The sequence below is a fragment of the Gigantopelta aegis genome, chromosome 10 (assembly GCF_016097555.1).
Source record: "Gigantopelta aegis isolate Gae_Host chromosome 10, Gae_host_genome, whole genome shotgun sequence".
In the NCBI taxonomy this organism is placed as follows: Eukaryota; Metazoa; Mollusca; class Gastropoda; order Neomphalida; family Peltospiridae; genus Gigantopelta; species Gigantopelta aegis.
The window spans coordinates 59118793-59252666 of record NC_054708.1 but is presented as its reverse complement, the minus strand read 5'-3'; the positions used below and the strand labels follow the sequence as shown (position 1 = coordinate 59252666).

The 133874-nt window shown below is 37.5% G+C and overlaps 2 protein-coding genes across 28 annotated transcripts in view; both read right to left on the bottom strand.

Moving 5' to 3' along the window:
• Positions 1 to 18401: 18401 nt before the first annotated feature.
• LOC121383300 (zinc finger protein MSN4-like) lies at positions 18402 to 111050 on the bottom strand. 19 transcript variants are annotated; one of them, XM_041513232.1, is made up of 6 exons: positions 110960 to 111050; positions 107326 to 108036; positions 104586 to 105004; positions 102325 to 102377; positions 30764 to 31043; positions 29806 to 30236 (listed from the first exon to the last, which is right to left on the bottom strand). In XM_041513232.1, the coding sequence occupies exons 2-6, from the start codon at positions 108005 to 108007 to the stop codon at positions 30198 to 30200; spliced, it is 1473 nt and encodes a 490-aa protein (XP_041369166.1). In that variant the 5' UTR covers positions 108008 to 108036; positions 110960 to 111050; the 3' UTR covers positions 29806 to 30197. The 19 variants fall into 19 exon arrangements, 17 of the variants coding, with proteins under 17 accessions (XP_041369177.1, XP_041369166.1, XP_041369165.1 ...); XM_041513242.1 differs by lacking the exons at positions 29806 to 30236; positions 30764 to 31043 and adding exons at positions 58471 to 58603; positions 61016 to 61282; XM_041513236.1 differs by lacking the exons at positions 29806 to 30236; positions 30764 to 31043 and adding exons at positions 65065 to 65189; positions 67177 to 67450.
• An 18043-nt stretch (positions 111051 to 129093) lies between these two features.
• Positions 129094 to 133874, bottom strand: part of LOC121382580 — a 23760-nt gene continuing 18979 nt past the window's right edge. For all 9 annotated transcript variants that reach the window (XM_041512069.1, XM_041512067.1, XM_041512063.1 and 6 more), the window contains 3 exons: positions 132535 to 132591; positions 129689 to 129751; positions 129094 to 129286 (listed from right to left, as the gene is read on the bottom strand). In XM_041512069.1, coding sequence (XP_041368003.1) covers positions 129233 to 129286; positions 129689 to 129751; positions 132535 to 132591 — 174 coding nt within the window. In that variant the 3' untranslated portion in view covers positions 129094 to 129232. The remainder of the gene's footprint in view (positions 129287 to 129688; positions 129752 to 132534; positions 132592 to 133874) is intronic.

The window sequence follows — 133874 nt, the reverse complement described above, 5'->3', positions numbered from 1 at the left end:
TCCTCTCTCTTCTCTTTATAATATCCCAGATTAAACCAATTACATGTATGTATATTTACTACTCTTGTACCCACTTACATTGATGCCTTTTTGCATATATGTATGTGTATGTATGTGTGAATCTATGTATGTACATATGTGTATGTATCGGAGGACATCCGGGTACGTGTGTACGTATTTGTTTGTGTATGGATATATGTGTTGTATATTTATTATATGTACAACAGTGATTTGGAGGTCCCATCCCTGACACTGTTATGTTTGTGATCTGGGACAATAAAAAAAAGAAAAAGTAAAAAAAGAAAAGAAAGCCATATAACCGTAAATAAAATGTGTTGAGTGCGTCGTTAAATAAAACATTTCCTTCTTTCATCAAGAAGCACAGGTACGCGTTCAACAAAATTGCCTACTTGCCACAGTCCACAATTAATTACGCTATATTTTCTATATAGCGGTAGTGGCTATAATATTTGTTTTAATATCAGCAGGCCCATGGAGTTTTGTATGTACCTTTGCCTGCCTGGATGAAACATACCCTAAAAAGGACAACCCCTGTTGTCCAGCTCTGTCTCCAGGGATATTGGTTTAAACAAACACACCCACTAAACCTGGCAGGAGTACACCCATTTTACCCAAAAGCACTACTTTTGCATGGGCCGGAATTACCACACACATAAGTCTTTCAAAAAGCAGATTTAATTGAAAAAATTCACCTTGAGTTTTGTAAAAATGTTCTAAAAGTTAAAGGATGTACAACCAATATTATGATTTATTTTGAATTAGGTAGGCATCCATTGGTACATGAACGTACCTATCGTATGATCAAATATTGGTTCCAACTGATCAAAACAGATACTTGTATATACAATGTATAGTGAGATGAAATCTAGGTGCGTCTATAAAAATAACTGGGTATTTTTCATTAAGAAAACATTTCAAGAGTTGGGGCTTGGTTATATTTGGGACAATCAGGATCATCTGGTAGAAAGTACGATGTATTATTTATCACTAATTAAGCAAAGGATATTTGACCAAGCATTGCAGAATCTTTACCATCAGCTAAATACATCTGTGATATGCGGCATATTGTATAGATACTTGGTCGAAGACTTACATATTCAACAATACTTGGGCAAATCTATACCTGATATTTATAAAGCATGTATTACGAAATTAAGGCCGTCTTCACATATTTTGGCAATAGAGACTGGTAGATATAAGAAGATAAGTCGTTCCAACAGAGTATGTATTCATTGTAATAGCAGAGATGTCGAAGGTGAGTATAATTTTGTATTAATCTGTATATTGTACAGAGATTTAAGAGAAAATTATATAAAGAAATACTACTGAAATAGGCCGTCTATGCTAAAATGTATACAGTTGCTCACCAGTAAAAACAAAAACATATTGTGTAACTTGGGAAAATATCTAAAGCATTTACAATTCGAACTTCCTTAATCTAAAAATACTGTAATTATCAAGATATATAATATGTTGCATTTAAATGTTTACAAACTACATGCTCTCCCCTGTCAATTTCAGTCAAATAGTTGCCACTTCATAGCTATCTGCCATGAAATAATCACAGTCAAACAGCTAACTAATTGCGCGGACAAATTTCCGGACCTTAAACAGCATTTTAAAAGGCTACTCCAAAATTAATGATCGAAGAGTTTATCGGACTTATATTACTTTGGGATTACATTGAAAATTTAAAGTCGTAAGTGACACGCCACTTCTTTCCCTTCCCTCCTTTTTCCTGTCTTGTCACGCCAGAACTTGCGTCCACGACAGGCGTGCGCTACAACAACTTTCTCTGAACGTGCATGTGGAATTATTTCCTTGTCCTTGTGCTTGTTAAAGCAATATTCCTGTCGTTTCCCTGTTTTTGTTTTAAATGTCGGTTAATCTCACTATGCTGATTTACACCTGCTGATACAGCACTTTATGACGTGTCGCAAACAGAAGACAAATCCGATAGAAACGCTACCGGCTAGCGATATCCGCGACAGCTGCGTGACGTAATTAACTTCATACTTTGTGTTAAACCCGTTGTAATAAACCATTACCACGGAAACGAAGTCAAGGGCTCAAGAGTTGGTTAATGCCATTGCTCGTTATACCTGTTGATTGAACAAGTCACGTTTTTCCTTTTCTTTTTTCTTTCTTTCCTTTTCTTTTCGGTTTTTTTTTTTTTTTTTTTTTTTTTTTTCTAACCAAAGAACGTGAGTTAACTCTATGGTAGAGCGCTCGACTGAAGTACAATGTTGGGTCATCGATCATTCCGATCGCTCGACTGAAGTACAATGTTGGGTCATCGATCATTCCGAGAACTTTTTTTTAGCCCATCCTAACCAATGAGCCACGACGGCATTGTATGTGCTGTCCTGCTTAAGGACACTTGCTTATAATACATCCAGGGGTCGAAATTAGCTTAATTTTGTGCCGAATATTCGGTCCGGTTCGAACCAAAGATAAAGTTAAAGTTTGTTTCGTTTGACGACACCACTGGACGGGTGGGGGGGGGGGGGGGGGTGTCAATAATTTCAGTTTGGCTTACGTAAAAGGAAAAGGAAATGTTTTTTGAAAATAGCATAAATAGTCTCCGTGGAGTTTTAAATCATTTTCTCGATTTCTCTCTCTCTCTCTCTCTCTCTCTCTCTCTCTCTCTCTCTCTCTCTCTCTCTCTCTCTCTCTCTATCGATTTCAGTGTCTGACGAACACACCTTGTGAACAAACACTTCGTGTCTTGAATCATCTTGTTTTGAATTATGCTGTTACAGTGTTAAGCTTTCAATAACTGTATTGAAGATATATACACTGTTTTATATACACTGTTATCTCGCGGAGATGGATTCTTTGTAGTCTTAAAATATCCTTCAATCTAAAATTGAAGGGTTTGGGATGCGATAATTAACTTCTACATTTTTAAAATCAAATATGAAGCGCATTTACAACAAAGCTCTTGACATAGATTTAGAAGTGTAGTACACAATGAACTAGTGGAACCATTAGTGATTTTCTTCACATGTAAGTTAAACATGTTGCTTGTCCTCTACTTAAAAGACACACGCAGAACATAAATCGATCGACTGAACGATTTGTAACTCATGCGATATCGTGCTCTGTTTCAACAAGGACCTTGGATCCTGTATTTGAAGTGTCAGTTTTCTTAAGAATTGAACGTTATATTTTTGACGTTCATGCGATGATAAACACCAAAACTGTTTTACACACTATCATTGGCGTAGCGCGTTAGCGCGAAGCCGTTCATACATAAGTCGAAAATATAACGTTCAATTCTTATAATTCCAAATGCATTAATATTGCCATTATACAAAACTATATTTAAAAACCCAATCGAACTCTATTCCACAATGATTTACAACTGTATCAATACACAAATAAGGGAATTCCCTTAGAAAGTTACAGTCGTTTTTTTTCCATCATATCTCCGATTCATTATAATGATTTACATAAGGTTTTGTAAATTTTAATTTCCTGAATCAAATGTGGATAAAAAATTATAAAATTTAAAATAACTGAACACCAACTGATTCTTTTTCAAAAATATCAAACGATAATTAATTAAGAATTGAAAAATCTATATATACTTAAACAGGGTTGAAAATTAACATGAAAACCATGGTCGACAGCAGGGCCAGTTGAAGAAAAATCTTACTGGCCCTTCTCAAATTCAACTAGCCCTCCAGTTATCACATTGAAATTTAACTGCGCAGCCAAAATTAAAACTTGTATGCAGTTTGACTTGCGTTGTCTCTGAAGTAAAAAAATAATAATAATGCAGTACAAAGTTACTAAAGGTAGAACTATGTGTACTTTAGTATACAAATAGTCCAGGTGCAGTCCTCTTTCTGGCGATGCCAGAGGGATGAAATAAACTGACGATGCAAGAAATTTTCTCGAGAGTGGCTGTCCTATATTGCTTCAATTTGGATATTGTAAATGCTACAATAGTAGGCTACTAATAAAATAAATATTGAAAGAAAAATCAATCAATTTTCTTTTCTACCAAAATATATTATGTACATAATTATCATATTACAAAGCATAAACACCGTAGCCTACTTATTGTGTATTACTGTAATATTTGGAGGCTTAAGTCATCATGTAAGTCTTGGTGTCAATTTAGGTCTGATCTGTTCTTATTTCATGCAAATCAAGTAGTCCAATAATTTGAATGAATGTGGAAATTAGCAAACAAAAACCCACCCCAAAACATGGATACTTTACTAATGTTCATGTTCCATTTTTTCAGGGATATGTACTCAATATTTCAAAATATACAATGTATATGCATATGTCAACCCATTCACTAGTATAATTAAAGTAGCAGAAAAGCGACGAAAGCGGAAATAAAAAGTATTGAATTTTGAGCCTTTTTCGATGAATTTCTTATTGCTGAAGGAAGGAAATGTTTTAGTTAACGACGCACTCAGCACATTTTATTTACGGTTATATTTTGGATTAGCTGCAAGGGATCTTTTATATGCACCATCCCACAGACAGGACAGGACAGTACATACCACGGCCTTTGTTACATCAGAATATGCCATGCATTTACATTTATATTTTTCCAATTTAAAGAGATTTAAAAATCCCCAGAAGTTTGTTTTGTTTAACGACATCACTAGAGCACATTGATTTATTAATCATCGGCTATTGGATGTCAAACATTTGGTAATTTTGACATAATGGAAACCTGCTACATGTTTCCAATAGTAGCAAGGGATCTTTATAAAAGTTTATATGCACCATCCCACAAACCGGATAGCCATTGTAAAACATTTTTTTTCACATAATTGAAAACGGTTCAGCCAACTTTAATTATACTATTTTAGGCCTTCCAAACACGTTTACTTTTAGTCTAAACATATTTTATTTACCATAAAATACAAGATAAGCGATTTGGGGATTGTTCCAAACACAAAGGCCAGTAATTAATAAGGCATCTCGCTGCAGCTTACCAATACAAATATGTTCAATGCCAAATACCAATTCTATAGCATCATTCCACTTAAATATAGATCTGCATTTCCTTAATAATTACTGTCCATTGCATGGACTGTATTTGTAAGTACATGTATATTGATTTTATGCAGATAGCATCTAGATATTGTTAGAGAAGACTGATATAGGATTTGTGGACTGTGATGGACACAAATTGGCAATTTGAGAGCAGTACCGCGGCTAATTCCGGCATGTTCTCATCAGTAACCTGCCATCATTAAAACAATGTCGATCTACACAGCTTACGACGACAGGAGATTGGCGTTTGTCTTAGCATTTCAGTGTCGTTCACTTCTTTTGTCTATAGCAGTAACACCACGTGAATTTCCGTTGATATTAATACGTCATTTGCGAGTGATCATCATTGGCACTACCGTCCCCTATGAGTTAAATTAGTCACGGCCCTGATGTCCACTAATACGCGTCTCGTTATCGGACTGCTAAGATGCAAATTGTCAGGCGCGATGCATTGTAACAGTTTTTCAAGATCTACTCTTGAACAGCGATATTTTCGAAATCGCGACTTAAGCCGTCACTTATCGTCTGTTGATAAAGAGGATTCCAATTTGCTAAGAAGCCGAACTGGTGCCTCATTATCGGGTTAAAGCTTTATAAATACAGGAACATTTGGGTGTTACAAGAGTCATTGACCCGTTACCTCGCCAACAGCCACGGTAAGATGGCCTTCGGGATCAAGGAAGTGACGCAGCGAAACACGTAGTACTAATTCTGCTTCAAGATCCAGACGATACCACACGGAACACACTGAATTAGGTGGCATTACTTTATAAAAAATATCCAATAGACAGACAGATAGGCAGACAGACAGAGATTGGTTTGTTATAAAAAAAAACGTCAGTAGGAACTCCGCTGTAATCGCAGACCTGCTGATACATAAATTTAAATGGACTAGATATGGAACTTGGAGTGAGAGAGAATGCTCCAAATTCTATAAATATTCGGCCTAGCAGTCAGTTCTTTTTATTTTTGACTTGTAACTTTTTATTATTATTTTTTTTTTTTAAATTCTATTAACTTTTTTTACTAATTGCTATTTTCAAAATTCTGCCCATTTTTAACTCTACCCCCCCCCCCCCCCCCCACCCCCCACCCCTTCTGTCCCGGACCCAGTCACTGGCGAAGTCATATATTGTGCCCGGGAGAGACGTGCTTGAACCTTAATTGGATATAGCCACGTTAATATGTTATCCAATCCAGTCTAATAACAACAACTTTATTCACATAAAGACCACCAACGGTGGTACATGTGTGACAGTGAATGTTGACGAGCAGTATACATAAGCTTACATCCATACAAACAGATTACTGTTGGTCTCTATATTTTGTTATTATAATACTTACAAATTTGCTAAGATTCCTCAGTTTTGACAGCTGTTTCTGTTTAAATAACAAAGTAAACTTATAAAAATTTGGTCTCGGAAAAAATAATTTTTAAAGATATAATTATCTTTCTTTCAAAAATGCAGGGCATTCAAACAGGACATAGTATTCATCTCCTACACACTGATACTGGCGTAGTGTACAGTATCTCTCATGGTAAGGGATGTTACTCCATCGTCCTCGTTCTACTGGTAATGAATGATTAGCAGTATGAAATTTAAGTAATGGAAGTGACAAATTGTTTGGCAAATATATATAAGTTTCTCGACTAAATTCTAGTTTAATACAGTCATACATTTTACCATTTGAAGTATTTGACTTATTACTATTCCATTGCTGCCGAAACTGACCCTTAAGTCTTGTTTCTATTGTGGATAGCAACCATCCTTTACTTGAAAAAACACTTTTGTTGCCATACAAAACGTAACCCACAATTATCTAAAATACTCTTAACATTATCTAACCATAAAGATTTCTATGTGCCATTATAATATTTATACATCAAATTATTATATAATATAGATATTAATTTATTGTCCTTGTCCAAAATAATTTTAAACCAATATGATATTATCTTTTTGTTAATTTGTAAACGTATGGGCATTTTACCAGTTTCTCCACAGAGCATATAATTAGGAGTACTTTTCTTTAAGTGTAAACAAATTTTAATGAAATTACTTTGCAGACGCTCCAATATATCAATATTACTGTATCCCCAAATTTCAGAACCATATGTTATTATTGGTATAATCTTATGATCATATGCCTTAAAAAGACAGTCTAGTGGTAACTTATAGGGACATTCCTGAGTTTGCTCCATTGTAAGATGTTTCCGACTAATGTCCGATGGCTTAACCACGACACCACCGAGGCCGGTCGGCGAGAAAGGACAATGTGCTAGCTTATGTATGGTTTGTTTTATTTTACGACACCACTAGAGCACATTGATGTATTAATCATCGACTATAGGATGTCAAACATTTGGTCATTTTGATACAGTGATAGAGCGGAAACCCGCTACATCTTTTCCATCAGTAGCAAGGGGTCTTTTATATGCACCATCCCACACACAGAATTGCACATACCACGGTCTTTGATATACCAGCCGTGGTGCACTGGCTGGAACGAGAAATAGCCCAATGGGCCCACCGACGGGGATCGATCCCAAACCGACCGCGCATCAAGCTTATGTATGGATTTATTTCTACTATGTTTGTTTCTTTAAGAAGCTCGTGACAGTCTCATCGTGCTTCGATACATCCAGGGGATTTATCTGAATCTACTCAATGAATCTCCTTGACCATGAATTAACGTGGTGTTGTGTTACATAGCGATGCTATTTTCTCTCAATAAAACTGACGGTTGATCGACAGCTATCGATCTGACGGATGTGGAAAATAGAGTGAAAACCGTTCCTGATATTAACACTCTCTCTAGGGTGTGGTGTGCTGTCTTACTGGTTGAATAGACAAGTTGACGTTACCACACTGGTCCTGTCCAATTCTATTAGTTGGCGGATGCGAATTGACCGGTAAACCATACGAGTATGAAGCATTCACTACAGCCTACTATTTCTCGCTCCAGCCAGTGCACCACGACTAGTACATCAAAGGCCGTGGTATGTGCTATCCTGTCTATGGGATGGTGCATATACAAGATCCCTTGCTACTAATCGAAAAAGAGTAGCGCATGAAGTGGCAACAGCGGGTTTCCTCCTTCAATATCTGTGTGTCCTTAATAATATAACCGTAAATAAAATGTATTGCGTGCGTCGTTAAATAAACCATTTGGAGGTGGAGGTCTTGTTTGGGGGGTGGGGGTTTTTCGGGGTGGGGGGGGGGTGTTGGTTTGGTGTTGTTTTTTTCGTTTGTTTGTTTGTTATGGGGTTGGGTTGGGGTTTTGGGGGTTTTGTTTTTAATACTTAAGTAACACAATCGTAATTAAAGGGGTGTGTGTGTCAATTTTTAAGTAACACAATCATAATTTAAGGGGGTGTCAATTTTTAAGTAACAATCGTAATTTAAGTGGTGTCAATTTTTAAGTAAGACAATCATAATTTAAGTGGGGGTGGGGGTAAACTTTTAATTGACATAATAATTTAAGAGGGAGTAAATTTTTAAGTAACACAATCATAATTTAAGGGGATGAAGATTTTAAAGTAACACAATCATAGTTTAAGGGGTGTCAATTTTTAAGTAACACAATCATAATTTAAGGGGTGTCAGTTTTTAAGTAACACAATCATAATTTAAGAGGGTGTCAGTTTTTTGGTAACACAATCGTAATTTAAGGGGGTGTAAATTTTTAAGTAACACAATCATAATTTAAGGGGGTGTCAATCTTTAAGTAACACAATCATAATTTAAGGGGTGTAAATTTTTAAGTAACACAATCGTAATTTAAAGGGGTGTAATTTTTAAGTAACACAATCATAATTTAAGGGGTGTAATTTTTAAGTAACACAATCATAATTTAAGGGGTGTCAGTTTTTTAGTAACACAATCGTAATTTAAGGGGGTGTAAATTTTAAAGTAACACAATCATAATTTAAGGGGTGTGTCAATTTTTAAGTGACACAATCATAATTTAAGGGGGAGTAAATGTTTAAGTAAAACAGTCATAATTTAAGGGGGAGTAAATTTTTAAGGAACACAATCATAATTTAAGGGATGTAAAGTTTAAAGTAACACAATCATAATTTAAAGGGGGAGGGTAAATTGTAAAGTGACACAGTCATAATCTAAGGGGTGTCAGTTTTTAATTAACACAAACATAATTTAAGGGGGTGTCAATTTTTAAGTAACATAATCGTAATTTAAGGGTGTGTAAATTTTAAAGTAACATAATCATAATTTAAGGGGGTGTAAATTTTCAAGTGACACAATCATAATTTAAGGGGGTGTAAATTTTAAAGTAACATAATCATAATTTAAGGGGTATACATTTTTGAAGTAACACAATCATAAGACTATATGACATTTTACATCAGTTCTTCAAAAACCACTTCTGAATCCGACGATACGTGTAATGTTTTTAAGTAGAACAAACAGTACAAAAAAGAAGCAAGCCTTGATTTAAACACATCTCTATTTTGGAATATGTTTTCCGCAAGACACAAGGTGATATTAAAGTGAACTTTGGGTTCTCTGGCGACTCTTTATCGATTTTATATTTGTGAGACGTATCCACCGGGCGAAAATAAGCATATGAAAAGAGTACATGATTATTTGGAGCAATGTTTTCGGTGTTTTACGAAAATTAGCCCTCCAGTGAAAACCACAGAGCATCTCGAGTCGTGAATAATATCTCGGCCGAGTGGAATGAGTATTAATACAGTGCACCACACACCACTGCCACTTCCTGCGGCTAAATTAGCTCTTGAGCAACTTGTTTTGGTTTTGTTTTCTGCTTTCGTTTTCTTTTTACGAAGAGAAATGTATCTCGAAGTAGAAAAATCCGCTTGAGATCCTCGTCAACAGACGCACTTTAACACCCCACCCCAATCCCTCCAACCCATCTATCCAATAAATATTCAGTGATTGATCAATGTCCGTGGTATATACTATTCCGGTTTGCGAAAGAATTTATTTCGACATTCTCAGCTGGAATTATAGCATGTCTCTATTCATAAATAGTGGCCATTTAGAACATGAAGATGGCTGCCCTCCAACACACTTGGAACTCTTCCTTCACGATTTTTGTTGTTCTTTATGCTTTGTAGAAGGTAGGTGGGAGTTATAATCGTTCAGCATTTCACTAGTTCTCAAACGGACGATACTAATATCTGACTACTAACTGTCACGACGGAGTTTGCCAACTTGCCGAACTCTCGACTTCTGCGACTGTCCAGTTACTAGTCTTTCATTCATTTCAACTTATTTTCGTGCTTATATCCAATTAAGGTTCAAGCACGCTGTCCTGGGCACACACCTCAGCTATCTGGGCTGTCTGTCCAGGACAGTGGGTTAGTTGTTAGTTGGTTAGTGAGAGAGAAGAGGGTGTAGTGGCCTTATACCTACCCATTGAGCCCTTAAGAACTCGCTCTGGGTTGGAGCCGGTACCGGGCTGCGAACCCTGTACCTACCAGCCTGTAGTCCGATGGCTTAACCACTGCGCCACCGAGGCCGGTGTTACTAGTCTTAGCGCTCTTACAACTCGATTCTTGTTATATATATACTACTCAAAAGAATTTAAGGGTCAAAAATTTATAACCAAATAAGTTTCAGAGTGTATTAGATTGATGATGTAAACTACACCAATTTTTTTATTTATTGTTCCATATTTACAAAAAAACACAAATAAACGTCACTATATACAAGAAAGTCACATGACATGCTGTCAAAGTTGAAGGTTGTCAAACATGGATTTTACACATTAGAACATTCGTTTAATAGTGTGTGAATCCACCCCTGGCGCGAATACACTCGACACATTGTTGCCTCATGCTGTTGATCAGACGTCTGAAGAACTCTTGGGGAATGGCCTGCCACTCTGCCATAAGAAGTTGACCCAGATCATGAAGGTTGGCCGGAGGGGCATGGTTATCCCGAACTCTCCTGCCTAATTCGTCCCAGGCTAACTCTATTGGGGCCAAGTCAGGCGAATATGCTGGCCAATCCATCCTGGCGATACCTTGTTGTCTGAGAAAGTCCGTTACCACCCTGGCGCGGTGGGGTCTGGCATTGTCATCCTGCAGAACTGCCCCGCCTGAAGGCCTGGGAGAACCAACGGCCGGATAATCTCATTCAGATAGCGGATTCCATTCAGATTGCCATCCACCACATAGAGGGGGGTCCTGTGGTGGATAGAGATGCCGCCCCACACCATGACGCTGCCACCACCGAACCGGTGACGTTGTCTAACGTTAACGTCAGCGAAGCGCTCCTCAGGACGTCTGTAGACACGAACCCGACCGTCGTTGAACTGGAGACTAAACCTGGACTCATCAGTGAACATCACTCGACCCCACTGAACACGTTGCCACCACAGATGAAGCGTGCACCAGTGACGTCTGGCCGTTCTGTGACGTGGTAGGAGTGGTGGTCGAACAGCCTGGCGACAGCAGCGTAGATTATTGGCTCTCAGACGATTGCGTATGGTTTGATCAGACACTCGAGTTCCAGTCGCAGTCCGCAGATTGTCACGTAATCGGCGTGCAGTGGTTGTGCGTTGACGTAGAGCCATATTGGTGATGTAGCGGTCCTCTCTATTTGTAGTGCTTCGGGGTCTTGCCGAACGTGGACGATTTCGAACAGAATTCGTTGCTTGGTACCGTTGCCACAGTCGGCCAACGACACTCTGACTGACACCAAGTCTCAGAGCAACATTTCTTTGCGTATTGCCATCCTGAAGCCAAGCAATAGCCCTTCCTCGATCTTCGATAGTCAGTTGACGTCGTACCATTGTCGAATTTGGAGTGTGCACCGTACACGAACGCAAGCTCCAATTATACGGAAATTCAGCATTGGGAACATGGAATACACGTGCAAAGCGTGCAAATGAAGCGCTTTGTGAAAAAGCAAGTTATGGGCACTTAGCAGACCTTTCGCTTTCGCCCTAATTTACGTGCAAATGTAAGCATGTTTTCGCCATTAGAACTAGTCGACAGTGTCAATGACAGTGGATTTTAATTCATTTATGGGTTGCTTAGACCCACTTTCGTCAAAATGGAACAATACCATGCGTGACATTATGGTCTAGCTAATATAATTGACATTCAGAAAATAATGTCGAAAATATCGTCTGACCCTTAAATTCTTTTGAGTAGTATATATACAATTTCTACGACCGTTTAGTGGTTAATCTGAGTGCACCCGGGAATTGCGGAAATTACAACGCAACCATCGAGTTGGTCAATCTCGTCGTGACAGTTGATAGTCTGAGCCTGGCATTATGTTACACAGACATAGGTGAAATATTATATTCATAAAGTGTAATCTTTATTTGATGTTTATAAATTACAACAAGTCAAACCGCCGCAGACTGGACGTTTTCGAGTAGACAATTATTACTGCCCGCGTTTGGATGAATACCATAAAACAGACATTCAAAAGCAAACTAGAAAGTATTTTAAAACCCCCATAAAACACACAAATAATAAAAAATAAAGATATAGAAAATGCAATGTTGACGACAAATTTGTATAAAATTATCTCGTACGGAAACTCGAAAGGAAACCAGAAATAAAGTTTGAGAACCAAAGTTGTGTAGGTTGAGTTAATTTTATCTAAAGCATTTTCGTTTTTAAGAAAAAACAACAACAAAAAAAAAACAACAACAACAACAAAACAAACCCAACAACCCCTACCCCCCAAAAAAAAAAAGAAGAAAGAAAAGAAAGACAAAAAAAACCCTCCCCAAAAAACCCCCCAAAAAACCAAAAAACAACAACAACAACAACAAAAAACAACAACAGATATTTTATTAAAATCTCACTCACAATATTACATAAATACATAAACATTCTTAGTAAAATAATAAAAAGACCACTCCTTATGGAGTTACGAGAGATTTAAACGGAAAAACTATTAAATTAAATACATATTATAATAAAATACACAGTAGACATAAAAGTGTTGAAATATATACATATATATGACATAAATTAACCATATAAAAAACAATTATGTCTTTTTAAAATATAATAATAGGTTTTGGCGCCTAAAACAGACATACGTGAATCGCTAAAAGACAAATTAAATTTGTCTTCTTCCGACATTTAATAAAAATTGTTAATTAAGAAACTAGCTTCTAAAAACAGCGGATATTTAAGATCATCGTAAAGAGGACACTTCATTAAAACATGAAATTCATCTTCAATTAAAAGGCTTTTACACATTCGTTCCTCTAATGGTAGACGTTCATATCTATCAGTTTCGACATTTTTCTACATTTATATTCATTTTATTATCAAGGTCCTTCTCATTTTCAGCTAACAATATCATCTGCATATAGCAGCACATTGACCCTTTCTCCATCAGTATTAACACCTAATCCAAGATTTTCGAGGGATATAGATAAGTCATTACTAAACAAGTTAAAAAGCAAAGGTGATAAAAGGCAACCTTGTTGTACACCACAGTTAACTTGAAACCAATCAGATGTAAGACAATTTACTCTAACATAGCTGTTTACGTTATGATAAATAGCCAGAAAAGCATTAAACATGTTTCCATGGATGCCCAAATCCTGAAGTTTGCACCAAAGTAGTGATTGTCAATATGGTCAAACGCTTTATTGAAATCAACGAAAGCCGTGAAAGTAGGAAGCTTCTTCTTTTTCCTTGTTTCGACGATGTTAGTTAGAGTTTACTTTACGAGGTCCATTTGGTTTCTCTACAATAAGTCCCGATTCATCTGCCCACTTCGTTAACCTTTCATTAAATATACTGCGATATAGTTTGTATACACTTAAAGCTATGGTAATGCCTCTATAGGAAAGGAGGTCCCTACGGTCATCTGTGTAGGACTTTGGTATTGGCTGTATTATGCCTTTCTTCCACGAATCAGGAACCAAAACATACATTTTAAGAAATAGGAAGAACTCATATGTAATATCATTACGCAAAACTTGACCAGGCAATTCGTCTACACCCACTGCCTTGTTAGATTTTGACTCAACTCACTGTAAGAAATCTCGTGATTAAAAGGCGGTTTACCGCGCGTTGTGTTCGCGTTATGTGTATAGTTAGAATCGACGGCCTCATTGTTGTTTAGAGAAGATTTTCGAATTCTTTTGTCCATTTGCCAAGTATTATTGACGTATCACTTGAGATGGTACGATCCTCCAGCACAACTTCCATAGGTATATTTGAATTGCGCTCACCACCAATTCCCGTTTTTCATTTTAGTTTCCAGAAAAAATTTAGTAATAGACTGTTCAGCTTCTGAAATTTTGATTTGTGATTTTTGTTTATATTGCCTTTTCGTTCTCTGTACTGCACGATCAAAACTTTTTTTTAACCGTACAAAATTATCTCGAAGTTCTCTCTTTTGTAGATGAACAGCTTTGATCCAATTTGATTCCGTTGATTCACACAGTTCATTCCACATTAGACTAAGATTTTCGTCCCACCACGGTTTTCGCACTCGTCTCCGTTTGTTACAATTACTATATTATAATAGTCATTATAACAACTATTAACATTTTGTTCTGTTATCACATTTGACTCCAACTCACCGATAAGCGAGGATAAAGAAAGATGTATATTATCATCTGTCATGAAACTATCTGGAATTTCATGTACAAAAACGTTTTGAAAATCCGAACTGAAATTGGTTTCATGAGATACGGTAGTTTGTATATCGTGGTTCATATTCACAGTCCATGTTAAAAGGGAATGATCCGGTGCAGACCTCGGATCGACACCGTCCACTGAGCAAACACTTGAAACCACACTGCTGGCCCGCTCCACGCGAAAACTATTTAAGTTTTCATATGCAACAAAACAGTCATCTACAACAGCATTCTCAGTTCGCAAGCGATGAAGCTAGACGTGTGTGCCTGCTCTCATTGCTAGCTACGGAGTGCTAATGGAATACCGCGTCACGTACACCGGGCCACGGGCAACCGTGACCTTGGTGTACGGTGACCCGGTAAGGGAGCCAACCAGGAAGAGAAGAAGGAGGAAGACGGACGCGCCAGGGGCGGACCGGGGGAGGACAAAACCGGCAGCTCAACTGCCGGCGGCGACCTCTCCCGTTGTGCACCCCCAGCACCGATCAACACCAGTGAGACCTGCGGATCCAGCCCAGCCGGACCCAGCCGTTGACTCGCCAGGGACGGAACTTAACCAAGCGGTGATGGAATTGCCCCCATCAACTCCAGAGACTTCAGCTCCCGGGACTCCTGCGATGCCACCTCCGCCTCGGAAGAGTGCCGCAGTCGAGTCCCAGGCCCGACCTGTGGTCATTGCCAAGCGTAAGGCAATCGCGTCACCAGGCGACCAACCAGCCAAGCCAGGCCCGCCGACACAACCGCCGAATCCTGCTACGGACACTGAGGAGCAGTGGTCACTCAAGGCCGGCAAACTGTCAACGCGCTACTCCCAGTTAATCAAGACCAACATTGAGGACGTCAGGCAGCTCTTCACGCAACCTAAGCACGCGGCTTTTAGACCGTTACCAGCAAGCCCGACAGAGGGAGACTTCTGCGTCCACAGCGTCACAATGCGGGATGGTCGTGGACTCTGTTTCACCGTTCGCCGGAAAGGGATATACAACCAAGGACTGCGACTCCCAGAAATGGATAACCCGACCCTCCATCGAGTCATCAAGATCATAGCCGGGGAAGAGTATCGCTCACTAGCCAAGGCAATAGCAGCATCCACATACCGGCCAGCCATCCCGCATTTCGACGCGTCGAACTTCATCGGCTCTCCATGACGTCCTCCCCTTTGCCAACCTCCTTTGCCTCCGTGGGTATGGACTTTACTGACTTTAACTTTTTAGGCCGTCATTTCAAAAACTTTGTTTATTTTTTTGTAAACAGTCGGTAACCTTTTATTTTCGGCAGTCCGTCTAAATTGCACAAATCACCTTCAAACCATTTCGATCGAGCAGTCAAAACTACGTTTCGATTTAACTGTTTAGTCCAGACAGGTTTGGACGCAGTTACTCTATGTAGACTCAAGTACTTGTCAGGTTTTACCGAGGAATCGAAACTTAGCCAATCAGAGCACGGCTCCCACTCGGTGTTACTTGAAGTCTGCTAAGTGTCTGCTAGTCGGTCCGCGCTCGCGTTTGACCTTACTAAATGGCTTTTTCCAAATTCCGCCCACCTCAAACTCACACCCCCCCCCCCCCCCCCCCCGCTCCGGAGTTGGTCACTGGCGAAGTCAGAGGCTAAATCGAAGTGGGCGTGCCTGAACCTCTGTGGATAGGGGCACGTAAAAAAAGTTTCCTTCCTTCCTTCTACAACAGCACATTCCCGAGAAGATACCGAAGTATAATCATTCACAATACTATTTCTACCATTCAGAATACAAAACGTTACTGGAAATAAGGAAATCGCATAAAATAGAACCATATCTGTTTTTTTGGTAAATTGTTAAGTCTCTGGGAGATAAAGTGTCCACCCCTGCAATAAAATCTCCCTCATCTCCACACCTCCTATTAAAGTCCCCACACACAAACAATAGGCCCTGCCCCTGAAAAGTATATATATATTAACAAGTAACATATTGACAAATTCAGTTGCCTCGCACGTGCGAGAAGAGTTTTGCGGTGGTAAATAACAAACACATCCAAGAAAAGCTTCCAACCTGGTTTTATGTTCGAGAGAAATCCACAGTATCCCCTCATAAGAACTTTCGAATACCGTTATGTCATACGTAGAATATAAAGTAGATTTAACCCAAAAAAACCCACCCCAAAACAACCGAACTCCGCCGGAGCCTTTCCTTGCATTGCGGTGAATTTTCCTGTTTTGGCCTAGCCACGAGTTACCAGACACACATAAAGTATTACCTTCTTTTAAATGGATTTCTGCTACACCTAGGTTACTGTTAATATTGCATGAAGTGCGGACTCTGTTGTTACAACATGAAGTATCTGTGCTCCAGCCATTAACGTTCCAAAACCCGCAAGTCAGCTAATCACGATTCACACGCCTTACATTATGACGATTATTCGAACCATACGAGTATTCCCTGGAAGACCCGCGATTGCCACCGCGACGGCCACCCTCTGAATTTCTGCCATTTTGTTGTGCATTACTCGATTGAAGTTGATCGTTGCTTCGTTCATGAGATGTATCTGCAGCTGACCCATGATCACGTGATCTAGGAATTACGTGATTACCGTTCATCATGAGCTTGTCCCTACCTAAAGCATTCACAGTTGTACGAAAATTTGCATCTTGTTGACGCTGTTGAAAAGAAATATCAGATGAAATAAACACATCTTTAAACACTCTGGACTCTTTCAACATCTTTTTGGCAGACATTATATGCTCCTTGTCTGCGCGTGTTTTACATGTAGCAATAATCATGCCTGACTGGTAATGCTTACGAGCAGGTTTAAGAATCACGTTCAACACAGTTATTTCCCTTATCTTTAAGCCATCGTTTAACAAGCTTTTGTATTTACATTTTCATTTTGGCTCTTTGGGAGGTTTCTAATTACGATAACTCGCGATTCTTACGTTACTCTCGTCGGACTTTACCATATCACTAAATTGCCGTTTTAGTGTCTTTATCTCATCTTTCACATTAACTAACCCACTGTTGAGATCTTTACTCGAGTCTTTCTTAACTTCGTTCAAACTGGCTTCCACTTTATGGGCAATGGCTTTATTCAAGTATTTTAAAATGTTTTGTTCAACGCTTTGTTCCAGGTTTTTCTATGCGTAATGCCAACTTACTGAAAAGCTCATGTAAATCGCTAGACAACTTTGTAATGGCGTTCATCTCGATGTTGGCATTGACACCATCGGATGAGTTAGAAACACGTTTACCTCCCCCGTGGCTATTTTCACAGGAACACGAACACGAACACGAACAACGTTTCACCTTTTAAAACTGCTCGCTAAAATCGATTTCAGTAACTTCATCAGTCTTTTCCTATTATCTCGATTTGGGCAATGCTCGATAGCAGCAACCACCTCGCTTCGAGTTGGCACCATTACACTGTCAACATAACCTTGCGAGGATTGAATGTCGATGACTGAATCTAACACATCCATCATAAACTCACCAATACTGTCCCAGAATTAGCACAAAAGAACCCAAAGAAACTTACAAACTGCCTTTGAAACCCAAATATACATAAAATATAAAACAAATACTGCTAAATTATTAAAAATCAAAGTAGCAGAAAACAGCACGTCTTTCTCATCCGACGCATACGAACAAAAAAAAACCCAAAAAAAACCCCCAATCAAACACCCCCCCCCACCCCCCCCACCCCCCAACAAAACAATAATAAAAATTGAGACAATGTTGTCTTCTGGAGCCGTGATTCTCTGGACAATCTGCTAATTTAGCCATTAAATTTCTTAGTTCAGTCATTGTTTTTACTAACGTCATCGACGGCATGACGTCGGAGATGCTGGTACAAGTTGTCTTTGCGACTGAAGCGCTTCTTGCACACGTAACACATGAAGTCGCGCGTCTTCTCGTGCACAGTCATCTGATGACGCTGTAGATGATGCAGCTTGCCGAATTGACGTCCACACGTCTTGCACCAAAAATGGGTGTAACCCCTCTGATAAGTCGACGCGGCACTCCCAAACGCCGGACTTTTCGTTCTGAAAAGAAACGTATATATTACAGGAAAGGACGCTTGGTAGAGATTTAAAGTCGTAGATCCTAGCTTCAACCCATGAACATGGACTCTAATTTTGGTTAATCTACAAACCTGTAAGATATTTGGTTAAAGTTACAACAGACTGAAACAAGAGTCCGTGATGTTGGAACGGGGAACTAACCTTTAAAATTTACTAGAGGTCGTCACCGTCACCATAGCAGTCACTTCTCAGAAGTACTTTGCGTTTTCAAAAATATGAAAACAGCATTTTGTGGTATTAGAAACACCGGGGTGACCAGAAGCATTTTGGGTGTACGGAAATCGATAATCTAAACAATAAAAGTAATTTCAACTGTCAAAAAACCCAAAACAAAACAGGAGAGAGAGAGAGAGAGAGAGAGAGAGAGAGAGAGAGAGAGAGAGAGAGAGAGAGAGAGAGAGAGAGAGAGAGAGAGAGAGAGAGAGAGAGAGAGAGACCAACAAAACACCCACGCATCTAATAGTTAAAAATAGACTTAAGGGTTAAAATATATGGTCTGTCGCTTATAGCATTCATCTTGAGACAAAAAAATCAATGTGCTCTAGCGGCGTCGTTATATAAAACAAACTTTACTTTACTTTCATCTTGAGACAAGGATGTGGTTACGAATCAATGTCATATTATGTATGTTATGGTCTCACGTCAGGCATTTATTACACAGAATTTACTCTTTCAGTTCATGAATGCAATGATTGTAACGTCACAATCCTTTGTTTCATTATAATAAAAAAAATTATAAAAGGAAAAAAGGAAAGAAAGAAAGAAAAAAAAATAATAACAATAAAAAATAAAAACAAAAGGATTCGTTTTAGATTTTAATGGAAGAAAGAAGGCGACAGAGCAGTAGTTTTTATTTTCGATTCTGTTGAATAATAATGACTCACAGCTGATATAGAGTAAATAAAATAAAATAATGTACGACAGTTTGTTTTGTTTAACGACACCACTAGAGGACATTCATTAATTAGTCATCGGCTATTGGATGTCAAACATTTGGTAATTTTGACATATAGTCTTAGAGAGGAAACCCGCTACATTTTTTTTCTAGTAGTAGCAAGGGATTTTTTATATGCACCATCCCACAGACAGGATAGCACATACCATCAGCTGTGATATACCACTCGTGGTGCACTGGCTGGAACGAGAAATAACCCAATGGGCCCACTGACGAGGATCGATCCTAGACCGACCTCGCATCAAGAGAGCGCTTTACCACTGGGCTACGTCCCGCCCCCAAGGTACGACAGAGACAAGACGAAGTAGTATCAAACATATGACAAGGGCTGCACCTACTCCAGAAACTGAGAGAAAACAATTCTGCTGCTGGGTAATTCTTCCAACAGGCAGAAAGGAATCTTTTAATATGTTGGGTGTTTTACGAGTACGACCTCTAGTGTAACACTGACGATCAACTATCATATACATCGTAACCGTTAGTGCACACAACCGATTTTGATCTTGATAAACATTAGATAGTGGATCATCATACTATCAAGTAGGTCAGTGACTGGATTACAATGGGTCCCAGTCCCAATCGATGGATAACATTAGATAGTGGATCATCATACTATCAAGTAGGTCAGTGACTGGATTACAATGGGTCCCAGTCCCAATCGATGGATAACATTAGATAGTGGATCATCATACTATCAAGTAGGTCAGTGACTGGATTACAATGGGTCCCAGTCCCAATCGATGGATAACATTAGATAGTGGATCATCATACTATCAAGTAGGTCAGTGACTGGATTACAATGAGTCCCAGTCCTAATCGATGGATAACATTAGATTTACCCGTTCCAGCCATAACAAGTAGACATATACATCAAATGTCGTGCTATACTTTTGAAGGAAAGAGCCTGTAAGTGTGATCCATTCATACTCTTTGGTAGGAGTAAGGAAGGAAGGCACTCAACACATTTTAATTGCAGTTATTTGGGGTCGGACTCACGGTTAAATGGACATTCCTGAGTTTGCTGCATTGTAAAATGTTTCCGACTAATAAAATATTTCTACGATTAAACTTACATATTAAATATATTTTCTTGTTTAGAATATCAGTGTCTGTATATTCAATGTATTCATCCCACAGACAGGATAACACATACCACGGCCTTTGATATACCAGTCGTGGTGCACTGGCTGGAGCGAGAAATAGCCCAATGGCCCCACTGACGGGAATCGATCCCAAACCGACCGCGCATCAAGCGAACGCTTTACCACTGGACTACGTCCCGCCTCAAATGGCAGAATGAATGCAGAACTATAATCTGACGCAACTTAATTATACAGTAATGATACCATATGGATTTTGAATTGAGCAACAGTTCTGTTGTTCATATTACTGACAAAAAGTCAAAACATATTATCTTTAATGCCAATTCTAATAATTCTTTCCGTTATTTCAGGATCTGTGTTCACCCTGGAACGTTTTCGGTTACAATTTCACTAATGTTTGATTATCTTTATTCCACCAAGTGGTTTTGTTATGTTTGTTTAATCAGTAACTGTGATAGGGAAATGTATTTGCATACTAAGTTCACGACGGTCAAACAGATATTAGATGGCCAAGCAGATATTAGTTCCTGGAGGAAAGAGTGATATCAGAAGTTTACGATGATCACGAACATGTCCGTTTCTACGAGAAGTCAATAAATGTTTTTTGTTTTTTTGTCCCCACCAGAATCGACTCAAATAATTTGTCAACATTGTGTTATTGATTCAAGCAAACAACATGTGATACATATTACACTTTGTGTTTGCTATGGAAACTGAAGGTTATTTGCATTTGTTGAATATTTCCCTTGTGTATTTTGTTTGTTGTTTTGTCTTATTTCGTTTAATTTTTCTATAAACGACAAATGGTTTTTGTTATGGTACTTGATGTTGAACAAAATACATAACATCCATGAGCTACATGTGTGTGCGTGCGTGCGTGCGTGCGTGTGTGTGAATTTGGTCATGCTCATATATCACGAAGTTTTTGGGCACGTCTGTCCCGGGTTCCGTATCTGGATAGCCAGGAACCTAACCCGGGACAGAATTAATATAGAACTAGTAATGGAATAGCGTTTGCGTTATTACCGACTCCTTACACTGTGGTTTTACATAATTATATAAATAATATTTACATATATTTACCGATTTACCTAATAGCCGATATGTATTTTTGTGCTGGGGTGTCGTAGTCGTTAAACATTCATTCATTCATTCGTTATTACTGACTGTATTGTCACAGATCAACGGTGCTGAAATTAATAGGTTTGTCCTCGACCGTAACGCATTTCATCTGTGACTTTCTGGACCAAACACGTTCCATTCGATTCCCACATCATGTAAACTATATGCTGTACTGTATTATTACAATATGATTATGACGCTAAACTTCACATTAGAGATTTCATAGACGATAATAAACGAGTTACCATTTATTATCAAATTTATGTCCCGAGTGAAATAAAGCTAAAGCTCGTGACAAGTAAACATTATTTCACGAGGGACATAAAGTTGATAATAACTGGTATCGAGTTTGTTATTCTATTTATTACCCCAACTATTTGGGATTTTTTTGAAAGTCTTTATTTTCGATACAGCCTACAACGGCTACACGTTCATGTAGGCCTATATAGAAAAATTAACGACGTAAACTACTTTACTGTTCTAGGTATTGCTTTAACTTTGTATTTTATTCACGGTTCACAGATAATTTTTAAAACCCAAAGTTGTATATATTCTGTAAAAAAAAATCTATAATGAATTCCATTAAACTACCATTTTATTACAAGTTTAACACTGAAACCAGAAAGACGTAAACGCAAACGCTTTAAACTACGTGACGCCATTGTGTGCGCTTTGCCAAATCGTGATGACGTCATATTTAGTACCGACAAGGTGATTGGTTTGTTGGTATCAAATCGTCCAATAGTAGTGTACGTTAAACCAATGCATGATAATTTCTCAGTGAGAAATTATTATTTTTATTTCCCCCGTTTGAGTACCTGCTGGGGTAATAAACAAAGATATTGATTGAATTTGTTTCTGTACGTCAAGCACTTTCCATTTCAAGACTCGATGGTTACCTACCTCAAGTCCTGAGACAGAACACGATGTCAGTCCAGCGCTAAACTTGTTTCGCAAAGGTTGTACCACTCAAATAAAAGTCAAGGGGCTAGGAAAGATCGAAAACTTGTCTCAACAAATATCTACACAGTCTATTTCACGGTTTAATTAGTCATTATACGCAGACATTTTGTCTCTTTTTCGCGAAAACAACCACTTTTACAACAAAAGGCTGTGCTGGTGTGTTTTGAGTTTTGTTTTGTTTACAAAGCACTACCACTAGAGCGCATATATTAATTAATCATCGGCTATTGGATGTCAAACATTTGGTAAGTCTGACACGTAGTCATCAGAGGAAATTAGCTACATTTTCCTAATGCAGCAATGGATCTTTTATATGCACCTTCCCACAGACAGGAAAGCACATACCACGGCCTTTGATCAGTTGTGCACTGGTTGGAACGAGAAAAACAATCAGCTGAATGGATATGCTAGTGTGTAAAAGGAATCTCAGCTTTAGTGTCACAATATGAACACGAGTAGTCGCTGGTGTTCGCAAAATAGACGCGACGGTTACGAGTACGACCTCTAGTGTAACACTGACGATCAACTATCATATACATCGTAACCGTTAGTGCACACAACCGATTTTGATCTTGATAAACATTAGATAGTGGGTCATCACACTGTCAACTAGTTCAGTGACTCAAGTACAATGGGTCCTAATCCCATTCGATGTATACCATTAGATTTACCCGTTCCAACCATAACAAGTAGACATGTACATCAAATGTGGTGCTATACGCGGTTATATTTGAAGGAAAGAACTTGTAAGTGTGATCCATTCATACTCTTTGGTAGGAGTAAGGAAGGAAAGAAAGAAAGAAAGAAAGAAAGAAAGAAAGAAAGAAAGAAAGTAAGAAAGAAATGTTTTATTTAACGACGCACTCAACACATTTTATTTACGGTTATATGGCGTCAGACATATGGTTAAGGACCACACAGATTTTGAGAGGAAACGCGCTGTCGTCACTTCATGGGCTACTCTTTCCGATTAGCAGCAAGGGATCTTTTATTTGCGCTTCCCACATGCAGGATAGCACAAACCATGGCCTTTGTTGAACCAGTTATGGATCACTGGTCGGTGCAAGTGGTTTACACCTACCCATTGAGCCTTGCGGAGCACTCACTCAGGGTTTGGAGTATCTGGATTAAAAAATCCCATGCCTCGACTGGGATCCGAACCCAGTACCTACCAGCCTGTAAACCGATGGCCTAACGACGACACCACCGAGGCCGGCAAAGAGAGTAAGGAAGGAAGGCACTCAACACATTTTAATTGCAGTTATATGGGGTCGGACACACGGTTAAATGGACATTCCTGAGTTTGCTGCATTGTAAAATGTTTCCGACTAATATGTAGAGCAGGCGCTTCCGCGAACACCATAAAACAAAGGATGGCAGCCAATATTATTAAGCTCCAGAATGAGTTCCATTATATATATATATATATATATATATATATACACATACACACATACATACATAGATACATACATACATACATACATACACATAATATACTCAGCGTCACTATGGAAGGGTCACTCATATTGTTAGTACTACACGTTAACGATGCCCGTCCAACACACTAATTATGAAAGAAGTAATGCGGATTATGCCCAGAGTGAGGTTTCCGAAGTAGCACTTGGATTTCAATATGAGTAATGGTACTTCGGGTTATAGGCCACAACAAAATGGTAAAAGTTATGCAAACACATGTACATACTATCACCCCAACAAATGGGTTGTCTGAACGCACCCATGTCTGAAATTCTGTATGTTGTGCCCGTGCAATGCGTTTTCACCATGGGTATAAAAGTGTGCATGATTGCCATCCACATATTCACGCACACTTCAGTTGAAAATGCGTTGTGTTTTGACTAATGTTGATAAGGGCAATGGAGTAGGTCGGATACAAGTAGAACACAGTCGACGAGAAGTCGCGAGGAACTTTAATGTCAGTGAGAAGGTGATTGGGTGGATGAGGCAACGACTTCAGATGACTGGATCCGTTTCCTATGCACAAAGACCAGGGCCAACATTAAGCAAAGCAAAAACACGACGCGTTTTCAACTGAAGTGTGCGTGAATATGTGGATTGCAATCATACACACACTTTTATATCCATCGTGAGACTAACAAACATACTTTTTCAGACAGACAGACAATTTTAAAAGTTGTGGATGGCCATTAAAAAAATCCCCGTATACACCGCTACCTAGGTTAATACGCAGACTGGTGTGACTGTAGAAGGAAAAAGAAAAAGAAAGAAATGTTTTATTTAACAACGCACTCAACACATTGTATTTACGGTTATATGACGTCAAACATATGGTTAAGAACCACACATATATTGAGAGAGGAAACCCGCTATCGCCACTTCATGGGCTACTCGTCGATTAGCAGCAAGGGATCTTTTATAAGCGCCATTTAACAGACAGGGTAGTACATACCACGGCCTTTGATATACCAGTCGTTATACACTGGGGATCGATCCCACACCTTACCACTGGGCTACGTCCCGCCTCGACTGTAGAAGAAGCCGTAAAATAATACAAAATCAATATGTGTTAAAACTCTTTTATTGTCACATATAACGAGTTCGTGTATCTCAGCTAAAACAACATTAGTGAAATCAGTCTATAAAGACAGGGGCGGAGCAGTGTGAAAAACATTTTCACAGATATAACAAATATGAACAAAAAAGTGGTACGGTCATGCGCCGCCCTAGGTAAAAATAATACTTCAAGTACTTTACTGATGTGTACAGATAATGTATATATATATATATATATATTATATGACAACACATCACATAGTTCCACGTTACTCACATAGCGCCAGCTATCAACGCTGACCCGTAACTACTTTTGAATTTCATTTCAACTTATTTTCGTTCTTATATCCAAATAGAGTTCAAGCACGCTGTCCTGGGTACACACCTCGGCTATTTGGCGTGTATGTCCAAGACAGTGTATTAGTTGTTAGTGATTAGTGAGGAACAAGAGGGTGTAGTGGTCTTACACCTACCCACGTTAAAACTCGCTCAGGGTGGGAGTCGGTACCGGGCTGCGAACCCAGTACCTACCAGTCTTATGTCCGACGACTTAACCACGACACCAGCTGCTGACAGTGGAAAAGAAGTAGCTGCAGTTGGAGTGGCTAGAAAATGCGTCTTCCCCCTCCCCCGCGTTGGATGAATGAATGTTTAAAGCACGAAACATACATCGGCTGTTTGGTGTCAAACTATGGTAAATGCATGAATAAAGTGATGTTCAAAATGAATATAACAATTCAAGCGTTAAATTAAAACAGAGTGAAGATGAATTTATAACAGTCTCGTCCTCTAGTTACTGGCATCTTCCGATACCTGCGGTCGGTCTAGGATCAATCCCCGTCGGTGCACCCATTGGGCTATTTCTCGTTCCAGCCAGTGCTCCACAACTGGTATATCAAAGGCCGTGGTATGTGTTATCCTGTCTGTGGGATGGTGCATATAAAAGATCCCTTGCTGCTAATCGAAAAGAGTAGCCCATGAAGTGGCGACAGCGGGTTTCCTCTCTCAATATTTGTGTGGTCCTTAACCATATGTCCTACGCCATACAACCGTAAATAAAATGTGTTGAGTGCATCGTTAAATAAAACATTTCCTTTCTTTCTTTCTTTCTTCCGAAACCTATACGATTCAATGAAGATAACGTTCCCCTTTAGGTTACACACCATTATTAATTACTCCATGAAGTTCAATACAATTTTTATGTCAGAATATATTCTGTGAAAAATACACTGTTGAGAGGGTCATGTGACTACTAATTTTAGGGAGTGCTCTCAGCTAACAAGTACAGTGTAAAAAAAATCAACATAGGTCGACCACGAAAGTTTTCAGTTAATGGCCCCTATGCCCGACCACCGCCTCGTGTTGCTGTTATACAAATGGCACTATACCACTTGCACAGTTGTTTTGTCAGTACTACATATAACAAGTTACTTCAAACCAGTGGGTTATTTAAATACTACAGAGGTCAACCTAGGTGTACTCATCAAAGAAAGATTTCAAAACACATATCAGAATTTTTTAGTATTTTGTGACCTAAACCGGACTATATTAATCTGTTACAGCAAGTAACGACACGACAAATGTTGGTGTGTTGCCTTTATCTTTCTTAACACCACATCCCATTCAACATTTGTGGACGGTCTGTCATATCACGTGTTTTTAACATGTCACGTGCTTTTGTATGAAAAAAAAAGAAAGAATAAAAGAAATGTTTTATTTAACGACGCACTCAACACATTTTATTTTCGGTTATATGGCGTCAGACATATTGTTATGGACCACACAGATACTGAGAGAGGAAACCCGCTGTCGACACTTCATGGGCTACTCTTTTCGATTAGCAGCAAGGAATCTTTTATATGCACCATCCCACAGACAGGATAGCTCATACCACGGCCTTTGTTGTGGTGCACTGGATGTAGCGAGAAATAGCCCTATGGGCCCACTGACGGGGATCGATCCCAGACCGACCAGGCATCAAGCGACCGCTTTCCCACTGGGCTACGTCCCGCCCCTTTGTATGACATGCAAACCAAAAACAAAACGAAAACAAACTAAAACAAAAAGTTTGATTTATTAATCAGCAGCCACTGGGTGTCAAGCATTTGTTAATTCTGATACAGTCTTAAAGGAAATATTTTACATTTTCCCATAAGCAGCAAGACATATTTTATATGCACTTTCCCCAGAGACAAAACAACACATACCACGTCATTTAATACACTAGACGTGAGGCACTGGTTGGAACGAGAAAAACCAAATGAAAGAATAAGGTCCACTGAGGGGATTCGATCTTACGACCAACACATCCCACGCGAGCGCTCTGCCCGCTAAACTGGATCCCGCCCCAACGCAAATCAAAAGTCCATACTAACGCACGGTATAAAACTCGTTACAGAAATCATGTCCACATAAAGTTCGTATACTATTCATACAATATATTAAATACAATAAGTATGGCAATAATTCTATTCAATAAACATAAAAGAAATATTTATCAAGTATATATATATATATATATATATAAAAATGATATTCGTACAAAACGTGTTTACGTTAAGGTCATGTACAAGTTTCGTAAAACTATAATTTTGTAATCCACGGTCTGTAAATATATATGTATAATTAGCCCTTCTAGATGGCAAATTAAACTTGGTTGTCATATGACCTAACCGAATCAATAAAAAACACTATCACGTCATAATATATAATTAGAAGCGAAGAAATGACACCACGTACTCCGAGTCCAACACAGAAGTAACCAGACTTCTAAAACAATGATGGTATATTTAAATTTAAAATAAAACTCAACCATACTAAAATGCAATGCGTGTAGCGCACACCTACAAAGGTAATGTCTGTTGAAGCGCTGTCCGAGTTCAACCAAATAGAAGAAAAAACAAACAAAAACAAACAAAACAACAACAAAACAAACAAAAATATTTTAAAAAAACTAAAACAACTGGCTAGACTGGCTTTTGCAGTTTACGGTATATTAAAACAAATTGATCACATCAGTATCCACGGAAATCGTTCGCGAACGTTTGCGTCGTTCGCTGACCCTGAACGGAGTTATATTGTCGTCTTAGTCTTACTACTGAGCTATCTGAAGACTCGGTGCCCATCGCATTACCGAATCGGTACCTCGTATATTGGTGTATCACTATCAATACATCACATATTGCTGGGTCATATCTGTCTGTCTGTGTCTGTCTCTGTCTCTGTCTCTGTCTCTGTCTCTGTCTCTCTCTCTCTCTCTCTCTCTCTCTCTCTCTCTCTCCCCCCTCTCCCTCCCCCCTCTCCCTCACACACACACACACACACACACACACACACACACACACACACGACACATCTGAGTCACAGCATCACACATTTAATTTCTAGGGCCAGTTGTTCAAACGTGTGTTGGCTTAACCAGCGGTTAACAAAGTGAATCAAGAAAGAAAGAAATGTTTTATTTAACGACGCACTCAACACATTTTATTTACGGTTATATGGCGTCAGACATATGGTTAAGGACCACACAGATTTTGAGAGGAAACCCGCTGTCACCACTACATGGGCTACTCTTCCGATTAGCAGCAAGGGATCTTTTATTTGCGCTTCCCACAGGCAGGGTAGCACAAACCATGGCCTTTGTTGAACCAGTTATGGATCACTGGTCGGTGCAAATGGTTTACACCTACCCATTGAGCCTTGCGGAGCACTCACTCAGGGTTTGGAGTCGGTATCTGGATTAAAATTCCCATGCCTCGACTGGGATCCAAACCCAGTACCTACCAGCCTGTAGACTAATGGCCTACCACGACGCCACCGAGGCCGGTAAAAAGTGAATCAATACAAATAATAACTGAAAACCATGTTGAAACGTTATTCAGAACAACCAAAGGTATCCATACATGATCAAATTTAAAGTTTATTTTGTATTTGTGCAAAACTAATTAACAGGAAGATATTAGACTAAGCCAGGGTTAATTTAACTATGCTTTGAACAACAGGGCCCAGCTAAAGTCATTATTTCGCACATTTCGTGGTAACAGCCCCTACACTGCTGTCATATATCAAGATCTATGGCCAGGTCACTAGGTCGCATAATTTCTGGTTACGGCTAAAGTCATCTAGCTCGTATAATGACAGAGTCAAACGTCACACATTGATGTCGTATGTCAGTACTAATGACCGAATCACGAAGTCACAAAATATCTCGTTAAGGCTATTACCATTTAGCTGTATTAATGGCCGAACCAAACGTCACACAGTGCTATTGTATTACCAGACTAACAACCGAGTCGCTACAGTAACAACTAAAACACCACCTTATGCATTGCTGAGACACTTCGTTGACAAAAATAGGCCAGTCCTACCTATATTACCATATATATCTAGTGTACAAATGATAAAACTACATTTCCATTTAAAAATGATTTTTTAATGAAGGAAACCATAAAGAGTCCCTATCTTAAATCATTACCACGGAATGGCCCCCATTCAAAGCGTTGGTAAATTGGAAGAAATAACTTCCACTAGATTGTTAGTTCATCACATAACATTATTTATTACACAATTAGACATTGGGCCTAATTCTCTACTTTCGCAACTTTGCGATCTCGCAGTGCAATGCTAAAAGACTTGCAAAGAAGATGCTAAGAGAGCTTTGTGAATTAGGCCCCTTATCTATTACAAATGATGGGAATGTGTTGGCTCGGTGTATCCTTAAATCCGTGAAGCATGTTAGGGTAACTGTGCGATCTCGTGACGCCCATAATGGAGCATACGAATGGCGAAAGCAGGTTCCACGTTTAACCATCCATCTGTTGTACGTCCTTTACTGGTACATTCTAAATAAAGGGGAAAGAAAAGAAAACATTACTAGAGATGCAAATCACAAACCGTGAAAGAAATGAAATTAATCTCCAGTACCACGAAATAATAATCAGATACTGAAGGGAAGCAGTTCATGTGGTATCTATGAGAGAATAATGACTCCCCTCCCCCCAAAAAGAAAAGAAAAGAAAACAAAACCAAGAAAAAAGAAGGAAAAGAAAACCTTTCCCTAAAACTCCCCACAAAAAAAATCAAACGCAAAAATCCAAATAAACAAACAATGCCCCTTCCTCCCATTTAATAATAATTCTAACAAAGACACACACAACCAAACAAACATATTAAGCTGGATCTTTGATGAATGAAAAATTAACACCAAGCTCAAAACCAAGCAAAGTATTTTGTCATCAGCATTGATCAAAAGTAAGTAAAAGAAATCCCTTCAAATAAATGAACACACACAAACACACGCGCGCACACACACACACACACACACACACACGAACAACCCATCTCTTGTACAACTGCCAGATATACTTGCATCTTTGTCGATTTGATCCGCAACGGATTCACTCGATGGATCGGCTTTGTGCTCTTGCCACATGCTGCCAGCCTGCCACCGGTAGTGTGACTTTAAATGTTTATTCAGAACGTCTTTTCGACAGAACATTTTGCCACACACTGGGCATGCGTGACTCAGCGAGCGCTCGTGCACGCTTCTCTCGTGCCTGACGAGATGGTGACGCGAGGAGAAGGACTTGTTACAGATCGTGCAGATGTGCTGACCCCGTGCGGAACTCCACGATCTCAGCATGAGCAATCTGAAACGAAGGAAAACACGTCAGTATTTAACGGCCGTACAGCTCGCCTATTTTAGTGCAAGAAAGCGGTTTCAAGTAATTCTAAACCGTACGTGTTTAATTTGCGATTTGAATCCCTCTCGTAACAGGTTTTTTTTATACCCACACGCAAAATCAAGGTTCAGGAATGCCCACGAACGGGCCGCTCCCCTTTACGGACCTGTCTCCGGCATCATGGCCAGTGGCTTGGTCCAGGGTAGATAAATCAGTTTAAATTAGATTAATATTTATGTTCTAATCCTAACCTCCGTAAGATCAGAGTTTTTAAAATGTAAGTATAATCCAAACCAAAACGTTTTTCATACCCACACGCTAAATCAAGGTTCAGAAATGTCGCCCGCCCTCCACCCGCGGTTCCTGTCTCCGGCATGGCCAGTGACGTGGTCCAGGACGGATACATCAGTTTAGTTTAAAATTGCATTTATGTTCTAATCTGAAAACAATGTGTTTAACAGCACCACGGCATATTCATCAGGGTGTTCATTTTATTTTTCAAAGTGAGAGGCCGATTATTATTTATTTTTTTTAAAGACAAAAAAAGACAGGTATATTAAGCACCTTCTTAAGCAAATAAATTAATTTGTAAAGTAATCCATAAAATTTAGCCAGTGGAGATAAAACAGCCGATACCATTTGTCAGTTGTCAGCCTGTGCCCATTGCACGTGCTTTCGCGTGCTCGACTTGGTCTTTCATTTTGTTGATTTTGTCATCAAAATGGAGTTTTCTCCAAAGATGTATCGGCCATTGGGACTGACTGAAGTGAACGCTAAGACGCTTCTTGTTTCAATAGCCTGCACCACCAGGGTGGATTCTTTTTTCAGCCAGATTCCGTGCATCCACGTCATTATTTCGGCTGAGTTTAGTTTACGCGATTAGATGAGATTTCTACCAGTCCCAGCAGCACTGGAACATTGACTCTAACAAGAACTTTGAAGTGAGGATAGGCCCCTTCTACAATTTTCTAGACTTTACTTTCTTTTACATTGGCATGCTCCGGAGCTGGGCCCGTCTTGTTCACACGGATCCAGCTTCTCGGGATATCTATATTTCCGCACAGCCCAATTACGGACTCAACAGTTGTGCACATTAACGAGGCCACACACGTGGACACACGTGGACACACACACACACACACACACACACACGTGCACACACACATATGCCTCACGCGAGGTCAATATCATAGAGCGAAGTCACATCTTTCTCACACTTTTGAGAGGGCGAAGTTTTTAACGGAAGGGAGACTTGAATTTTTAATCTGTAAAAATAAATACGCAAAAAGAAGTTATATTAAGCCAATATAAGCAAACCTGTCTTAAGCGGCCACACGAATGAGTAGTCAAAAGGCTGCTTAAGACAAGTGACCGCTAAATACAGGTGCAAGTTTTAGTGTGTAATTTTTAAAAACGTTTTAATCGTCTGTACTGCTAATTGATGGACGTGTGCTCTAGAATTTTCTCAAAATCTCCTTACCACATGTCGCCGTCTTCAAAAATAATGAAATGCCACTGAAAAACACTAATTTAACTGCTTGGAATTCATTCTCTCACAAGTTGGTCTTCTCTTTTCAGTTGATTACAACACCATGCAGCATATTGTCCTAGTAGATTAACCTACCAATGTCAAGCTTAGATTAGCCAGAGGTAATTAAATGCATCCCACAGTCTCAATTTCTTAATTGATACAGATGTCAGACTGAATGGGAACTAATAACCGTGAGTGTGAAGATCGGTTATTTGCTGTATTTTGTTTATTACAAATAATATTTAAAAAAAAAAGAATTTACAGTGGCGCTTCACGCAAGCATTTTAGCAACATGGGAGTTCATTTACATTAAAAATATTTTAGTAGAGAAAAAGTGGCCGCTTACAGCAGAGAGACTGCTGATTACTGGAGTCCGCTAGGACGGGTTTTCCTGTATTATTTAATAATTTCGACATCTTTCTTTGAATTTATTCGTTATGAGAAAGTCTGCGTGAAACTAATTAATCGCTTCCCGCATATTTTTTTCACGTCGAAGTCTGCTGCTCCAAACGAATGGACCATGACCCATCCTCCCAAAAACATTTCGCTCGGCAGAGTTTAGATCCCATTCGTTGTACCATATCCAGCACATGCGCCTCGTAACAGAATTAAAGTTATACGCTTCAACAGTCAGTAGCACATGTAGGCCTACTTTTAATTCCAGATACTGGTGTTGTCTGTTAGCCTGTCGCATGATTTTGTGGCGCCGGAGTGAATGAACTCATGAACCACTGTTAAAATAGTCATGATGGCTGAGACATGTATTAAAGGGACATACCCTAGTTTCAACCCGTGAAAATTAACACTACGTTTAGTTAATCTACAAACCTGTAAAACATTTGGAGAAAGTTACAACTGAGTGAAACATGAGTTCTTTGACTTTGAAACGGTGAAATACACTCTAAAAATATATTAAAACTTTACTCCTTAACTGTTACTTCTCAGACGCAAATGCATTTTGTTATATTAAAACCACAAGGATGACCAAAAACGCTTCGAATGTACGGAAATTGATAATTTAAACCATAAAATCTAAGTAAAGTATGATTTCAGTTATCAAAAACGGCTATAATAGTCAAAAATATGTCTCAGTGTTTAAAAACTAGGGTATGTCCCTCTAAATCGAGAGTAAACCAAGACATGTTTTCTTTAATTCCAAATATTTAATTTCATCACCTCTGAAATTTATATTTTTTGTACAGCTCTTTACACTGTTTTAATGTAACTTTTTATGTTGATGTTAATCATCATCATATTTACGCATTTACCTTAGTGTGACACTCGGAAGCCGATATAGTTTTCGTGCTGGGTTGTCGTTAAACATTCATTCAATCATTTATTCTTTTCTTTCACTTGGCCTTTGTTTTCCAATTTCATTTTCAGTGTCTAGGAGAGTAATTATGAACGTATCCACGTCACGCCAGTTTGTTTTGTAGAGGTGATGACATTCAGAGGATTACGAACCCTTCCAACGACAGTGAAATGGTAGACAGAAACCATTTCCTGTTATGATCCACTTAAAATATATCACACTTGGTCAACTCGTGAAGTAGACTTCAAAAATAGTTATTCAACGAGACACTGGTCTCCAAACTAAGCTATATGACAAAAGGGATTACTTAAATTTTCCAATAGTCAATTTTCCCTTCATGTCGAGCAATATACCTTCTGCTCCAATTTTTGGCGTCTACATATCGCAACTTCTAAGATACCTTAGGCTAAGGGCGTGCTCATTGTATGCATATTTCAAATAACGTCATATCATTCTGGTACAGAAGTTGTTCCATCAAGGTTATGATGTCCAGGGACTCATGAGGGCATTCAACAAATATTATGGTAGACATTTGTAGGCTATATCTACTAAATACGATGCATTACTGACCAATATGATTGCTGATGCTATTCCATATTTTCAACCTTTTCACTGCACATTTTTTCCCGTCCTTTTAGACAGCTGTGGTGGCAGTACTCAAGACGAGTGCCACCAGTAGGCGGTATATGATCGCTGATTATATTCCATATTTTCAACTTGTGCATACTTGTTCATTGCACATTTATTTTATTTTTCATCGTATCACTGTTATGTCAGTGTTCATGAGTGTATGACATCACAGCTATACTTATTCTAATGAGCTCGGTCCGACGCTAGTTTTGATTTAGTAAACTAGTCTGGGAGCGGCAGTCCTCTTTGCATTCAAGCTGTACTTGGTCTTGTACAACTAAGCATGAGAGAAGTGTTATTTGCAACTAGATTAATTGTTAATGAAGGATTATTGTTATTATTTTTATTTATTTTTTATTTTATTATTATTATTATTATTATTATTATTATTATTTATTTATTTTATTTTTTAGGTGGAGGGGGGGGGGGGGGGGGGTATCAGTTTTAGCTGATTTCTGGGTTACGAAAGTAAATTTGACTGTTCTCTGTTAGGAGGTAATGTAGTACATTCAGTATGCCTGTTCTAACATGTAAGTAATACACAGTACACACAAGTAAACTGAGATGAGTCTGATGAGTTGTACTCTTTACACACAAAATAATAGACAAGATGTGTTTTATATCACATTTTAAATGTTTTATTTACAAATATTGTCAAATATACATTTCAAACTCTCACACTGCAAATAAAACAAGTCTGATAAACTATTTGTTTCTATATTTTAGGACATGTAAGGCTGTCCTTCTCAAAGCCAGACCACTGGACACTTTTTGCAACTGTGTGGTAGGCATATAGGTAGTAGTCTACCAAATAGCATCTCGTCCAGGTTAAAGTTCGAGATGTACTTTTGATACAACACTTCATAGTTCCTCGAATGCCATTGGTGACATATGTAACAGGACTTGTTGTAATAGTGTTGTTTTATCTCACCAAATAATTCCTTGTGATTTTGATTTGAACCAGTGCCAGTGTATCAGGTACTGTGATGCATGAAATATAGGTGGGGTGTATATATACTGAACAAAACAAGAAACTTCCGATTTGTACATATAGTATTTGTTGTGTTAAAGAATTCATTGTGTAATGAAATTATATAGGTAGTATTAGCCTTGAGCTGTATTATCAGGATTCATGAATTTTATCTATTATGTTTGCACTGTTAATCGTCGACAACGTGAAATTCTATTTGCACGTGCATGCATGGTTCGACATGTCCCGTGTAGTATTCGGTCAATTTGTTTTACTTGTCTTACTGACATTGTTGTCAAGTGAACGAAAACGCTTCAAAATTTGTAAAAAAACCCAACGTTTTTTACATTGTAGCATTTTTAGTATGCTAAGAATACCCAATAATTTACGCGAACGGGCGATTGGCATGCTTGATGCTGGCATGTCGACAGAAGACGTTGCAAGGCATGTTGGGAGTTCTAGTCGAGCGATACGAAATCTTCGCGTAAGATTTCGAACGACAGGAAGCACCAACGACTTGCCACGTCGTGGACGTCCGCGTGTTACAACGCGTGGTCAAGACCGCTATATCATGAACACGCATTTGCGCAATCGATTCTAAACTGCCACTGTTACTGCTGCTAACACACCAGGGCTTCACAATAACCGAATCAGTCGGCAAACTGTTCGTAATCGTCTGCGGGAGAACGGTTTACATGCACGACGTCCTTACGTCGGATGCGTTTTAACGCAACGTCATCGTCTAAATCGTCTTAATTGGGCACGTGTACACACTCATTGGATACGGCGACGCTGGAATACCGTTCTTTTTTCGGATGAATCCAGCTGTTCTTTACAACGTAGTGATGGCAGGGTGCGCGTCTTCCGTAGGAAAAATGAACGCTATGCTGACTGTTGTGTTCTTGAACGAGATCGTTTCGGGGGTGGGCGTTCTGTCATGGTCTCGGCAGCCATTGCCCATGGTTATCGTTCACCTCTAGTCGTCATTGATGGCAATTTAAATGCTCAACGTTACCGCGATGACATTCTCGCTTATCACGTCATTCCTCTGTTCCATAACAACGCCAACATCTCGATTTTTCAGCATGATAATGCCACCTCTCATACAGCTAGAGACACTGTAAATTTTCTTAGGACAAATAACATTGATTTCATTGATGACTGGCCCGCTAAAAGTCAACCCCATCGAGCATGTCTGGGATAGTCTGGACAGACGATTGAGGCGTTGTCCCAAACCACCCGCTAACGTCAACGAACTTCGTCAAGCGCTCATTCAGGAATGGAACAATATTCCACAGGCAGAAATCAACACTTTAGTCAATTCTATGCGACTGTGATGCACTGCAGTGGTCAATTCACGAGGTGGTCATACCCGTTATTAAGTGGGTGTTTTTATTTTTAACCCCTACCACACTTGGTCAAAATTTCTCCCAGTTTCTATTAACCTATGGCCATGATTTTTGCACCAAACGATGCATCATGGAACACTCTTTAAACGCATATATAACAATTATTCCCCCGGTTTGTTTTCATCAAGTTATGTTCAAGCAAAGTTAGCGGAAGTTTCTTATTTTGTTCAGTATATATATATAAGAAAAACATCTTGCCATTATATTGTGCTGGACCGCGGGTATGAAGGATGCGTCCTGTTATCTCTGAAACAAGTAGCTTGACCTATCAATTTCTGTTCTAGCATTTAAATGTGTGGTTTGTATGTTGATTGAAACATTGCATGTAGCAGTTATAGCCAAATATGCTACAATGGTCGTCTATGGGATTTTATTTGGTGTACAGTTGGTGGCCATAACTAATCTAAGGTCTCACTACACAGATGCCATCTGTTATTGAAACCCGTGTTAAATTGTCCAGCTTCAAATGAAGGTTGCCAATAGAACGGGTTCTCGTTGGCACTAACAACATACACCATTGCGAACATACATTAAATTATAAACTTTTTTTTTCACGCCAAAATTGAGAACATTTCCGTCTCAGTTTGTTTTGCGATATGATTGCATCTGGTTGTAGTACCGGTCCGAACAGGTGGTTCATTCACCGATTCACTCCGGCTGTCTCTTGCGCTATACATCCAATTCTCAAAAGGTCAATGCACAATATTACAAAATAACATGGGCAAAATACAGCCAGAAGGCTTACCATTAAACATATATGTTGTTTTAATTCTTCACCATTTCCCAGAAGTGAATATGTGAACCATAATATGTGTTACAATTAGGAACTATAGTGAACCGTGATGAATGAACTCTCACCCGGAAGTGAATTGTGAAGTGAGACCTAAGTCAAGGACGAGTCACGACATGTGAATCTGATGGTTGAACAGACATTTCTTGTAGTATTTATACCTCGTGGTTGGTGTTTTTTTTACGAGATTTTTCTTTATCCCTTTGGCCGTTTTCTTTTCAATGAGCCCATCCTTCTCCTTATAGATGAAAGAACCTACACATTCTTGGATGTGTTTCATCTTTCATATTCGCCAGAACTTTGTTTGTGGTGCTGTAGAGTGGTTGACTGGGGTAGTCTTCCCAGTGTCAAAGAGGTGATAAACATCTAACATGTTTGGTTAACGTAACACAGGAGTCTCTGTCTGTGAAGAAAAGTCGAGCGTTAGATGCATATTTTTCTTTGATGTAATTGTAAATCATAGATCAAAACCATGATCGGAAGTCTAACAAAATGAGACATCGTGATTATTGTTTCTGCTACCTGTCACACAGAATATGTCACTAAATATGCTCAATATGTTAATGAACTGGACTTTACAGAGAGATCACTTTCTCTGTTAAAATGGTGGGCATTCTTAAATTCGAGACACAGAACAATATATCTATTAACGTGTTTGGCTACGAAAAAAGGCGACATCCACCCGTTTTACGTTTTGAAAGGCATCTGAACCTCCTGATGATTGCCGATGCAGGGAAGTCACTATTGTTGGAATGAGGACTTGAACCGGCTACTAAACTTTGATCAGCCTTACCAGTTGTCTCTCCTGTCTTCCGAATCATTTTGATCTTCATGGCCAAAACCCCCTTGATCTCGCCCCTGTCTTGTGTGGCTTTATTGAATATTGCCGTAACTTCTTCGTATCGACTCTTCAGAGACTCTCTGGGTCATATTTTTGTACGCCTTCTCCAGGGATGGTTTGAACTTGCACTGTCTCTCCTATGGCTTAGTTGGCATCTCCTTGCTGTGCGTGTTTCTTTTGATGACGCTCGAGATTATCTTGTCTCGAGAACGTTGTTCCACATTCTTTACATTCGAGCTTATTATTTTGGTGGACCGTCTTCTTGTGACGATATAACCCCTGTCTGTGAGCGAAGGTTTGACCACAGTAGTCACACCTTCGTTCCTTTTGCTTCCTTTTGGCGGGTGTTCCATGGTCCATACTTCTTTTGGCTTCCATACTGTAAGAAAATAATTCTCAAGTGTCAGTGACCAAATCTTTGGTTTAACTGCCAAATTCTCCATTAATAATTCACAGTTTTGACATCTTATATATACCCCTGTTTTGGAATAGATCATAAAAAGGGTAGAAACCAGTCATGAGTATTCCGCTGTACATCATATACACCAAAAGTAGTATCTGAATCCCCTTATTTTGTTCAAATATAAACTCGCCCATTTAGATTATCACTGTACAAAATGCATGCATCATGCGACCGCCGAAGGGTGTGGACGTGTCCTCAGTTTTCTCTCGATCAACGTGCTACTTAAGAGTACCTATACGGCCCTACTACGTAATTCATCTGCTGCAAAACATCTCGTCGGTGACTTTTTGTACCATGTTAGATGTTCTGGTCCGCATATCGCAGTTTTGTAATCTAGTTGGCAATATACGTTCGTTGTTTACTTCCTCGTTTAGTTCTTTAGGTTAAATATGATGGAATCCATCATGAACTGCTGTTGAACATTTATTTTTTAATCGAAAACTTTATACACTTATAGATACATACATTTACCATATATAATAAAACAAATATACACGTATAGGGTGTATACTACCAAATCAAATCCCATAGACGACACTAGTAACATATGTGGCTAAAACTCCTACCTGCAACGTATCAACCGACATAAACGCCACGGATATAAATACTACCACCCCTTACACTTAAAGTGAATCAGAAAAAAATGGGGGTCAAGCTGCTCGTTTCTGAGATAACGGGTAGCGTCTATGACTACCCTAGTTTCGCACAAAATTCGAGTACTTTTTTTTACAGGTACCCCATACATGTTTCAAGCACAAGGCTACTTGACACATTGGTACTAGATGAAATAAAATTGCAATTTTTTTTTACCCAGATGAAATTATTATTTTTTACAACCAACACACTCACATTTATAACCAATCACAGGACTTGTGGTGTTCACTTCTCTATCAAAAGTTGGGTGCACCTCGAACTTTGACCCAGCCGGAAGTTATTTGGTTTAGTACTACCTTTACGTGTGTGTGTGTGTGTGCGTGCGCGCGTGCATGTTAAAATGCAGAAATCTACGGCGATCTGCATTATCACCATCTTCTCAAACAAAGGTACCACACCGTACAGTATACTACAATTTGTACCTGGACTTGCGAAGATGTGTTGTCACATGATGTGTATTTACATTGCACAGTAGTTGCTACTTATAGATGGATTTCTCGGCGTGTTTAACCCGGTGCTACAAAATTGCTTAAACTGAAATGCTCAAAAAACAGAGAAGATTTGTAAGGGCCACAGTAAACATCGGTCCTCATAAAAAAAAGTTTGTCTCTTGGGTTGGAATTACCTTATCTATAACTCACAACGGTGATATATTCTATTAGGATGTCATTATTGGAAGACTTAAATCAGGATAATACATGCCCATGATCCCAGTCGCACACAGGCGCGCACGAGCATAATCGCATCACGTCTTCTACATAATGAACAGGCTACAGGTTACAAATAATACAAAATTATTACAAAGGATAGTCATCATATATTTCTGAGGTATCAAAATATTTGGAATGAATGGATTAATGTTTAACGACACCCCGGTGTAACAGCCCAAAATATACCCCCGCCAAACTATACCCCCGCCAAACTATACCCCCGCCAAAATATACCCCCGCCAAACTATACCCGGGGTTAAAGTGGGCTACCCTGTTTTATACCCCTAACCCTAACCATCATTTTTATTACTAACCTGTATACAAAATAAATAAATAAATAAATAATAATAAACACTTTAAAAGAAAAGCAACAATTGCTTTCATAAAAGAGAGGTATATTCTGGGCTAGTCTAGTTTATACCCCGGGTATAGTTTGGCGCGGTGTATATTTTGGGCTATTACACCGGCACAAAAATACACATTGGCTATTTGATGAAATATTATTTAAACTAAGAATAGAATTTATATTAAATATCTGGAATGCTTGTGGACTTTACAAGCATATTTACATGATTGTTGAACCACAAAATCAATAATATAGATCTGAGAGGAATTGTTTTCTTCGAACTCCAGTTTCATCCAGTATAATTAGCCTCACATTTTAGAAACATTACATTAATGACATATAATTCGCTTTAAACAACTGCGTAAAACTAGTGCGTAATATGGTTCATCTCGCGGAAAAACACTGCACTGGTTACACCGGAAGGAAAACTCTTTAAAGACGAAACACGATCTAGTCGACTGAGACCAGTATTTTGTGAACTATTATGGAACAATTGGACACGGTGTTTAGAGTTTCTAGTTATAGAGCAATGCGCTGAATGTGAATGTCGGTGAACAAAACAGCACGGTGGGGATGCAAAATGACGAGAGGGTTGTCTCAGATTAAAAACCAAATGTTACAGAAATCTTTGCCGTTATCACCGTTCAAAAAACAACCAAATAACAACAACCTTCACGCCAAAAACAACAACAACAACCCCCCCCCCCCCCAAGAAAAAGAAGGAAAAGAAAAAAGAAAACAACCCAACCTCAACAACATACAAAAAACAAAACAAAAAACAATAACGAAACAAAACAAAACAAAACAAAAACAAAACAAAAAGTCCAAAACAAATAAGAATAATAGTAACAATAAATAATAATACATTTATATAAAATAATTGAATAAAAGAAGAAGAAACATTGTTTTGTTGTTTCTGTAGTATAGTATACTTACGGAAAAAAGTTCCTGTGCATCATTAAAATTTCAGTAGGACTTATATTTTTAAAATTTAAAAATATTGTGATTTACATAGATGTACTATTTATCTGTTAAAAGTACGGTGATCCTCTCCTGCCTTCTGAATCTGAAGTACTGTCTACACAATGCTTGGTGCGCCGTCGGTGATGATGTAACAGAACAACGTACGGTCATAGTCGTACTTTGTTATCACCTAATCGGTTGTGTTCAGTTCTTCCACTGATTGGCCTTAACTTAGAGATGCGTTAGGATGTTAAACGTATCATTTCCAAATGATTCCATATGCGCACCCGATTAATACTGACGATTTGCTGACGTGACGTCACGTGTCGACTCCCTAAACATGGAAGATCCCAAGTACCCCTAAACTGTCGAGAACATCTCCGCAGATATTGCATGTGTTCTGATGAACACCAATGAATACCAAAATTACTAGCAACACCGTTTGTGCCGTTCCAACCTCAATCATACACATCGTTCGAAGGAGTCCATTTTCTGGGAGGCGTGGCAACACTGACGACGATCAGATACCAACAAAAATATTTTTCTGTGTGATGAGAATCCATACAAACGTCCAATGATAAGAAAAATGACGTCAAACAGGAGCACGTGACCAAGAATGCTAATAATGCAACATGTGATCACAAAGTATGAATAGTTCGTGCAATTGACAGGACACCGCTGGAATATCGACGGGAGTGATTACACGTTCAGTTACTGAAATTTTTATAACCAGATTTCAAGTAAATTATATTCTATATGCAATCATTTGGTGCACAGGAAATTGTTTTCCGCGAGTATATATATTTTTTCTCGTCAACAATGACTTTATACTAAACCAACTACAAGTATTAAGTAGCACACATCACAATTTAGTTCAATCTCATTCCACTGTTTACAAGATGTCATTTAACACGATTTCCAAGATGGCCGCAAAGTTAGCTGTTTTAAGTGAATTTCACGACATGCATCATCACAGATTAATAAACGAGTTGGGTTCCAGAACAGATGAATGAGCCATCGTGTTTGAGGTAAAATCCCCATAAAAGACCCCTTACCCTAATTAAGGAGCTAAGTTGATATCATTTCGCCTGAACCAATGCACGCATACAAACGTTGCAATAAAGACTGTATTGTATTGTATTGGAAGGCTGCACGAAGCAGCTTCAGCCAACAGTTATTGTAATCTTTGAGATTTGATTTGGTGGTACACTCCTTATAGTATATACGTGAACCAAAGTAAACACTTCGCATGTGAATAATTAGGTGTATATTGTTTAACTATAAAACAGATGAAATTACTATCACGCCTGTGACTCGAAGAGGACTCGACCAAATTACCAAAATACGCTATAATTATTACCAAGAACTGTACACTTAATGTAGGCCCTTAAGATATATGACCGTGTGTGTGTGTGTCTGTGTGTATGAGTAGAGAGGCACACTCTCTAATGGGTGGGGGGGGGGGGGGGGGTGCACTTAAGCCAGATGTTTCTCCCTTATTTATATAGAGTAGGACCCTAAAAAAACAACAACAAACAAAACGAAAAAGAAAAACCCACCCTAAAACAAACAAACACAAACCGTGCATTTTCGTCATCAAACGCCCGCCCAATGTTTTGAGTTTTGTTTCGTTTGCTGTTTGTATTAGGACCAAGAAAGATGTTGCTTGTCCTGTGATATCAGCTGAATCCGTCACCAAAATACTTCAACCAGAAAATACAGAAACACCTAATTCTGACTAGACACTAACATGTTCATGTAGAACTGACAGATCGGTCAAGTGTTTTTAGCCAAAGTATGCATAAAATGTATCTTCTGATCTCCGTGTCCGTTTTAAATGTAAAACAAATGTATGTGGTTGATAACATTATATAAACCATTAATCAACCTATGCTTAGGTAGTCAAGAAGCAATGCAGTCTTTACATTTATATGGAGAATAATGCAAGTCGTTTTTCATATCACACCGAATATCAACCTTCGACCAATATGGGGCATGCCTTGTTCTATGTATTACATATATAGTAATAAAATACAAAGGTTATATACGTTTCATGAATGTTGGCTACAGCTCAGATAACATAACATGTTAGAAAATTGTATAGTCAACTACATCTTGACCACAAAATTGTCCATTTTGATTGTTTAATTTTTAATTCTTCAATAAAAAGAAACTGAACAACAAACAAGCATTTAACTTAAATAATCACATACCCAATTAAAGACCGTGTTATTTGAAGAAATAAAAGAAGATTCTTTGCATCACAACATACACTGAATGACAACAATTATATCATAAATGCACAGTTCTAATAATTTAAAACACAGTTTTAGGCTTCAATTAGAGATCATGCCAGTTGCAAATGCATGACAAATTACTGAAATTATTAAGTATTGGCTAGCCTTCGATTAGAAATCACATCAACTGTTAAACACATGTCATTTTACTAAGTATTGATTAATCCTGGTTTCAGTGATTCTTCTTCATGTGTCTCTTCAGAAAGGGGCGGAACGCCTACTTTTTGTTCCAGCCAGTGCACCACGACTGGTATATCAAAGGCCATGGTATGTGCTATCCTATATGTGGGATGGTGCATATAAAAGATCCCTTGCTACTAATGGAAACAAATGTAGCAGGTTTCCTCTCTATGACTGTGCCAAACTGACCATATGTTTGACATCCAATAGCCGATGATTAATAAATCAATGTGGTGTCGTTACACAAAACAAACTACTTCTTCTTCTTCTTCTTCTCAGGGACAGCTGGTGATGGTATTCGTTTCCGCAAATAGTACACAGTTTAATAGTGTCCCCCGGCGTACCGTGTTTCAGTTGCTGGTGACGCGTAAGGCTGCGTTTGAGAGTGCAAGACGCAACGCATTTGTCGTATTTAAAAGTTAACTGTATCTGATTTCCCACAAACAGGGAGGTGCTCCTCCAGGTTCCTTTTCCATATGAATGTTTTCACATGCGCCACACTTGAGGCGCTGACCATGCTGTTTTCTGACGTGGGCATTGATGGAAAACCTCGTCTAGAAGAGCTCCTCGCATGGTGTTATTGGGGAAGTTTCTAATGGCCAAGTGCTGTGTCTCTTCGGGGTAATTTTTCCTAGTTGAAGTTCCCGCCAATCAGGTAGATGACGTAAGCTAATTTGACGGTCACATGCGGTCTACATGGCCAAGGATGATTGGGTGTTACACTGGTCAGTTGTCGGCACATGTGTCCTAAGGTCGTAAATTGTACGTCGACAGCATCCCATTACCCGTGCAACAACCATACTTATAACATGCTTACAACGAACATTAAAAGGTCATGGCATTGTTACTGTATGTTTAAAATTATCTTTTCGTGTGTATGTGTGTGTGTGTGTGTGTGTGGGGGGGGGGGGTACTGTGTTGTTAGAATACCCTCTGCATTGTATGCCAATGGTTTTGTCCAAAACATTGTAGTTACATTACCCATGCTACGTCCACTTTTGACTAAAGCGCCACACACTGGTACATTCTGATTTGTAAGAGGTATACCGTAAGCTTTTACTTTAGACATTTGTCATTGCAATATTCAAAAATACAGACGACTTTACATCACATATAATGTATATTTTAACAATGTAAAGTTTCTATTTTGGTTCAGGTAGATAACATATTGTAGTACATCCTATATTAAAGTACATGCACATGTGCTATGCTGTGTATAAGTAACAGATATACAAACAGATAAGCGAACCTAAAATTAAAGGACGCCAAAACGACCTTGTCCCCTTTCCCTATCGGATCCACGCTTACAGGTTTGGGTGGGTTTTTTGCCGGGTCAATAACTTCAAGTTGATACTACACACGCATCCTAAAAAAACAAAAAAAAACCAACAACACAACAACAAAAGCACCAAAAACCAAATCAAAACAACAAAACAAAACAAACAAATTAAACAACAAAACAGAAACCAAGCGAACGGGGAAAAACAACAATAACAAAAACCCCACCCCACCCAACCTGGACGTATCTCAGTGGTAAAGCGCTCTCCTGATGCGCTGTCGGTCTGCGATCAATCCCCGTCGTTGGGCCCACTGGACTATGTTTTGTTCCTGCTAGTGCACCACGACTGATATATCAAAAGATGCGGTATGTGCTATCCTGTCTCCTACTAATGAAAAAATGTAGCGGGTTTTCTCTCTAAGACCCCTGCGCGTGCTGTAACCTCACCGTGGTGCAGGGGTGTAACATTCTCTTTGAGAATGGCCAATACAGCACAAATTGAAGTTTAGAGTAAAATTCGGTGTCCGTAAAATTCTATGATATTTGTATTTGTATTTTTTGGCACAGTTCTTTACACTGTTCTTGTTTAAACCTTGAATTTTTGTATTGATGTTGATCATCACTTTATTTATGTGCATTACCATAGTTTGACTCCCAATAGCCGATGTATTTTTCGTGCTGGGGTGTCGTTAAACATTCATTCATTCATTCATTCATTCTCTCTAAGACTATATGTAAAAATTACAAATGTTAGATATCCAACAGCCGATGACTAATACATCAATGTGCTTTAGTGGTGTCGTTGAACAAAACAAACTTTAATTTATTTTCGTAACCATAATCGTGATATTGGAAAACAGTTTTGGTCTCGACAACCATCAGTTTCAATTGTCAGTAGATAGCAGTAATCGTATTCATCAGGTTGCAAAAGGCCTCCATTACTGGACACTTAGTAAAATTACAAAATAAACATCTCTTCACAGGAGTGGATCCAGCAAAAGATTGGGGGGGGGGGGGGGGGGGGTTACTCATGGAAAACTGACCAATTCGTGAAACAATGAATTTAAAAACAACAATAAAAAACAACAACCCCAAAACAACCCCCCAAAACCTCCCAAAAATAACAACACAAACAATAGGCAATTGAATACTAGTACATTTATGGGGACAGGTCCACTGGTCCTCCCAAAAACCTTTGGATCCACCTCTGCATCAAATTCTTTAAACACGTACCAATTTATTGAATTTAAAAGTCACTGACCCTAAATCTCCGAGATTCGTACCATTTTGGACAAAATGGACAATTTACGGAAGAACTTGGAAATAATATATAACTTTACGGTTAAAAAAAAAATAGCCGAATCTATTTTGACACTACCTAATAACTGGGTTCGTAAGAATAAATGTTTATGCGTGCAAAAGGGGCTGCAATTTTCTACCACAATTTATCATTCGAACACCCATCTGACATAGAAAATGTTTGTCCACATGAAACCCGGATGAATGATACATGAAGGTTAATGGACCGCAGACACTTACGTTTCGTGTAGTGGACTTAAAACCGTGCTTATTGGTGTAACTATTTCCAGCAATCTCGGCTTTAATTGTACGCAAACAAAGTACTTTATCACGACGTACTGCCAGGGGTGATTTATTTGTATGTCGTGGTTCGAGTGAAAGTACAGAGGTAATATATAATTAAAGTCAGTAGCGAGAGGGCCTTTAAGCGTCTTTTTCTTCTTTATATTTTTTTTTTTTTTTTTTACCCTGTCAGCGTATGACGCTTCACTGGTTTATGTGAGTTTAAACAAGCATTCTGATAGTACTGCTAATTTACTAAAGCAATACATATATTCTACTCAGGTCAAACAAAGTTTCATGGGAACCTAATATATGAATATAACATTCCATAGAGGGTGATGGTACAGTTGCACTATTACCCTTTCAAAAATGTTATATCTATAACATCATAATGCACAACCAGTCGTGTTGTTAAAACTAGACTAAACCCCATTAAAAACAAACTTGATCTGTAGTTCTATGTTATAAAGCTGTACTCAACATGTCAGGTCACTACCCTGAAACATTGAACATAAGTCCTGAACACTGTGACGTTGTGACGGTTGTAATATCTCCTACGTTCAAGGCTCTGTCAAGAATGGTTAAAACACCATGGAAGTCAAATTTGATCTGTAACTGTACATGATAAAGGTATATATTATGCACAATTTTAGTTCAATATCTTGACGCAATGCAGTCCAAAAAAACTGTGATGGTTATAATATATTCTACGTTATAGGACCACAACATTGGGGATATCACCATGAAACTCAATCTTGACCCCTAACTCTACATTATAAAGGTATATGCAAATGTTCCACTGAGTATGTTGACGCGTTGCGTTCTAGAAAACTGTGATGGTTGTAATATATTCTACGTTATAGGACCACAACATTGGGGATATCACCATGAAACTCAATCTTGACCTCTAACTCTACATTTATAAAGGTATATGCAAATGTTCCACTGAGTATGTTGACGCGTTGCGTTCTAGAAAACTGTGATGGTTGTAGTATAGCCTACGACCAAGAACCATAACATGTCAAAAATGGGGAAATCAACATAAAAATGAAACTTGACCTGTAACTCAATATAAAGAAAAATTTCAGATCACTATCTTGACGCACTTCATCCAAAACGTCTGCAAACTTGTGTTTGTTGTAATATCAGCGGCCATAAATATAAAAAATCGGGGGGGGGGGGGGGGGGGGGGGGGGGGGGGGGGGGGGGGGGGGGGGGGGGGGGGGCGATGATAAAGCTATATGCAAACGTTCAGCTCAATAGCTTGACGCATTGCAAAGACACATCGGGGTTCTACTACATAATGGGATGACTTGTTATTTTTTGACGTGCTAACTAGGATAGCCTGAAACAAATAGTTTAACCCCCCTTTTTTTGTGATTTACGTGTGAAGGATGGTAGTATTTTATATTCATGGTGTATACGCTGATTGAAACGCTGCGCCTAGCCGTTTTAGCCGCATATGTTATTATTTCGCCAGTATAATTTAATTTTATGGTACTACAACCTTTAAGAAAAGAAAGAAAGAAGAGAAACAAAGTTGCAAACGATAAGACATAGCCCGCAAACCCAGTAATCACATCACTATAATATAATTACAACTGAAAGACATTAACAAAAGTGAAAATTTCAATCAGGATTTACCAATATTCTTGCTAGAATGTTTTAAATCTCTCACGTTAATGCATAGAATAATTATGACAAAAACGGTTTCAATGCATTGGTTTTACTCTCAAGATCCATCTAGAATAAAAACATTTTTCTAATGACGTCACTGACAAAGGAGTAGTGCAGTCTACTTGTAAATACATGGCCATAAATATTTTAATGGTTAAAACAAATGTAGGGAAAGAAGAAGAAAAACAAGATTTATAAAAAGAAAAAAAAAGTTGAAAAAAAAGAAAAAAGAAGCTAAATAGAATTTTAAAAAACAAAAAAAAAAACTACAAAATAATAATAACAATAAACGAAATAAGAACCACCCGCTGATATCTAAATATAATTTTATTTTATGTTTTATGTTATGTTGATAGTTGAAAGAATCCATTATGTAACACAAAGATCTAAGTATGTAATTTAGATTCCCTATTATTAGTATTTTGCTGTATTCTCTTGCGTACGTTTATTTGTAGAGATAGACTGGTTGGTTGTGGTTCCCCATGGAGTGTAATAAATCCTAATAATAATGTATTATGTAAGTAGGTTAACAGGTGATGATTCGTTTCCCCAACCTGTATTATTTTAGACTACTGATAGTGCTTAGAAATCATGGCTCCATTAAGTCTGCATCTAAAGAGTGTTTTGTTTAACGACACCACTAGAGGAAACTGATTTATTAATCATCGGCTATTGGATGACAAACATTTGGTAATTTTGACATATAGTGTTAGAGAGGGGAAAAGTGTGTTTTGTTTTGTTTAACGACACTACTAGAGCACATTGATTTATTAATCATCGGCTATTGGATGTCAAACATATGGTCATTGTGACACAGTCATTGAGAAGAAACCCACTAGTTTTCCCATTAGTAGCAAGGGATCTTTTATATGCATTATCACACAGACAGGATAGCACATACCACAGTCTTTTATATACCAGTCGTAGGGCACTGGCTGGATTTTAGAGAGGAAACCAGCTACAGTTTTTCATTAGACTCATACCGTTATTCTAAAATCTTAATGTCTTAGCGATTGCTTTAGGTGCAACTGGCTTTTGATGGACGGGGTTTTCTAGTCCCAACCAGTGACCCAGCGACTTGGACATCAAATACAGTGGAATGTACGGTCTTGTCTGAAGCAAAATACATATAAAAAGTCATTTGCTGCTTTTTTGCAGTAGGAGTAGCCTGTCTGGCAACAACAGTTCTCACTTTTGCCCCCGATGTGTTAAAATACCCAAATGTCTGACCTCAAATAGCCGTAATTTAAATGTGCTGGGGTGTTGTTAAATAAACAACCGATGTTTAAATGTAAAGGGGTGTCGTTAAATAAACAGCCGTAATTTAAAATATGTTGGGTAATCGTTACATAACCGTAGTTTAAAAAAAGTACCGAGGTGTTATTAAACAAACACCCCCCCCCCCCCCCCCCCCCCCGATATTACTAATTATTTTCCGTATTATTATTTATTATTTTCCTTACTTTATCAATGGTAAAAAAAAACCCCTGCAGGTACAGTAACTGATTTGTCATTCTCGAGTTATTAAAGAGTAGTGATTTTCGCACAGGATTTATAATCGATTCCAAGCCAGAAGCTCCCGTTGACAGACACGCGACCACTTGTGTAATGGGATCAGATGGCTGGTTTAGAGGTGGCATCAACTGGGAAGAATTCAGTAACTGGGACAGACTCTTCAGGTGACTTAAGTCTAAAGCATGGACAAAACTAGGTTAGTCTACTGAGATATCACAAACTTGATAGTTATGTGGACTGTGTGTGACTGTTTGTGTGTGTGTGTGTGTATGTATGTATGTATGTATGTATGTATGTATGTATGTATGTATGTGTGTATGTGTGTGTGTGTGTACGTGTGTACGTGTGTATGTGTGTGTACGTGTATGTGTGTGTATGTGTGTGTGTGTGTGTATGTGTGTGACTGTTTGTGTGTGTGTGACTGTTTGTGTGTGTGTGTGTGTGTGTGTGTGTGTGTGTGTGTGTGTGTGTGTGTGTGTGTGTGTGTGTGTGTGTGTGTGTGTGACTGTTTGTGTGTATGTGTGTGTCTGTATGTGTGTGTGTTTGTGTGTATGTGTGTGTGTATGTGTGTTTGTGTGTTTGTGTATGTGTGTGTGTCTGTGTCTGTGTGTGTTTGTGTATGTGTGTGTGTGTCTGTGTGTGTGTGACTGTGTGTGCGTATGTGTGTGTGAATGTGTGTATGTATGTATGTGTGTCTGTGTGTATGTGTATGTGACTGTTTGTGTGTATGTGTGTATGTACGTGTGTGTGTGTGTGTGACTGTTTGTATGTATGTGCGGGTGTGTGTGTGAATGTGTGTGTATGTATGTGTGTGTGACTGTGTGTGTATGTATGTGACTGTTTGTGTGTATGTGCGACTGTTTGTATGTATGTGCGTGTGTGTGTGTGTGTGTGTGTGTGTTTGTGTGTGTGTTTGCGCGCGTGTATTCGTATATAAGGCCACTTTTATATCTCACCATTATTGTTTTTACATAGTCGAGCGTCATTACATTAGTCCATAAAGTAATTAAATCGGAACTTTATTTTTAGCTTTCGACCATAGATGAGGATTCAGTGCCTTGAATCAATGCCTTACAATGGTAATACATATCGCATGGACGTGTCACGATTAAAGATCATACAAAATGTATTTTTATGTAAAAAGAAAGAAAGAAACAAACAACCCCCACACACACACATTTCTAGTGTTCAGATATAAAGAAAGTGAGGGGCATGACATATTACTTTGAAAGCTTTAATTAATATATTATTGTGGTATTCAGTTTTAGATGCAGGAATCAATCCTGTTGTAGTTGTTTACGCCAGATTTGTGAGAGTCCCCCCATCCCCCCTTTCCACATTACATAACCTAACAGTCAAATCTGTTTTAATTTCAACAAAATCAAATAAAGTATTCCCAACAAATGTTAAAGTGATTGGCTAAACACCAAAGTATAATGACAATACTAAAAATCCATAAAAGCATACAATTTTATTTACATATAAAACATTTATCTATGCCTAACAAAAGGTAATATTTCTGTACATAGAGCTTGACAAATGTTAATGAAGGGGACCAAACAAGAAAATTAAAAAAGATAAAAGATAAAAAAGAAGAAAAACTTTACAATGTGTGCGATTAAGACTTCATTTAGATATCACAGTAAACTAATGCTGGGAATCGGTTGGTATTTCATCATCGATCATCAGATATAATCGGTTGGCATCAACCGATCAACTATCGATTACACAATCGATTAGAATTATATGAACATAAGACAAATTTAAATTGTAAGCACCGTGCACCTATTGCCATGTTCACCGGGATCTAGACCCTACACATGGCCAGTTTAAAATTTGTTTTGTTTAACAATACCACTAGAGCACATTGATTAATTAATCATCGGCTACTGGATGTCAAACATTTGGCAATTCTGAAGCAAAATACATATAAAAGGTCATTTGGCAATTCTGACACGTAGTCATCAGAGAAACCCCCTACAATTTTTCTAACGCAACAAGAGATCTTTTATATGCACTTTCCCCACATAGAGGAAAGCTCATACCACGACCTTTGACCAGTTGTGGTCCACTGGCTGAAACGAAAGAAAAACAAACCCCTAACATTTACATTAATTTTATTATCTAAATTGGAGGAATAATTACAGTTAACATTTTCCCACACAATCGATTATGGATTTCTACAATCGATCATCACATCGTACGAGCCAAACCGATCAACTTTCGATTATAATCATTCACGACAGTACACACAATGGGCCGACTGTATACAGCCTGTTTTGCTTAACCGCAGGTGTTTAAGCATTGTAAATACATGCAGTTACACGTGTGTAAGTCATACACAGGCTTTGTAAATTCATTTCATTTCAACTTATTTTTGTGCTTATATCCAATTAAAGTTCAAGCACGCTGTCCTGGGCACATACCTCAGCTATCTGAGCTGTCTGTCCAGGACAGTGGGTTAGTTATTAGTGGGTTAGTTGTTAGCTGGTTAGTGGTTTTGAGCGAGAATAGAGTGTAATGGCCTTACACCTATCCATCGAGCCCTTAAGAACTCGCTCTGGATTGAAACCGGTACCGGGTTGCGAACCCTGTACCTACCAGCCTGTAGTCCGATGGCTTAACCACTGTGCCACCGAGGCCGGTTTGTAAATTCAGCCCATTGTAATTATGAAATAAAAACATCCGAGTTGTATTATCGCGATAAACACCATAAAAGAAATGACAACCACAGGTTTGTGGTATCGCAATAAACATTAATGTGTTGTATTATCGCGATAAACACCATAAAAGAAATGACAACCACAGGTTTGTGGTATCGCAATAAACATTAATGTGTTGTATAACAAAACAACCAAACACTGGCACGTATCAAAACATGGGATTCGGTCTATTAACGTAATTGTCTGTTCCATACGTATGCTCATGGTCTGCCATACTATGTGTTCTGCAGGTGTTTGTATTCGATTAGTATTTGCTATAAATGTAGTCAAATCTTTTGTATCATATTATATTTTTTATAGGTGTTTTTCTGTTGTAGCATGCAAGTGGATTCGTATTGTATCATGATATCATTCATAGATGTTTACGTGTTGCATTATGTTATATTTATTTTTATAGGCGTTTCCTGTTGTATCATGCAATATGATCTACAATTGTATTTGTGTTCACTGTTGTGTACATGTTATCTGTTTATAGGTGTTTTCCTCCCGAGCATGTGAAATATGTTCTATGTGTTCGTGTTATACCATGTTATCTTTTCTAATAGTGTTTTTGTTGTTTAATGCCATATGTTCTACATGTGTGTTCGTGTTGTATCTTGGTACATATACATTCTATTCTATAGGCGTGTTTGTGTAGACTCGTTGGAATGTAAGTCCCCTTTCATTGAACGCATTTTTTGCTGACGGGCGCATGCAAGTTCATGTTACGAAATATCTTCTCGTTTAACTGTACAATACGATTTAGCGGGGTTTTTTCAGTTTTTTTTTCATTCTGCAATTAGAAAGAAAAGAAAGAAATGTTTTATTTAATGACGCACTCAACACATTTTATTTACGGTTATATGGCGTCAGACATATGGTTATGGACCACACAGATTTTGAGAGGAAACCCGCTGTCGCCACTTCATGGGCTACTCTTTCCGATTAGCAGCAAGGGATCTTTTATTTGCGCTTTCCACAGACAGGGTAGCACAAACCATGGCCTTTGTTGAACCAGCTATGAATCACTGGTCGGTGCACGTGGTTTACACCTACCCACTGAGCCTTGCGGAGCACTCACTCAGGGTTTGGAGTCGGTATCTGGATTAAAAATCCCATGCCTCGACTGGGATCCGAACCCAGTACCTACCAGCCTGTTGACCGATGGCCTAACCACGACGCCGGTTTCTGCAATTAATTACAAGAACTGTCCTGCATATTCTGCCATTGTATGTTTTCGTCTTTTTGATGACTAAACTTACATTAAAATATGATGTTCTTGTTGAGATTATCACTGTCTGTATAAACACTATTTTTATTGTCGTCCTAATGTTTGCAGTAACTCAAACCTGATTTAACCTTTCAATAATTTCGTACGTACGAAAAAAAACCAACAAAAAAAACCCACCCGCACATTACGAAATAAAATGAACAATGACTGCTATTAACAGCAGCACGCGATCATAAACAAATTGGATATACAGACACTGGTATTCTGAACAAGACAATGTATTTAATAAATGAATGTAACTTTAGTCGCCAAAATCGGAAATATTTTACAATGGCTGCAAACTCAGGATAGTTCCTTAAAATCTGTAGTTGTGTTTGTAATTGCGTTTGCTGTCATTGTTCATTTTATTTTAAAGTTAACCCCCATATATTCTAACAATCAATCATTGTTAGAATATATGGGGGTTAACTTTAAATTCGTAGTTCAAGGGGGTAAATTAAGCCATATAAAATAGTTTCTACTTGGGAGGGGAGATACTGGTCCGCTGTGTGTAATTAACAAACCTAAGTGTCTGTCTCAGTGCTGAGATAAGAGAGTGTTTATGTTTAATTGTTGGCACCAGAGAGGAAAGGCTGACCTGGTCAGAACACCTTAATTTGCATACTGTTTTGTTTGCTTCTTTTATATATTGCTGTAGTTAGAAATAAAATCAGTTTTCACTTGGTCCCTTTGGTTGTCTTGTGGTGTCAGACGGGTAGTTATCTTAGAACTTAACAACTGGGAGCTCGTGCGAGGATTGTATAGTGAAACCTCACCCGTTAAATTCTACGAACTACGCTGTGCAAGATGTCAGATGTTGGTGCTGAAGAAATGCATTCGGATCAAGAATTAGTTGAACTTTTGGAAAGAAACAATTACAGAAAGTACATGACAAAGAAGTAGAAATGGCTCGAATGAAATTTCAACTGGAAATGGAGAAGTTAAGAATGGGAAGAGAAAGAGAGAAGGAAGAAATTTTTGGATAATTGAACTTGAATTAGACAATGCTAAGCAAATTAAAACTGTGGAACTGGAATTACAGAAATCAAAAGATACACATGAGTTAAAATTTTCGAGTTTGTCCATGAAAGTGAAAACGCAACCGTTTGATGTGGAAAAGGAACATATTTTAACGTATAAATCTGAGTTTGAGGCTGTGGCCCAACAGGCCGGGTGGGATGATAAGGTTAAAGTACTGCAGCTAAAAACCTTATTACCCGGTGTTGCACGAGAAGTAGCACGCGAATCAGGTCTGGACTTTAAGGGTCAGAAAAGGGTGTTGATTACTAGGTTTCGACGGCGACCGGTGGACTACTTTGGTTTGCTTGATCAGATCAAGCGGAAGGGGAAATAGACATACAGGGGATTGAACTCTCGTATACGGATGTATGTGGCGAGGTTTCTCGACAATAACGATCCAACTGACCAGCTGTGTGAAGCTTTCTTTTTAAAAGCTTTACCTCCAGCATAAGTACAGTAGATTGTTAGAATGTTTTAGGCAGTGTAGTGGAACCGGCGGAAGATTATGTAGAATCAGACACTACAATCAGAGAAAACAGAGATCAGCATGATGGAAGGAATCATTCAAGACAGATAAAACCAGATATCGAGTGTTTTATATGTCACAAACAGGGTCATCTGGCACGCCACTGTAGAAAACGACATGGTGACAGTTATCCATGGGTGAGTGATGACTGGGATGTTCTGTTGCGTACAGAGAGGTACCACATGAGGAGACAGGGTTTACACCATTTGAGCTTTTATATGGATGCCCTGTTCGTGGACCTCTGGATCTTGAATATGAAGCCATGACGGGACAGTCTGAAAATGGTCAGACATTGTTGGATTACATTACTAAAGTTAGACAATGCCTGGCACTAGTTACCAGTGTGGTTGAGAAAAATACTGACAAGACGACATGAGTAAACCAAGACATGGTATGACAGGAAAAGACAGGTCAAGGAACGGCTGTTTTGGCCTGGTGACCAGGTGCTGGTTTTGTTGCCGTCCAGTTCAAAGAAGATGCTCGCACAATGGCAGGGCCCATTCAGAAGCAAGTGTTTGATGTCAACTATTCAGTTCAAATTGGCGGTCGTCGAATGTGTTGTATATCACATCAATTGGTTGAGAAAATATCATCCCAGAACTATCATGTATGTTGGTGCACATAATGATACTGATGAAGAGGAATCGAGTGGATTTATCTTTCCTGATGACACTGAGTCTTACTGAGATGTCAGAATCAATCCGGTGCTGTCACAAGAACAAAATGAACAACTGCGAGCAATCTGTGAAGAATTCTCAGATGTATTGACATCAAAGCCAGGCTGTGCAGACTAGATAGAACATGATATCAAGTTGACATCTGATACCACTATCTGTCAAGCGCCTCACAGAATTCCCCATTCTAAGTTGGGTGAAGTCAAGAATGCCATTGACGATCTACTAAAGCAAGGGCTGATCAAAGTATCAAGAAGTCCATATTCTTTTCCAGTCGTTCTCGTGCGAAAGCCTGACACTAAGAATTTGTATAAATTACAAGAAGTTAAATAACATTACAGTATTTGACAGCTACCCCATACCAAGGATTGATAAAACAATCGAGGCTGTGGGAAATTCAAATTCATCAGCTGACTTGATTTGACTAAGGGTTACTATCAAATTCCTCTCTCCAAATCAGCACCGGACAAGAGTGCATTTACTACACCATTTGGGCTCTACGAGTTTACTGTTATGCCTTTTGGAATGAAAACAGCACCAGCATGTTTTGCTTGATTGATGAAATTGGCATTGGGATGGGTGAGAGATGTCGAAACGTATTTCGACGATGTCATAACCCACAGTATGGAGTGGAATGATCATCTGGAAAGCCTTCGGAAGGTTTTCCATAACCTTCGGAAAGCTAAGCTAACAGTTAAGACCATCAAAATGTGAGCTGGGAGCATCCCAAACTAAGGTACTTGGACATATTGTTGGACAAGGCCAGGTAAAGACAAATCCTGACAAGCTCAGTGTCATGAAAGAATATCCATTGCCCGTCACAAAGAAGGATATCGGGTTTTGGGGAATGACATCCTACTACTGGAAATTCATCAAAAACTTCGCCGAAATATCAGCTAGTTTGACTGATTTGTTGAGAAAGAATTGCCCAAACAAAGTTCATTGGACTGACAAAATGTAGAAGATTTCAGAGCAATGAAAGACGTGTTGACCAACGCACTTTTGTTGATCAATCCAGACTTCAGCAAGAAATTTGTATTGCAGACTGATGCAAGTGACCATGCTCTTGGAGTTGTATTGTGTGTCCAGGAAGTTGTTGACACGAGAGCGAAATCACGTCACAGTTGAGAAGGAGTGTTTGGCAATTGTATGGGGAGTAGAAACCCTATCATACTACTTGGCGGGAACACCATTTACCATGCAAACTGACCACAATCCTCTTGTGTGGTTAAACAACTTGAAGGTGAAGAATTAGCAATTGTTAAGATGGTCACTGATCCTGCAAGCATACGAGTTTATCATAGAATACAAGAAAGGAACTGACAATGGAAATGCAGACAGTCTGTCAAGAATATACTAGATGTAAAACGTTTTGACTATCCAGCAAGTGAAAAGTGTTGACTATCCAGAATGTGAAATGTTTGACAGTCTAGCCTATTAAAAGTGTTGACTATCCAGCATGTGGAATGTTTGACAGTCTAGCATGTGAAAGGAAAATAATGAACAGTGATAACACAATATTTTCAATTGGATATGTATTAGACAATGGATAAGTAAGTGTAATTCTATAAAATAAGTATAGGGCGAGTACCAATTTACTTAAAAATAAATCATTGTTAGAATATATGGGTATTAACTTTAAATTCACAGTTCAAGTTCAACGGGGTAAATTAAGCCATATACAATAGTATCTACTTGGGAGGGGAGATACTGGTCCGGCTGTGTGTAATTAACAAACCTAAGTGTCTGTCTCAGTGCTGATTTAAGAGAGTGTTTATGTTTAATTGTTGGCACCAGAGAGGAAAGGCTGACCTGGTCAGAACACCTTAATATGCATACTGTTTTCTTTGCTTCTTTTATATATTGCTGTAGTCAGAAATAAAATCAGTTTTCACTTGGTCTCTTTGGTTGTCTTGTGGTGTCAGATGGGTAGTAATCTTAGAACTTAACAGAGGCGACATTTCGGCTTTAACACATTTCCTACAGTTGAGTTCATGCTGCAGCATGTTATCCTTCCTGCTGTACATCCGGCCACAGTGGTGGCAGGAGTAGCGCTGCTCCCTCTGATGGATACTCCTGACATGACGCCGCATGGTTCCTGAGTGGGTAAACTCCTTATTACAAGTCGGGCAGTAATGCAGTCTCCGTGGTTTGCTAATACTCGCTGGGTAGCTCGGAGAGTATGCCCTGAAAAACAATGGTCTACACTGTAAGGTCAGTAGGGCCAACGCGTGCATCAATGTTACTAATTTAAAAAAAGGATATATTGTCGAGATTCGGGATCCACTGTCAAAAGCTCTTGTAAATAATATATAAAAATATATAATACGTACAAAAGCCAAAAAAGGTTGCACTTCCAAGCATTATTAGTGACTTGTCTTCAATATTATTGGATATTGTGGCCTGCCATTTTTTGCATACCTTCAGTGGATTCGAATCTATCATATTACCCTGTTTACCTTTATATTTGACAGTCCAAGGTTCATACACAATTAGGAAAGCAAAAGTCGAGCACCGTTTAAGAACTTTTCTGTTTAAAATTAGTTTTCAGGTGGGGTTTTTTACATTCACTGTGTTCAATTGGTAACACTTGGTGTCATATATTTTCGCCAGTATTTATCCGACAATTTTTCATAATTGGGATAAAATGATGCTGAAACCGGTTAAAACTGTTAATACCTACGTGACAACTTTTGAAATTACGTGAAAGTAAACTTGAGAAAAGTAAATCAGCGTAAATATGCAATTAAAGCACTTTTCAAAATGATTTTCGCAATTTCAAGCACTAAACATGCGTGTAATAAATTCAAGAGCTTTCCGTTATGTCCACTCAAATTCAAGCACTTTTCAAATCTGTATGAACGTGTACTACAGTAGTCTGTGGCGTCCGTTCATGACAATTTGGGACATCCACAAAAAATTAATGTCCAATTAATGTTATTTTAAGTCATCAGTACTGTCAAAGGCACGATTCCAAGACAATGTAATTCTTAGTTCTCCGCAATTAACGAACTGGAACTTATTTTAGGTTTTCGCAGTTAAGAGACGCGCATCGTACGTCTACGTCTTCTGATTGTAACCTCTCAGTAGATTGTAGAACAGTAAATGTTTACAAGAAATAAAGACTTAAAACATAAAACTTTTAGAAGTGGACGCGAAGTCCCAATGAGTTTTATCCAATACGTGTAATTCCCATTTATGATTAAATGGATCAAGTCCACACAACAAGTATCAAGACGACTGGTTGTTTAGTACAGGACATTTACGACCATATTGATTGATTTAAACATTTAAAATAGTTGTAAAAGACTCGAGAGAAAAGTAATATGCGGTAGACTCGACAGAGATTGGTCCCTTGAACAGGGTCTCCGGCACAGTATATGTTTATGTCATCGATGTACAAATAACTCTCATTAAACCCATGGAACATGTGATATCACTGTGATACCGAGGAACACTATTCACACAGATGCGGCAACTGTTGCCAGTATGAATCGCAGGACGTAGGATGGAATTACGCTACAAACAGAACTTCTAATACATGATTAACGCCAAGTATTGTCTTTCATGCAGTGGTTTGTTTGTTTGTTTTATATAAGGTCATTAAAAAAAAACCCCAACAAACTTCTAACTGATAGCCATTATGTCACACGACTACAATATAACAGCGTGTTAAATTTTCTTTTTGGGACCATTTTATTAATATGTCCATGCAACAGACATATATAAGAAAGAAAAAGAATGGAACAGTCAAACATTCGGGAACCCCCCCCCCCCCCCCTACACAAAATATAACACCACTCCTCCAAAAATGACACACACACACACACACACACACGCGCGCGCGCAGATATATATATATATACAACCGGGGAAAAGCCTACAATAAAACCCCAACAACAACAAAAAACAAATTCATCCCAAAATCAAAACAAAAATACCTGATGTTTCTAACAAAGAATTACATTTGACACATTACTGAATATGTTATGAGGTGTTCACAATCAGTTATTAGACATATATATATTCAAATATAGACAGCAGTGAGGCATAAGGCAATATATATTTCATAAAGTTGCGAAGTACAAATTCAGTGTTCAGTTTCACATCGGGGAAATAAATCACACGCCATTAGACAGAGACAGAGAGACAGAGAGACAGACAGAGAGAGACAGACAGACAGACAGACAGACAGCGAGAGACATGTTATAAATGCACCGCAGGGTGATGAAAAACCCAGTAAACTCGCATGGAAGTTGTAAGATATTTAGCAGGTGGGCAACCGAACACGTTGATTTTATTTTGGAGAAATATATATATATATATATATATATATATATATATATATATATATATATATATATATATATTTATAACGAACTAGTTCCATTAAACACGCATTTTAAAACAGGTAACAAGCATCAAATAGAAAGAAACTTTATTCAGGTGTATTTGATATATGACCTTTATATACGCTCGTATTTTAAAAACAACAAAAACAAAAGGGGGCCAGAAAAGTAATAGGAACAAAGACTGTCTTATTAGATGGCTCGTGAACGTGATTTTCAAAGCCCCGACATCATGTCTGTGAATACACACCCGGGAGATCACTGATTGGCCTCAAACACTCCGTGGATCTTCGTTTTCAGGTGAGCGATAAGGTGCCCTTTTTGCAGAAACCTCTGTCCACAGAGGGCGCAGCTGTACTTCCGGCGCTGCTCGTGCACAAAGCGACAGTGTCTACTGAGATTCGCGCGGTCGTTATATCCCTTATTGCACAACTGACAGACATAGACTTGCCCCGGTCTTCCAGAACTGGCACTTCTGCCTGCTTGTTTTGTTAATGATCGAGAGTGGATTGCACGTCTGAAAGAGAAATCAATGAGCAATCGTCAGTCAAGAGCATTAGGCCGACCTCCTGTTATTTCTTTCGTACTTCAAAAATGTTAGTTCGAGATGTTTGAAACAAGGAGGCTTGGGTAGATTGGGCTAAAACTAAACGTACTAAAGGTCTCAAATGCGACTTAGTGTCCATAGAGTCACACACACGCGCAGGCGTGCGCACGCACGCACGCACGCACGCACACACACACACACACACACACACAAAACACAGTAAAAGTCCTCTCCCCTTTAATCATTAATCATCATATACAGCCATGCTTTAAACAAAATTAAAATCAATATTTATTTTTTTATTATCATTATATGGTGTCACATTTATGAGCAGGTGTCTTCAGTTAACTGCTTTAACTGGGTGAAATTTGAATTTATTAATTTATGGAATCCGCATGAATAAAGAACTATACAATTAGTTTTAAGGTTCAAAATAGCCGTGACATTAAATTAGGATCAGATTCGTAAGCCTGGAAAGTTTTCAGTCGAATGTCTTAATTTCCGAACACTAATACCGAGTATGAAAGCCATTCCTTAATCAAACGAAAGTTAACAGCAATTAAAGAGATTTTTAAAAATGATAATAAATACAACAAATAAAACCCTGCAAATTCATCATAAACAATATCCAGCATGTAGCAGAATGATGTCTGAAGGCACAGGGAGCCAAAAAAGTGATATAAACTATAAGCAAACACTGATGCGGCCAGTGTCAATTTGCATGACGACCGGATATCACAGAACTCTTATTCGCAACTTTGAAATGTTCATATAGGAGCTGTCTGGGTTTAAATGTATCTGGTCATCATGCATGTGGGTCCAGATGACCAGACAGAAAACGCACGATAGCCAAAAACACCGCCACTTGTTCAAATGTCTGAACTAATGATACACGACTTATGATGCAAATTAAATTTAAAACGATTAAATTACCTTATATTTTCGGAATTATTAATTGAAATAAATAAATAAATAAATATATAAATAAATAAATAAATAAAACAATGAAGTTATTCCTTGTCGACACTGGACCGGGCGGTTGTATTCCAGTAAGTCATATATATTAGTACACAATTCTTTCTTGTAAATTAGTACGAAACAGCAAATGTTTATTATCACGACACGATTACTGGCCATCATCTTAAAGGGACATTCCTGAGTTTTGCTGCATTGTAAGATGTTTCCGACTGATAAAATATTTCTACGATTAAACTTACATGTTAAATATATTTTCTTGTTTAGAATATCAGTGTCTGTATATTCAATGTGTTTCAGGTCGTCTTAATATTTGTAAGAAGCCCAAACTGGATTTCGTCTTCAAATAATTTCGTACGTACGAAAAAATATATTTTAGGAAATAAAACGAAATTTAACCCAGTACAAATATTAGAACGATCAGAAACATGTTTAATATACAGCCACTAATATTTTATGCAGGAAAATATATTTGATATTTAATTACAATCGTTAAAAAGTCTCTGTTAGTCAATAACATCTCAAACATTGCAGCAAACTCAGGAATGTCCCTTTAATGACGATTAATTTGTGAAAGCCACCCAGCAGACTTTGACGAATTGTGATTCGACTGCATGGTGTGTGCAGGATCACTGGGAACTAGCAATCAAACAAGCGAATAATTCTATCTACTGATCCCCATTCCAGAGATTTCATGCCGCATCAAAATCGTTTACACCACATTCAGATGATGAGTACTGTTAAAGGACTTATCCTAAGTGTGCAGCCGTACTGTTAAAGGACTTATCCTAAGTGTGCAGCCACTGTAAGCTGTTTCCGACTAACAGTTTAAAGTTTGTTTTCTTTAACAACAAGACTAGAGCACATTGATTTATTAATCATCGGCTATTGGAAGGAAGGAAATGTTTTATTTAACGACGCACTCAACACATTTTATTTACGGTTATATGGGATCGGACATATGGTTAAGGACCGCACAGATACTGAGGAAGGAAACCCGCTGTCGCCACTTCATGGGCTACTCTTTTCGATTAGCAGCAAGGGATCTTTTATATGCACCATTCCATAGACAGGATAGCACATACTACGGCCTTTAATAATACCAGTCGTGGTGCAATGGCCGGAGCGAGAAACAGTCGGCTATTGGATGTCAAACATTTGGTAATTGTGACATTATTATATAGTCTTAGAGAGAAAACCCGCTATATTTTTCGTATCGTATAGGTATCGGAAGAAAGAAATGTTTTATTTAACGATGCACTCAACACATTTTATTTACGGTTGTATGGCGTCGGACATATGGTTAAGGACCACACAGATATTGACAGAGGAAACCCGCTGTCGCCACTTCATGGGCTACTCTTTTCGATTAGTAGCAAGTAATCTTTTATATGCACCATACCAGACAAGATAGCACATACCACGGCCTTTAATATACCAGTCGTGATGCACTGGCTAGAACGAGAAATAGCCCAATGGGCCCACCAACGGGGATCGATCCTAAACCGATCGTACATCAAGCGAGCGCTTTACTACTGGGCTACGTCCCTCCCTTTTTATTAACAGGCGCGCGCGCGCGCGCGTGTGTTATTAAAATAACATATTAAATAATGTTTCTTCTTTTAAAAGACCATTTTCTGCATATCCATGTCTGTATCAGTCATTGTTAATTTGTTTGTTTGTTTTTTGGAGTTTTTTCGTAAGTACGATCAAAAAATGATCTTCAAGTCGTAAACATTTTACAATGACAGCAAATTCAGGACAGCTAGTCCCTGTAACACTACCATAGGTTCGTAATGATACATTATGTACAATGATGCGGTCTAGTTGTTTGTGTGGTGATGACATTTTTAAAGGGGTGCTAATATTATCTGTATTATTAGGCATGTCCATCGTGTTTAAAGCACTTCGTAGAATCGTAAATGACATATCTAATAGTGATGACAACACTTTACTCAGTGGTAATAATAACATGTAGATTGATATCATCTTCCAGAGTGAAAACATGATCCAAATAGAAAACAACACCATAGAGATTGTAACTTTTAAAAGTGGTCATAAGACTGTAACATTACAATACGTTTTAGACTGGTGATATCATAGGTAGTGGTATCAAGTAATATGTGAACAACAGTCTGACTCAGGGCTTTAGATCGCAGCAAAGATGAAGCGATGACTGGTCTGCTCAATATAAGCAAGCCCAAATCAAGTAGAATTATGCTAACTCCAAAACATTTCATATTGAAACCAATGGAATGTTAAGCTGTAATTTAATCAAAGTAACTTGAAATGCATTTCTGAATATGTACAACTGTATACCTTCCAGTATTAACATTACACCACTAAAAAGACCTCGGTATGCTCAAAATGTCCGTTGTACCGACTGTAAAGACTATACCCTTCACCACCATCGTAACCACCTTCTAATGTCAAACACCAGTCACTTGAAATGGTCAAAGGCGTCTTGTTAGTTGTTAGTGTAATCAAAGTATTTTATATGAACTACATTAATCAATTAACAGATTGCGATTTGAAAGATGTCGAGTGTGAAATCAGTCAACCAAACGACCTCACACACATACAATCCGGTCTAACATGCCGAGAGCTCTTGCAAGTTGTTTTAGAGTTTTATAGTGAATGTTTGATTTGGGTCCTCACTGAACGACCAACAGGTTGCTGTTGATGTATCTTAGAGTTTGTATGTTGCAGTAGGCCGTCCTTGCGGTTAAACACTCGGCCACACATAGGACACGGAAACTTCTCCCTCTGTTCGTGAATACTTTTCATATGTCTCTTGAAGTTACTCCTGTCGTTAAAGGTCTTATTGCAGAGGTCGCACCTGAACTGACGTCGTGAGGCAGCGTCTACGGCCAGGTCCCCTGACCAGCCCACGTCAGTCATCCTGCAAGCAGAACAAAGCAATTATGGAGACGTGTCGCTTGCTTTGTCGCAGACAGACTGTACAGGTATGCAACATAACAACACGCTTGCCATTATCGTACAGATAAATAAAACCGATTCGCCCGCTGATACCATTGATGGCACAGGTAGCAATGCTAACAAATATTGTTGACGCTATTGGCAATAACGTAACGACTTGCTTGCTGATGCCACTGATGGTAAAGGTAACAATGCTAACAACAAATATTTTGATAGTAACGTAAAGACTTGCTTTTTGATGCTATTGATGATACAGTTAACGTAACAAATATCTTATTGGTGTTATTGATAGTAACGTAAAGACTTGCTTGTTGGTACTATTGGTGATACAGTTAACATAACAAATTTCTTATTGGTGTTATTGATAGTAACGTAAAGACTTTCTTGTTGGTGCTGTTGGTGATACAGTTAACATAACAAAGTTCTTATTGGTGTTATTGATAGTAACGTAAAGACTTTCTTGTTGGTGCTGTTGGTGATGCAGTTAACATAACAAATATCTTATTGGTGCTATTGATAGTAACGTAAAGAATTGCTTGTTGATGCTATTGATGATACAGTCAACATAAATCTATTATTGGTTCTATTGATAGTAACGTAAAGACTTGCTTGTTGATAATATTGATGATACAGTTAACATAACAAATATCTTATTGGTGCTATTGATAGCAACGTAATGACTTTCTTGTTGATGCTATTGATGGTACTGTTAGTAATAAGGATTCGCTTGGTATCATTGATGGTACAAATAATGCTATTGACAACGCTTAGGTAACATAATGATTCGCCTTTTGGTGCTTTTGATTGTACGATAAGTAGCATAACGATTCACTTGGTGGCGTTATTGATGGTACAGATAACACGACCCGCTTGTTGTTATTAATAGTGAAAGTAGATAACATAACGATTCGCCTATCGATGCTATTGGTCGTGCAGGTAAGTAACAACGATTCGCGTGTTGATGCTATTGGTCGTGCAGGTAAGGTATTGATGATACAGTCAACATAAATCTATTATTGGTGCTATTGATAGTAACGTAGCGATTCGCTTGTTGATATTATTGACAGTACAGTTGATCCTATTTTACAGGGGTCAAGCGTGCAGCTACTAATTACATACAGTACTCCTATTCACAAAATGGATATGGCGCTTTCAGTAAAAACATGGCTGTGAAAAGTATGACATACTGTGTGCCTTGCGACGCCCTACCTCCTTTCAGTACAAAGGAAAATTTCAAATCTGTTTCAAATAATTTCCACAGTTATCATATAAACGGCCCACTAGCAGCTACGTCCATCCACTCTTCAACATACATATATCAATTCAAACACCCGTATTAGAGGTGTGTTCAGAACGTTTGCGTGGATAAAGGTACATTTAAGATGGTTTAGTACGCGCTGGAGCTCAGGCTCTTCAAGACACCAAGAAGCATGATATTCATCAGTTAAATAACAATATCATTGGTTTTGAAGGAAATATTCCCAAAACATACAAGAGTTAAAATTAGGGAGTAGGAAGATGGACTCTGACCTATATATTAATTCATTTCTACTTCACCTCCCCCAGCAACAGACCCGAGGCTTTTTTTCTTTTTTAAGGTTTGCATGTAAACTAAACATATTTTAAAAATACCTCTCCATATCATTCTTATTACCATTGACTGTGTTGACTTGAGATATCAGAAATACGATTTTATTTCACCCCACTTGAAGCCAAATACATGCAAGTTGACATTTACCGAAGTAGACAATAGTATATAATATAATACTAAATCTGAGTAACTGTACCCAATGTCAAACGAACATATACCCCCACCCCTCCCCCCAAAAAAAGAAAGAAAAAAAGAATAGAGATAGAAGGCATGATAAGTTCCGATTATTTATTAAAATATGTATATAAACGTATACAATTTATGTACTGTGCCTATCGAAGGGCGATATTGGTAGTACCAAAATATTATCTTTCTGTTCAGTGCTTGAAAATTGTTTTTCACTGATCCCGTCTGATATACGGTGGATATTTGATCTGAGGTGTTGAAAAAGAATGTCCTTTCGGTTGAACACTCGTCCACATAGGTCACAGGGATATTTTTGCTTTTCGTGAATACTTCTCTGGTGTCTCCTGAAGTTTCTTGGATCAGTGAATGTCTTATGGCAGATGCCGCACACAGATAGCGGCTTGTATGGACGTGCAGTCTGCGGTACTAAACCCACCTGTAGCGACCTGCAAGCAGAACAAGTCCATTATGGAGTCTGGATTGGCAAATATGCTTTGCTCTTTGTCTTACCGATTGGCAGTGACAGTTCACATTTAGTCATTTAATAAATTATCTCAATCATGACCAATTGGAGGTTAGCCCATTTTGTCCGTAATTTCTTTTTAAAACTTTTTAAGCTACCTCTATTCTCATAATATTTCAAATCATTTAACTCAACTTAAGGCTCAGTTTTGCTTTTTCAGTTTTGTGAAACTTTTAGAGTCGATTTTCCGTGCATGGTTCAAACTATGCAGGTTTAAAACCTTGATATACTACTATTTAAAGTTGGTTGAAAAGCATGCAACGAACCATCTTAATAAAGTCAACTCATGGTTCAGTTTATCTTTCACATCTTTAAGGTTTTAAAGCGAGTTTCTTATTCACGTTTTAAACTAAGCGGGTTTGAAAGCTTGATTTACGAATATTTTAAACTTAATTGAAAACAAGGTTATCAACCTGTTGCCCTTAGTCGGTTGAGTGCTCGCTTGTGGTGCTTGCATCACAGGATCGAACCACCTCAGTGGATCCGTTCAACTGATAGTTTTTTTTCTCTCATTCCAACCAGTGCACCACAACTGATCAAAGGCCGTGGTATGTGCTTTTCTCTATGTGGAAAAGTGCATATAAAAGATCCCTTGCTGCTTTAAGAAAATGTAGCGGGTTTCCTCTATTGAATTAGCAAGTGTTTGACATCCAATAGCCGATGATTAATATATCAATGTGTTCTAGTGTAAAACAAAAGTTTGGCCCGATTTAGGTGGAGAGGAAAGCTAGTACATGATTCGATCATGAAACCCAATTTGAACAGACTCACAAATGACCGGTGAACTGTAGACTAGAAAAGGTCTTTCAAAGTAGCATTATACTTGGGGATGGAAGGAGCTAAAATGAGCATGCAATATTCATGGCAAACTTGGGCAGGCAAAGATGATTCCTGTATACCCGAAAACAACATTTTGGGTCCCAGTATCCGTTTATTTCTTTAAAGGAAACCTCTTGTAGTAGCAAGTACGTGCATGCGTATGTCCGTGAATGTGTGCGTGTGTGTATGTGTATGTGTATGTGTATGTGAAAACAACTACCAAACATGAATATGAGACAATTTATTTTATTTACTATAATAAAGATGTACATGGGTAAAATATACGGTAAACACAAAGCAACTGGTATAAAATGGCAGCTGATAATGTGTATACATGCAGAAGTAAACTGCTGCGTGAAATAATATAGAATGTTACGTACCGATTTAAATACTAAAGACGTTTAACATATGTTAATTAAAATGTGAACAGATAAATAACACATGTACATGTACAATAAATAATGTACAATGTACATACACTGGACATCAGTGATATTCATTTTAACGTAAGTGTCGTTTTGTTTTCCCAACCATAAAAATGTGAGATTTTTTGTTTGTTTGTTTAAAGCTGCAAACATGATTCGTTACACCGTGTAAAATTGCAACACCAGATCTCCTTTCACTTAAACTGTATCAATGCATATACTCATAGCAAAACATAGTGGCGAAGCAAGAAGTTAAAAACAAATTCACACAGTAGGAAAGATGTATAGTTCCGGGAAGTGGAAGTCCTCTTTTAGAAAAAACAATTGACGGTAATCCTTTTGACTGCCTTGTGCAGAGATACGATTTTGAATTTGGTAGCTCTTTTGCTTTTGTGAAGGGAACCATAAACGTGGAGTTCATTGCATAAAATAATGATAATAATAATAATAATAATAAAACAAATCGACAAACCCAACTTGTTCTAGTACCCATTGGTTAGACATCCACAACGCCATTAAGATCCGATCACCTCGTTTATATTCGTTTGCCTACAGTTTACACCACTTGCTACTTGTAGTATCTGAACCATACTTTTGGTAAAACAGTATTAATGGTATAGGCCTACCTCATCTCTTTGTTATTTTGGCAAGAAAATGAAATATTTACTTAATGACATATGGTCCCGTACTTATAAAATTCCAAAGTCTACATTCTGATATCTAGTGACGTCACACGTATACAATTTATATGGTATTATCATATTACATTATTAGACTCTATTAGAGTCCTGGGTCTAGACTAAAATTTGTAATAGCACGGGGCCTGGACACACATTCAATTACGACGACCATTTGGTATCTTAAATAACGTTATTTCATCACTTCGTCTAGATAGTGAGAGGAAACCTGCTGTCGTCACATAGGCTCTATCTACCAAAGAGCAGCAAGGGTTACTTCATACAGTATATTTCCTCATAGACAGGGTAGCTCATACGCTATACAACTGAAGGAATACCGGTTGGAATCGGGGGGTGGGAGAGAGAGAGATAGATAGACAAATAGTTGATATATCCATTTCTGTACAACTGGTTCGGCTGGATAGACCAAAGTAATGAGAACAAATATAGCAAATAAGTTTTACATGTAGCAGTGATTCTAAGCCCATGTTATATTGTAGGTTCGACGAAAGATTCTTTATAGTATTCGTCCAAATGTGTTCCTTGGACTCTTGTCTTTTATATGTATATTCACGACTTCAAACCAAAAAGCAACTAGGTTAAGGTGTCGTATTTGGCAAAAAATATTGAGAGAGGAAACCCGCTGTCGCCACTTCATGGGCTACTCTTTTCGATCAGCAGCAAGGGATCTTTTATATGCACCATCCCATAGACAGGATAGCACATACCACGGCCTTTGATATACCAGTCGTGGTGCACAGGCTGAAGCGAGAATAGCGCAATGGGCCCACTGACGGGGATCGATCCCAAAATGACCGCGCATCAGGCGAGCATTATATCACTGGGCTACGCCTCGCCCCCCTATACATGATAAAGCTATACACAAAATATCAGCTCAATATCTTGAAGTATTGCGAGAGCCCAGGGGCATAGGCTGGGGGGGGGGGGGGGGGGGGGGGGGGGGGGGGGGGGGGGGGGGGGTCGGACGAACAGACAGACAAAATGTCGGAGATGAAACCTGAAGTCGCCTCCGGTTGGACCAGTAGGGGACTAATAACACAAAAGACAATGTAATTAATCACGTCCATTCATAAGGTACAATGATTAGTCTTGGGAAACGTGTACTGTGACAATCACAAGTACATAATGTGTCAAAACAGGTTGTTTCGAAATACACATCGTTAGCATACACAAACATAACTATAATATATACAAATCCAAAATGGCCACACGTTTAATAATATAAATCTTGGTATATGCACAATTCACCCATTGATGCATGCAAGCGAATGTCACGAAAAAGCAGCAACATAATAAATATATACAGTAACGACCACTTAAATTGCAGTGATAAGGATTAAAGGTTATCTTCCATATACTGACAAGTGAGTTGGTAGATAGAAACTAAATGTCTTTAGTAGATGTACACATTGTAAGAAATATTCCATTCTAACAATCAAAGAAATAATAAAACAGTTGATCCCAGCAAAAGTATGATCTGACTGAATATTCCTTTATAACAAACACCGTTATAACGAGTGTACAAGTACATGTATATATATATATAAAAAAAAGTAATCATAAAAATGAAGAAAATAAACAAAATGAAGTTCGACAGTAGCTTTCACCCGTTATTTTGCTACTGTCATTGGTTTCTTCGTATTCAATTGCTGGCATCGTATACTCCATAAAACGTTTGGTTTCCCCGTACTTAAACGTGATTTTCAACACACAAACAATGCCCGTTTTGTTATGTTGATATGAACACCTCTTAACACATGATTCACTAGGTTTGCTTTAACTCCAATGGTGGAATGTTCATGGCAATCTCAAACAGCAGCTTCACACAGTAGAAGGTAATAACGGAATTTTGTTACTGCGACGAGACGCGCAACTTCAGTTTCAACGAACTACTACAGATGCTTTCTAAAGTGCGCTGTAAGGTTATCCTTTCTGTTGTACTGTGCACCACAAACTGTGCAAATGAAGGTGAAGGCCTTTTGGTGAACAGTACGTTTGTGTCTACCTAGCACGTAGGCATCAAAGAACTTTTTGTTACACTGATCACAGATATGTTCGTGCCGTCCTTCCGAGTGCTGTCCTTTCCTATGTGGCCTGCTTGAAAAGGTACCTCTGAAATGGAGAAACGAGTCTGTTAATTCACCATCACCACCAGCTGTCGAAGGAAGGTCCAAGATAAACTAATGTACACATTACTGTACAAAGGAGCACATCCAAAAATTACCACCTAAAGACAAAATGACCTAATCTAATACTTCAATGTTAGAATCTCCATTTGCTTGCCAAGATATTCGCACTCATCCCTTCTAGAACAACATCTGAAGTCAAACTCCCCAAACACCAAGTCGATTTCATATATTTTGATAGAAGAGGATCATACTTTTTAGCCTTTTGTGTATAGCATTAGTAGCATCCTTTTTAAGGACAGATGATTATGTCCTAAACATGAGATTAATAGATTTGCTTTCTCCATTCATCTATTTTGAATCCTACCCGTCTATCCTATACCCCACTGTAGTAGAGTACCATATCGCTGCTGTAGCTTTAGCTTCAACAGACGCTTTCTTCTTTTGGTTAGATCATACAGGTGTTCGTACAGCAGAATACACCGAACAAACTATAGAATATGGTTCTTAAAGAATAAGGTGGTATTCATGCGACTTCTTTGAATATTCTTAAGATACAAGAGACGTCTGTATATTAGTTCTGATTTCACGCTACTTTTTGCAATTACATGTCAGCAACTAATTTTGATGTCAAGAATACAGCATTGCACCCACTTTAAATGATACATCTTGTTTTAGTAAGTCTTTGGTAAACGAGGAACTCGTGAAAAGAGTCAAGACAATAAGCCATATTTTTCTGACTACATGTATGTTAAATGGACAAACAATGCCATATTTTTCTGACTATGTTAACTAGATACACATTGATAGTAGTGATGGTCTGATAATTTTCAAATGCATGTCAGAGTCCCCTATTGTTAATCACAGCATTGGGTCTATAGATCGTGAAGCCGAAAGACTCTTAAGCCCAAACAGATCTCCGTGTCTTTTCATATGAGCAGTCAGATTGTCTTTCCTGTTGTACTGCTTCCCACACACCGTACAGCCAAACGTGAACACTTTCTGATGGACACTTTTTCGATGTCTAGAAAGCACACTAGAATCGAAGAATTGCTTGTTGCATAGTTCACAGATGTGGGCATGTTTGTTTCCATCACTGTGTTTGCCTTTGTCACGCGAGCCTGCCCACGCCAGTCTGAAACACAGAAATGAGTCTGTTAGTTTGCTACTGTCGTCCAACAGGCTTTATTACGACTTATAAACAACACACTTGCATCTACCGTCCAGCACCTATTCCATACCGATTACACACAAATGAACGAAAGCCACTTTCTATATGGTTCACCGAGGAGCATCTACTGCAAAAGGAGATTACAGTACTGTCATTAGTGGCGACATACGTACACGCAAAGGGAGCGATGACAACAAACCGGTCAAATACTTCCAGTTTAGGAAAATAGAAACATCGAGTTCAGCATACACGTCACCTGAATGCCAATTACCGAGTACTCCAAACACTAAAACTAGAGACTGATATCAAGATGCTTTAACCCCACACCAACCCTTTCAAGTATAAAATTATAATATGGACAATATGACTTATAAAACAATAACTTGTTTTAAATACAACAAACTGAACACTTTAGCAAAATAGTAACTCAAAATAATTAAGTGCCACTGCCATAATTAATAGCTATATATACGTTCCATATGCCTATGCCTATGACAAAAAAATCAATGTTGATAAATAAAAGCCCAGAAGATATTTATTACATCTTTGTAAGCAGCCGAAACAAAATAGCACAGCTATTATATTCAATTTCTGTTGTTTTCTTTTTTCATATGAAAGGGCATAATGGGTAGTAAAAAAAAAAGCATTCACAAGAGTAACCTATACACTAGGAATTTGTGGGTTTTGGAAAACCATTGCATAAACGGACAACTTATTTTTGGGCAGTGTAGCATGGAACAACTGGGTCAAAGTGAGGCAACAGCTGTATGTAATCAGATCAGAAACAATATCCGATTCGAAATGTGTAACAACACTTACCCCCCTCCTCCCCTGTAACTCATAACTGCATCTTGACACAATAGCAAGATCGTGAGTGGCACCCTGCTATGAATATGGCAGCACTATTAGCACACACATTCAATACGAGCAGTGTTTACACGCTAGAAACTCACACCTCTCACACTGGTGATTCCATTTACAAATCAAGTGTCGACTGCCATTAGTTATGTCCATGAACGAATTCTAATAATGACATCAGCGATGCCTTCATTTGCGTCAAGAGACTGGGTTACGGCGTCAAAGATTGCCACTAAACCGTGCTTTCCACTGTTTACGTGCAATAGTTAGCTGTCATTTTGTTTATGTTGCATATCATCATTTTTTTTTTTTCATTGGCTCATAGAAAACGTGTACATTTAAATCGTGTCTGCACGACTGCAATCGTCTTCACAAAAATAATAACCCCAGTAGCGTTATGTGATAAGAAACAGTGAGTACCTTTTTTGAACCCAACATAGTTGAAAGTCGGATTACAGCTGACTGGTGACATTTTGTCTAAAGTGAATCAGTAGTATTTTGTCAGTACGGGTACCAGTTGTTCATTCTTCTATTAATACGAAACAATTATAAATAAGACAATATGAAGTGATTCTCAGTGAGATAATGTTCCACAATTATTGCATTACCGTTCTCCTCAAGTATAACAGACCAACTGCTGCTGGTTGATATCCAATAAAAACATTTTGTTGATAAAAAGGCGGTGTAAATTTGACGTACAATCGTTCGGCATAACATATTTTTCTTTCGAGCAATAATTTGAGTACATGATTCACTACTCATAAGGGGTGTACAAAGATGAAATGAAATACCTTCAATTCGTTACATTCTCAGGAGCCTGATCTTTTAATTAATTATTTATTATTATTATTATTATTATTATTTTTTTTTTGTGATGAAATAAATTTAAAATTTCGTGGAAGTTGTTTGTATTTATATGTATACCCACCCCACCACCATACCACTAATAAAAAAATAATTTAAAAAACCCCACTGTGGTCGTCATTCGATATGAACAGCAACGAATTACAACATTCTGGGGTTTTTTAAATCCAAGGGCATTCGTTATATTTCTAATATATACTAAATAAAAAAATTAAAGCACGGCTGTTCAGTTACATAATAAATACTGTTAATAATAATCATTGGATGAATTATTATAAAATTATTCAAGCCAGATATTTCACAAGCTCAAAAGATGTCTGTATAGCTTTAGAGGTGGAAGCTTAAGTTCGGGCCATAAAGGCATTTAAAATTGTATCTCCTGCACATGTTTATATAAAACATAGATGCATTAATAATGGTACACACCTTCACTTCGTATGACATTAAACCAAGTTAAAATACAATGCATAAATTACTTTAAAAATCAAGACATTGTACTTAATCACAATACCACTAGGTATTGTCACTAATTGCACAGCGTGTACCGCGCATTCTAAAAGTAAATAACAGGTACAAATCAAAGATGTGGGTACCACACCCCTCAAATTTCCAAGTGCTTAAAAAAAAATCATTTCTTTTAGAATTGAAAATAATGAATATTATTTCTTTTCAGTATGCGAGATTGGCATTTCTGTGAAAGACTGGAGAAATGCAAGACTGGAAGGTGTATGTACCTGTTATCGTATTTTAGCATACAGTTAGTACACCCCTTTTTAACGTTGTTAAATTTACCTATAAATATATTTTAAACACTCCCCCCCCCGCCCCCGTTTTATTTAATGACGCACTCAACACATTTTATTTACGGTGATATGGTGTCAGACATATGGTTAAGGACCACACAGATATATAGAGGAAACCCGGTGTCGTCACTTCATGGGCTACTCTTTTCGATTAGCAGCAAGGGATCTTTTATATACAGCATCCCACATACAGGATAGTACATACCACGGCCGTTGATATACCAGTCGTGGTGCACTGGCTGGAACGAGAAATAGCCCAATGGGGCCACAGACAGGGATTGATCCGAAACGGACTGTGCATCAAGCGAGCACTTTACCACTGAGTCTGGGTTACATCCCACCCCAACCTTCAGGAACGCTTAGACATGCTATGTCCCATAGACAACAAGTTAGAACTTGTCAATGCACATTTGTGTCAAGAGTTTGTTTCAGTAAAAAGAAAACACAATTAACTCAATAAAGGATCATGCTGTGGAAAATTTTAATCCTCCACAAATTTCACAAAAGAAAGAAGCAAAACGGCCATCAAACTTGTTTAGTTCACATACTGGAAAACTACACCATTTCGAATATACACAGGAATGAACATACTGCACTGATAAATATATTCAGTCAAAGCTGAATACAAAACCACCATTTAAATAAATATATAAAGGAGAGATATTCAAATAATTTGATTAAACAATGTTTATTGTAAAATTATTTATTCATTTTACAATTACAGTAAAAGCAAAATGCATTCATGTAAAATAATACACATAAATTGATAACAAATATCGTACTTTTACTGGCGAAATAGTATTAGAAAGGCAAAAAGACTTGTACATCGGTTACCAATTCACGAGTGGCAAAGGCAGCTTCGTGTAATTTCAAACCTGGATATTAAGGAATGATTAAATATTGTTTAACGTATATTAAACGTTTTTTTTACTGACAACAGTAATCCACTCAGTAATTAATTACAAATCCATATCTGCAACTGAACTTGTATCTGTTTTAAAATAACTGTTAGAAGCACGCATCATTGGAGCAATGTACGTATGCCAGCCATTGATGCTTGACATCTTGATTTTATTGTTTTGATTGCACTTTAAAAAGATTACCAAAAGCATATTGTTTTCAATATTTTATTTGTGCATTTCATGATCTTTGTTTGCATAATGAAACAGACGTCTTCAATCAAAGAAAAACTGGCACCACCAGTAGCGATGTTGACAAGTTTCATAGACACTTCTGTCATTAATTTCAAGAAGATACATGTACGTGTTTTTTCAAATGTGCTGTTAAACTGTCTTTCCTGTTATACTCTTTACCACAGATGGTACAGCCAAACTTAGACACCTTCAGATGAACACTTTTTCGATGTCTACGAAGCACACTAGAATCGGAAAATGTCTTGTTGCATATTTCACACATGTGAACATGATTTTTGCCATCACCGAGTTTGCCTTTGTCGGGTAAGCCTGCCAACGCCAGTCTGAAACACAGAAATGAGGCGATTAGTTTTGCTGGTTGTTTTGCAACAGGCTTAACCATGAAACAGTCAATAATGTTGTTTCTGTATCAGTAACGATGTTTCCATGAATGAAACTCACAAAACAACACAGCCAAAACCATGGCATGTGCAAAGCAGTCATGTTGAATGTTCACGACCAACTGGTGCCAGCTGCAGTCAGAATCATATGCATAGGTCAGAACACGTCTTTCATTTCATGTGTGTCAACTGTCATGATAAAAGAGTTGACTATTTTCTCAGTTTGTCTAGCACCAATTGTCATTGTAGAGATGATTCAAAGTCTGTGATGCTGCTCAACTGGTAGAACAATGATACGAGCCATATGGCGACTTTATTCCACGCCACAAAGTGCTCTACTACACCTTTCTCAAACTACATGTATTCTATAGATGCTTGATTGCTTTCTTTCTAGTGTTAACCTATATTGTACCTCATTTACCTAGAAAAAAACCATGTAAATGCTGAGACCTAATATGGTGATAGTATCTTCACTACTGCATCAAATATGTTAAGTCAGTATACCCCCACCTCACCCCACCCAACTCTAAAACTAGACATGGATCATTCTAATTGTCTAAAGATACATGTACTGAAAGAAAAATGTGACAAAGAGTTTATTAACATGTATAATAAATAGATATATGTATTTACATGACAACATCACTGGGACCAGGTTGTGGCAATATAAAAGAATCGCCCAATGGATTTTAATGTCCTGAAAGTGTTCATACATATAGTGATGACTATGTGCATCACTGTTGTCGCTTACACCACCACAGGTAATTTAACAAGCCAGAGATCATTCTTTAAAAGAAGAAGAAACAAGTGTGCACTGTGTTGAACTTTCATTCAAGTTCTCTGCCGTGCTTAATAGCCAAAAGATTTAGCACTCTGTGCCAGTGTGCTATATTAATTAGTACTATTATCTAGTGTCTGCTGGGCACCACACGTTGATTTTTTCATGTGCTGAATAAGATTGTCCTTCCTATTATATGCAGCACCACAATTACACACGAAGGAGCGCTTCTCATGCACAGTTCGATGATGCCTCAACAGCGTGTAGTGGTAAGTGAATCTCTTCAGACAGATTTCACAAACATGGTTTGCCACCACTGCCGCTGCCTGCATCCACTTCCCTCCATGCCTGGAAAGGAAATGATGCACTCGATTAGACCGCAGCAGGCATGAATGTCTCAAAAGAACATTGTAGCTAATTTTACTCTAGATCAACCAAAACCACAATAAGCATTCATAAGATCAATATTACAGTATGTAGCTGTGTACATTTTTAAAGTCCACGAGTATCAAGAGTATTTTGTAGCTATACAGCAGCTTTGGCTCTACAATATTCCACAATCATTAGTCACAACATTGTCCATGGAGAATCTAAATTTATGCATCATTGGTATGGCATATACCGATATAGCAGCCACAACCCTTCTTGTTATAATAAAGCAGGTATTTTGTTAATGTAATGAACTGATCAATCAAGTTAAGACAACAATGATACATGGCAATGTCCAGGAAAAGGTATCTGTATCGTGAAAAAAAATAAAATCAAACACATATATGAGAGGATAGCTGTAATACATAATTAGAGCTAGACAGTATTGAAATTTCCGTTTCAGTATCAGTATTTTTGGGGTGATTTACCTCGGTCTCAGTATTTTTGGAGTGATTTACCTCGGCATTGGTACAGTATTCGGTATTGATTACAATACCAATATCGAGCAGTATTATCGGTATACTCGGCTTTAAATGTATGCCAGAGTTAAGTCTCACCTGCTAATTCCATCTAAATAAACTTAAATTCTACACACATGGCCCTCATCTATTCTTTTCAACTATTTTGTGTTGGTCAGATATATTGTTAGTGGTTTACTAAATAGCATAAAACATTTTTCAATGCTTAAATTTCAGTATTTTGATATTGGCTCAGTATGGTAAATCAGTACTGACATGATACCAATACCGAACGATATACCACCCAGCTCTATACATAATGTTTAAATAATACTAAATCATAATATAAAACTAGACTATGTTGGGCACTGGAATTTGGTCAGTGTTTTCTTTACAAATGACATTAATTAGTATATGCCATTGGAAAACTTCAACTGTTTTAAACATTATAAACAATTTCAACGTCACAATAATAAAATTTAAAATAACCATACTTGTATGTAGCACAAATGTCACGAGACAAATAAATTCTAATAAAAATTACCAAAAAAAAGCCAAGGCAGTTATAATACATCCATGGTGATTATGCAAACATGTTATTTCTTCTTTGAAATTCAATCAAAAGACAGATCACTTTCATCAAATTTATTTTTAAATGTAAAACATTCTAAATACATGTATATCGAATACTTTCACAAACATTCACACAAACCCTGAATACCATATACATCAGTAGTGTTTATATATGTACATTTATTTATAAATATATCTTTTCCAATGAATTATATATTAAGATTTGCTGCCACCTCAGAAAAAAATAAATCTAAATATTCATATAGGCATCTACATGCAAATTCTGGATGACAAGAAATGTCAACAACCAAAAAGTTTTCAATACATAATAACTTAACTGCTACCTGGCAGTCACTTCCACCTTGTAGTTTATGTAAAGTGTATTTTTGTCAGTCTTTTTATTTCCATGCACACCTCATTTTTGAGTCTACATGTGCACATGTAACAATAAAAATCTGTATTAAATAATTAACCAAGATCTCTAGACTGGAAGAATGAAATCATACCTTACATTGTAATTATCCTCAAAAATCTTTTACAATGCAAACAATCTCCAAATGAAACCCGAACTCACAAATTAAGTTTGAAGTCTGATCTTAGCACAAAGACTGGGATACTTTCAGCAGAAGTAAATGAATCACAACTAGGAAATTGATACCAGATGCTTAGTAAAAGATCTGTCCAAGGCCTGATTAATTAAACAAATTTTTAATGTCAACTCCTGAAGGTTCTCGGTTAATGAAAACTGAGCAATACTGCCAATGACATTTAAGAAATAAAGCTTTTTCAATCTGATCCACAATTAAGTTGTAAGTTTTGATCATCAAAGAAGTCTTGACTTCTATTTCTCGACTGATTGTTGCCACAGTGGTGAACATTCATATGAATATGGAGGTGATCCTTTCTAGCAAAGCCTTTAGAACAAACTGAACATGAGAAGCGAGTCATCTTCAAGTGAACACTCTGCACGTGTCGACAAAGAGACTGTCTGAATGAAAATTGTTTAAAACAAATGTGACAAGTCACCGATTCTGATCGTTTTGGGACATTCCCTTTCATCGAGGTAGTCAGGCGCTCAGCAAGCCTGAAAGTAGAAGACAGGGCTTATGAAAACTTACACAATGTTTAACACCCAGACTGGTGCTATACCATATTTTAATCTTAGTTTTCAATGCTTTCTGAAAATAACAATGCACACCAAAAAAGGTAAAAACCAAATAATACTGATTTAAAAAAAAAAAATGAAGTAAAGGGGTCCATGTAAGTTTTTCCAGCAGAGAACAAAGGAACAAGAATAGTTTTTAGTTAACATTAAAATTTGGAACTGTAGAGAACTCTGAAAGCTTTTCATCTATGATTATACAAGCCACATAGTGGGCAGGACATCAACATATTTTCAGGCAACAGCTTCTGTGTGTATCATCAGCATTAATAGATATTACACCCTTTGTCAGAAAATGCTCTTGGACCATTCATGTTAAGTGTTGATAAACATGATATGATAGTCATTGTAAGGTCAGTTCTTCAAGGTCTATGAGTATCCATTAACACTTACTTTCATGAAAATGTGTGCTAAATGCTATCACAATAAATGTGCACTAACGCCAAACTGCCTGGTGAGCACACTGCCTACAATACAATGCTTGCAACATTTACACAACTGTGTGCAAAACTGTTTAACCCAACAAATGAATTTACTAATGTATTCAGAGGCATCATCTAACAGACAGCTGTTAAAAATAAATGGTGATCTTAAACTCAGTAATGGTATACAGTGACACTAAAGATTTATCCAATTTTGCAGTTGTCATGTGTAGCTCCAGTTGACAGGAAATAATATACAGATGTATACAATGTATGTATGCAGGATTAAAAGGCACAGCATTCATTGCTGAATCTAGTAAATGAACGGTCTAAGTAAATGTTAAATGAACCAAAACTCATTTAATCTTTCAATTCTGTATTCCAGTAACCGTAAATAAGAATCTCAAACATACACGTGACTAAGTTTATTTAAAAAACAATGTGTTGTGTTGTTGTGTGTGCTTGGGTGCTTACTTCAGGGCCAGCCTTGGGTTGCTATTTTTGTTCGCCAAAAAATTCGCCAATCTTCAATTTCTTTCGCCATCTAAATATATATTCGCCAGCAACGTATTTGCATTTTATTTTTAATCTCGTTCTTTAAATTATGATAATATAGTATATTTTAAAATGTACTTATTATTCAGTTTACGTCTTGTAATCTAATAATGAAATACTGCCGATGTCTAGGTCTGGCTGTAGCCCAGTGGTAAAGCACTTGTATGATATGTGGTCAGTCTAGGGTCGATCCCCATTGATGGGCTCATTGAAGTCAGTGCATCACGAGTGGTATATCACAAAAGAGACAATTTTACTTTTTGTATACATCAAAGAATGATTGAACACGTTTGGTTCTAAAAATCGAGATGGAAAAAAATCTTTCGCCAAACCAAAAATTATTTCACAATTTTTAAATTTTGTTCGCAATTGGCAACTTTGGCGAACAACAGCGTGAGCCCTGTTACTTGCACATATATCAGCATGATGCATGCTTTGCATTTGTGTTTTACCAACAAAAGACTTCCAACACAATTTTATAATTTGATTACAAACATTTTATTGGTTATCACCACATTAACACATATTGTACATATTGACCCTCTTTAATCACACAAATTGCTAAGACTTTACCTAGTTCTAATCATCCATAACATAAACCACTAAAACAGCCGGTTTCATATAAATTTAGTAATAGGTTTGGACTTAGTGTGCTGTGTCTGAACAAAATGACATTTTGTATGCCGCACGAGAGAGTCTTTCCGTGTGAACACCCTAATGCACAGAGGACATGAGAAGCTGAACGCTCGTGTGTGAACAGACGACTGGTGTCTTTTTAGATCGTGTGGAAATGCAAACACTTTGTTACATTCAACACACAGGTGACGCTGTTTCGGCATCGAATGAACACTTTCTCCCAAATCGGTTGCTACTTTCCTGTTGCTGGGTCTGCAATAGAAACAAAGTTGTGTGTGAAAGGCCCACAAAGCAGCTTCATTTCATTACAGTCACCCTAGCAGGTAGTTTTAATTTCCCCACATCCAGTAAAACCAACTGCATGTTTCTATTCTAATGATATGCAAAACCAGTTGCAAAATAAGTACACAGGAATATCAGTATATATAATACCACATGAATGAAAGATGATGCACAAGTATGTAGGGTGGACAAAAAAGCCAATAGTTTCAACTAATGGATGGTCAGTTTGGTCCCAAAGATGTGTACATGATTATACCTCAACCAATCAATTTCTTTCTGCATTTTATATTTGCTAAAACTACTCTTTGTTACCTTGATTGATTACACTGCTGATGTCAATATTACAAACACATTATTGGTATTACTAAATTGCATATACATGCCGTGTATACACGGAACATCAATATATGCACACAAAAAATTTACAAGTTGGATCACATGAATGCTACAAATACATCTAGACGTACACCATTTGCAGAAACCTACAATATTTAAAGACTAATCACAATATCAATATATGTTAAGTTTTAAATGCAAGTAAAATATAGTCTGTATCAAATAGGAATGACTTGGTGTACAAGTTACAACAGATAACAGGGAACATTAAAATCTACAGTACAAGCATGATCTGTGAATGTAATTTTATTTACATGTACAGTGTACTTCAAAATGTCATCTTTGAAAATTCAAGGCCTTTAGTTACTTTGGTCCTGTTACTAAGATCATTCAAGATGAATATACTAAGTTCTGTATATAGACAGTCAATTCAAGCCTAACACAATTAAAATGTTTTACCCATGTTGCCAAAACTAAGAATAGTCAGTACATCTACATCAACAACTCTATTTTTCAAAACATTATACAGATATTTGCTGCCATTTGATAACAAAACAGATGTTTTACTATATTATGCAGTAGTTTATAGTTTATAAAGCATTTATTAAGCAAGCATCTGAATTAACAATTTAGAAATCCCAGTGACTGAAGTAAACAATAACATATAACAGAAATAATTATAAACACCTCAGCCAATTGTAGTTCCGAGTAAAACTCAATCCTATCAAGGTGCTACATCAAGATTTTTCCAAGTCCCGTAGCAGCTGCAGATTAGCAGCATCCCTGTAATTTTGCAGTTACATGTATCTCCAAATTCAATACCTTCAGCATGACAAGTTCAGTTCCCAAACTAGATTTTCAGTTTTTATAATTTCACCATATTACCACGCAGTTTAACAAACTATTCCAGATGGTTTCATCACACAGTAATAAGGTAATGTATCTATACTTTTAACGCTTGTGTTTTCACAGCCAAGTCAGAATATGCATGTATGAGTATTACATATACATACATGTATACTAGGAACATAGACTAAACAATTCTGGATGGTGCATTCTCACATGGATGTTGAGATTTGAATTCCGACTGAATTGTTTCCCACAAACTCTACACAAACACTTGCTCTTAGCATGCACAGTCCGCATATGTCTTGTAAGAGCTGAATGAAAAGTGAAAGTTTTGGTACATTCGTTACATTTGTATCTTGTGCCTCCAGTTAGCTTCTGTGACTGGCAATACATGTTTGAATGTTCAGCCACTCTGAAAGAGAGCAAACAGAAACTGTAAGCTATTCGTCAATGTAGAAGCACATGTTGGCAGTTAACTAGAAAGTTTATACTGGTAAAGAATTTGGTCCAAACACTGTATGGAAAAGCAATCAGGTGTATGCCTCGACCATCTATGTCTGCACTTCCTAACTGCATACATCCATCATAAAATCAAGACTTACACACACAAGCACTGTCAAACAAACACTTGAAGCATAATACAAACATGATATAGTATATATCATTACAATCTACATGTTCATTACATAGTAACCTGTGGCCTGTTCTATATTATGCTCATTAAAATGGCATGTGTACCCTAATAAACTTATTATAAAGTCTTCAAAATGCCTTATGTCCCAGATACACTTCCATACACTCATTAAAATGTCAAACAATGCTCTAAATAGACTACAAAGTAGGAAGAATGTATCATTCTAGGAAATAGCAATCTTCCTACACTCAGCAACTGTCATTGATTCCTTGGAGAAATCACGACCTTGAGAAAACATCCTTTAGACCACCAGTTTGCAGAAACAATTTTGAATACATTAATGGTTGTATTGCTAAGATTCAGATTATATGCATGAATGTATCATCAACAATGATGTATATGAAGTCTGTAGAAAATGTTTGATTTTAATCCTTATGTTCTTCCTTGAGAGGCAAGTCATCCAGGATGGTCAGGTCAGAGTCCGGTTCTGGCATGTTAGACAAGTCTACTTCTATGTCCTGTCTAGACATGTTGGGCCGATCACATCCAAAATATGACATGTTATTGGACAATTTGAGGTGCGCGTTAACGTGGTGTGCTAGCACATCTTTCCTGTTGAAGTTCTTGCTACAGATAGGACACGTATGTATGAAGAGTCGCTGGTGAACACTCTGCTGGTGCCGGACAAGGGTCCAGTTATAAGTGAAATTTTTGTTGCAAGTTTCACAAACGTGATCTTTCTTAGATTTTATGGAATATCTAAAGTCCTCTGTCAATTCGTTATATGGGTCTCCTTTTGTTGTCACTCTGAAAACAAAACAAATGGTAGTTGAGTGGTCTTGTCTTACAAACATCCAAACACTATAGCACAACCAGAACTGTATGCCATACAAAGTATATCTCACTAACTCCCACCCCTAACCCCCAATGCAACATTTACATTATAGTCAGTTAAGTGGTACAAATTCAAGAAAACGTATGTACATGTAGATATACAAAATGCAGTTATATTTAAAAACTGTAAGCATGATTTTAAAGATAACAGTCCTTACATATACTTCATACTATAGTTCTGGTTTGCTTGTAAGACCTTTCCAGTATTTTCCCCACTTCTTAAAAAAAAAAAAAACTGCCCATCAGGGATTCTTCCATCAACATTTTTATTTCTCACAAAAAGTACTGCCCAACAGGGTTTTTTTCCTATCCATGTTTACTTATTTCACAGCAAACATCCTGATACCATTTATGTTTGGCTTCAATTTTATTTATGAGTGTAGTGAATGCACTTGTACAGGTTTTTGTGGGTACATACATACATTCATACATGCAGGTAACTAATTTTAAGAACAGTGGAAGTGTTTTATGTGAAGTACAAACACTGCCAAAAGAACTTGCTAACTTGTTAAAGCTATGCCCATAGCACACATTTTTAAAGCCATGGCCTAATTAACCACTGAGCACAAAGTAATTAGCATGCCTATTGTCTTACAGAAATAGTTGCATGTTATTGCATTCACTATCTTGCAGACCTAAAAAAGTTGTCAAGTGATTAAACAACAAGACAATTTATTGGAATAATAGCACAAACACACACACACACACAACACACACACACACACACACACAGAGTAAGGATTAAAGTATTTTGACATGCATGTTGACTAATAAAAGTCAAAATGATTTTGATTCAAATGTTAACGGAGTAAAGAATGTCCACATTACAGTTGATTTGTCCTCTGTTAAGAATGGACCCTAATGCTCCTAAAACTTGTAATATTGTAAACATACCAAATCATTACAACTGACAGCTTTAAACTCATCAGAAAAATATGGCAGCCTAAAACAAAATATCTGGGCCACTAAATTTTCATTTTCTGTGGCCCCTAACTTGAAATATTCATATTACAGGTTTGTTTTAAATAATTGGAAACATTTAATAAAAATTGTTTTAAGTAAGCATAATAGTAACTATATGAAATATGCTTCAATAAAGTAATATTGACTTGAAGAACCACTTCTAGATAGCAAAGATATACCACCATGCATGATTCTGAAATGAGATGTTCTGAATGGTTACAAACTGGATGAGGAAGTCTTTGTTTGATCAAGATGACACCTAACTACTTGTACATGTACATCTGGTCTACAAAGTCAATGTTTATAAATGGATGTTGGCAAATTATGGTAAGCCGATACATTCTGTTTTGCAAACCACAATCAAGATTTTAAAGTGGAAAAAATGCTTCTGTTGACAATTGTTAATAGTGGCTTTATGTTATAGAAAGAAGACTTTGGTTGCAATTGGCAGTTTCGAGCCCTGCTCTGATCAAAATGTAACTCGCATCTATGTCGGTCATTAACTAGTACAAAACATATTTGGTAGGAAAGAAAGAAAGAAGTGTTTTATTTAATGACGCACTCAACACATTTTATTTACGGTTATATGGCGTCAGACATATGGTTACAGACTACAGATTTTGAGAGGAAACCCGCTGTCGCCATTACATGGGCTACTCTTCCAATTAGCAGCAAGGGATCTTTTATTTGCGCTTCCCACAGGCAGGATAGCACAAACCATGGCCTTTGTTGAACCAGTTATGGATCACTGGTCGGTGCAAGTGGTTTACACCTACCCATTGAGCCTTGCGGAGCACTCACTCAGGGTTTGGAGTCGGTATCTGGATTAAAAATCCCATGCCTCGACTGGGATCCGAACCCAGTACCTACCAGCCTGTAGACCGATGACCTGCCACGACGCCACCGAGGCCGGTGGTAGGAAAGGTAACATGCATCTTTTGTTAAGACACATGCATCAAGCATCATTTGGTAGGAACAATGCCAGACGCTCATTGATCAGAGTACAAAATGTCCTACAAACACAGAAACTGATACACTGGTGTTTAATGAAGAAAGCACCCAGCTTAGATCTTTTGCAAAGGCAGCACTTAATTCAAATTACTGATTAAGACTAAGACATAAATTCATAGATCACACATTTAAAAGACATCTGGAACCGGATAAATCACTGAAATGATTTTTTCAATCCATCAAGTTCATAAACTAATTATGTGTACCTACACAAAAGGTTCTGCTGGTTTCCGTGAATACATTTTTTTTTTTAACGTTCATTCAAACTTTTTGAATAAAAAACTTATAAATAGAATGCATAAACAAAGACACATATATTGGATGTCAAACAAAGGTACAGGTACCCGTATATGAACAAGCATTCCAAAGAGAACTGCTAAATCGTTGCTTGTGCCCTCCAGAGTGCAAAAAATTTTCATGATTATATAATACAGGAAAATAACATTTCTGAGAGGGTGATAGTACAAATATGTTATTATATTTTGATTGTATCATTGTTAGGTTCTAGTGCCTAAACAGTCAATTTGTGAAAATGGGACCAAACCCTGAAACACAAATTGATTTATAAATGTAGCTCTAAAGCTATACATAAAGTCTCAGTTAACATCTTGAAATATTGCAAAGGAAAGTCCTCCATAACTGTCAAAAAGGGTAAAAAAAAAAAAAAAAATGATTTAAAGGTACATTACATGTATGCAACATTTTAGCTCATTATTTTGATGCATTGCAAAGTCCATAAAACCGAGATGGTTGTATCTCTTAAGCTATACACGTGTGTAATTCTGTCAAAAATGGTAAAATCTCCAGGAAACTCAAAATTTGATCTGTAACACTAAATGATAATATAATTAAAAAAAAAAAAAAAAAAAAAAAAAAAAAAATCAGTTCAATATCTTGAGGTATTGCAGAAAGAAAAAATCCTGTAAAACCATACTAGTATGCAGAACAGATGAATGGAGACAACTAATAATTACAAATATATTAAATAGTGGGTGTAAAATCAATACAGGACAAATCCATGTCCGTGGAATTACATACCAGAGAGAATTTCCCGCATCAAACTCATATCTAGTCCACTTTTTAAAAAGTTCTAAATTTTATAATGTATGCAATACAGCAGTAGTGTTGGAAATCTATTGGGACTTTGTCATCAATCATCAGTTTAACTGGTTTGTACCAATCGATCAACTTTCGATTACACAATCCTTTAGAATTGTATGAACATAAGGATTTGAATTATAAGCACCAGGCACCTACTGTTGTGTTCATGGGGATGGACCCTACCAATCACTAATTTTACCTTTAATAGCTATTACCTAAGTACACATAAAAACAAACACCAACCAACATTTACATCAATTCTATCATCTAAACTGGAATTTGATAATCGATCATCATATCGAAAGCGCCAAATGAATTAAAAATATATATTATAATTGATCACTGAAACATCACATCAATATTGTACTAGTACAAACTGAATAGTCAAAACTATCTCAATTACATCACTTTGTAAATATCAGTATATCACAAAAACCTGTAGCTTTGATTAAAAAAATTAATGTGTATATATAATTAAATGTAACACTGTGATAAAAGCAAATATACTACTATATTGTCTTTTCATTGTCGGCTTTAATGGCCAGATATAAATATATGGCATTATTGTATAAAACTTAAAAGGCAAACATAATCAACACTTGGTTTGTTTTGCTTATGGGCATGACAGCAAACACATTTCAAATGGAGAAGGAATAAACTGTCATGTCAGATGACATAAACAGAGGTATTACGGTGCACAAACGATCTTACTAAAGATATCTCGACATTCCATGTGTGCTAACTGGCAAATCCAATAGAACAGGCTTTCAAGTCAGGAAACATAATGCATCCTGTGGCTATATTTATTTAACATGTATGATCTAAAATCATTAGTGCACAAATGTCTTCAGAACTGTACAGTAGAAGGGATGTATTTCAGTAAATTGCACTTTGTTACAAGTATTTAAAAACATTTGTACTCTATAAACTGGTCAAATCCCAAGCAATTTTATAATACTCTAACCAGTGATAGAAATAAGGAGAATTTTTCACTAGTCCACCGGCAAATACAGCTAAAAATCTACTTGCCAACAATATTTTAATTTGTCCATATAAATAGTTTGTTTTATTCAAGTACAAGGACAATGTTTTTCATTGCTCAAAATTAAACTTCTTTGAACATTTTCACTTGTCCACTGGACAACCACCAACGTACATTTTGTTTGTCACTTGTCAAGACAAACGGATAAGTGCTTATTTTGAACACTGCTAACACCCTATGCCCATACATAATACCATAAACCCTGGATTTGAATTTCACCACAGCATAGACGGCAATTGCGGTAGGTGCCCTCCTTACTTGCAGTTATGCCCCTAAAATCTCTTACGGTGTTGACGGCAAGGAAAATGCTGCGCTGCCGTACTTGGTTTTCTCCTGTGCCCTTTGGAATAGTTTTTTTTTTTAAACCCAGCATTTTATTATTTAGAAATAACACAAAATGGAATATGAAAAATCACATCTGGCAAAGTCGGACACGAAGCGACAGGTCAGTTATACCAGGATGTAAAACAAAATGTGCTAAAATGCCAATAAAAATAATGTTATTTACAGCAGTTTAAGTTAATGACATTTATAAATGTATTCTTTATAACTTACACATTAGTGTTTTTAAATATCATTTGAACCAATTTATCTGTTCGACTTGGCAAGGTGATTGAGACATTGTGGTCACGAACAAGCTTCATTCTGTGAAGCCAGTTCTGAGAGTGGCAGTCATCCTACAGGCAGTGCAGGAAGGATGAAATAGTCTTGTGCCGTGCCCACATATTTGACACATTCATTTATTTTAACCCTCTAATGCCCAAGTACTCAAAATAAATATAAAAAATTATCATATTCATTCAACTTACAGGTGTTAGTGTACATTGTACACTTCCATGTTGATTTTTTACTTTTCATAAATCTGTATACATACTTTTAATAATGTAGCATATCTACTACATTGGGCATTTAAAGAAAATGTAGCATATATGCTATATGTTATTAATCTTATAAAATACATTATTATGGCATATATCTCTATCAAAAATAAACAAGATCATAAGGTGAAATAATTTTTGTCTCAAAAACTTGATAGAAAATAAGTTGCCTTTATGCACCCACCTCTTTTGAGGGAAAAGTTTGCCTACATCCACTAGCAATGGGATCAGTGGTTTTAAAAATTTACTAGCCATGATTAAAAATTCACTAGCCCTATTTACTTAAGTTAATAATCAGATATGTCACCTAAAGCAGGAGATAAGAGCTTAAACACTCTTACATTTGGGGGTTGGGGTGGGGGCAGGATATTCATATTTTAAATAATAGACTTAATTGCAACATTTGAGAAATTTGTTTTTCACTAGCCATCAGGCATGGCAATAGTAAAGTTTATTTACTAGCCCAACATTGAATATCCCTAGTCATGGGAGTGGGGATACCATAATCAAGGAAACCCTGTATGGCATTGCAATATATGTATGTATGTATGAAAATCTATATATTGTACAGGTATGTATGTCGAGGTTCACTGTTATATATACACTTGAAAAAAAGTATCGCAACACCCAAAATAATCAGGCCTCATATCAAAATATTTTAAAAGTCTGTTTGTGGGGTCCACAATCATGACCCTTTTGCTACACCATACATTGAGATACGATCTGCACGTGCTACCGCATGCGGGTAGTGAAACGTGCATTACGGGTACCCCGCACTGGGCAAAACACGTGTTTCAAGCCACCGTTATTACTGTTAGAAAACTGAGAAGATTTTGTTAATTAATTGATGTTATTAGAATATGGGGCCTCCCCAACTGTCAGATGGCAGGTTATCGGCATGCGGAATGCGGGTATGTCCCTGAGAGCCATCGCAAGAAATGTTGGTCATCATGCATCCACCATCAGCCGATTGGTCCGGAAACATCAACAAACCAATGACGTTCAGGACGACCACGTGTGACAAGTCATAGGGAAGATACCGCCCTTCTGAGACTCACCAGGATTCATCCGTTCATGAGAAGTGGCGTGTTGAAACGAGAATGGCTGCCAAATCGTCGTCTTTCAGACAGAATGGTGCGGAATCGACTCAAGACAGCTGGGTAATAGAGCCAGACGACCCGTCCGACGTCTGTTGTTAACCCGTGCTCACATTGCCGCACGGCTGGCCTGGTGTCAACAGCGACGTCCATGGAATTTAGCATCATGGCGGAGAATACACTGGTCAGACGAGATTCGATTTCTGTTGTTCATGACTGACGGTAGAGCCCGTGTCTGGTGCCAGAGAGGTACAGCTTATGCCCAAAGGCACATCTTGCAGCAGGTTCCGTTTGGCGGAGGGTCCATAATGGTGTGGGGTTGCATGTCACACGATTGCAAACTCGACCTTGTAACTGTCTGGCAAAATCTAAACGGACAACGCTACCTCACAGACATCTTGGACACGGTTGTTGTGCCACACTTTGATAATCATCCTTTGAACACAAGGCCAATTTTCATGGATGACAATGCTAGGCCGCATCGTGCACGTGTCGTCACGTGTCGTGCACGTGTCGTCACTGACTTCCTACACTAGGAGGCAGTCACAACTCTACCCTGGCCTGCCAGGAGTCCAGATTTAAACCCCATAGAGATGATCTGGGACATCACGGGTCGCAGGGTACGTGACAGGGAGCCTCCAGTACAGAATCTGGCGGAATTGGAACAGACTCTGCACCAGGAATGGAACAGAATACCTCAGCGTCAGATGCAACGTCTCGTACAGTCGATGAGGAGGGTACGGGAAGTTATCGCCGTCGGAGGAGGTTACACCCGTTACTGAGGGTCTGGGAAGTCGATTTTGACGAGGGTTCTGGATTTTATTCTGACTGGAAGGGGTTCCACAGGATCTTGATAGAATGTTATGGTTTGTGTACTTGGATCATTTGTTGAGGACTGGAGGGCAAAATATTGACAGTGACTGCACTTGCGAACTTCACACAACAAAACTTAACAGCAACTCATTTTGTTGTAGGTTTTTCATCTTTTTGGGTTCTCAGAATAAAATGCGTGTTTTTGTTTAGTATGTTGTTGAATTTGTAATTTAATTCTTCCCTGAGGTGTATTTCATCCAAAAAGTACACTGGCATGATGTTTTTATTTGCATTTCGCATATGATTGACGATAGCATTTGGCTATTATCGAAAAGTTCGGGGTGTTGCGATACTTTTTTCCAGGTGTATATATACATATTAATGCACTGGCACTGGGGATAATTAAATCCTTTCTGGCCTCACAAATTGTCCCAACCCGTTGCTGGGACTCAAACGTGTGGCAGCAAATTGCAGATCAAATAATGATAACAAATAGTTTGGAAAAGAATACACATACATACATGTATATTTGTATAACATTAAAAAAAGAAATAATAAAAAAGGTATACAATTGACTTATTTTAACTTGCATTGTACTTTATCAAGTATTGTCAAGCTTTCCTTGTTGCTTTTTTTTACGTTTTGATGAGGGATGATTAACATGACTCCATGGTTTGTATAGCTGTCTGTAGACTAAATGATCAACAATAAAGTTACTGATTAGATGATCATGAACAGTAACCATTCAACTCACCGTAATAAAAACGTTTATTCAGCAATCACTGTATATATTGGAAAGATATGATAACTAGATAAATCTGTATATTTTCGGTCAATGACCAAAAATATAGGTCACGTCACATTAGCCCAACTCGCCACACGAGTATTTCAAAGTAGTTTTCAGTAAACATACTCTTTAAATCATTTGTTGAAGTACAGTAAAGGCAAATATATTTTATTTTTGCGATAATAATACAAAACTTGTATATTTATTTATGAATTTGAGTTTATAAACGCTTTTTTAATGTGATGACACTGTAGCTAGCGTCTGACAAATAATGACGTCATGTATCTTGTATGATGTCATACGGGGGAAAAAAAAAAGCCTTGCTAGGTTGACAGTATTCGATTTGCGTACACAAAACTAGAATAAATAATGATTTTCCGAATATTCCTGTAGCATTGCAGGATAAAAGATATAACTGCTCAGGTCAAATGGCAAATGCAGCTCGGCAGAGCCTCACTGCATTCGCCAGTCTAACTTTCACAGGATAAAGCCGATATCTTAAGACAGTAACTAGTTATTCCCTAGATATAGACTCTCTATTCTTTGACCACCAAACTCTGTTGAGGTCTTTCTTTACAATTAAAGTTACTCAACAAAACAGTGACCCTTTTCTTGTGACAATTGTTTAGTAGACATGTGTACATGTACTTCAGTGCATAAAATTTGGCACTGAATTTTAGCACTTTTTTTGTTCGTCTGTCAGTTATGCAAAACCTATATCAACATAAACGATGGATCGTTTGTGCAAAAGCTTGTCAAAAAATCCAAACAAACGTGTGTTGGCTAATATCACCAATGTTTTGGAAAACTGAATGCAGTGGGAAATCCCTGACCTATATGTACATGTAGGTCATATGTGCTTGATGGTAATGTTGTAACCAGCTTTTTCTCCATCGTTCTCCAGCTATTTCCTTATTTCCTTCACGACCACTGTCTAACTTCATTATAAAATGCTAGCTACATTAGCACTCCACTTACATATTTATAATTTACGGAAGTTTGCTGAAATTCTAAAACTCTTAATGTCACGATATTCGGTGTTTGAAGCAGGTCACAGAACCTTTATGGGTAGTTTTTCAGAATATTATATTATATACTGATTCAATTTAATGAAAGTGATGAAAACAAAATATGTTATAAAAATTATAGCCGGGTGTTATGAAAATCTTTCTCGCTGCTATTCCAAGCCAATCGGAATGAAAGAAAGAAAGAAATGTTTTATTTAATGACGCACTCAACACATTTTATTTTTACGGTTATATGGCGTCAAGACATATGGTTACGGACCACACAGATTTTGAGAGGAAACCCGCTGTCGCCACTACATGGGCTACTCTTCCGATTAGCAGCAAAGGATCTTTTATTTGCGCTTCCCACAGGCAGGATAGCACAAACCATGGCCTTTGTTGAACCAGTTATGGATCACTGGTCGGTGCAAGTGGTTTACACCTACCCACTGAGCCTTGCGGTGTACTCACTCAGGGTTTGGAGTCGGTATCTGGATTAAAAATCCCATGCCTCGACTGGGATCCGAACCCAGTACCTACCAGCCTGTAGACCAATGGCCTGCCACGACGCAACCGAGGTCGGTCAATTAGAATGAGTCAGCTGATTACGGATTCTCCGTGGAGTTCAACATTTGTATAGCTTCTTTCAGACTGAATTGGGCCTTTTAATAGCAAATGCGATGGCACTCTAGCGACTGTGTTGAACAAAATGACTGGTAATATTAACTTTGTGACTGTCAAAGCATGCCAATACATAGCCTCATCTGGCTCATGCAAGGGTCCCTGTGCAGCTACCTTTGTTTGATTTAGTTTAAAACCCATTTTGCCTGTCAAAGAGCATGCACCATGTATTATGAACATGCTTCGTGGTGCACAAAATCTCATGCCACATTCGCGGGAAAACTGTGTTCTTGTTACTATGAATAGCATTTTATAAAATTCTAATTTCCAACAAATCAAAACAGATGTTAATAAATTTTGGTAGAATTATATTGAGGTTTTAAAATGTTTGACAAATACCATCTACAGGATGAATATTATTCTAGTTTTGTTTTGAAATTGGTAAAATATATATATATTTCTTAAATTCTTCCCCAAAAGAGGTAAAAAAGAAAAAGATTTTGACAGCAGTAGATTTTCATGGGTAGGTCTGGTTAGGATAAACAAACTTAATTGTCATCTGGTAGCTTTCCAGTTATTCCTAGATTATTGTTGGCCATTAACCTTTGCATTTGTATCTGAACTGCTGAAGAAAATCGCTCATGTAAACACTAAAACCACACAACTGATTGTCTGAAAAATTCAAATAGTATGCCCTGTACTTTTGTAACTAGTGCTAATACCATTATTAGGGTTATTTATTTGATAAGACTCAACAATGTTGACGACTCTTCACTCAGCACTTATACATGTACTTCCAGGCAGTGGGAAAACAGAACAATAATTATCAACCAACAAGCATATATATATGTACTACTGATAAATATCCTTCGCATTCCAGGTCAGGTTCAAATGGTTTAGGACTAAAAATTAACACCAGCTGATTAATAAAGAAACTTGCAGAAACATTGCCTACAAATAAAAGTTGTTTCAAGAATGCCTTGCATGGAGAAAAAAAAGAAAAGATAATTGTTTTTCAGTTCTAACAAAAGCAGCAGTAAGTCCTTCCTTGAAACACTTTTGGCTTGCTGTTACCCATCATCCATTTAAGTGAAAGTTGATTGGTAGATCTTTTTATATAATGCTTTGTTACCAATTTTTCATATTAAAAAAAGAAGAAAAAGTAATGAAATGAGAAAGTATATCTGAAAAGAATGTGGGTAAGTTGGTGTAAAGCAAACAGTATTTTTGAAACAAAGTTTGACATAGCTGTTGATGCTGAATTAATTGTTTACCATTAGCCATGTTATATAAAGATATTGGTGCCATGCCAGTTTGATCAAGTGTCAACCTCATAATTTTAAAAATCGTGTCCACCTTGATGTATGTTTACAATTTAGCTGCTATAAATTTCCCTTCAAGTCTAGATTGTATAAAACTAAAAGTCCAATGTCTGCATTCAATTATGTTCTACAGATGGCATTGAACTATGTTCTAAAGGTGGCATTCAGCTCCTAGGTCCTTTCATTGTAGATGTTACTATCAGTGTTTGTTTTGGAGGTTTTTGTAATATTTATACAATAAATGTAGTGGATTGGCAAACATATAACATGTAAATCCCTATCCACAACATTGCCATTTGAGTCATTACATTTTAACAGAAATTACTAAAATTATACACTGAAATGTAAAATGTCCTAGGGCGTATCTGCTTCGGTGGGTTTTCATGAATAGACTACATCTTATTGTTAAACTTTGTGCCAACCTCGGTTTTGGAAATATCATCTTGAGAACCTTGCAACAGTGCTGCCAAACATTCACAAAAAAACATCATCCTGTCATTCTATTTGCTCTTTATATATATATATATATATATATATATATATATATATATATACATGTGTATCATAAAAGGGCTCTAAGTTTAGACTTGACCACTTGCCTAGCAGTCTTTCTGCCAGAAAATAATTTGAAAGTACGTAATAAAAATAAAATGGGCCATAAGTGCCACAACAAGGGTGGTTATGGGTCTGAATTGTTTTGAATTGGACACTCCTTTTTATGAGCTTTGATAAATTTTAAACAGCAGTTCTCATTATCATCTATCTAAAAATTGTTCAAATAGTTACATTAATTTTTAAGATTTTAGGATACGTAATTTTACCCTCCGCACCCTCTGGCAGAAACACTGCCATGGGCAAGTAGATCTGAGTGTAGAATAAGCAAGTTAGCATGTTAACAACTTATCTGCATGATGAGACAAGTTAACTGACAATTACAATTGATATAAAGATAAATATTCACTCATAAATCTAATGCTAAATATAACTTTGATTGGGGTTTTTCCAACGAATCACATAGATACTGTTGGACTCTTTCAACAGAATCATCTTGGTAGCACATTCAGATGATTGGAGAGGTGTTTGTCTTAAAGGATAAGCACCTGTAGATGTTGAGGCTTAATCTAGGCCTGCATAATAAAATGTCAACACAAACAAAACTTACATGTACATCTTGGCAGTTTTCTAAGAAAAGTTCTGTAAAAGGATGGATATTTGCTCTAGGCACCATTTAAAACTAAGGCTATGTAAATATGTACATGAATATAAAACAAAACATATTTACTGTTGTACATTTAAATTCATTCTCCTGCCTGTGGTTCATACTGTACATGTATTGTATCTTGTGTTCTCCAGATATTCACCATCAATTACCAACAATTACATGTACATGCCTAATGATTTCAAAATATCGACCATAATAAGCAATTCTTACAGGTAATATATATGTCAATAGCACAACCAATTTGTCTTACAATTTGGAATGAATGAATGTTTAATGACACCCCAGCACAAAAAATACATCGGCTATTGAGTGTCAAAGGTAAATGTATCGGTTACAATTTGGATTCATGTACCATTGAGAAGCCCTGTACTTGGTGATTAAGTCATATTTTATCAAACCACGAAATCACTTGCCAGGCTGATTACTATGTCCTGTGGTCTTTTCAGTCGTAATCGATTCAGTCACTATGCTAGGCTTGAACTTTCTACAAGAAGGGAAAACAGATCGCCAGATCAGAATGGATCACAGTAAACACCAGATGAATGGATCATATTAAAGGATTGTAATGTCAGTGCATTTGGATCTTTAGTAGGACTCATTTCACTCACATATATATATATATGCAATCCCGTCAGATGTTAATGCAATTAAAATTTAAAACAGTGTTAGTTTGAATTTTTAGCACCATAAGAAATACAATAAACAGATTATTTGTTACAGTAAGATCTGCAGTGTCTGCGCTTAACTTTTTTTTTTGAGTTGACATCCGGGCAAGTGGTGACAGCACTTTCCTTGCCCAGATCTATTTTCACTTGCCCGAATAATATTTTCTAAAAACAACAACAATATTGCAACAGATTATAAGAGAAAACATTTATTTTGAGTACTTTCCTGCACTCAACCAACCCACTCTTTAAATAAATAACAGACATGCCACTATGACTCCCCACTGTCACTGTCAATACATTTGTGGTATTTTCAACAAACAAAGATGCTTGCGTTCACCAAACGTTGAGCACTGGTATAACCGACACAACCCCTTCCTCCCCTCCCCACCCAATCTCAATGAAATAATAATAATTTAAAAAAAACCTAAAATATAATGTTCAGTGGATACGATCTATGACGTGTACACATAACCAGGGCTGAATCTCGTCGACATGAATTTGTGCCCAATTTTACATGCTACTTAACTTACCGTACACCTATTCTTATATTGGGCATATGTTTATTTATCTCGACTTCATGTAAAATTCTTTAATCTCATTGGTTGTTTGCCATTGGATAAATCCCGTATACCCCTGTGGGAGGAGCTAATTCTCTTATACCCCCGTCTGTAATTTCCAACAGTTTCCAGCCACCCCAGTTAATGGTAAAGCAATAATTAGATTATAAATAAAGTTTTTTTTGTGTTTTTTTTATTAAAATCTGTTGCAGACAATTTCGTATTACAAACATTTGAAGTTAAAAACTCGTTTATTGATGAAACTATTTTTCGTCACTGGCAAGTGGTTTTGTTCGCGTCCGTGTGGTACGGCTCCGTTAATAAATTGTTAACAATTACTGTCTGGCGTTATTTTGATTATTTGGCTATATGGTTTAACATGTCGGCAAGATACATTCGTTGTAGAAGCATCTCTCGGGTATATGGCTTTTTTATGTATCCTTTGTGTGCTCTTTTACCCCTCGCCTTCGGCCCTGGGTAAAATAACACACACAGGGTATATAAAAATCCATATACCCCTTGTGATGCTTCTACAACTTATAATGTGAAAGCAGACCTACACTTTTTCATGGTGCAAAGTAGGCTACATAGCTGTACTTTTATTTATTTATTAATTATTGATTAAAAAAATAAATAATAAAAATTGGTCGCCAGGCAGGCAACCTTACTGTGGGTTTTCAGTCGCCCATCGTCGTTTTCAGTTGCCAGGGGCGATCGGGTGACCGTTAAGTTTGAACCCTGGATCTGTCCCCTGAGAAAACAATGCACTGCAAACAAAAACCTGATTCCAAACAAAGTATTGGGATGAGGTTTAGCTCAGTCGGTTGAGTGCTCGCCTAATAGGGTCCAAACCACCTTAGTGGATCCATTCAACTGATTGGGGTTTTCCTCATTCCAAACAGTGCACCACAACTGGTCAACGGACGTGGTACATGTATGTTCTTTCCTGTCTGTGGGAAAATGCATATAAAAGATCCCTTGCTACAAATGGGAAAAATGCAGCAGGTTTCTTCTCTAAGACTTTATGTCAGAGTTAACAATTTTTTTTTACATGCAATAGCTGATGATTAACTAATCAATGTGCTCTAGTGGTGTCATTAAACAAAACAAACTTTCACGAGAAAACATCAAGACATAACCAATAAAGAGACCAGACCTATCATTTGAGACTTATTTCGAGGGCTGGTGATAATGCATGTAATAGTTGGTCAACCTATATGAACATGTACAATATATGTTTAAACCAAAGTAAAAATATATCTGTTACAATTATTATATTACATACCTGTACATGACCTTATGAAAAGGTGCCCATAGCAAACTCTACAGCAAGGACACAAAATCAGCAACAAATATAAAAATATGACATACATGTATAATGTAGACATGCAGAAGTGGGCTGTTTGTAGTTAATGCATCTGTGACAAGCAGCATAATATCATAGAATAATGAGTTCACTAAATACACGTTTTGTTTACACCACTGATTAACAGCAATTAATCCTCCTGTCATTTCCAATAGCGAGACAACAGCTTTTTGTATTTTAGTCGAAATTCTTTTTGTGGAGAGGGAAGTAATCTTTGCTTCTCAGATTTCAAGATGGAAGCAAATTTATGCTAGAATCCGAGACACTGTGTTAAAAAAAAAAAAGTCCCAAAATTTTGGCATTGGTGGATAAAAACAAAGATTTATATTATCACTACTAAAAATCACGAAATCTCCATCTACTGTAACTGAAATACTGTCAAAAATAAGACGGAAATAAAAAGCTACATGTGAAACTGATCAGAAAGCATACCGTGCTTCCAGCCTCCTCTCAATTTCAAGCCTTGCTGTACATACTGTATTTAGCATTTCCCGGTAAATATCCAAATACAGAGCCCGTAGTTTCATAACTTACATTAGAACGATAGTACTACCTGTTTAATTTGTGTTATATTTGCAATGAACAGTTTTATTTATTTTTTATTCTCAATTAAAATTGCAAAATCACTTTGTAACAAGACAATTCAAAACTGCTTTCCTTGAACTGCAGGAACGTAGCATTAGTAATTCAGTATCCATAGAATCACATGTATGCATAGTTTACAAGCACAGATGTGTTGTGATTGCATTGGAAACACTGCACATTAACTCTTGTTATAAAGACAACAACAGCTTTCTCAATTCTAATATCAGTTCAAAGAGAGACAACTCCATAGTCACTGGAGACTATTTCTTGCATCAGTTATATAAATTTGTTACATTTGAATGTGTTTGTTCTTACATACAAAACATTTATCAAATAAAAATTATTTTTTAGAAATCAGACCCTAATACTAGTAAGACAGAATCAAAAACTAGAAGTCTTCTCCCTTCCTAGGAGAAAAGGGAGACAACTGATAAAACATGCATGTAGGTGAATTGAACTTTTTTAGTGCATTTCGAAAGGTTTCATCATGTTTTGCATTCATTTGGAAAGGTTTTGTGGTACATGTGTATACACTGGCTTCAAATCATAAAATTTCATTATCAAATAAAATTTAAGTAAAACAATTGAATATTTTCACTGAAAATACCACAATATTAAGTAACTGATAATGAATGTGTCCATGATGTGTTAAAGTAAAAGTAATTATTAATATTTTGTGGTATTATTAAAATGAATCTGGTGGGGTATCAAACAAAGCTTCACTGGTCAAATGCAAATGGTGTGACATGCGTTGAAGTGGTCTCACAACAAAGTAAAACAATGACCAGACAAGGTAAGTGAACTGTAACACTAAAAGTCTGTTGTGTAATTTACTGCTAATAACTTGGTGAATTAAGCTAACTTTCAGTGACCCCCCCCCCCCCCCCCCCCCCCCCCCCCCCCCTCCCCCTCCCATCAACATCATTTCATCATCTACATTTCAGCACTTAAGATTTTGAAACACTTTTTGTAGAGAAAAGATTTTCTGGCATTTCGGTACCATCATTACATAAATTTCTATTAGAATGCATTGGTCATAATATACCACAACTGGCTATCACAGCTGAAATTCTGTCTGTACAAGGTGACACATCGGAGACAAAAAGTAAGGGTTTACTGTGAACTTTTCCTCAAACAAGGACAGGAAACGTTTGCAGATGGGGCTATTCATCAGAGGTACAGCATGGCTATATTATATATACATTATGGCTAATTGTCTTTCATAACCATCTTGATTTTATCTTGGAACCAATCTTCTATGAATCCTTAGTACTCGTACTACCTGTACACTGTGAGGAATATATACATGATTACTGCTTCTCATTTGTCATACCATGTTACTTGTCGATTATTCTCTAACTTTGTAATAAATAACAGATGCCGTTACTTAATTAATAAAAACAAAAAACAGAACAGATTTTTATCAGTTTGGAAATTGTTTTTATCTTGATGCCAAGTTAGTGTGTCCAGTTAATTTTGTTAAAATGAGGAATGCTTACTAATCTACACTAAATATAGTGCTGTAGATGTATACTGTATATACATGTGTAGATATATAGATATATATATATATATAATTATACACACACACTAAAATGTCCAGTTCCAGACTTGAATGCATAACATGTTTGTCTTACAGTTGTAACTTGTAGTGCTGGACTCTCATACTGAGCATCATTGGTTCGAATCCCCTTAGTGGAGGTTGATTTTTCTGTTTCACAGTTAAGGTTCAACAGATTACAGGTCTGATAAACATTGGGTCTAGACTGTTACAAGTACATGGGTGATGATCAGTTCCAAGTTCAGCCAGCTAGCACTTAATGAAAACTATCAAGTGTACACACAGAAGTCTTTGTGGTAGCCATGTTCAGGGTTTCTACCAGAAAGATATTTTTGGGTATTGTGCTATGGAACTGAGGGTGTTGACTGCACCTGCAGTCGACTTGAGTTTGGGGAGCCTCCACCATAAAGAAAAAAATAATTTAGAATCCCTCAGAAGCATTTTTCAGCCATCTGTAATACAAATTCCTTGGTCCCCATCACCATTGTTCGTGCACATTAGAGTTGGTAATAAAATAAAATTTGTCAACATATGACGAAAACATTCAGCAAAATAGTGTCTGAGCATTGTAAATCAAATAAAATGTTCCAATAAAATATATCCTGTTACAGTTAGGCTGTGGATTTTTCTCCACTGAATCAACACATTCAATGGGGGAAAATCCACAGTAACAATAAGAGTCATTAATTTTGTCAAACGGTCAAATAAAAAAAATTAAATCTAAAAGAACATTTGGGTATGGCGCCATACCAAAATAGCATTTTGAGGGGAAGGCATTTTACCCGTTTTATCCTCTGGCAGAAACCCTATGTTGTGATTTACCTGACGAGCTAGCTATCACAGATGCTTTATTACAAACAGCCACGGAATAATAGAAAAAAACCACTTACTGGTTATCCCATGATGCACCACCATCTGCTGCATTCCCAGAATGCATTGAATCCTGAAAAAAGAAACAAAACAAAACTAAACTTTTTGAAGTCATAATACATTTTTTAAATGTTTGTGGTTATTTTATAAAAGTATTTTTTAAATAGGGGGCATGACTACATAGTAGTGAAAAGTAGGTAAAATAACGCAATCTTTGATGAGCCAAATAAAAATAATGTTTACAAGTATTAAAAAGAGCTACTGATAATGTGAATCATGACTGCCACATGTACATGAACAGCACATAAAGTAATAATTTGGCAAATAATTTACATGTACCAAAAAACAGGACACCAAAACCACTCAGTGAAAATATATATATATTTTTTTTCATATCTCCTAAGTTCAAGGGCCATAACTCACAAATGGGTAAATTGCCATGAAAGTTAAACTTCATCTGTAACAGTACATGACAGTGTTCTCGCTATTCCATTTTGCTGCCCTCCTTTCACGTTCCCCGCCCTCCTTTATTTTTGAGCGCCCCTCTTTATTTTCCAGCACCTATCTCCGCTATTTCCAAATGCGCTTTTTTCCACACAAAAAAACAACATCAGTCTGCACACCAAAGGAAACAAGCCGCATTGTGTACAAAAAAGCAATTGACGAAACATTTACGACAGTTACCGTAACGTAATTTAACAGTATTTTTAACAGCCTCTATTTTGTCCAATATTTGTATCCATTTGTATGTTTGATAGACACAATAAAAGTTATATTTTATGTAAGCAATGAAAACATTTATTTTTTACGGATTCGGCAATCTCCGATTGAAAAAACCTTATTTGGCGCCAAATTTGTAACGTGATCAGAACGGTCATTCTGTCTTTTGTTTCCACTAACTATCGTTTAATATTTTGTCCTCAGTTGCAAATATAATTGGTTGAAACTGATGATTTTTACTTTCTCTTATAATGTTTATTCAGCAGTTCTTTATAAAATATTGTAAACTTTTAATTGTGAGGGGATATGAACGCTTATAAAAACAACGGAAATGGTAGTGTTTATCATTAAAATCATTTATCTTGAGTGCCAAATAATGTATACACCGTCTTTACAAAAACTAAACTACTTTTTATCAGCTGGCGATAATGCTTTATCACAGCGATCGATTTATTCGATGAAGATGGAAATAGCAAAAATGTATCTGACATTAGGAGATCACTTTACAAACATCTTTATTGTTTTTCGTATATCTTGAAATTTTTATTTAAAATAATAATACTAAAACTTTGATCGGTCCAGCAAAACTGGAACTGCCCGTGAATGTCAGAACGATATCATCTTCGGTTCAATTAAAAGACGAGTCTTTTTATAAACCCCATTTGCCCTTTTTCGTAGGCAAAATAAGGAGTATGTCTTTTCTCAAAGTCTACCAACACACAACAATATGATAACCAAACTAGCCCCCCCCCCCTTTTTTTTCTTCGTTTATTGGTGGGTTTTTTGTTTTGTTTGAAGGGTGTGGTGCTGAGCGGCCGCCCTCCTTTAATTTTCACCCAGCGAGAACACTGCATGATAAAGCTATATACAAAATTTTAGTTCAACATCTTAAGGCCTTCTAAAATCAGTCCAGAAAACCAATTTTCACACTGCCTAAGTTCAAGGGCAATAACTCCACCAAAAATGAGTAAATCGCCATGAAAGTCAAACTTTACCTGTAACAACAGTACATGATAAAGCTACACAAAAAATACAAAAACTCAATATCTCGAAGCCTTCTGCAAAAAACATCTGAAAAACATGTGGACAGACGGAGATAAAGTCTATAGTCCTACTATAGTCCTAGTTGGATTAACAAGTATTCTGAGAGTACTGCTAAAGCAATACATGTCCCCTAAAGGGCCCCCAAAATGTTTTCTGATCTCCTAAGTTCAACGAAAATAACTGTGAAAAATGAGTAAATCGCCACGGAAGTCAAACTTGATCTGCAACAGTATATATGCGCTAAAGCTATACACAAATTGAGACATTGCGAAAACAAATTATTGCATCGCCTAAGTTCAAGGGTCACAACTCTTGTCACAAATGGGTAAATCACCATTAAGTCAAACTTGTTCTGTATCAACAATACATGATAAAGCATCACACAAAATTTCAGCTCAATATCTTGTTGCAAAAAAAAATGTCAGGAAAACTATGTGTGACAAATGGACGGAAACAACTATAGTCCCCTCTTCCTGGACTGGTCAGAGACTAAAAATGTTGTCAAGTAAACACCTACCTGCAACCCAGCAAAAGATGTCGAAGCACTTGGCATATCACTGGAGAAACTTGTTGCACCATCTAGACTGAATGTTTGTGAATTATCATGTTCTGAGTTAAACATTGTTTTGTCTAATGTTTTCACATGTACTTCTGGGTCCAGCACATTGGGGTCATCTAACACCATATACGGAACATCGTCAGGTTTCTCCTCTTTCACTACCAAAGGCATTCGAACACTATCACCGACTCCTGACTGTGCTGTCGACGTCTGACCGCCCGGCGCAGCAGTAGATATTGTTTCTGAACCCGACACAGCTGTCCTTGTGAATTTAGACATGGGATAGTTACTGCTCATGGAGTCTATATCACTCTGTGCACTGGAGGCAATGTCCTTTGCAGCATCATATAAAGCATCTAGACTGGAGTCCAGCTTATCTGAAAAAGAATTGTCATAATATTCACTCAAAACTTGGGATATTATTCACTGGTATTAAAAGGAATGGTCACAAATGCATAATAGTTCCAATGACCAACTTAACAATGGCAACTGCTGTTGTGATATGAACTCCTATAGGCAATATGGCTCATTTTTGGCCATTGGATAAAAAAATTATTGCCCTCGGTTAATAGGATAATTTTTGGATTTGTTGCAAAAGTTACTGGATTAAAATTGCTGTAGTTGAGTATTTTGCCAAGGACAAAAACATTTGGAAATTGCAATAGGTAACAAATTCTTAAGTTTGATTCCAGAGTTGATAAGAACTTCTGTATCATATTTGCCCCCACATGGGACATTTCATGGTATTTGGTCCGCGACTATGAAAATAAAAAACTTTACATATACATGGAAACAAACTGTATATTATATGAAAGTAAACATTATAAGGGTCTTGAATATGTAAAATTTAGACATGTATACTACATCAGAGAGACTGTAAGGACTTTTTTTTGCCAAAACGTAAAAAACATTGTGACAGACATGACATTTACTGATTTAGTTTTTTCAATATCTTTATTTAAAAATCCACAATGAAGAAAATCTTTACTATAGACATTGAAACCTTCATACCTTGTAACTTGTGCATAAAATGTTTTGTCAAGAATTATGTAATTAGTTAATTAATTGATTTTTATAACTAATTTGAAATGATACGCCCGTCACGTTTTTGATAATAAAAGTTTATTTTTCGTACTCAACACATTTTATTTACGGTTATATGGCATCAGACATATGGAGGAAACCCACTGTCACCACTTCATGGGCTACTCTTTTCGATTAGCTCCAAGGGATCTTTTATATGCACCATCAAATTTGAAATGTCACGTCCGTCACGTTTTTGATTATTGATAACAAAGTTTAATTTCATCTAAAAGTTACAAAGTTAAAAACAAAAACCTCATGTATTTACCGACTTCTTTATCTGTTTTAAAAGATTGTGAATTTAATTTTGAAGAATTGATGAAATTTAAAAATATTTTTTTGTGATGGACTTGCCAAGATATTGATTGATTAAACATATATGTACTGTTTTCAGTCACATTATTCATTACAAAAGTGGGTGATTTCATAAGCTTAGAATGTTTCATTTCAATGTGCATGAATTGTGACTACAGGAAAAATGTGATTTTTGCTCTTCATTTTAATTTTACTTTATAGTATCAATAACTTTTTCAGAAAATTAGGTTTGAATAATAAATTTCAGCCAGACTTTGCCTTTACACTGTAGGAGATATTCTACTAGTATAATAATAATATATAGTTATGATTTGTTGTACATTATAAAGTTTAATCAGATGTCATCATTATGTTTTGCATCAAGATTTCTATCATTTTATGAAGCAACTTTGAATCTTGACAAAATGTCACGTCTGTCACATCATGGTACCTTTATTGATTAATAATATATTATTAAATTATATCAACTGTCTATTTATTTTTTCTGCATGTCATTGTAAAACAACATAGTGATCTAACAAAATAGTAATTGGGATATATATAATAGAAGATATAGGAGAGCAGAGTTTATAGGTTGAACGTGTACCAAAATTTCTTGCATCCAAATGATGTGTATATATATAATATGAATATGTATCCAAAATTACAAGTACAAAACTCTTTTTTTTCTTGGGTGAAGTAAACATCTCTTACATGGTTTCTATTAACAAAAAATGTTAAAAAAATTATATTGAAGTCTCCATGGAAACATAGTTTTATAATAAGTGTCAAAATGTCACAAAAAAATACCATGAAATTCCCCATAAATACAGTTAATAAAATGTGGGCGTATGCATTATAAATAAGGAAAGGAAATGTTTTATTTAACGACGCACTCAACACATTTTATTTACAGTTATATGGTTATGAAAACACAGATACTGAGATAGGAAACCTGCTGTCGCCACTTCATGGGATAATCTTTTCGATTAGCAGCCAGAGATCTTTTATATGCACCAACCCACAGACTTTGATATACCAGTCGTGGTGCACTGGCTGGAATGAGAAATAGCCCAATGGCTCACCGACAGTGATCGATCCTAGACTGACCGCGCATCAAGCGAGCACTTTATCACTGGGCTACGTCCCGCCCCGCATTATAAATAAGTCCAACAATAATCTTGAAAAAATTTTGGAGATTATAAACTGATTTTTTTTTTTTTTAATTTAAACCCTGAAAAATGGCAAGGTTTACATAATTTCTGCCAGACTTCAACTGGAAAGAAAATCCGATGAGAACATAGTAAGATAATCTATATACCTTTTTTATTTGAAGGAAAATCATCTTCCACAGCTGAAGAACTTCTCTTGAGAGGTGTGGAAGGAAGTGGTGAGGCGGTGAGACTATGAGATGCTGCTTGGGGTGTATCGCTCATGGAAGCCTGTTGACTAGGGAAAGATGAATCATGGGACACATGACTCTGATCGACGTCTTGTTCTTGAGAACCCGCCGACTCACCGAACTGATTGCCTGAATTAGAATCATCAATCAGGGAAATTGTCTCATTTATTCTGCTACCACCTATTATCGATGTCCTCACAGGTTTCCTGTGATGGGAAAAGTTCTGTCTGGGTCGGGGTCGGATACTGCTGAAGGTGCGACTAGAGACACGGTCTTGGTTATTACCAAGCGAATAGTCTGGTCCTTGACTGGACACCCTACTGCTAAACCGGTTTGCCTGCGGTGCCTGATTCTCAGTGCCATACGAAACATCCTTTCTATGCGTTTTAAACGCTTTTGTACAGTAACTCTCACTGATCACATGTCCTGTACTCTGAATCAGCTCGCTCAAAACGTAGCGCTCTTTCTTGAAATTGTCAATCTCCACAGCCAAATAGCCACTCAACTCTACGCCCTGATCAAAGTCCAAGTACTCTCGACACAACTTCTGCATGGCCTCGACAAAAGACGAGAAGAACTGAACAGAGTACTGTTTTTCCATTGTGTACCTTTGTTAATATTCACTGGCACCTATAAAAGATAAGGTTAACAATAAAACATCACAAGAATGATTTCAACTTCAAACACATTGATACAAATATAGCCCTGGAATTTAACCATAGCAATCAACAATGCTGAAAAGATTGCTGCAGTGTTTACAATTTTCTTTTTGCAGTGCAACTTTAAATTTTCTCTGTCATTTTTGTGAGTTAATTTAATATTTTTGTAATACAGTCAAATATGCTTGGGTGTTGTCAAATTATATAATTGATTATCAGTTAAGAGCCGCATAAATTTCCTTATCTTAACCAGAGTTTGATAAATCCGCTAGCCCGACGCTAGTGGTTTTTAAGTTCGGGCTAGTGAGAAACGCAAAACCACTAGCCCATAATCGGAACACTTCGCCCAGTAGTTCCCAATGGGAAATTTGTGTGGGTTTTTTTTATACTGGCAGCAGCAAGTATGATGCATGCGTTTTCCGAAAATAAAAGTTGTCGATCATTTGATCAATAATAATAGAAAGTAGCGAGGGAGAAGGAATATTAAATGTTTGTTATCTTAACGTTTGAACTAAAGTACATCGATTTATTAATCATCGGATATTGGATACATGTCAAATATTGTGACATGGTCTCAGATAGGAAACCGCTACATTTTTCCATTCGTAGCAAGGGATCTTTTATATGCACCATCCCACAGACAGGATAGCACATACTTTGATATACCAGTTGTGGTGTTTGTTATCTAGCATTGTAAATACAAGTGCATGTTAATTTATTCAAAAATATGTGCATTTAATTTTTAAAATGATTATTTATTTTTGGACTCGGATTGGAATTTTTACTCCAAAATTGGGAAGAAAAAACATCATCACCTTTGGGCAAGGCTGGGGAATGAAGCTGATTATCTGAGCAGTGTTCTCGCTGGGTGAAAATTAAAGGAGGGCGGCCGCTCAGCACCACACCCTTAAAAAACCCCACCAATAAACGAAAAGCAAAAAAAAAAAAAAAGAGGAGGGGGCCGGGGGAGAGAGAGTAGTAGTTTGGTTACCATATTGTTTTGTGTTGGTAAACTTTGAGAAAAGACATACTCCTTATTTTGCCTACAAAAAAGTGCAAAGGGGTTTATAAAAAGACTTGTCTTTTAATTGAACCGAAGATGATATCGGTCTGACATTCACGGGCAGTTCCGGTTTTGCTGGACCGATCACAGTTTTAATATTATTATTTTTAATAAAGATTTCAAGATATACGAAAAACAATAAAGATGTTTGTAAAGTGATCTAATGTCAGATACATTTTTGTTATTTCCATCATCATCGAATGAATCGATCGCTGTGATAAAATATCGCCAGCTGATAAAAAGTAGTTTTGTTTTTGTAAAGACGGTGTATATATTATTTGGCACTCAAGATAAATGACTTTAATGATAAACACTACCACTTCCGTTGTTTTTATAAGCGTTAATATCCCCTCAAAATTAAAAGTTTACAATATTTTATAAAGAACTACTGAATAAACAGAATAACAGAAAGAAAAAATGTTTTCATTGCTTGTAACATAAAATATAACTTTTATTGTGTCTGTCAAACATACAAATGGATACAGATATTAGACAAAATTGCTGTTAAAAATACTGTTAAATTACGTTAGGGTAACTGTCGTAAATGTTTTGTCAATTGCTTTTTCGTACACAACGCAGCTTGTTTCCTTTCATGTCCAGAGTCACAGTGTGCAGACTGATCATTGTTTTTTGTGTGAAAAAAAAGTGCATTTGGAAATAGCAGAGATAGGTGCTGGAAAATAAAGAGGGGCGCTCAAAAATAAAGGAGGGCGAACAAAAATAAAGGAGGGCGGCAAAATGGAATAGCAGGGCGGGGCGCCCCACTTAAATGGAGCAGCGAGAACACTGCTGAGTCTAGGAACACAGGTGATAAAACCCTGTAGCATTTTAATTAGCGATATATTTCTAGTCAACTGAAAATTTATTAGCAATTACTGTTTAATGTTTAAAAATTGTGTAGCGATCTCTGTAAGTTTAACTTGTGTAGCGAATCGCAACGCAATACTTGACAAAATGTTCTCCGATTAGCATGCTGAAACATTCAGAAATTTTTCAGCTGGGAAGGGGTGAATATGGGGTAAAATATTTTATTATCCACATAGTTCAATATATTCAGGGAAATATAACCATTATGACCCACGTGTCATGATTTCACGTGCACAACGAACGACTTAATTTTTGTGAATCGACTTCATAACTTAATGCAGCTTCCTCAGCGTAAGCGCTTATCAAAATGATGTCATTTCTTTTTAGTTACGTTTGAAACGTTGACATGAACCCAGCTTGTTATTCGTGAAAATAATATTTTGGATAATGTGGATAAGAAAGAAATGATTACACCTGCATGTGAATTGTACTGATTTTACAAACCTTGTCAGGATTCATGTATTAACTTCGCTCTCGCAATACAACAATCCTAACACTCGTTTCATAAAATCAGTTCGACAAAGAAGCTCTTATAAAAATGTCTATGTAAGTTACATGCAACGTCCGCATTAGGCCTGTGCAGCGTACTTTTACCCATTGTGGTAAAAACTATAGTCCGTCCCATCATTCTATAAAAAAAATTCAGTTTGGTTTGACAAGAAAAAAAGTAAACGTGTTTTGGAAACAACAACAAAAAAACTACTATTTTTGTGTGCAGTTTACAAATTAATCGGACAGAAATAAATAATTTGTAGTAAATTTCATAGTATGAGAGAAAAAAGCGTTCCCTTTGGCAGTGTGCAACGCACTATAAGTATAAAGCGCCGCTTCTGGCTTCACTGTTCATAAAACACAAATCCACTGCGCAAGTCTGTCCTATTATGTAGCCGTAATCGGCTCAATATTTGACGTTTAGATCGGTAAAATAACACTACTGAACATTTATAAAGACATAAAACCTCACCTACATGAACTAAAATATTTGTATTGTTATAAAATCGTCTTCAAAATATTTTCCATGCTGACGCTTTGTCCTTCCACGAGCCCATCTTGTCACGTGACATACTAAAATGAGGTCATTTCCGCTTGCATATGCTAATTGGTTGGACCATACCAATTAAAATCCCATAGGCGATCATGTTAACGTTTGTGTTTAAAAACACTATATGCAATATATCAACTAAACTATGACCTATAAATATTAGTACTACAACCCCTACCTCAAAGTATGAACTGCCAAAAATGGTACCTTTCATGGCTCATTTTCTACAACACCCGTAGTTTTGCACAAAATTTGAGTAGCATACTCTTTTTTTACAGGTATCCCATACATATTCCAAGCACAATGCTACTTAACACAGTGGTACTAGATCAAATATAATTACATACATTTTTAGCCCAGATGAAACTTTTTTTTTTTTTTTTTTTTTTTTTTACAATAGAACGTTTGTAGTGTATTCAGTGCGGAGTTCAGCCAGACAGAGCAAAAAAAAACGTCCGCTAAGCTTGTTTATGCACTTCATGTAAAAAAATTATAACCACTACGGAGACCAGTCAAAATAGTTCGCAAACGTTAGCGAAACATGGCTGGCTGAAGTTAGGACTGATACCAATAATATTACGTCCAATTCATGTTTAAAGAAATAGGTAAATTTAATGCCTCAGGTACCGATCCAGGTGTGTGTGTGGGGGGGGGGGGGGCTCCCGTGACCCTCCTTCATGTTATACAGTACCTGCATAATATCATTCAAAGCTACACAAATTGAGCAAACACCTAACTTAGGAATTCCCTTAAAGGGACATTCTCGAGTTTGCTGCATTGTCAGATATATTTCCGATTAATAAAATATTTCTACGATTAAACTTAGCCTACATATTAAATATATGTTCTTGTTTAGAATATCAGTGTCTGTATATTCAGTGTGTTTCTGGTCGTCTTAATATTTGTAAGGGGCCATTCAAATATTACGTAACGCTCGGGGGGGGGGGTACGTCCAAGGGGTGAGGGGTGAAAGCAGAGGTGTGCCATCGTACAGCAATACGTCACTTTAATGACGTCATCGTAGTACACATGGATATAAATAACACAATTTTGTTCTCTCTTAAACGTGCCGTGCCATGCCATGACAACAATATATAATGTGGGTTTTTAGAGGTAAATGTAAACCCAAAACAATTATAAATTAAGCTGAAATGCTTTAATACACCAGACATTTTAATATTGTTTTTTCCTCAAGGAGATTCTCGGGATTCAGGTGAAAGCAGAGGGGTGCCATCGTACAGCAATACGTCAATTTAATGACGTCATCGTAGTACACATGGGTATAAATAAACATTGCCACGTTGCTTTGTCTGTGTTGGGGGGGGGGGGTATCTCCGAGCGTTACGTAATATTTGGGGGGTGGGGGTGGGGTGTATGGTCTAGCGTTACGGGGCGTTACAAGGGGGTGGGTGGGTGTCTGATTTTGACAAAAATAGCGTTACGTAATATTTGAACGGCCCCTAAGAAGCCCAAATTGGATTTTGTCTCTGTTAGTCGATAACATCTTAAAATGTGCAGCAAACTCAGGAATGTCCCTTAAAGTTATGCTAAATCTACTCCTTTTGTTTCTTGTATAGTTCATAATAAATCATAGACTATCACCATGTAGGCCTAGACGAAAAGCATAGTCTGTTCTCAATGGATAAATAATATATATTAAAAGAATCCTTCATATGTGTCCATGTGCGACAGGGCTATTCCACCCGAGGGTACATAATTTGTTGTCAGGGACGAGGTTTGCCGCATTTTGGGAAAACGTGAAAAACCTACATTTAAAATGTTTTTTCTTACAATAAAATAATCATAACCATTGAAAAGATCGTACCCCAAAATGGTTTATACTATACTAAAAGTATAAACCGTAAATGATAGTATAATTTCATTATGTCAGCAGGCCCCGTGCTTATAAACCTTAAAGTCTAGACTTTAATAAAGTCCATGTAAGGTTAGAGAGCATCTAACATAGTTCAGGGATTTAATACAGAAGTGCATACGGGGAGTTACCCCAGGCATGGAATGGTAGTCTTAGATATTAAACCTTGCAGCATACTAAAAGTGTCACGTTCTTATTGTTTATCGTTACAAGGACTTAGAACCTGTACGCCCAGGTCAACCTAAAACGATATGGTGTCAGAATCCGGAGGTTTTTTTGTAACAAACAAAGGTGAACTTTGGAGTATTTCCAGAAATAGGAAATCGCGGCCTCGTCTTGTCACTTCAATTAGCAAAATTAGTTTGAAGTCAGAACGTTCCGCGCAAAAGATTCGCCGAATCAAGGGAAACAACCGCATTTGTAACTATCCTAACAGGACAGACAGAGTTATACCCCTTGAACTATTTGTCGGGTTTTCGTCTACTGTTAAATCGATGAACATTAAAAACAAAAATGGCAGAAAATGAGAATGGAGCAGTTGCTGAACAAGTGTTATATTGAGACACTAATTTCGACCTAATATTCCTGTTCCAAGTAAATTAGAGGTACATGCACGAAATATTGAGGTAGCATGGAGAAAGTTCAAAAGGCAATGGAGCAATTACGAAATTGCAACAAGATTAGAGACTGAGTCACCTAAATACTGTCTTCTTGGCATGCGTAGGTGAAGAAGCCTTCGACATATTTGATGGGTTTTCTTTTGAACAAGATGAAGATGCAAATGACATTGACGATGTGCTAAGAAAATTTGAGCAGTTTTGCATAGGCGAAGCCAATGAAATATACGAAACGTTTCTCTTCAACAAAAGGAACCAAGAAGAGGGCGAGACACTCGATGCATATGTAACTTCACTGTGGAAACATGCAATTTTAATACATATGAGGACCGTATGCTCAGAGACAGGATAGTACTTGGAGTGAGAGATGACACAGTTCATCAGAAACTCTTGGAGGATAGAAAGTTGACATTGTCATCGTGCATAGAAGTGTGCCGAGCACACAAGTCATCACACATACAAGCAAACGCAATTATGAGCAGTGCACCAGGGGTCATAGACAGAGTGAACAGGAGAAATAGCCCGGGAACCAAACATACTGTGCAACAAAAGAAATGCAAGAAATGTGGAAGGCCACATAAACCACATGATGTTTGTCCAGCCAAAGATGCCGAATGCCGTAAGTGTTCTAAAAAGGGACATTATGCTGCAATGTGTTACAGCAAGGTTGGCAAGCCGGGTGGACAGAAAACTAGGTCTCACTGAGATGTTAGTGGTGTGACTGAAGATTCAAGAGAAAATGCATTTCTAGGTGCAGTTTCCAAGATGGGGGTCGCATCTTGGTATGTTAATGTTTTCATGGAGAACCAAAGTGTGCGTTTCAAGATAGACACAGGTGCAGATGTAACTGTCATCCCAGAGGGCTGTGTATGAGAGATAAAAACTCCACTTCAGAAGTCTATGAAAGAACTGTTTTGCCCTGGCCAAAACTTACTGAATGTGTTGGGCAAGTTCAGCACTAGGATGAAGTATAAAAATGCTGTTACAACTCAAGAGGTCTATGTTGTGAAGAATCTGCAAGAGCCACTGTTAGGCAGGCCAGCGATTGAAGCATTACAATTGATAAAACGTATTGAGTCAGTTCAGAGTACATCCAACAGTTACAGAGAGGTATATCCTAAGCTCTTCTCGGGTCTGGGTAAAACAAAGAAAACCTACAAGATTAGACTGTGAGAGAATGCTGTACCATATGCCGTCTTTGCTCCAAGATGGGTACCACTGCCGCTGCAGATTAAGGTAAAAAAAGAACTGAACCGCCTGGAGGAGCTAGATGTGATTCATCCAGTGACCACACCAACAGACTGGTGTGCACCAATAGTAGTGGTGCCTAAAGAGAAGAAAGACACAATCCGCTTGTGTGTAGATCTGACAAAGTTGAACGAGAGTGTCAAGCGAGAAAACTATCCTCTTCCTTTTACGGACCAGCTGTTGGCACAGCTTGTAGGAGTGAAAGTGTTTACTAAGTTGGACTGTAATAGTGGTTTCCACCAAGTTCACAAGAGCTGACAACGTTTATTACTCCATTTGGGTGCTTTTGTTATAAAAGGCTGCCCTTTGGAATTTCTTCAGGTCCTGAGGTGTTTCATCGCATCATGTCACAGTTGTTGTCTAACATCCCAGGAGTGATTTGTGACATTGATGGTGTCCTGGTGTCAGGGCGCAGCCAGCAGGAACACGATCAGAGGCTGAAGGAGGTTTTGCAGAGACTGGAAGATGCAGGGGTGACCTTAAATGAAAAATGTGTTTTTAATCAGAGGCATATTAAGTTCTTGGGACATATCATCTCTAAGGAAGGTGTGCAGATGGATCCAGCAAAAGTAGAAGCGATCCAGAAGTTACCTCGTCCCCAAAATGTGCCAGAATTGTGCCGTGTTCTGGGCATGATTAACTTTGTGCAGAAGTTTCCTCCAGACCTCGCTGACCAGACCAGACCTCTCCGGGAGTTGCTAAAGAAAAACATTCAGTGGACTTGGGAAGAAGCACAGGAACAGGCGTTTGTTCGTCTGAAAGAACAGTTAAGTTTGCCACCTGTGCTAGCTCATTATAGTCCAGATCGACCTACCAAGGTGTCTGCAGATGCATTGTCCTATGGACTGGGAGCAGTCCTGCTTCAAGAGAAAGATCGAAGGTGGTGTCCTGTCTTCTATGCTTCCAGATCTATGACCTCGACAGAGCAACGTTACGCACAAGTGGAGAAGGACGCACTGGCATCCATTTGGGCTTGTGAGAAATTTTCAGATTTCCTCGTGGGCCTCCCATCATTCGTCATAGAGACTGACCATCGAACATTGTTAACACTTCTCAAGACTAAGGGCTTGGATGAGCTATCACTGCGAATACAAAGATTTCGCATGCGCCTTATGCAGTACAGCTATGAGGTGATCTATACAGCGGGTAAGACCGTGGTATGTAGTCAAGTCGCTCGTTACTGCAGAGATGGATGGCCTGCTGTGAAGTCCAAACTTCATCCAGATGTTTGTTCATTCTTCATGGCGAGAAACGAATTAACAGTCCAAGAAGGACTATTACTTTATCGCACTAGACTTGTCATCTCAGTGGAACTGAGGAAGGACATTTTCACCCGAATTCATGATGGCACCCAAGGCATTGTAAAGTGCAGAGCTCTGGCCAAGTGTTCTGTGTGGTGGCCAGGACTATCTCAACAGATCCAGTCCATGATAGAAAACTGTGCAATCTGCGAGAAAGAGAGAAAAGCTAGACCTGAGCCATTGAAGCCGAGCAGTGTTCCGGATTTCCCATGGCAGAAAGTGGGAATGGACTTGTTTAACTGGCGTGGTAAGCAGTATCTACTCGTAGTAAACTATTTCTCTCGTAACATTGAGTTGGCTTATCTACAAGCCTCGACCTCTTCAGAGACTGTTATTGTTCATTGCAAGAGTATCTTCGCACGACACGGGATTCCTGAAGTTGTTCAATCAGATAATGTACCACAATTTGCATCCCAGAAATTCAGCAGATTTGCTACAAAATATGGATTCACTCATGAAACCAGCAGTCCTCATTATCCGCAAGCTAATGGAGAAGCTGAAAGGGCTGTGCAGAGTCGGGGGTGGGGAAAAGCCCTTTTTTCCCGGTCTGGGACCGATTCTAGATCTCTGTGACCGAAATTATTTTTCAAAAACGTGCGTTTGCCGGTCCCACTTTTGTCATTCTTGTCGGTCCGAAGCACCTGTCCGTTTCTATTATAGGAACAAATTCCTATCCGCCAATTGGATCGGCCTGCCCAGACATTGGCATCTTGTGCATGATTTAAAATAATAATAAATAAATAAATAGTGGTCTATTGGTCTATAGTGGAAACTGGTGTTTCTGACGTCTGTGATTTTAAAGTCTGCCATAAGTCGAACCTACAATCAATCTACTGCCACTAGGCTAGACATTTGTCAAAGCCGCTGTGCTTCACGAGATAAAACAGACGTTCATCATTCTTGGTGAGAAAGCTACCAAGGTATTACACTCCAATTAAAACAAAGGACCCAGAGTTTGCAACTGGTCACAATCAACACATGTTAACGCCTGTGTACGGAGATCTGTCGGGTCGAGTGTCAGAGTCCGACGAAGCAAGAGGCTTTTGTGAAATACAAACTGCTTGAAATAGCATAAAATATACTGAAATAATCTATAAAAGTGTTTCTTGTTGACTGTTCAATGTAGTGTATCAAATAATTATAAAGGACTTTAAAATAAAAAAAAGGTTTACACCTCTTTTTTTTTTAAAAGATGGGAGTGAGCTGGAATAGCTAATCCGGCTATCTTTAGAGCCAGGAGAGGTCAAATGTCATCCAATCGGCGACAACGTTATTAATTGCTTTGTCTAAACGTGTGCCAGCTCAAGTTGTCAAATGCTCCAACGGTGTTATTGTTTATTAATTTTCAGGACGGTCAAGAATTTTCTGTTGAAAGCTGAAGACCCATATCTGGCGCTGCTTAACTACAGAGCGACTCCTCTCCAGTGTGGTTTCAGTCCAGCAGAAATGTCCATGGGCCGTTGCCTGAGGACGAGAGTTCCAGTCGTCCCAGCCTTGCTTACTCCTGGTTGGTCTAAGCTGGCTGACATGAAGTTGGCAAATGCAAACCAGAAGGAAGTGCAGAAAAAGAACTTTGACAGGCGGCATAGAGCTATTACACTTCCGACTCTGTCACCCGGAGATCAGGTTTGAATCAAAGAACCGACTGAGATGAAGGGGGAAGTTGTGAAGTCTATTGGTCCGAGATCTTATGCAGTCAGGACATCGACTGGGCTACGCAGAAGGAATAGGAGGCACCTAAATCGACGAAGTTCCAAATCCGCCTCCTCATCAACTGATCAACCCTGCAGTGTCATCGACCTTGCCAAACCCTGTAGAGGACAATATTTCTATGGATATCGATCCTGTACCAGTGATGTTTGAGGTGACCATGACAAAGTCCGCTTCAGCGTCGCCGTCGTCTTCTGATGTAACAAACACCCATCCAAAGGGGACTATAACCAGAAGTGGTCGTGTAAAGTATCACAAAAACTGGACCTTTAAATGTGGGAAGTTTCGTTTTAAGTTGAACTGCATAGAGCTATTAGTTTTAGTAGTTAGCCAGTTTCTTATCTGAACACTGCAAGTAGGACTGTTATTTGGAACACGAAAGAACAGTTAAGTCGGGAAGTGTAAAATTAAGTTTAATCTTAAAGAAAGGGGGGTGTAAGGTTAGAGAGCATCTAACATAGTTTAGGAATTTAATACAGAAGTACATACGGGGAGTTACCCCAGGCATGGAATGGTAGTCTTAGATATTAAACCTTGCAGCATACTAAAAGTGTCACGTTCTTATTGTTTATCGTTACAAGGACTTAGAACCTGTACGCCCAGGTCAACCTAACACGATAGTCCAGACTTTAACGTCACGGCAACGCCATTCAAATATCATTACGTTAAAGTCTGGACATTATTAAAGTCCAGACTTTAAGGTTTATAAGCACGGACCCTGGTTTCCTTGTTTTTCTGAAATATAAAAAGCATTTCTTGCGTTATTTGCCGTCTACGTGACGACACCCAATGTTAATATCAGCTCAGTCACGTGGTAATGCAAGACCGATTTATTCCGCATGGGCTGATGTCATGAAATAGGCCTGTCTTGCATGACTAGGGATGGGATATATATATATAATCCCAGAGAATGCTCACTTAGCTGCATAATGACCACATTATTAATTTTTCTTGTGAAATAACAATTTTACCTTGAATTAAATATCCCTATACCAACCAAAATTAAAAATACATCGCAATAAATTTACTAACTACTATTTTTTAATTAATATTTTTTTATTTTATTTTATTATTATTTTTTTTGGATTATTAAAACATCCAATAAGGATGGTCGACGGGTTAAGATGTGACATTACATTTTGAAATGGACAAAGAACTGGCAGGGATTTTTTTTCATACAGGCTACGTAATATTTTTTTGCGTCACCAATCCTGCCTATGATGAACAATGGATTATTTCTGTACATAGTCCTGTTCTACTTTTATTTCCTGTAAGGCGCGGATCCAGCGGGTGGGTATTGGAGGTGTGCATTTCAATGGTATTTCCATATTTTCCGTTAACTTACGACAATAGCCGAACACGTTACCATATAAACGTTAACTAGTCTAGGGCCAATTGTAATTCTGTGGGAATTTAATGAAGAAAGTTGAAAGTATATCATTTTAGTGCTTATTACAGTAGCATTCTAAAAAGTTTTGGTGCCATTTATTTTCCAAAATTGTCAAGGTCATATCTCAAGGTCAAAGTCATAGCACCAAAAACACTGTATTTTGCATATAATTTCATATATGTACACTATTTTACCGTATTTTGAGGAATTGTGATTGTGACTGGTGTGTATATTGTCTTTTAAATAGTAAGGCTTTGACCAAGTGCATGTATTACAAATTACAAAGGTGACATTTAATTTTATTCAGTTTCAAGGTCAAGTTAAAGTCATGTCCTAAAATACGCTATATTTTGCATGTTTGGTTATATGCACACATCTAGGTTTGATAGTTAATGATCACAAGAGCAACATATCCAAATATTAGTAATTTCATTACAGACATATTGCCTGTAGCATTATATTTATGATGACTAGAATCCTGAATTCAAACAGTGTAACTTTGATTTTAGGAATATCACATCACAACAATACTTATTTGAGTTAAATTGTACATGTCTAAACACGATCACTGTCTTTTGAGCAGACACAAGACATAACTTGCATTAATTTATAAAATTTTAAAAGTTTGATAATAATAAAATATCACCGCATCTCTGCTACCATGTTTTGACAAACACCAAGAAATGCAGACAACAGAGCTGACAGGGGAACTTTAAGGGCAGCACATTTATGTTCGCTCAGCTCAATGTTTTAAACTTTTGAAGCAAATGTAATCTTAATAATCTTACACACACACACACGCACACACACACACACACACACACACACACACACACACACACACACACACACACACCGGAGTAATATTGGTGTGTGCAGGTAATACTACTAATTCGTGATGAAGGTCTTATGGACTGACCCCACTTTATGTAGTACTGGTAATGGTATCAAAATACAGTACTATCATTTTCAGTTTTATTTCATTTGACAGAGAAAGACAAAAGATGTTATTCCACTAAGTTATGTTACCAAACGAGCTATTTATTATGAGGAAGAGTATGTGGTAATACAAAGCTGTATGCAGTCAAAACGTATCAAATGGAAAAAGAAAATAGAGTAATGCACTTCTGGGCCAGAATGCAAGTTTGTTGGGGAGCAAAAATTAGACATTCTTTCCATACAAGCCGTGAAACGTATTACACGTACCTATACATATTAAGTGTACAGTATTTGAAAAAACTTGGGTGTGTCTTTAGTTAAAATTATAATTTTAATAGTGTTCATAGTTTTCAAGTTATTATGTGCTGCATCAAGTTTAAATGAAGGAAGACAGAAATGTTTCATTTCAAAATGCACTCAACGCATAAATTAAGGACCACATAAATAATAACAAAGGAAATATGCTGCCACCACGCAGTGGACTACTCAATTTCGTTTAACAGCAAGGGATCTTTTATATGCACCATTCCACATACAAGATAACACCTACCACGGCCTTTGTTATACCAATTGTGGAGCACTGGCTGGCATTTAATGTAACTGGTGTATTTTACGGTATGGGAGTTGTGCTACGGTTAAGAGAATCTTCATCACAATCTACAATGTATATCACAATCTGGAAACACACACTGAAGCTGAAATTAACACTTTAGATACATATGCAAAGATTTTAAGACTTGGTAAAAAATTCTCATACTTTATATTTATTCGACCAAGACTGTGACACGAACCTAATCTGTCTTTTCACGAAAACACCACAGAGGATAGTATGCAAGAAACAATAAAAACAAGACGCTCTAGAAATGAAGTCTGCAATTTAAAATGTAAGGGAACTTTCGAAAATGTGTAATCTAACTGATCCATATCTGTGTTAAACAAGTTTATGGTTACAAACACTAACAACAGAAGGAAAGAAAGTGTTACACAGAGCCCAGTAATGCAAATCAGTTGCTTTTGTTTTCTTTTTTGTTCTTTTTTGTATAAAATTCAGATTTCCCTAAACATAATTTGTAAACTTAAGGATATACTAAAATGACAATACAAACCATGGCCTTTATATAATCTTAGAATGCGTTCAGTCTTATATCTTATTTGAATTGTATTAATGAAGATTCAAAACAGTAACTTAATTAGAGCATATGCTATTTTAATATAAAATAAATTAACGTTAATACGAAAATCTCCAGGTCACTGGCCATGACAGTATTAAATGTTCTATTTAAAGTTAAGTACACTTCGAACTTTGAACCAGGCAGATGTTATTTGATGTGTTAGAATAGAAGTACATATGTTAAGAATTATTCAGTTCACTCAATATGTACATGTTTTTCTTGGATTGATTCCGTTATCACACCTCTGAAGCTGTATTTAACTATTCTTGATCTTGACCTTGAAATGTGACCTTGAAGTTCTCCGAAAAAAAGAGAAGATATATGTAAATATGTTATGATAGAAGTAAATATATTAATATAAGTAACGATTAGCAGTACGTGAGCAGAAAAATTCACCAAACAATGAAAAAATAGCAGAAACCCAGTTGTTTTTTCTAACACAATATCAATTATTACACTTAATTATTTCGCTAAATGAAAATAAAATACGCCAACTTATTTTAAAATTTGCAATTGGTGAATTTGGCGAGTGCCACAGTTAGCTCTGTAAGTTCAGTCAATATGTACATGTTTTTCTTGAATTGATTCCGTTATCAAAATCCTAAAGCTGTATTTCACTATCATTGACCTTTAACCCTGCCATGTAACCTTGAAGTTGTCAGGAAAAAACGGATATGTGTAAATATGTCAGAGTAGACATAAATACATTATGTATTATTAATTTTACTCAATATATACATGTTTTTCTTGGATTGATTCCATTATTAAACCTCTGAAGCTGTATTTAACCATTAATGACCTTTGACTTGACATGTGACCTTTAAGCTGGCACCAAACATTTTTAAAATGTCCAAGGCCTAAGCTTTAAAATGGTGTATGTTGCCTGCTTTCTTCATTAAATTCTCACCGGAGATTATATGTTGACGACTGGCCCTGGACTAAACATTCGTTTGACGTGACGTCAACAATGCTTTTACGTTTTAATATGTTTATTGATGTCAAAGCGATACTATGCACATTCTCTGAATAGAGTTTAACTTCAGAAATGTGCGAAAATATCGCTGTTTGACATTTATAATCATATTTATTTTAAATTTGTATATAAAAAAATATCTGTACATGGATCTAATACTACCTAATGATGGCACCTAGTTACGGTGCTGTTCTGTTCCAATATTTTCTGCAAGAATCCATGTGTGTGTGTGTGTGTGTGTGTGTGTGTATGTATGTGTATATATATATATATATATAGAGAGAGAGAGAGAGAGAGAGAGAGAGAGAGAGAGAGAGAGAGAGAGAGAGAGAGAGAGAGAGAGAGAGAGAGAGAGAGAGAGAGACAGACAGACAGACAGACAGACAGACAGAGGGAGGTAGGTAAGTGATTGATTGTTGGTTTTTGGGTTCTTTTTTTTTTGCTTTTTTTTTTTTTGCTTGCTTGTTTGTTTGTTTGTTTAATTGTTTCGTTATCAGGACCGATGGAGTAGGAGGTGCGATGCGTAGGCATTGTAGTGTTTTCCCTAGCTTGTTTTAGCATGGTGCAGCACCATGCCTCAATAGTCTAGCACCATCTTGCCTTAATCAACACCACGCTGCCCTTAGATTAAACAAACCTTTTTCAGTAATTAATTCTAAAATTGCATTTAGAAAACACCCAAAAAGGTATTATTAATTTATAAAATATGCATTTTACATCTTTTGCCATTCATTTATTAACACAAGCACATAAATTACATTAATGTTTATTTCAATTAATTTTTGTGTATTTTTAATTAAAAATAAATGCCCCGAAAATGGTGAAAATGCCCCAAAAGTGTTTGGTCTACCATGCCTTGCCAAATTTCTAGGGAAATCACTAGGCACTGGCATAGCCAGTATTTTATATCGTGTGAGAGAGAAAGAGAGAGAGAGGGGGGGGGGGGGGGGGGAGAGAGGGGGGGGGGCGGCATCCACATTGGGAGGAAGAGTCCACACTGTCAATGGATGGTGTTATGGGGCGACAGGTACATATAAAAGATGTTTGAGGGAAAACAGGGGTGATTGGCGGGAATTGTCCCCATGCCACCTTCCCAACCAATGCCCTACAACTGGTATATCAAAAGCCATGGTATGTGTTGTGTTATCTATGGGAAAGTGGATATGAAAGATTATTTGCTGCTAATGGAAAAATATAGCAGGTTTCCACTAAAACTATATTTCAAATGTTTGACATCCAGTAGCCAATAATTAATAAATCAGTGTGCTCTAGTGGGGTCACTAAACAAAACAAACCTTAACTTTTCGTTGATTGAACAATACCGTTAAGGTTGGGGTCATGTTTAGAAGAGGTTAGTCATAATAGCTGCAAAACATTGTTGTCTTCTTAAAAGAGATATTTCCATTTAGTGTTGTCTTCCCTATATCAGATATTTCCATTTTAGATATATTCCAGCCAAGAGTGATTCGCCCTTCAATAGTTATCCTTTAACTGGTCTTATTCTTGTTAAAATATTGACTTTCACCTGTTTCACTGTTTCTAAAAAGAAGAACCCATTTGATGCATTTTAAAAATTTAAATGGTTCAGGCACGTTTATCCCATGCCCCGTTTCTGGTACTACCAGTGGCTGAGCATGGGATTTCTTTCTTTCTTTATTCTTGTTTCACATAATGGTAAATCTGTTTTGGGGCCAATTTGGAATTAATTTTTGATGCCAGTGGCTGGGGGGGGGGGGGTAAATCTGGAATTAATTTTTGATGGGGGGTGGTGTGTGTTAAAATTAAAATTAATATTAAAAGTTTATCATTTATTATTTGACGCACTAATTTTGATGGAAAATCTAAAAATATACAAAATTTTTCTACTCTTAGTTGAGCCCTGGAAGATTGGTAAGGAAAGTGTTGACCACAAGAAGATATTTATTTAAAGTGGTTCGGAGGTGTCGGTTCCATTGAAAGCTTCAGTGTGGAGAAATGTGGGGAGGGGGAGAGGGAAGCCAGTCAGACCTAATCACTCCCTACGGCCTAAACCAGGTACACTTAACGCCCCCTATCTCAGTAGCGTCCTCCTCCACCACCACCCACACACACACACCCCACACCCCACCCCCATACACACGCCCAACCGTTCTCGACAAAGAACCAAAGAGTTAAAGTTTGTTTTGTTTAAGGACACCACTAGAGCACATTGGTTTATTAATCATCGGCTATTGGATGTCAAACATACAGTCAGCTTGACAGTCATAAAGAGGAAACCCGCTACATTTTTCCATTAGTAGCAAGGGATCTTTTATCTGCACCATCCCACACACAGGATAGCACATACCACGGTCACTTGTGGTGCACTGGCTGGAACGAGAAATAGCTCAATGAGCCTATCGACGGGGACCTATCCTAGACTGACCGCGTATCAAGCTGGCGCTTTACCACTGGGCTATGCGTCCCCCCCCCCCCCCCCCCCCCCCCCCAACCACACCCCAACCAAAGATATCAAAACAAAAGCCTAACCAAAAATATAAAAACAAAACCCAGCTGTAGAATTTCAAACAAGAGAAGATTTTGCAGTTCCAGCCAGCGGTCAAACACAAATAATGATTATAAAAAAGAAGTTTAGACGTTGGGTGGCTGACAAAATATATAGTTGAAGTCAAAATTCCAACCGTTTAGCGGGAGTGATAATTGGCAGTCGTTACCGGACTAGGTGGTGTCGTAGTTAAGCCATCGGACATAAGGCTGGTATAGGTACAGAGCGAGTTTTAACGACTCAGTAGGTTGGTGTAAGACCACTTCACCCTCTTCTCTCTCACTAACCACTAACAACTAACCCACTGTCCTGGACAGACAGCCCAGATAGCTGAGTGTGTATCCAGGATAGCGTGCTTGAACCTTAATTGGATATAAACAAGAAATAAGTTGAAATGAAATGACAGTCGTTTAGGCCCCTTTTACACACACGGAGGTCGTTGGGTGACCATTGAAAGATAAAAAATTGGCCCGATCACTCAACGATCTCCTAAAGCCTCGAACAAGCCGTTTCTGTGTAACTGTTTGGGAGATCCTTGTGCGCTCGTTGTGTGATAAAAAATGCAATTTTCGGGTGGAAATATTTGGCATTCATTGAAAGATCACTGAGAGATCATTGGGAGATCGATGAGATCGTTGAGAGATTGTTGAGCATTCATTGAGATCGTTGAGAGATTGTTGAGCATTCACTGAGATCGTTGAGATATTGTTGAGAGTTTGTTGAGAGATCGCTTCCCTTAGAGATCGTTGAGAGATTGTTTTGGAATGAGTCAAAACTTTGAGGAGACCGTGGCGACAGTGGAGATCACTGAAAGATCACTGAGAGATCATTGAGAGATCTTGGTGATCGCTGGACGCTCATTGAAAGATCGTTAAGAGATCTGGCCATCATTTTTTCATATGTTAACGATCTCTCAACGATCTACACCCTGTGTAAAGGGGTTTTAGCAACTGCTCAGTGTTAAAGGGACATTCCTGAGTTTGCTGCAATTTTCAAGATGTTATCGACTAACAGAGACTTTTTAACAATTGTAATTACAAATGTATTTTTGTCTGCATAAGATATTAGTGGCTGTATATTAAACGTGTTTTTGACCGTTCTAATATTTGTACTAGGTCCAGTTTCATTTTATTTCCTAAAATGTAGTTTTTTCTTAGGTACGAAATTATTTGAAGACAAAATCCAGTTTGGGCTTTTTACAAATATTAAGACGACCAGAAACACATTGAATATACAGACATTGATATTCTAAACAAGAAAATATATTTTAATATGTTCTAATATTTGTACTAGGTCCAGTTTCATTTTATTTCCTAAAATGTTGTTTTATCTTAGGTACGAAATTATTTGAAGACAAAATCCAGTTTGGGCTTTTTACAAATATTAAGACGACCAGAAACACACTGAATATACAGACATTGATATTCTAAACAAGAAAATATATTTAATATGTAAGTTTAATCGTAGAAATATTTTAATCTTACAATGCAGGAAACTCAGGAATGTCCCTTTAATAAATTTGAATTCAACCCGTTGAGCGGCGGAGCGCAAAAATATTATAATGAAACCAGGGAATATTTTGGCTTAAAAATGTTTGGTTAGCGATGGTGATCAGTTGAAAATCGAGTAACAACTACTATTTATTATCATTTTAGAATTGTATAGCAATCTCTGAAATTCCCTGCAAACATTGTTTTAAAGTAAAACAAAAAATTAGTATGAAATTGTTTTGAATGTCTTTTAAACTGGTTCTGTTGACATTTTAGGACAGTGTCACGTGTGTTATCACATGTCACCTGTGTTACCACCAACTCAGACTTATAACCGATGGCTTAACCACGACACCACCGAAGCCGGTGTCACATGTGTTACCATGGAATTGCCCAAATCTAGCTTGAGGTAAAGCGATCGTCTAATGTGCGGTCGGTCTGGGATCCAACCCCGTCGGGGGCCCCATGGGCTATTTTGCGTTCCAGCCAGTGTTCCACAACTTGGGTAATAAATGCCGTGGTATGTCTCTGTGATGGTGCATATAAAATATCCCTTGTTGCTAATCGAAAAGAGTAGCCCACGGAATGACGGGTTTGCTCTCTAATTATTTCTGTGGTTCTTATACAAATACACGTATATGTCTTTCTTTTCTTTTTTTTTCTTCTTAAAAGATAATATTCCTCTGATTGTTAAAAGGGATACCAAATTGTCATAACGTTATTCTGTCCAAAGGCTTTAAAACAGTTTTTTTTTTTTTATAGAAACAAAACAAAAAAAACACCCTCCCATATGAAAACAACAAAAATACCCTCACCCCCCCCCCCAAAAAAAAAAAAACTCAAACCAAACACGCGTGCGCGCACACACACACACGCATATACACAACATGTTTTCTTTACGACGATATGGTGTGTATATCAGGATTTACTCCATTATCCTACATTTGTCATTTATTAGTGCGACTTCTAGTTGCAATCTATAGGAAGTGGACGGAAATGGTGGACTTTGCGGTGGTGATGTGAATCAATGCATTTATTCTAAGGCGAAGCCTATTCTGCGTTCATACAAACTACGATGACAAACTACCACAACATAACGTGGTATGGTGGGACCCGTTCCACGAAGCGATCTTAGTACTACTATCGCCGTAAATACCTACCATCGCGAACTTAATTTTTGCCTACGATCGCCAGCCCGTTCCACGACGTGGCGTAGCTTACTATCGTCGTAAATTACTTTGGGAAATTTACAATAGGTACGAGGCAGTTGTAAGCCACTAACGTCAAATGGCAGTTAAATAATGATTTTTTCATTTTCTAAGAAAGATACTAACTTTTTGTATAAAAATGGATCTAATATAGGCCCCCTATAGCATATAACTTTAATAAAACTCGGCGTTCGATGAAAAAACCTTCTAGGCCATAGACTTTCACACGAAAATACGGGAGATAACTCTCATGTCTTATGCATTTGACAATTATTGCTTAGCAAATAAACTAACAAAGTTACTTCATGGATGTTTGATACCATTGAATACATCATAGATGTTCCGAAAAGTCGGTAACCAATTCATCATTTAACTAATTCGTACTTATTCGTAAAGAATATTTTAATCATTAAAGGGGCACTTACGACTTCCGTAAGGTTGCTTTGTGGAACGGCTGTAAAGTTTACGGTGCCAGTTGTAAAATTCACCGTAAGTCACTACAATTAACCTTAGCTACAATTCTTTCGTGGAACGGGGCCCAGGCTGGGGAGATTCAAACATAGGGAATACGGGCTCTCATTTTTGTCGGATTTTTTTTTTTTTGGGGGGGGGGGGGTTGGTGGGGTTTTGGTGGGTTTTTTGTGAGGCGGGGGGAGGGGGCAGGCTGATTTCTGTCCGAATAAATCGAAAATGCACGAATCTGGGTAACATGTATTCATATTAGCATTCAATCAATCAACCATTTGACTCGTGCTTCCATCCACTGAAGGTTCAAGCACGACTGTCTTGGGCACATCCTTTGAGATTGCCCGGTGGATATGTTCAAAACAGGTGGGTCGGTGGGGGTAATAAGGCTATGGAATTTACAATTTGAATTAGAAGAGATTTTTTTTTTTTTAACTTGATAGTAATATCTAAATTTACAATTAGAATTTAAAAAAAAAATGTTTGCGTCAGGCCTAAATATGAAATGAATTAGTCGCAAATAGAGCAGGCAGCCAAAATCAAAAGATAGATATTTGGACTCCATTCCAGTCCTTAAGCCATTTCAGCAGCAGTTTGTAGAAAGGGTGCCAGGGTTAGAAGTAACTTCAAAGTTGGTATTCCTGCCAAACGGCTATACAGGGTTGAAATGAATCACTACGCATTTGTGCATGGATTACAACTAATTATGCGAGTGAATGGGGTTCATGCCAGCTCATTTTGCTCGAATATCTCCATCGTTTTTGGTGGGCGGAACGTAGCCCAGTGGTAAAGCGCTCGCTTGATGCGCGGTCGGCATGGGATCGATCCCTGTCAGTGGGCCCATTGGGCTGTTTCTCGCTCCAGCCAGTGCACCACGACTGGTACATCAAAGGCCTTGGTATGTGTTATCCTGTCTGGGATGGTGCATATAAAAGATCCCTTGCTGCCAATCGAATAGAATAGCCCCAATAGTCCAAACACCTTTGCCGTGTTTCTTTTATTAGGGGGCGGGTGGATCGCCCGTGAGTTGATTGACTATGTCCTGGGGATGGGATTATTTAGATACGATATAGTCTTAAGGGAATGTTTCTCTTTTAGTACAGTATAGTGATTCCCCCCGTTATAGCAATAACAACAATAAAAACAAATACTTGGATAGAAAATTACTATCCTTTTATTTTATTTTATGCTATTTTACATTTTGGGAATATTCGCAAAGCAGTGACCGGCAGAAATCGCCAGTTTTCAACAATGATATAAATTATATGATCCACAAGATGGTTATTCACTGACGGATCACAAGTAGAACAACCAAAAAGACGAGCAGTAGTAGGACTATCTGAAAAAGCAAACAAATACAAATTCAAATTCAAATTCAAACACAAACATAAATACAAATACAAATAAAACAAAATAAAATAAAATAAAATAAAATAAAAATATTAAAACTGACATGTAATTAAAACAAAAAAACCCACCGTATTTATTTAATGAGCTTTAGAATGTCAGTACGCTTTAGCTAATGGTTTATTTAAAAAAATGATTGTTATTTACAAGATGTATTTAAACCCCTCTCTCTCTCTCTCTCTCTCTATCTCTCTCTCTCTTCTCTCTCTTCCCTCTCCTCTCTCCTCTCATCTCTCTCTCTCTCTCTCTCTCTCTCTCTCTCTCTCTCTCTCTCTCTCTCTCTCTCTCTCTCTCTCTCTCTCTCTCGTTTTTGAGTTCATTTATTTGTACATACCGGCATGTCTCGAGCAGAAATCACTTGACCTGTGACTATGAGTCTTGGCCACGGAGTGGATACCTAAAACAAAAACAATTCCCACATTTGTAAATGATCTTCACATTTCCCAAAGAAATAACCTAGAAACAGAAATTGTAAATACATGTAGTTATTAAATTGTCTGGATAAACACGCATTCTGAGAGTACTGCTAAAGCAATACATGTCCCCTACCGTGCACAAAGTTGTTTTTTTTATCTCCTAAATTCAAGGGCCAAACATTTGTGAAAAGTACGTACATCACCATGAAAGTTAAACTTGATTTGTAACAGTAATAAAGCTATATACAAAATTTAATCTCAATATCATCAGACATTGCAAAACAAAAGTCCGGAAAACAAATGTTCATTTCAAAAGCAGGATTTCTAGTCACTCGAAATAAATGCAAAATAGAACAGTAAAAAGAAAGTGAACTAAAGTTATTGTTACATTTGCAAAGGAAAATGGTGAAAATACTAAAATCAGTGTTTAAAATTATGAAATAAAATCTGAAGTACAAACCATGCACAGGTGAAGTAGGAATGAATGAATGAATGAATGAATGAATGAATGTTTAACGACACCCCAGCAGGAAAAATACATCGGCTATTGAGTGTCAAACTATGGTAATGCAAAACAACGGTGAAGTAGGAGAACCACGGTATCCTAATTATGTACTTCTTTATAATATTATAGTCCGGTGGCTTAAGTCCAAATGTGGGCGATATTGTGACACGTTGGCCCAAAGCATCAAATTTGGCACAGTTTTACCCTAGGACCATGCAATGGTTTTGAGAGGTGAGGGGTGGGGTTACTCGATTTTAGGTGTCAAGGTCAGGTCAAGTCAACATCATGGGTCAGATTTAGACAATGTCAGTAAAAACATGTTTATTATATATTTATTTTAATTTTTGTACGATCCCCCTCCAAACCTCCCCAAAGTTCCCTTGGCATTTCGCCTCATGTCATTGACCCCCCCCCCCCCCCCCCCAATGGATTTTCTGGATCCGCCATTGTGGGCACAGTAATTGTACTTTAAGATCATAACCAATATCTGATATCAAATAAAAACTATATCAGCTGATAGATTTAAACAATGATTAATATTGATACCAGAAGGTCGCGAGCTATCTGCGTGGGTCGGGGAATGCATTCTTCAAGCTTTTTAATTAAAGATGCTCTTAGGATCAAGTAAAGGCACTGTAAGAATAGTATTAAGACTGTTACATTTTCTAGACGCCTGAACAATCCACGAGGTGGGGTGATGGTGAGTTACAAAACAAATGATTGGCCTGCCCCATGTTAAAAAATACGCAAATGACAAAGACCCAAAATAACAGAAAAAAAGAAGAAGAAAGAAATGTTTTATTTAACGACGCACTCAACACATTTTATTGACGGTTATATGGCGTCAGACATATGGTTAAGGACCACACAGATTTTGAGAGGAAACCCGCTGTCGCCACTACATGGGCTACTCTTTCCGATTAGCAGCAAGGGATCTTTTATTGGCGCTTCCCACAGGCAGGATGACACAAACCATGGCCTTTGTTGAACCAGTTATGGATCACTGGTCGGTGCAAGTGGTTTACACCTACCCATTGAGCCTTGCGGAGCACTCACTCAGGGTTTGGAGTCAGTATCTGGATTAAAAATCCCATGCCTCGACTGGGATCCGAACCCAGTACCTACCAGCCTGTAGACCTATGACCTAACCACGACGCCACCGAGGCCGGTCAAAATAACAGAAAGAACACACACTAAAGTAGTATCGGAAATATAATAAAACTGATTTTCGTCGATTATGTCTTTCATATTAAACTAACAGGTAAATATTTTGTAAATATCTGTTTACTGATATTCTACCTAATTTAGCATTGACTTGTTTGGGCTCTCATTGATGTACAAGGTGGTGTTTACTCTTGAAATTAAAATAAAGATGTCAGTAAACAGTTGATTTGTCCACTTCATTGGAACAGACTATAACACATTTTGATCGACATGTGTCAATTTCATTGCTGTTGCAATATGTGAGGGACCGTCTCTGATGACGGTGTATCCCTATCCCTTTCCAAAACAAAATATTTGTAGACATTTCAAAGTAACTTTTGAGCAAAACTGTCAAGAACCATTCTGCGTGTGTGATCTATTATACCGGTATTAAAGGTGCTATGTATTAAAGGTGCTATCTCCAAGTTGCACAATGACAGCTATTGCAAATAAAAAAATAATAATTAAATTTTGGCTTTAAAATTTAAAGACTTCACCTTCAACTATATGCCCATAAATGATTCTAACAAAATAATTTTATCTACTAGTAGAAAATACATTTTTATTTGAGAATTTTTATCACAAACAGATGCTCACATATAACTATGATATAGCACCTTTCAGTGGTTGCAAGATTGTGTAAATTGTTAATGTACTTACAGTGAATTTATATTCACTAAATATGCTGATAATAATTTATAATTTATGCTGCAATTCAAAATATTCAGTTAACTTACAGTTTTAAATTAAAAGTTTGTTTAAGGGTAAATGAAACTGACACATGTAGATCAAAATGTGTTATAGTCTGTTCCAGTAAAGTACACAAATCACCTGTTTACTGACATATTTCTTTTAATTTCAAGAGTAAACACCACCTTGTACATCAATGAAAACCCAAACAAGTCAATGCTAAATTAGGTAGAGTATCATTAAATAAATATTTATAAAATATTTACCTGTTACTTTAATATGAAAGAAATAATCGACGAAAATAATTTTTATTCTATTTCCGACACTACTTTAGTTGAATGTATTCAGGTATGTTGAATAAAATACCTCAACAGTATTCATCCCTTCTTCGATAGGTGGCATGTAGAACATCACCATGTGATGCTGCAAATACAAATATATTGTAATTTAGAGCAATTGTGAACTGAAGATATAACGGAGAGAGAGAGAGAGAGAGAGAGAGAGAGAGAGAGAGAGAGAGAGAGAGAGAGAGAGAGAGAGAGAGAGAGAGAGAGAGAGAAGAGAGAGAGAGAGTTAATACTTTGAGGGAGAGGTTGTAGTGCTGAAAGAACTTTCTGTGTCAAAGTTTGGTTGATATACTGCATATAGTATTTTAACCACATACGTTAACATTGTCGCCTATGTGATTTTATTTGGTATAATAAAATATATGTTCTATGGATCTCTGATCTGAACTAAAAATATATTATTAGTATTATTATTAATACAACCAGAAGATACACATGCTAAACAATATATGTTATTGTAAAAATACCTCAGCAGTGAAGGCGTCTGTTCTCAGAGAGAGAGAGAGAGAGAGAGAGAGAGAGAGAGAGAGAGAGAGAGAGAGAGAGAGAGAGAGAGAGAGAGAGAGAGAGAGAGAGAGAGAGAATGAGAAAGAGAGAGTTAATACTTTTAGGGAGAGGTTGTAGTGCTGAAAGAGCTTTATGGGTCAAAGTTTGGTTGATATACTGCATATAGTATTTTTAACCACATACGTTAACATTGTCACACATGTGATTTTATTTGGTATAGTACAACCAGAAGATACACGCGCTAAACAATATATACTCTTCAAAAAAAGCAACGCAAAAATGAAATTTTCCTAATAAATATGGATGTGTGGAAACATTGTGTTCCGAACGCTAAGTATGTTGTGTAATGGAGCGTACCAAATGCATTTTCACCAGCAAAGTTGTTCGGAATTTGATGACCTTGAAGACAGGTGTGAAAACGTTAACAATCGCAAAACCGCACCTGCGGTCAATTCAGCGATTTGAACGGTCGGCATGGTGTGCACGTGCAAGAGGCACAAGAAGCCCTATAAAAGTGCAGGGTTCAGGACTTAGCTGTACTCAGTTTAAAACTGTCAGCGTAGTTTTCACAATGCCAAGACTGAATGAAGCACAGAGGAACAACGCCGTCGGACAATTGGAAGCAGGCGAATCCCAATCAGAGGTTGCGAGGCTTTTCAATGTGTACCCTAGCACCATTTCAAGATTATGGATCCGCTACCAGGCGCATGGATCAACACGTGACCTTCGCAGATCCGGTAGACCACGTGTCACCACTCCTGCCCAGGATCGCTACATCCGGTTGCGCCACCTACGCCAAAGGACGACCACGGCTACCTCCACTCAATCTGCAATACCGGGACTGCGTAGGAT

Coding starts and splice junctions, on each gene's coding strand:
- LOC121383300 (XM_041513229.1), bottom strand. CDS start 108,007: ATGGAAAAACAGTACTCTGTTCAGTTCTTCTCGTCTTTTGTCGAGGCC. Junction 102,378..104,585: donor CATCTTTTGCTGGGTTGCAG/GTAGGTGTTTAC, acceptor TTCTTTTTTCAG/GATTCAATGCATTCTGGGAA. Junction 84,747..102,324: donor GGTGCATCATGGGATAACCA/GTAAGTGGTTTT, acceptor TTTTGTTTTCAG/AGTGACAACAAAAGGAGACC.